General features: G+C 46.0%; 1 protein-coding gene across 1 annotated transcript; it reads left to right on the top strand.

Moving 5' to 3' along the window:
• The first annotated feature begins 40,099 nt into the window (after window positions 1-40,099).
• On the top strand, window positions 40,100-95,752 carry sass6 (SAS-6 centriolar assembly protein). The gene is made up of 14 exons (XM_080470159.1): window positions 40,100-40,339; window positions 40,469-40,535; window positions 43,946-44,025; window positions 44,137-44,404; window positions 44,527-44,604; window positions 51,877-51,996; window positions 52,078-52,224; window positions 58,110-58,304; window positions 58,375-58,464; window positions 66,430-66,609; window positions 67,380-67,461; window positions 69,112-69,325; window positions 95,406-95,497; window positions 95,582-95,752. Exons 1-14 carry the CDS (start codon window positions 40,278-40,280, stop codon window positions 95,623-95,625), a joined length of 1,719 nt encoding a protein of 572 aa, XP_080326285.1. The 5' UTR covers window positions 40,100-40,277; the 3' UTR covers window positions 95,626-95,752.
• Window positions 95,753-144,179: the final 48,427 nt, after the last annotated feature.

Raw genomic sequence — 144,179 nt, 5'->3', positions numbered from 1 at the left:
CCATTGTTGTGGTTATGAGGTGACATCGCAAATCTCCGTGGGGGGTGAGGGGGTGATGGCATCATCGTTTTACCACAGATGATGGTCTTTGCCGTCCACAGCTCACAGATGAGCCGGGCTTTTAGAATTTCCCCGCTCTGGGACCAGAGCTTCAAACAAAACGTTTTCGGGCTCCTGAAGCTCCGCCTCCTGTGGATGATCGGACAAAACTGGTGCGTCCGAACCGGCGTTCTGGTGTGGACGGCCCTGAGTGCTGATTGAATTTGTTATTCTGTGTCTAAAAAGGGAAAGGTTTGGTGGGACTGGCCTCAGTTTTTCTGTCTCCATGAGTGTCCAGCCAAAACACAATGGCAATAGAGCTCAATGGACGTGGTCCTTCAACTCCAAAGATGTCGGGAACAACTTTACCTTCTTGTGCTTTGCAGAATAAAACTTCTCCAAAGTCACACGCTTCACTCTTCCATTCTTCTCAAACACTGAGCTCAGTAGAGACTGGGAGAAGATCAGACGTCATCCTCACAGGAAAAGACAAATTCCTCTCTCTGTCCGAGTCAAATGTCCTATTTTATAAACATTTAAACATTTCAATTTGCATGAAAAAATTTCAGTTTGTGCTGGGAGGACAGTCCTTGCTTAGCTTTTGTCTTTGGATTTGGACCAACCTTTTCATAGCTCTCTGCTTCGACATGCTTTCGCTGGCGGAGCTGCTTGGCCACTGTCTTTGGAAGCATCTGGTGCAGCAGATCTTCTGCCAGTTTCCTCTGGAGCTGCAGAGCTTCAGTTTTCTCCATCAGACTCTGAGCATAGTCCTGGATCCACTCAGTCATCTGCTTGAAGGAGAACATGAGCAGTGGGTAGATGAGACAGGCTACAGCCAGCAGGCAGATCTTCATGCTGAGGCCTGAAGACATGGACCGCCATGCCAGTTTAAGAGCCAGTGCTGACTGCTCCATCAGGCACTGCTGTGTGCTTGCCAGAGCTTGAATTCCAGAGCGAGAGCCAGACAGAAGCCCAGGTCCTGCTCCAGAGATCTGCCACTGACTTGTGTCAAACACGTTCCCATGTTCACTGTCCAGGCTGGAGTCGTTCTGGAGCTCTACGTTCTCTAACCAGCAGTCGTTCAGGTGCTCCGTCATTCCCCGAGCAAAGCCGAGCCAACCCAGGATGTACGTCCATCGGTGGCGGAAGCTGGCTGGAGGGGCCATGTGGTGGAGGTCCTTCAGCTGGTGATTGAGCTCGATGAAGGTGACCAGAAGTCTGGCAGACAGCACATCTCTCCAGTTGACATTCTCTTTGACTTTGGCCACCGTGTCTTCCACTCTGCCCCAGGTGTCAAGAAGTCTTCCAATCACCAGGGACAAAGCACAATTACTGTTTTCAACCAAGTGCTTTGATTCCAGTGAAGAGTTTATAAATCCTTGAATGCTCCAACTCATCTCGGGACAGAATCCAGACAACTCTGCACTGCATGGGAGTCCTTGGCCATCACTGTGGCCCCCCAGCTCCCCACAGAGACCGTCCAACACAGGGACCAGCACATCGGAAATGCTGGCCTCCAAAGTGCCATTACCCATTCCTTGATGAAACACACGTCTCATCCGCTGAAGCTTGCTAATGAGGTGCAGGAGAGCGATGGTCTTGCATGAAGTCAGTTCACTGAAAGCTGCCTCGGTGGTGTGCAGCAAGTCAAAGTTGGAGCGGAGGTCAAAGGTCACGGAGCCAAGCAAGGCCAGGAAAGACAGGAAGCACGCCATCACAATGCGACGGACACTTCTGCTCCTGCCAGAAAGGATGAATATGGAGAACCTGAAACATAGGAACACATTCCATCAGGTTCAGGGTTCAAGCAAAGTTCCAAAGAAAAAGGAGCATGTTTGCACATTTACATTCTGGAGATCCAGGAAAGACGTGAGACTGTCTGAGCAGTAGGATGTCAGCAGCTGCTTTAAATCAGCAATCCATTCTCAACTGGTGGGTCAGACGCCCAAAGGGTTCTGGAGGGTCGTGGACCGTTTCAGTTTTAATGTTTCACTTTGCTTCACTTTGTTTCACTTTGAAAGATGTATTTTTATTTTACTCTTTTCTACAAGCTATTTAGTGTTTGTTTCTTAAAACCTTTTAAAATAACTGTGTAAAATCATGTTTATCAAAATTGCCTTAGTTTATACCAGTTGATATTTAAATGCTTCCCATTTGAAATACGTTTGAAGTATTATTTGATATTTTGTTTTGTCATTTTTATTTTACTTTTGATGTTTCACTGTTTATGTGAAAACTACCTCAAAAGCCGTTCAGTTTTTATATTTCCAAAGTCACTTTATCAGAATATTGTTTACCTTTAACTTCATTAGTGTTGTTGTTTACCTTTTAATATGTTGACATTATTTGCACATGTTGGCAGAATTGCACAAATGATATCAATGAAAACCTGCTCAGAAAGGCTGTCGATCGTCTTCTACTCTGTCTGTTGGTTGTTTTTCAGGGGGAAATGGCTGCAAACTGTGGACTGGATTTCCTGAAGGGAGGCGGGTCTCAATGAGACCAGGAGGAATGAGGCAGGAAATCCATTCCACAGTTTGCAGCCAGCGAGCAGGCTAGGGAAGTAGCACTGTGCTATCCAACTTTTCATGGCAACATGTTGCTGTTTGGACGGATTTTACACTCAAAACACCACGAAGCAACACAGCAACGTGGATGTTAGCAAAGCAACACAGCGAAGTGGATGTTAGCAAAGCAACACAGCGAAGTGGATGTTAGCAAAGCAACACAGCATTGTGGATGTTAGCAAAGCAACACGGCAACGTGGATGTTAGCAAAGCAACACAGCAACGTGGATGTTAGCAAAGCAACACAGCAAAGTGGATGTTAGCAAAGCAACACAGCATTGTGGATGTTAGCAAAGCAACACAGCAACGTGGATGTTAGCAAAGCAACACAGCATTGTGGATGTTAGCAAAGCAACACAGCAAAGTGGATGTTAGCAAAGCAACACAGCATTGTGGATGTTAGCAAAGCAACACAGCAAAGTGGATGTTAGCAAAGCAACACAGCAATGTGGATGTTAGCAAAGCAACACGGCAACGTGGATGTTAGCAAAGCAACACAGCAACGTGGATGTTAGCAAAGCAACACAGCAAAGTGGATGTTAGCAAAGCAACGTGGCAACGTGGATGTTAGCAAAGCAACACGGCAACATGGATGTTAGCAAAGCAACACGGCAACGTGGATGTTAGCAAAGCAACGCAGCAAAGTGGATGTTAGCAAAGCAACGCAGCAACGTGGATGTTAGCAAAGCAACACAGCAACGTGGTTGTTAGCAAAAGCAACGTGGATGTTAGCAAAGCAACACAGCAAAGTGGATGTTAGCAAAGCAACGCGGCAACATGGATGTTAGCAAAGCAACGCAGCAACGTAGATGTTAGCAAAGCAACACGGCAACGTGGATGTTAGCAAAGCAATGCAGCAATGTGGATGTTAGCAAAGCAACACAGCAATGTGGATGTTAGCAAAAGCAACGTGGATGTTAGCAAAGCAACACAGCAAAGTGGATGTTAGCAAAGCAACGCAGCAACGTGGATGTTAGCAAAGCAACGTGGCAACGTGGATGTTAGCAAAGCAACGTGGCAACGTGGATGTTAGCAAAGCAACGTGGCAACGTGGATCTTAGCAAAGCAACACAGCAACGTGGATGTTAGCAAAGCAACACAGCAATGTGGATGTTAGCAAAGCAACGCAGCAACGTGGATGTTAGCAAAGCAACACGGCAAATTGGATGTTAGCAAAGCAACGCGGCAACGTGGATGTTAGCAAAGCAACGTGGCAACGTGGATGTTAGCAAAGCAACACAGCAATGTGGATGTTAGCAAAGCAATGCAACAACGTGGATGTTAGCAAAGCAATGCAGCAACGTGGATATTAGCAAAGCAACGCAGCAAAGTGGATGTTAGCAAAGCAACGCAGCAACGTGGATGTTAGCAAAGCAACGTGGCAATGTGGATGTTAGCAAAGCAACACGGCAACGTGGATGTTAGCAAAGCAACGTGGCAATGTGGATGTTAGCAAAGCAACACGGCAACGTGGATGTTAGCAAAGCAACACAGCAACATGGATGTTAGCAAAGCAACACAGCAACGTGGTTGTTAGCAAAGCAACACAGCAACGTGGATGTTAGCAAAGCAACACAGCAACGTGGATGTCAGCAAAGCCGTAGATTTAAGAAGCTTTATTCTCATTGTTCAAGTACAAAGAAATTCCGTTTGTTGCATCACTAATAGCAGCAGCAGGTCACATTCACATTTAAATAAAATAAATTGTCATTGGTAAGGTGCGGTATTGAAGTGCAAGTTCTTTTGGGGGGGGGGGGGGGGGGGGGGGGGGTGTTGTATCGTTTGTAGTCTGTGATGTTCTGGATGCCTTTCCACATGGAGCGGAGGTTGTTTTCCCTGAAGCTGGCCTCTATCTGCTCTCTGTATTTGGTTTTAGCAGCCTTAATGCCTCTGTTCAGGTCCACTCGAGCCTTCCTGTAGGCCTCCCTGTCTCCTGATCTGAGTGCTGAATCCCTGGCCTGGAGTAGTGCTCTGGTCTTGGTGTTGAACCAGGTTTTGATTGGGGAAAATTTTCACCCATTTCCTCGTTGTTACATTGTTCATGCAGAAACTGATGTATGACAGCACAGAGGAGGTCAGCGTTTTCAAACTCCAGCTCTGGGAGGAGAACAGCTCTGACATCAGAACAATGAGCAGCAGCTCCTCCAGGCTGTCAGCAGGCGATTCACACCTCCGTGAAGCTGCGTCCTACTCCACGCTAAACTCCCTGAAAATAGTCCCAATGGTTGGAGCTGCGTTAGAGCTGGAAACATTGTGTTGCTGCTGCCTTGCTCAAGAGTTTCCCCAGGGATTAATAAAGTCATTCTGAGCTTTTAAAGATAGAACTAGTTTATTATGAGATGATGACGTCATGCAGACCCCCACATTGTCCACATGGAACTAAAATACTTTGTACTCCTTCCTTTTCTGTCCTGATACTAACCTCAAGTTGTCTTTAAAGAGAATACATGTATACATTAGTACATTTCATACTTTACTGTAGAGAGGAGTTTATTACAGCCTCATATAAAATCAATATTCCCTTCTTGAATCTAATAAATAAAAAATACATTGAATTTCAATTTAGATTTTTGAATTTTAAAATGAAAATCAAATAACGACTCATTTTCTGTTTTTTAACATCTTTTCTAAACTGTCCTAAAAATCCAATGACCAAAACATACACTGACAAATCCGTTTTATTTTTTATGGTCACTGCGCTAGTGTCTGGTCAAATGGGTCATGGATCCATAGCGCCCCCTATATTATTTGTATGTCCACTATGTTCACTGAGGTAGTTTTTTTTAATTATTATATAAAGTGAATCTGTCCACTGAGCTGACAGGGGACAGGAGACATGGGCAGGGGCCAGGAGGCATGGGCAGGGGACAGGAGACAGGGGCAGGGGACAGTTCCAGGGGACAGGTGCGTGCGGCTCACCTGTTCAGCTGACAGTGGCTGTGCGCGTCCTGCGGCGACACTCTGCTCCTCTTGATCCGGTGGACTGAAGCCGAGGACGCGGCCCCAGAGGACAGACACTTTGTCATCACGTCTTGCAGCAGCGGCGCTCCGTCCGTACCTCCCGGAGTCCTCACGGTCACTGCGGCCGGAGCGCGTCACCGAGTCGCCGCGCGTCCGTCAGCGCGCATTCACGATGTCCACCCACTGAGATTAAAATAAAGAGAAGCGAAAACTCTCGATGAAAATATAATATATCTGATATCTGCTTCAACTTCTGGATCCTGTAGTGTGTGTGTGTGTGTGTGTGTGTGTGTGTGTGTGTGTGTGTGTGTGTGTGTGTGTGTGTGTGTGTGTGTGTGTGTGTGTGTGTGTGTGTGTGTGTGTGCGCGCGCGTGTTCTTGGCAAGGGAATATATCTGGAGGCTTTGTAGTTTCACTTTGAACAGTTTGTAATAAAAATGACCAAAGTTTTAAGTGTAAAGAAATCAGTGGTTCTTCCCTCAGTGACCTGCAGTCACTCTCTCATACTAACATGAGCCTGAAACATGATTTAGTCTGATGTCTTTGGTCCGTGTACCTTCCGTTCTATTTCCAATGCTGAAATGCAAATCGGAAAACAAAAAAACAGGCATTTTTCTTTTTTCAATATAAGTAGCAGATTTTAAAACAAACAAACAAACAAGAGCCGTTTTCCATTAAAATAGAGCCATAAAATTGGATTTTGTGTTGTTTTCCTATTATGGATTTTTATATTCCCAGATAAACACGAAGAATCCATCTATATTGATCCAAAATGCAGAAATGCGGGGATATCTGTATTATTCCTGGGATTATAAGGAGAACCAGAAGCAGTATTTGAGCTTTTCCCCGGATTAGCAGGTCTTTAGCTCAACAGCAGCAGACTGGGTTGGCAGGAGTCTGAAGACTGGACGGGACGGTGTCACTCCAGCCCGATGGAATTTAATTAGAGAAGTGATTGCTCGAAATCTCTTGCACGCGGACATTTCCACGGAATTCTTACAATTAGGTGTGCAGACAGGATGTTCTGAACTGAGTGTCAGGAGAGTTTGTTTCCAGGAGGGGACACGTGTCCCACACACAGGTTGCTATCAGCAGAGCAACAAATCAGGGAGGCCAAAGTTAGTCTGGATTACTTTGATTGACAGAGGTGGGTAATAACAAGTTACATTTTCTAGGTTACATTGACCTGATTACGTTTTGGGATGAATTGTACATCTAAGATAGTTTTACATCATCTCCATACTTTTTACTTTTACTTGAGTAGATTTGTGAAGAAGAATGTACTCTCACTACACTCCATTAGGCCACACTGAGCTAGTTACTTTTTCTTTACCCAGTCAGTATTCTACACATTATTATTATTCTCCCCCTACGAAGCCATTTAATGTTTTATTTTGTCAGCCAGAGGGGCTTCCGCCATAGGCTCCACCACCTCACTGTGTTTCACCAATCACATTTAGAAATGTGTGTTTCTTCTGCTGTAATTTGTTATTTTGTAAATATTCAATTTATTTTTCATTTTTATTTATTCTATTATTTTATTGATTGGAAGTACTCAAATTTACCTGGAGATTAGTATTTTGTATTTTTGTCTGATTAAATGCATGTCTTCACAAATTAATCAGATGTTACTCAACAGTTGCTCAGTACTTCAGTAGCCCCCCCCCCCCCCCCAGTACTTTTTACTCTACCTCAAATATTATTTGGATGACTACTTTTTACTTCTACTTGAGTTATATTATGCTGAAGTAACAATACTCTTACTTGAGTACAATTTTTGGCTCCTCTACCCACCTCTGTTGATTTATTTCCAGACTCGGTATATTGTATGAAATATAAATCCATGAAGACTCGGCCTCCATGTTACAGCTGAGTTATGATGATTCATCAGACAGGGTCACCGTATGGTGACCGGGTACCTGTGTGCAATGGCAGTGGTTGCTGGTGAAATGCCGGGTGGGGAAGATTTTGAGAACAACTCATTGTCCCTATCACGGAATGCGGGTCAGGTAACCTTAACCCCGTCCCCCACAGTGCTGCATACATGGGACACAAAATCCACCTCGACCAGAATGAAAAACTGGTCCTGTCCGGAGGGACACATGTTCGGAGGGACACATGTCCGGAGGGACACATGTTCGGCGGGACACATGTTCGGAGGGACACATGTCCGGAGGGACACATGTTCGGCGGGACACATGTCCGGAGGGACACATGTTCGACGGGACACATGTCCGGAGTGACACATGTTCGTGGATCACATGTCCGGAGGGACACATGTCCGGAGTGACACATGTTCGGAGGGACACATGTTCTGGCAATAGATGGGTACAGCAGTAAGGTCGTTGCCCAGGCAACCATGCCAGTCAAGAATAACCTCACGATATATGAAGAAGTTTACAGGTTAGTCCAGTACTTCTTAACTTGTATTTGGCTTCAGTACCTCCTTCCTCTGATTTCAGAATCCAGGGCACAAATTCAGGCAGGCGTAATTTTTTGTGAAAAAGTCCATGGAAAAGTTCGTCTTTATACATACATACTTTTTTTTTTACTTTGTATGTAATTTAAAGACTAACTTTTCTCACAACTTCACTTTTCTGCAAGTTTTTTTGTGACTCTTTTTAAAACGGCGTGTGACTTAGAAAAACGGTGGAATCCATATAACAAACTATTATACGTTTTATGGATTCTAACGTTTTTTTTGTCTTTTTTATTTGTGATAGGCATACTGACCCATTATTTCTCAAATGGGGGTCCGTGTACCCCAAGGGGTACTCTGAGGTACAACAGGGGGTACATTTTGGATTGACCAAAAGCACTGTAGTTGTTAAATAATAAAATGAATCCTGAAACATACCGTGCTTTCTGTCAATCCAAAATCTTAATAAACCTCAAACCTGAAAGTAAAAGTAAGGTTTTGTCTTTCTTAGAATCTGTGTGCACAATTATTAGTTATTAATTATTATTAGTCAATAAAAGGGTGCACTAGTAGATTGCAATATTGTTGGTGTATCCTACATTGCAGACTCAACATTTGATGAGTCAACATTTGATGAGTCATGTTTCACTATTTTACAGATCAGCAGTTCTTGAATATGGGATGTGGGACCAGGTCAGGGTGGACCAGGTCAGGGTGGACCAGGTCAGGGTGGACCAGGGCCGGGAATTGTACTTGTCCCTCTACATGCAGGAGATGCTGTCTAACCACAGACACAACTTGCAAAGGAACACCCAATTGTTGGGCAGCAGGAGGATGTCCAGATAAACTGGGAGAGGACTTGTTGTCCCAGGCGTCCCCAGCAGGAGACATGGACCAGCAGGATGTCTCCTGCTTTGGGACGGACCCCTTCTCAACTGAGGAGGACAAAATATCAGCAGAACAACGTTTTGCTGTAGAGTACTGAAGGAAATGCAAGTAGGGATATCTATCTTCACCGTCTCCCTGGGATGACGGTGGTAACAAAGCAATGCATTCCGCCATCTGCTATGGCGGTGGGGCTTTGGACTCAATGGAGGCTACTATAAGTCTATTACACAAGGAACGGATACAGGGGATGCAGCAGCAACCACATGTGACTATGATTCCTAAAAAGACAGCTATTGAAGTAAGGATAGAGAGAGCAAGGGAACGCCATTTCCCGAACCACTTGTCCATAAGGTCATTGAACCACGGATCTACTCCAGAATGTTCCTTCATCTCCGCAGAAAGGGAACGCAGACCTTCTAAGGCACGAGTGAGACTGCCATCAGGTGCAGTATTATTGGGGATAAAAGTACAACATAGTTCCCCAAACATAACACACACGCCACCTTTTTCAGCCAACAACATGTCCACTGCCACACGAGTTTGGAATGCCATGAGGGAGGTAGCAGACAGTTGTTCATGGACTGCTATTCCCAGATCCCTGGTGTAATTGGCCAATTACACCAGGTGAGCTCAGAGCAGGTGAGCTGCTTAACCCAACTACTGGACGAAAAGAACCGCACGGAAAGAACCGGATTCCTAAACCGAAAAGGTGATTGCCTTCCAGTTTCTCTCTGTTTTTGCTTTGTTTTAGCTGTTTTAGCTCCTATTAGCACCTGTTTAGCCATGGCTTCCCCCTCCTCTCCTCCTATTTTTTCCTGCTCCAAATGTCAGATGTTTAGCTACACCTCGACCTCAGTTACTGACACAGGGACCTGTGAAAAGTGTAGCTTTATTGTAGCACTTGAGGCGAGGCTGAGTCAGCTTGAGGAACGTCTCCTCTCTGTCGAGCTTAGGGCTAGCCCTGTAGCTAGTAAACAGCCGCCAGGTTTAGCTGGAGCGGAGCGTTCTAGCTTAGCAGCGCAGGTAGCTGCTAACTTTAACCCCCCCTCAGTGGCCCCCGAGCAGCCGGGGGAACAGGGCGGTTGGGTGACTGCCAGGGGTAAACGTAGCAGCAAGAAGTCTACCGGACACCCCCGCTACACCCCACAGGCCTCCGTCAGTGTCTCCAATATGTTTGCCCCACTCAGCAGCACGCTGGCTGAGAAGGACACCCTGGTTATTGGCTCCTCAATAGTGAGACACGTTAACCTAGGACAACCAGCGGCCACAGTTAGCTGCCTGCCTGGGGCCAGAGCAGGCGACATTGAGTCCCAGCTAAAGCTAATGACCAAGAATAAACGGAGATTTAAACGGATTGTAATCCACTGCGGTGGAAACGACGTTCGCCTGAAGAAGTCTGAGGTCCTCAAAGCTAACGTAGAGTCAGTGTGCACATACGCGCGGACCATTTCAGACGAAGTAGTTTTCTCTGGCCCCCTCCCAAACCTCATCAGTGACGAGATGTTTAGCCGCACGTCATCTTTTAACCGCTGGCTGTCAGGGTGGTGTCCCAGTAACTCGGTAGGCTTCATTAATAATTGGAAGTCCTTCTGGGGCAAGCCTGGTCTCATCAGGAGGGACGGCATCCATCCCACGTTGGATGGAGCGTACCTCTTATCTAGAAACATAGCTAAAAGCTTAGCTCCTCCATCCTGACGCACCAGAGTGGGGACCAGGCAACAGAGTCGCAGTCCTACACGCCTCTCTGAGTTTCCCTCTCGGCAGTCACCAACCATAGCTAACTTAGTTAAACATCCCATAGAGACTGTGTCTATCCCTTGGACCACCACAAGTATAAAACTATCTAAACCTAGGAAAATAACTTCTAATGACTACAAAAACTTAATCCGTATCAAGTGTGAAACTAGACAAAATCAAGACAAAAAAATTAAATGTGGTTTCCTAAACATTAGATCTTTATCATCCAAAGCTCTTCTAGTCAATGATCGGATAACCGAACACAACATTGATCTCTTTGGATTAACAGAAACCTGGCTACGTAAAGATGAGTATGTTAGTCTAAATGAAGCCTCCCCTCCAAGTCATATTAACACTCAAATAGCTCGTGAAAGTGGTCGAGGAGGGGGCGTGGCAGCCATCTTTAACTCTCAGTTACTAATTAACATGAACCCAAAACCCAACTTTAGTTCTTTTGAGAGTCTGAGCATGACCATGCGACACCCGTCAAATAAAATAGTAAATTCTGTAGAATTTGTAATCATTTATCGTCCTCCTGGACCTTATTCAACTTTTCTAACTGAATTCTCTGAATTGTTGTCAGATGTAGCCCTGACTAAAGATAAGGTTATCATGGTAGGAGACTTCAATGTTCATGTTGACGTAGAAAATGATAGTTTCAGTGCAGCTTTAGATCTACACTTGACTCTCTAGGTTTCTCTCAGGTAGTAGACGGGCCTACCCATAAACATCTACACACCTTAGACCTTATTCTAACTTATGGTTTGAATATAGAGCATCTGACCATCTCTCCTCACAATGATTTCCTGTCAGATCACTTCTTAATAACCTTTGACTTTGTTCTAAATAGTTATAAACCTCCGGCTAAAGCCGTGTTAACCAGGTCTCTCTCTGATAACATAGTAACTAAATTCAAGGAAAGAATTCCCTCTGCTATAGAATCAGTAGTGAATCTTCCTGACCCGTATACTGTTGCTAGCTCAGACATTGAATACCTAACAAACAGTCTGACAGATATGCTAAAAACAACGCTAGACGACATAGCTCCTCAAAAAATGAAAATGAAAAAACAGGAAAAGTCCTCCCCATGGTTTAACTCATCAACCCGCGAGCTTAAACAACGCTCCCGTAGATTAGAAAGAACTTGGCGTTCAACAAAAACAGACCTAGATTATATAGCCTGGAAGGATAGCTTCAAAACTTATAAGAAAGCTCTGAGTAGAAGTAGAACTAATTACTACTCATCCTTAATAGAGGAAAACAAAAACAACCCTCGGTTTCTTTTCAGTACTGTAGCCAAACTGACCAAGAACCAAAATAGCGTCGAGCCCACCATTCCTAACAATATATGTAGTGAGGACTTCATGAAGTTCTTTCAAAATAAAATTACAACGCTTAGGGATAACATCCATCAAACCCTACCGTCCGTTAGCCCCATAACAGAGGAACTGGTTAAACCTAACAGTCATCTGGAATGCTTTCAGCAAATACAACTAGTCAAACTAAATTCCCTTATTTCTTCTGCTAAACCAACTACTAGCCTGTTGGACCCAATTCCTACTAGAATTCTGAAAGAGGCACTGCCACTAATTAATAATTCTATACTCGCAATTATTAACCAGTCTCTATCAATAGGCTATGTGCCCCAATCCTTTAAACTAGCAGTTATTAAACCTCTCATTAAGAAGCCAAACTTAGACACAAGCCTTCTCTCAAACTACAGGCCCATCTCCAACCTTCCTTTCCTGTCAAAGGTTCTGGAGAAAGTAGTGGCTAAACAACTCCAGGATTATCTGCAGGAGAATAATCTGTTAGAGGACCTTCAGTCCAGCTTCAGAATGAACCACAGTACAGAGACTGCTCTGCTAAAAGTTACTAATGACCTTCTAATGGCCTCAGATAGAGGTCTTCTATCGGTTTTAGTTCTTCTGGACCTTAGTGCCGCATTTGATACTGTCGATCATAATATACTTTTAAGGAGATTAGAAGATGCCGTCGGCATTAAAAACTTAGCCTTAAACTGGTTTAAATCATATTTATCTGACCGGTTTCAATTTGTTCATGTAAATAACAAATCTTCAATGCATGAACGGGTCCGGTGTGGAGTACCACAAGGCTCCGTCCTCGGACCCATATTGTTTAATCTCTATATGTTGCCACTCGGAAATATAATTAGGAAACACAGCATTAACTTTCATTGTTATGCAGATGATACTCAGCTATATTTATCAGTTAAAGCCAATCAGGCCGACCAACTTGTTAAACTAGAGTCCTGCCTCAGGGACGTTAAGTCCTGGATGTCTATCAACTTCTTAATGCTCAACACATCCAAGACTGAGGTTCTAATCCTAGGTCCTAAAAAGCTCAGGGATAACTTTTCAGACAGTCTGATTAGGTTAGATAATATTACCTTAACCTCTAACAGTGATATTAGGAACCTGGGTGTTATTTTTGATCAGGATCTGTCCTTTATTTCCCATGTTAAACATGTCTCCAGGACAGCCTTCTTCCATCTAAGGAATATTGCAAAAATTAGAAACTTCTTGTCCTTCAAAGATGCAGAAAAAATTATTCATGCCTTTGTGACTTCAAGATTAGATTATTGTAACTCCCTAATGTCAGGATGTCCAAACTCCTCTGTTAGGACCTTACAGCTAGTGCAGAACGCTGCTGCAGGTTTACTAACCAGAACTGGAAGAAGAGAGCACATCTCCCCAGTCTTAGCATCCTTACACTGGCTTCCAATTAAATCTAGAATAGAATTCAAGATCCTTCTGATCACATATAAAACTCTTCATCAGAAGGCTCCGTCCTATATCGAGAAACTTCTAGAAGTTTATCACCCTCCACGAGCCCTTCGCTCTGAGGATGCAGGACTGTTGGTAATCCCTAAAGTCCATAAAAGTAAAACAGGAGGCAGGAGTTTCAGCCATATGGCTCCTTTACTCTGGAATCAACTACCAGCCTCGGTCCGAAAGGCCGACACCATTAGTTTATTTAAGAGTAGACTAAAAACATTCCTATTTGATAAAGCTTATCCTTAGGAATAAAATAGGACCACTAAGTTGAGCTGCTATAGGCCTAGACTGCTGAGGGGATTTTTTCTCTCCCGTTAAAGGGAGGAACTCTACATTTGGAGGTTCTGTTTCTTGTCTCTTTCTTTCTCTCTGTGTAACAACATTACTGGAGCCACCAGACACTGCCGCCGTCTTTTTTATCCCTGACAGGAGGAGAGCAGGATCCAGGGGATCAGACCCAAGACTTACAGAGTGGAGTTACGACGGTCCTACTACCCGACCCCACCACAGCACCGGGACCCCACCGCAACGGCACGGCCCTTAAACTCCAGACTGAGATTGGCTCATCATCAGACCAACGCTCATCATAGACTTTTCTTAGTATTTGTACTTATCTGGCCTGTCTGCCACTCTCTCTCTCCCTCTTCTTTTCCTCTCTCTCCCTGTCCTATCCCATGTACTTCTCCCCCCAACCGGTCAAGGCGGATGGCCGTCCTTCCAGAGTCTAGGGTCCGCCCCACGGTTTCTTCCTGAAGAGGGAGTTCTTGAACTTCTCTCCATGCGAGGGAGTTTTTCCTGGCCACTGTTGCTTGTTCACCTGCTTGCTTTGGAAGGGTTTAGTTGGGTCCTGTTGTACTCTATCATTGTAAGAGCGCTTTGAGATGTTTGTTGATGTGATTTAGCGCTTTACAAATAAAATTGAATTGAATTGAATTGAAAATTGTTGGACATTGTAATGGACGTAATTAATTTGTTCAGTGTTCTTAAATGGTATCACAAAAGCGCCGGAGAAACCGTCTGCAACTTCATCGGCGGGTTTATATTGAGGAGGGATATTACGGGGTTGTCCTATTGCATCGAAATAAACCGGAGAGGGGGTTTGCACGACGGAGGACACGTCCCGCCGGAATCTGTTACTAAGAGGGGTTATCAGTGGTTTCAAATGGGCGATGGTGTCACTCCTGAGGGGTATGACCTGAACAGGCGCTAGAAGGGACACGAAAGCGCACCGACCAGTCCATGTGGTGGGGAGCCACCCGTAGAGGCGGTTGTTCCCGCAGAACCACCATACGTCAGCGCGTGACACAGTTAAGCGCGGTTCGGGTGTGGCGGATGAGACATTGAAATTGGAAATGCAGCTTTAAAATGGAATTTTACCCATTTTGGTTCTTTTTCGGCTCGAAGAGTACCGGGAGTAGCAAGTAACATTGAAGGGCAGACGAGAGTCGAACAGTGGGGGTGTGGCTGTGGACGGAGTGACAGGGAAAACAGCATCTAATGTGAAAGTGAAAACAGGTCGGATTTTACGAGCAATAAAACGAGGCATATGTCTGTGGTTGTGTCGGTGGTGACTTGGCACGTCACTTGGTGGAGACGAGCACTCCTTCTCTGTCTCGGGGTTGGAGGGGAGGTCTTGCACCTTTTCCCTCTTTTCGTCGGAGTAGGATGGATCAGGGTAGACCACCTGACGGTCAGGGGGACTCAGGGATTATTCTGCCCTGTGGTTGAGAGTCCCCCTTTTAGGTGTCGCGCACAGGAGCACAGGATGACCAGTGGAACCACGTGTTCCCTTTTCCGGCCAGACGCACGGCGTGAGACATTCTTTCCACGACTCGGAACGGTCCCGTCCACCTTGGTTCCGTCCACTTTCTTTTGATGGCCTTCAACCAGATCTGGGTTGTGTGTTGGATGTCTGGCTGGTCTCCTGGCTGGTTCTGCTGGTCTCCGATCTGTCTGGTGAACCTGGAGTGCATACACTGTACAAGTTTATAGTATTGTCGATGGGCGATCTTACCTGTAGGTTGTAGATGCGGTGGGGTGCTCACAGGTCCAGGAAACGGTCTTCCTGTTTGTAACTCAAAAGGAGTGAACCCAGTTTGTGAGTTGATTGCCATTTGAACAGTCATTAGTGCGACAGGGAGTGCATCTGTCCACACCACACTCGAGTCTTTGCACATTTTGGCAATCTTTTCTTTTACTGTGCGGTTCATTCTTTCCACCTTCCCTTGGGATTGTGGATGATGTATCAAATCTTGGCCCTAGTAGCTTTTCAAACTCCTGCAAGTCTTTGTTTTTGAAATGTGTACAATTGTCAGACCTGATGGCCTTTGGAAAACCATGTTGTGGGATATCATGGTTTACCAATGCCTTGATTACTGACCGGGAGTCTGCCTTTCTGCGGGGATAAGCCTCCGGCCATCCCGGTGTATGCATCCACCAGGACGAACAGGTACCTATATCCCCCAGATCTGACTCCCATGTCAGTAAAATCCATTACCACCTCCTGTCCTGGGAGCAGAGGAAATCTCTGCTTTCCCTGTCCCACCTTGATGGTGGGTCTGGTATTAAATTGTTGACATGTTTCACACTGACTCACTTGTTCCTCCACCTTTCTGTTTAGGTAGGGGTGCCACCAATTCTGTAACAACCTCTGGACTTCACTCTGGCCAACATGGCACGGCCCATGTGCTTCACTTATCAGATCCTTCAATAACCTAGCAGTTAGGACTGGACGTCCGTCCGGCCCTTGCCACATTCCCTGGTCCTTCTCTGCACCTGCTTCTATCCACATTGTCTTCTCTTCTGGGGATGCTAGTTCCTGTTCTGTCTCTATCATGCTTCTTTCCAACACTTCCTTTCCTTTTCCACTTTCCTGGTTCACCATCATCATTTCACATCTATATCCACCTGCTTCGTTTGCTGCTCTGTCTGCTGCCTCATTACCTTGAGCCACTGAGGTGTGGGTTTTGTCAGGGTGTCTGTAACAGCATCCATCAGTAAACAATGTTAGGTCTGGGTCAGTCAGTGGTGTGTCCGAGAGTTCCTGTCTGAACTTGGTTTCGATCTCTGCTCGGTCCTCACATCGATGGGGTTCCGCTGTTCTCATGTCTTCTGCCATGTTTATCCCATCATGTGTGTTTGTTATGTGTGGTTGGAGTAGAACTTTTTCTACTCCTGTTTGTCTTTGCACGGTCATGGTGAAGGCTGTGCTTGATATGTAGGTTACCAGATCGTGATGTGTTAAAATGGTGAGTGGGTGTTTCAGTACTATGTGTGCAGTTTTTTGAATCAGTTTGGCTAGTCCTGATGCATGTTTTGCACATGGTGCTGCTCGTTTTTCTGTTTGATCCAATAGTACTGAGCAATACATTAGTACTCTTCTACCATCCCCCTTTTTCTGGAAAAGCGCAGCTGAAATGGACTGGGCTTTTTCAGAAACATCCATAAAAAATCGAGCTTTATAATCTGGAACCGCCATGTCTGCTTTAAAAGAATAAATGCTTGAGAGGCAGCTGGAGTCCAATCTAGCGGCACCATCATGCCATTGAAACTGATCAGGGGTTAAATCAATACCAAAAGCGACCCCTTGGGGGCCGGCATATAGAGTGAAATCATGCCACGTGGTGCCACAGATGTCATGAAAGGCCATGAAATGTCATGAAATCGCCATCCCTATCATAATATAGGGTGCCATCAAAAGGATCAACGGGGGAAGGTAGGGATGTAGACCCTTGAGCCATGGCAGCCAGTCATAATAGAAGCGCATGGTTTCCGGCCAGCCGTCTGGGTGTATTTCCGCCCAGTAAATGTCCGCCATTTGGCTGTGGTCATCCAACTGTTCTGGAGAAGGGAAAAGAGCCAGCATGGAACCTTGATCTGCCTTACAATGAAATTGTCTCCCCTCAGGGAAGACCAGTGACAGTCCATCAGCGGTACATTCGATGAGTGGCTTTGTGAGCAACAACAAGTCTCTTCCCAGTAATGACACTGGGCAATGTGGAGCGAAAACAAGCGGATGCAGGTGAACTTGTCCAGCAATGGTGACAGAGAGAGGTTCGGTGAACAGCATGGTGGTTGGTTGTCCCGAGAAACCAGTGAGAGCCATGGATTTGGGACAGCTTCGTGAAAAATAGCCAACTTGTCCGCAAATGTAGCAGGCATTGTTTGGTTGCGGCATGGGGCGGGGTCCGAAACGACCTCTTCCTCCCTTTTGACCTGTATTAAAACGGCCTCTTCCCCTATTGGGAGGGCGCTGATTGGGCATTGGCATCTGTGGAACCACGTATACAGCCGGTGGGGTGGCAGAGATGGAGCTGCAGTAACCGGGGCCTGAACTGAGTCTGCTTTTTACCAGTGTTTAATCTATTTTGGGCTTCTTGCAGCTGTAATTTGAGGAGGCGGACCTCCAGGCTCTTATCAGCCTCTCGTTCCTTCTTTTGTTGTGTTTGGTAAACCTGCATGTGACTGGACAGGTGAGAGTCCCATCGAGACTGAATAGCATCTGCTAAATCAGGATTCATTTTAATGTGAACTTGTGCAAGTCAGAGGATCCTGGATCTACTCCTGTTATTGCTAAAAACTCACTCCTGCATCTCGAGAGAAACTGTTGTAGTCTCACCCTCGAGTGCAAAATGCATGTTGTGTAACATGCCAGCCTGTACTGGATACAAGGGTACAATGAGGGGATCTGGCCACCAGATGGCATACTCAAAAAGGGGTTGGTCGAGGTGTTGCAGTCTGAGTCTAAACTTCCCTGTTTGACAGAGCTCCCTCCCTCTCGTTCGATCGTACCGCCCCCCTGAGTCTGGTCTCCTGCTGTTTCCTGCTTTCTCATTCTGTTTACATGAGCCAGAGAAGCAGCTTGTCCGACCAAGCGAATACACTATCTTCAATATTTATATTGTTCATTATATTTGTCGCGGTCCCGTCTGCCTCGAGTCAATGCTGAGGTTTTTTCTCATCTAATCTGCGTATTATTTTTACCAGGCAAGATTCAGCCGTGCACATTATTTCAAACAGATCGTGTTTTTCTTTGTCTCGTGGAAGGAGATTGTTCTTTAACATCTCTCCCCAATGTTTTTTCAGTTTATTTTTATGACTGTCTTGTTTTTCTTTAGTTGGTTGTCCAGCTATGATTACATTTACTGCTTTTAGAATTTGTTGACCGACCATCTGATCCTGCAGACTTTTTACTTGTAAATCGAACCATTCTGCTTCTCTATCGAATTCTCCGTTCATTTTAAGGTTTATGTTTATGTTTGTAATTGTGTCTTTTTCTGTATAATAATGACAATCTGACTCCGGTACTGTCCACCCTTCTGGACAGATTTTCCACACGTACTGTTCAGTGAAGGAATGTCTCGCACGGACGAATAAGTGGTTTTAGTGAGACAAGCTTCTACGTGTGTCAAAGTGACACACGCGGTCCCCCACGAGGCGTCTTTTCGCAAAACCACAGATTCTTTTAGACCTTTCACTTCCCAGTATAACCAACCATGAACGATTTTTGCCGTATGATTCTGTAGTGCTTACAATACTTTTCTTCCTTTCTTGACACACTCGTATTAACGAATGCCGGACAGGAATACTTCGTATCTGACTACCATCTACACGGTGGACCTCGGCGGATCTCTTTTTCGTTCTTGAATCGCGTGGTCCAGCCACCACGTAACCAAAACAAACAAAATTCACACAACAGTTTTACTATTATTCCACGTAATCAAAACAAAACACAGAATTCACACAACAGTTTTATAGTTATTCTACAATATTTCAATACTGAATCCCGTGGTCCGGCCACCACGTAACCAAAACAAGCACAAAATTCATACAGCAGTTTTATTTTTATTCTACAATATTTCAATACTGCCCGTCGATCGGCCCCACAGGGAGGAAATTCTCGATCACTTTCTTCAGAGTCAATCGGCCCCTCCTGGGGGAATAATCTCGATCACTCTGGCATCAGAACCTTATTCTGGCATATTCCTATAATATAAAATATGTATCTCATGTACTCTGCCTGGGTCATTAATTATTTTACAATTATAAAATACTTTATCAATTAAATTCTTTCCGTGGGATGACGGACCAGACTGTATCACAATTTTAAATTATTATTCTCACCAGTTATTTGAGGCGCGCCGTGATACCAGTCCGGTACGAGAGTCCTCACGTTGTTTCCAACACCAATCACGTCGGGGTCACCAAATTGAAGGAAATGCAGTTCTGTTTTTAGGACTAGGTGAAACAATCCCGATTAAACAACATTCCTGAGATATCAGTGGTGTCAATGAGTTGAGATGGTTTTGAAGCTGTTCCGGTAGATGGTCTAATTGAGTGGAGGGGGGGGGGGGGGGGGGGTTGTCAGCATCATTGGGGTCATCAGGTGGGCACCCTCTTTCACTGGTGTTGATAGGCCCACGACACCTCCAGAGGGCTCATCGGCAACACTCGGCGTCCCAAGTGTGCCCCCCTCTGCTTTCAACGTGCTGCGGGTGTTGGTGGCGGTCCAGGTAGTGTCTCGCCTCTTCATCCACAGCCATCGACTTGCTTCTTCTGCTGCACCTGAGAGGGCTTTGATGGTTTGGCGTAGGGTTTGGCCTTGGATTCCCAAATCCTTAAGCAGTCCGATGGTTGACTTGCCAATGAAGCCTCTGCAGCCGACTTCCACTGGACAAACCTTGGCCTTCCATCTGCTTTGTTCAGCATCGTCTGCCGGCTCCATGTACTTAAGGCTCTTGCGTTGACTCCTCCATAGCAGCTTCCCAGGGAACAGTAAGCTCTATGATGTACACGGTGTTGAGTGAGGAGGACCAGAGCACAAGGTCTGGTCTGAGATTTGTTGTGGCTATCTCAGAAGGAAAGCAGAGCCTTTGGTTCAGATCTGCAGCCAACTTCCAGTCGCGAGCCCCACTGAGCTTGCCAATGTCTGATGTTGTATAGCCTTTGACTGGCTTTGCACCTTCTCCGATGAACTTCCTTGCGGAAGTAGGATGGAATGATGGAGAAGGCAAGGCATTGATCTTTACCCGCCTGGTATCCAAGGCAGCTGCTAGGCACTTCAGCACGTGGTTGTGCCTCCAGGTGTACCGGCCTTGTTACAGGCTTGTCTTGCAGCCAACCAGAATTTGTTTAAGGTTTGCGGGAGATGGACAGAGGGGGCACGTGGGGTCTTGTCCGTACCATTGGTTGAGGTTAGAGGGGGAAGGTAGGACGTCATACGTGGCACGTAACATGAAGCTGATGTGAAATGCTTCCATGCCCATCAGCTCCCTCCAAGACAATTGTCTCCTCTCGACTCCCTCCCATCTCACCCACTGTCCTTGCTTGGCTTGTGAGACAGCTTTGTTGCCTGCTCGTGCTGACGCACCTCCTCGACGACCAGTTGTCGGCGCTGAGCTGGAGCTGCCCTATGCCATAATGGTCTGCTCTCTCCAAGGCCGAGACCTCCTCTCCCCTGCTGCACAAGGCCGACCATGTCTCTGTATCTGAGGTCTGACTTTGCCTGCTGTGTAGCCTCAGCTGGGGTCCATTTCCTTCCGGTCTTCAGGGTAGGAGCTGCTTGGGCAACGCATGGATCACGGGACTCTGTTAGTGTCATTTCCAGCCTAACTTTAGAGCACTTGAACTCCTCTGTAAGGCTGGAAACAGGAAGCTCCAGAATGTCTCTTCCGTACAGTCCAATGTTGCTAAAACATTTGGGGAGTCCTAGCCACTTCCTGGCAAATGAGCTGACCAACCTCTCTAGTTTCTCTACCTTTGAGATTGGGACCTCATAAATGTGTTCTTTAAATTGATGAAGGAACAGAAAGATATTGATCACAATGGGTTTATTGATAATTACCTTCAGGCAGAATACATGGAATAAAAGCGAGATCTCGGGCTCAAACACCAGACCGTCCGTGAGGATCAGACTCCGATGATGAAGAGCCCCGAGTGCCCAAAAACATTGGTTTATAAGCATTTCTTTCACCCCTCCCTGCACATATGGTGTGGATGCCACAAGTTGTTTTTACCGAAACTGAACACATCTCTATTGTTCTGTCCCGGGAAGATTTGTGATCTCACAATCTTACATTCTTCAGATGGTCAGGATGTCGGCCTTGACACTTGTCTCAACCTGGAGTACAAGGCTTTACATCTTCCCGGCTTTAAACTAGTGACTCTTGATTTACTTCCTTCTCCAGCTGGCTTTCCACTAGATAAGATTCCCCCACTCCCTTCTCCAGCATGGCGTTATCTGCCTGGGAACCAAGGTCAATGGTCTGCTAAGACTCAATAGTTCAATTGTTCTGCCTCACACACCGGATCATTCTTACATATATGGTCATGTTATTAACAGTTCTGAGCAGAAGAGATACAAACGGATTATACTGCTATGCAAACTAATGTGTTGATCACTCATAACACTGGTTTCTTCCTTTAGTACCCTGATATTTCAGTTTTATTAGATAATGTGGTAAACTATAACTTTGTACCTTTTCAAGATGCCTTGCTGTATCTGATAAACATTACGCAGTACTATACATGAATATGTCAAATAAAGACCAGTTGCTTCTGGATATTCTGTCACTTTCCTTTAACAAATAAAATCAAACACTTGCTAAAATTGCAACAATAACCATGTTAAACACAATATTTGTCTTAATTGCAACATGAAATATAAATAATGTATAAAAATAAAACTTGTGTACTCTCCAGCTGCTGAACAAGAGCAACATTACAACTGAGGTTAGAACGAGGCAATTAGCTCCATGTAACAGAGGTAATCCAGTTTATAGCACAGAATGTGATACAATCACACTGAAAGGGTTAATCCAGATTAATGACACCAGCCAATGTGGAGAGGACATTGTCAAGACAGGTCAGCCTGTGTACACAGACAGAGGACTCTGCCCTGCATTAGAGGCAGTGGTCGGATGTCAGCTTCCACTGCTCAACAGCCAACAAAGCTTCTGCAGCATTCGGCCATCACAGGCTCTTCCATTAGCCCTGTTTGATGAAAAAAATAAAAAGGACAATACATATGCAATATTAGAGTTCAATATATTATCCTGTCTTTACTTAAAGGAACAGTTCACCCAAAAATGAACATTCTGTCATCATCTCCTCCCCCTCATGCCCGTTAGAACCGGTGGAGTTTGTCCAGAGAACACACCAGGAGGTTCCAGCACTACTGGAGAGCCAGTGGCTCTCCATTGACTTCAACACAGTGCAGAGAAAGTCAATGGAGAGCCACTGGCTACTTGTGTTTTAACTGGCATGAGGGTGAGTAGATGATGACAGAATTTTCATTTTTGGGCGAACTGTTCCTTTAATCTCCATATTACATATGTGTAAAAGCTTGACCAGGGACAGTTTCACTAGAACATGGAAAAGCAAAAATTAATGATTGATTCACTTGAACATTCAACTAGATCCTGCTTAAAATGTAGATTTTAATATAGATCAAACAACAAATGATGTTACAGACCTTTGCATACAATACAAGCAAAGGCCTCCTTCAGGTGTGTTATCATGGTGTTGGTCAGAACCAGCATGGTGCCCCTGGTGCTGCTGGCATGTGTGGACAGGTCTTTTATGACTGTGGTGACTTCACTCAGTCCTTGAGCAGCCAAGATCACTTCTTCTATTTGATCATGGACCCCCTGAAGACCTGTGGAGTCCAGATCTTTATTACTACAAGGAGGATTAAAATCAAAACCAAAAAACAAATGTATTATACAATATTCAGAGAACTCTTTCTTGTTTTTTTAAGAGAGATGTTATTTAAAACAATATGGAGAGAAATATTGATAGGCAGTAACTCAAATGTTTACCTTAGTTTCTTTCCCTTTGTTCCTTGCTGGAACTCCTGGAAGATCTGCTCTGGAACAGCAGGACACTTTTCTGCATTTTGCTTCCAGTACTTGGATCCTAGCAAGAGAGGAAGACAAATCATGTACCAGATAGAATGTAAACACATTTACAGCTGAACACAATACTTTGTGGGTCCAAAAGAATTAAGAGATAAAGAGAGCATAGTATTGAAGTAGATGGGCATGTAGTTTATCAAACAAAGCATTTTCATTTATTTTTATGCAATTATTAATCTTTTCAATTCGTACCTCTTGTCCCTTCGGAGTCCACAATCTCATTTCCCTGGACGTCAGTCAGGATGAGAGGGTATCACTCTGCAGGGCGTCATACCTGTGGTTGTGGCTTCAAACTCAAACAGTCTGAGTAGAACCATACGGGCCGGCTGAGCTCAGCAAGGAAACCAGAGCTAGAAAGATTGTTGTGGGAGGTTGAGGGGTTTACATCATTAATTCCATCTCAAACACACAGCCTACATTACAATTGATCCAATTACAACTGATTCAAGTTTTAAAATCATCTTGGTTACAAAGGATCACAAAAACAATTACAATTATGTTGTCATGATCGGCTCTCCTGCAGCCCCTTAGGGGGAGGGGTTATTGGCTGCAGGTGTGTGCTTTTTTCCCTGCAGTGTGTTTCAGGTGGGCGTGCCTGGAGGTGGTGTTTGGGATGGAAGAGCTGGCTGGGTTAATTACCAGGATTCGGTACAGCTGCGGGTAGCAGGTGGAGGCGTTTTGGAGGAGTGGCTCTGCTTTTTAAACGGGCTCCTCACTCCACTCGACGCGGGACCGTAAAAGCAACAAGAGTTAGTAGTTGTGGTGTTTGTCCGTTAACTCTACCTCTTGCTACCTGCTCATCCACTCTCTCACTCCTCCTCATCATCAGAGTGACATCGTCAACACTCCACGCTCGGGCCCAGCCAGCACCAGCTCTTCCCACACCGCCTCGGCCACCGCCCACTGGACCACAGGTTCAACCTGCTCTGCCCCAATCTGCTCTGTACTCGGCTCTGGTGCTGACATCCGGGAGTCCCCGTCCGGACAAGGACACGTCCCCTCGCTCCGTCAGCCTGACTCCGTCCACGCTAGCCTGACCCGTGTGCCACTCTCCCCAAGACTTTATCTCTTCTGGAGGAGAACTCTAAAATTATTATTTCTTATGTTAAATAAAATCCTTGGTTCACTTCATCTTTGTTCTGGTGACTTTCTGCGCTTGAGCCTCTGTCTCCCCGCCGTAACAGTACGGTCCCGCCAAGATGAGCTCAGCAGATCACCAGCCAGGATCAGATATGGACCAGTCTCTCCAGCAGTGCCTCTCCAGCCAAGACGCCAGACTGGGTCAGCATGACGCCTTTCTGCAGAGCCTAGTAGCCAACAATCGGGCAATTCTAGACCAGGTGGCCAGCCTGACCTCCCAGGTGGCCAGCCTGACCTCCCAGATGACCAGCCTGACTGTCCAGCAGAACCCGGCCCTCCGGTTACCTGAGCCTTCGGTCTCAGTGCCAGACCTGGGTCCACCTCCTGCAGCCCACTTCAGAGAACCCTTTGCTCCCGTTCCAGAGAGGTACGCAGGTGATCTGGGATCATGCCAGGCCTTCCTGACCCAGGTGGGCCTGGTGTTTGAACTACGGCCCCAGTCCTATTCCTCCGACCGATCCCGGATTGCCTACCTTATTGGACTCCTGTCCGGAACCGCCAGAACTTGGGGAACAGCGTTGTGGGAGGGCCAGGCTCCTGAGTGTCGCTCGTACCAGACGTTCACTGAGGAAATGAAGCGGATATTTGACCACCCAGTTCGTGGAAGGGAGGCCAGTGACCGACTCACCCTCATCCGCCAGGGCAACCGCAGTGTGGCTGAATTTGCAATCGAGTTCCAGACCCTAGCAGCGGGTAGTGGTTGGAATGACCGTTCGCTCCAGTCTGCATTCTACCGGGGATTGCAGGATCACCTCCAGGATGAGATCGCCACCCGAGACCAAACTGAAGACCTCGACAAGCTGATTAAACTTAGCATCCAGATCGACAACCGTCGCAGGGAGCGTCGCAGGGAGCGTCGCCGCGAGCGATCTCTGCACTGGACTCCTGCACTCCCCAGACAGCCGCGGGCAGATTCCCCAGGTCCTAGCTCCGAGCCAGAAGCCATGCAGATTGGACATGCCCAGCTCACCCCGCAGGAGAGACAACTACGCCGGTCCAATGACGCTTGCCTCTACTGTGGTGAACTGGGACACTACATCACCCGTTGTCCTACACGCCCGGGAAAAGGATGGGCCCACCAGTAGTAAGGGGGTTACTGGTGAGCCAAAACCTCTCTGATGCCCCCCAGCGACTCCAATTATCCGGGACGCTCTGTTTCCAGACCCAGACTCTGATGGTCTCTGCGTTAGTGGATTCCGGAGCAGAGGAGAACTTCATGGACTACCAGTTGGCAGAACAACTAAGCATCCCGTCTGTCCCCTTGGAATCCCAATTAGAAGCCCGGTCTCTCAACGGTCTCCATCTGGCTCGGGTCACCCATAAGACTGTCCCCGTCACTCTGGTGCTTGCAGGTAACCACCAGGAGATCCTCTCCTTTCACCTCATCGACCACTCTCGCCCCCCGCTGGTTCTGGGGTACCCTTGGTTGCGTACTCACAACCCGCGGATCGACTGGGTGAGGGAGGAGGTCAGTTCCTGGAGTGCCTACTGCCTTAACCACTGTCTGCGGTCGGCCCTGACTCCGTCTACGCCCACCAGGCCTGCACCCCCGGATGCCACGGACCTCTCCCTGGTCCCTGAGGCATATCGTGACCTGGCTCCAGTGTTCGATAGGGACAAGGCTTTCTCGTTGCCCCCACATCGCCCATATGACTGCCCTATTGACCTCTTACCAGGAGCCACGCTGCCTCACAGCCGCCTGTATAATCTGTCCCGACCTGAACGCACCGCCATGGAGACCTACATTCGGGAGTCCCTGGCTGCAGGCCTCATTCGACCATCTTCTTCTCCAGTAGGAGCTGGGTTCTTCTTTGTGGGCAAGAAGGACGGCTCACTACGACCGTGCATAGACTTCCGGGGACTCAACGACATCACCATCAAGAACCGGTACCCTTTACCTCTGCTCAGCTCTGCGTTCACTCCCCTCCACGGCGCCACTATATTCACCAAGCTGGACCTTCGAAACGCCTATCACCTCGTACGCATCTGTGAGGGGGATGAATGGAAGACTGCGTTCAACACACCTCTGGGACACTTTGAGTACCTTGTGATGCCCTTTGGACTCACTAACGCCCCTGCAGTTTTCCAAGGACTCATGAACGACATCCTCAGAGACATGGTTGATCGCTTTGTCTTCATCTACCTGGATGACATTCTTATCTACTCCCGCAATGTTAAGGAACACACTCAACATGTCCACCAAGTCCTGGAGCGTCTCCTCAAGAACCGGCTCTATGTAAAGGCGGAGAAATGCGAGTTCCACAAGACCACGGTGTCATTCCTGGGCTACATCATCTCGCCAGGGGAGGTGAGGATGGATCCCAGCAAGGTCTCGGCGGTTCAGGATTGGCCGCAACCTGAGAATCGGAAGCAGCTCCAGCGATTCCTCGGGTTTGCCAACTTCTACAGACGATTCATCCGGGACTACAGCAAGACCGCTGCTCCCCTGACCGCCTTGACTTCAACCCTTCGACCATTTGTTTGGACTCGTGAAGCAGCCCAGGCCTTTCAGACCCTCAAGCTCCGGTTCACCTCAGCGCCTATTCTCGTCCAGCCAGATCCCGGTCGTCAGTTTGTGGTGGAGGTGGACGCCTCAGACTCGGGGGTGGGAGCGGTGCTCTCACAGCGTTCCGCGTCAGACAATAAGCTCCATCCCTGCGCATTCTTCTCTCGACGTCTCTCTCCGGCAGAACGCAATTACGACATTGGAAACCGGGAACTATTGGCTGTCAAGATGGCCCTGGAGGAATGGAGGCACTGGTTAGAGGGAGCTGAGCAGTCATTCATTGTATGGACGGATCATAAGAACCTGGAATATATTCGCTCTGCCAAGAGACTAAATTCTCGCGAGGCCCGTTGGACCCTGTTTTTTGGGCGTTTCCGGTTCACACTCACCTATCGCCCAGGATCCCGCAATGTCAAACCAGATGCCTTGTCCCGTCAGTTCTCCATTGAGGAACCCCCATCTGAACCTGTCCCGATCCTGCCTAAGACCTGCACAGTGGCCTCTCTCACCTGGGAGATCGAGGCCTTGGTCCAAGAGGCCCTCCGGCTACAACTGGACCCAGGTGGTGGACCTGCTAACACAATGTTTGTTCCTGTCCCTGTACGCTCCCAGGTCCTGCAGTGGGGTCACTCGTCCCGGTTCTCCTGTCACCCTGGCGTCACCCGCACCTTGGGAGTGGTGCGTCAAAGATTCTGGTGGCCTACCATGGATCGGGACACCCGGGAATTTGTAGTGGCCTGCACCATCTGTGCCCGCAATAAGACCTCGAACCAACCCAGTTCCGGTCTCCTCCAGCCACTGCCCATCCCGACCCGCCCCTGGTCCCATATTGCAGTGGATTTTGTCACTGGCCTGCCAACTTCTAAGGGTAAGACCACCATCTTGTCTATTATTGACCGCTTTTCAAAGGCTTGTGGCCCTACCCAAGCTACCCACTGCGAGGGAGACGGCAGACCTGCTGGTTTCTGAGGTTTTTCGTTTGCATGGCATTCCCTTGGACATTGTGTCGGACCGAGGCCCTCAGTTCACGTCAGAGGTTTGGAGGGCGTTCTGCACCGCACTGGGAGCTAAGGTGAGCCTGTCTTCGGGTTTCCATCCGCAGTCTAACGGGCAGACAGAGCGACTCAACCAAGAGATGGAGACCCTTCTCAGATGTGTAACTGCAGAGAACCCCTCAGCCTGGAGTGACCATCTGGCCTGGGTTGAGTATGCACATAACTCGTTGGTCAACTCATCTTCTGGCCTGTCTCCCTTCCAATGTTCCCTGGGTTACCAGCCCCCCCTCTTTCCGTCCCAGGAACAAGAACTGGCGGTTCCTTCGGTACAGGCCCATGTCAGGCGATGCCGTAGGATCTGGAGGCAGGCCCGGGCAGCGCTACTCCAGTCATCCCGCAAGATGGAACGACAGGCTAATAAGAAGCGCTCTCCGGCCCCTTGCTATATCCCTGGGCAGAAGGTGTGGTTGAGGGCCAAGGACCTTCCACTGCGGGTGGAATCAAGGAAGCTCGCCCCACGCTTCGTGGGTCCATTCGAGATCCAAAGGATCATCAACCGGAGTGCGGTACGGTTGAAATTACCTGCCTCAATGCGTATTCACCCCACTTTCCACGTGTCTCAGGTCAAACCGGTGAAGGAGAGTGACCTGTCCCCTCCGGCCCGCCCCCCTCCACCACCCAGGATGCTGGATGGTGGCCTTGTCTACACCGTGCGGCGATTGTTGAACGTTCGTCGCCGGGGGCGTGGTCTCCAGTACCTGGTGGACTGGGAGGGTTATGGTCCGGAGGAACGTTCCTGGGTGCCCCGAAGTCGCATTATGGATCGGGAACTCATCCGGGAGTTCCACCGCCTGAACCCGGGGCAACTCAATTGTACGCCAGGAGGCGCACGTAAGGGGGGGGGTACTGTCATGATCGGCTCTCCTGCAGCCCCTTAGGGGGAGGGGTTATTGGCTGCAGGTGTGTGCTTTTTTCCCTGCAGTGTGTTTCAGGTGGGCGTGCCTGGAGGTGGTGTTTGGGATGGAAGAGCTGGCTGGGTTAATTACCAGGATTCGGTAGAGCTGCGGGTAGCAGGTGGAGGCGTTTTGGAGGAGTGGCTCTGCTTTTTAAACGGGCTCCTCACTCCACTCGACGCGGGACCGTAAAAGCAACAAAGGTTAGTAGTTGTGGTGTTTGTCTGTTAACTCTACCTCTTGCTACCTGCTCATCCACTCTCTCACTCCTCCTCATCATCAGAGTGACATCGTCAACACTCCACGCTCGGGCCCAGCCAGCACCAGCTCTTCCCACACCGCCTCGGCCACCGCCCACTGGACCACAGGTTCAACCTGCTCTGCCCCAATCTGCTCTGTACTCGGCTCTGGTGCTGACATCCGGGAGTCCCCGTCCGGACAAGGACACGTCCCCTCGCTCCGTCAGCCTGACTCCGTCCACGCTAGCCTGACCCGTGTGCCACTCTCCCCAAAGACTTTATCTCTTCTGGAGGAGAACTCTAAAATTATTATTTCTTATGATAAATAAAATCCTTGATTCCCTTCATCTCTGTTCTGGTGACTTTCTGCGCTTGAGCCTCTGTCTCCCCGCCGTAACATATGTTGAGGTATTCTGATGTAGCTGGCCTGGGCCCAAACCAACCCCCTTTTTAATATGGAGCTTCAAGTTAAGGGTAGGGGCTCTGAAGGGATGGCACTGGGGGTACCTGGGGAAGGTGTTACTCATGCTTGTTCGCGGGGTAGTGGGAGCAGCGGCCTGAGCAGGTGATCCTAGAGCAGCAGTGGGCTGTGCTATACGATGGAACTGGAAATGGTTCTGGCCTGACAATGGAGGAGTCTGCTCGGTGACTGGTAGAGCAACACCCTCCCCATGAACCTCCTAGAGACCATGAGGTCTAAGGTCCAAGCAGCTGAATGTCCAGCCGGTCCCGGGAACATGGCCACAGTGTCATCATCAGTTCTGTACAGCCAGGAGCATATCGCTTTGAAAGAAAACCTTGAGAAGCCTTAATCAGTCGGCTGCTCCTGTGCTAGGCATAGCATCCTTTGATTTTAGCAGGTTCTCCAAGCAAACGAAAAAAGTGTCTCCGACCTGGAATGTTCTGGCGATTTTGTCTCCAATCATGTCGTCCTCCTTAAGCGTTAGTCTTTTGTTTCCTTTAAAAAGGACAGAACTGGTTGAGTCCATTGTGCACGAGGAATTGTTACCGGACCGACACCAAGTTGAAATTAAACTAGACGAGCACCACGACCTCCCTGACCCTTCCTGACCCTTCCTGACCAGTGGACCAATCCGCGCCAATCTCTCTCCCTCTTCTATTCCTCTCTCTCCCTGTCCTATCCCATGTACTTCTCCCCCCAACCGGTCAAGGCGGATGGCCGTCCTTCCAGAGTCTAGGCTCCGCCCTTCCAGAGTCTAGGCTCCGCCCCCTTTCTTCCTGAAGAGGGAGTTCTTATGAACTGTTCTTCCTGCGAGGGAGTTTTTCCTGGTTTCCACTGTTGCTTGTTCCATCTGCTGCTCTGGAAGGTTTAGTTGGGTTCTGTTGTTCTCTATCATTGTAAGAGGCTCTGAGATGTTTGTTGATGTGATTTAGCGCTTTACAAATAAAACTGAATTGAATTGAATTGAATTATTTATTTATTTCCGGGTCACAGACTGAAAAGCTAAACATTGAACATTGAAAATGGAAAAACAGAAATTTAAGGCCTTTCCCCGAAAACTACAATTTGAGTCAGAAAATGCAATAGTTTTTTTTAAAAAAGGGTCATTAAATAAGTGTCCGATTTTTGTTTCAGAAATGGAAATAGAAAAAATGGCCCTAAATTTGTTCTTTGATTTGCGTTTCAGCATTGGAAATAGAATGAACGGAAGGTACACGGACCGTCTTTAATGTCTCTCTTTATAGCTTCCACAGTTGTCATATTGTTTAGAATTCTAAATTCAATCTCCATAGAGCTTTTTTGTTTATGTTGTCCAGGTTTATGGTTAAATAGATTATATTATCGTCCGATATGTCTGCAGTCCCACTGGTACATTCTTTAACCCTGTGTCTGTCCATAATGTCCATCTGAAAGTAATGTATTCTGGACTGTACCTTGTGAGTTACTGAGTAATGTGGAAAGTCCCTCTGTAGTGGGTGGAGGTCCCTCCACCCACCAAACAGGCTGGATTTGTTCATTAATGTGTGTCTTCTAATTCTTGTTGTGTCCATATTATAGTTTAAAATAATGTCCCAGTCCCCTGCACAGATTAGGATTCCCTCACTCAGTGATTGAAGTTGATCCAAACAGATAGTAGAAATGTTTGCTCACCCTCTGGTGCAGCGTATACATTCATTAGAGAGACTAAAACACTCTTTATCCTTCCTTTGACACTCACACATCTGTCCTCTGTCAATTCCCTCTTTGAATGTTATTACAATAACATGTTATTACACCTCTGTTTCTACTCTTCTTACATGAGCTGTAAAAAGAGTCCTAGAGCCCAGCTTTTAAAACTTTCCATGTTCTTTTGTTGATAAATGTGTTTCTTGCAGGAAGACGACACTCGGTTTAGTCTTTCTCAGGTTTGCTCTAACTTTGCTTGGCTTTATGGGGACACCAAGGCCATTCACATTTAGAGACATTCTATTATGTGTCACACTCATTTAACAAAGAACAGATCAATCGCCCCGTAAGCAAAGAAAAAACTGTGACAGTATCAGTGGAACATCTGACTTGAACAAAACAAAAACAGATTTCTCTTCTCCTCCATCACTGGTGGGTGGAGGGCAAAACCTCTCGTAAAGACAGGCCATATGAGTGGGCATAGTAGTGAAACTCCTACCAACCGATGTGTCCAACGGTCTCAGTCCTGTTAAACTACTACCAACCTATGTGTCCAACGACCTCAGTCCTGTTAAACTACTACCAACCTATGTGTCCAACGGTCTACTGGTCCTCTAACACTAGTCCCTGTTCCACCAGGGAATGGACCATCTTCTCCTGGTACATACTGATCCTCTAACACTAGTCCCTGTTTCACCAGGGAATGGACCATCTTCTCACAGAGAAAAGCCACCACGGCCTCGTTCATTCTAGAACCATATAAAATGTTAATATGGTGGGTAAAGGAAGAAATAGATGTTATGAGTTATCAACGCTCTAGCCTGCTTACCAGTATAATGAGCTTGTCTCACTTCTGCTCAGAACTGTTAATAACGCGACCATATATGGGAGGATGCAACTACATACACAGCAGTTTGTAACATATGTCAAGGTGACATCCTGTTTGTGAGAAGATAGTACGATTATGATGTCTAAAACTTCTCGGGAGAGAACACGAGATGTAGCCAGTTTCGATAAAGACAACATGTGATCTCCACACCATATGTGCAGGGAGGGGTGAAAGAAATGCTTATAAACCAACGTTTTCATTTACTCTGGGCTCTGGAACAAAGAAGCCTGGTCCTCCAAGACAGACTGGTGCTTGAGCCCCAGATCTGGTTTTATTCCATGTATTCTGCTTAAGGTAAATATCTGTGAAACTGTGTGATTAATTCCACTCTTGTTTCCTCATCGATAAAAGAACACATTAATGACTGTTTTTCCTTCAATTGGTGACCCCGACGTGATTGGTGTCGGAGACAACGTGCGGACCCTCAGGCCAGACTGTTTTCACGGCGCGCCTCAAAATAACTGGTAAGATTCAAAATTTTAAATTGTGATCCAGTCTGGTCTGTCATCCCATGATTTAAAGAATAATGGTAATGATAAAATTCCTGTGACAGAATACAAGTGTAACCCTCTCACCATAGGCTCGTACTGAGAGGAAATCCTTACAATTAAACTGATAAAGTGATTGCCCCTTTCAATAAACACTTCTAACTCAATGGTGAAAGGGACATCTCAATGTAATGTAAGGTGTCCAGGGTAATGTAGCAGGAAATACAAATAATATCACAACCACAAGAAAGAAAATCAAACTCTGTATTGAACACAAAAAACAACAATGATTTGAATGAGAATAAACACTTTGAATGAACCAATAATAAATGAGTTAAAATAAAATAGACCCGGGATTTATCAGATACTAGTCTGTCAACCAAAGTGCACTCTCGAGAGGTTTAATGTTTGTTGGCGCGCTTTTTGTTGGAGCTCATGGAGAGAAAAGATGACCTGAGCACAGTTTCAGAACTGGGCAAGTCCTACCGCAAATGTAGACTCCCTGTCAGCAGGCTGGCCTCCCTCATGGCAGGACGACCCCAGCTGACAGACAACTCTGACACACCTGCAGGCAGACGTTCCTGGACACAGGCAGCCTCCCTGTTGCCTTGCAGTTGTTCCTAGCTCTGGTGCCGACTGGAGATCCCCACGTGCGTCCTGTCCCTGTGGCTCCGGTGAGCTAAGCTAACGTGGCTAGCTTGCAACTCAGAAACAAAGACGTCCACAATTGGCTCCGTGAACAATGTATGGTCAGTGTGATAGTGCGGGTGGATAGAAAACCTCTTTCACAGGAAAAAAGAATTAAGAAGGCCACAAACTCTGAAAAGACCTTAAACTATCTTTCTCTCCTTGTCCTGTGTCTTCTCCGGCTCGTATCCCTTTTCTTTTTTTCGGCCGCGCTCACCGTATCCCTCCGCACTCCCCTTAAAACAACAAAGTAGTCCCTTCCTGTTTTGTCATCAGGAACAGATAAACAATAAATAATCTTTACCTGGTAAAAATAACATATACAAACTAATAGTAACAAATAAACTGATTTTAACAGGTTATTACACTCTCCCCTCACTAATTGAAAAGGCATGTCCTCATGACTTTGTACCTTGTTCAACAAACACTTCAAAACAATCAAGCAACAAGAGGCGTGCCAATCCACTGAAAGAAACAAGAAACATGTTATAACTACAGGAGTAGCAGTAATACTGGGATTGCCAAGCGTGTCATAGGTTAACCTGAGAGGGGTTCGTCTGAGTCTATGCGCACGTCTGGTGTCAGTACAAAGGTCAGCATCAAACTCAGTGTCTGTCCCAAGTTCTGTCTCATTGTCATGAGTCTGTGGAGGCTCAAGCTCTTCAATAGTCCCGGCAGTCTCCGAGTCTCTCTCATCCTCACGTGTCCCTGCCAAAGTGATAGCATCCATTGTCTGTGGCTGTTCACTCTCATCCCTCCACAGGACATCAAGGTCAAGACTAAAAGGTTCAGGAGTTTCTTTGTCCCCTCTATCCTCTAGATCTGCATCCTCAAACCCTACACCATGTTCCTCATTCTCTGAGTCAGAACTTTGTTTATCATCGACAACAGGTCTTCCTTTTCCACTTTCCTGCATGTTGTTGAGCGATGTTAATGGTGTCTGTTCGTTGTCTGATGGGTCAGCATTCTGGCAATGTCTCTTTCTCCTCCTGCGCTGAGTTTTGATAGGAGGCACAGTTTCAGGGTTAGCAACTGGGTGAGTCACAGTTTGTCCCAGGGGCAGCAGGTGATTTAGATGGAGGATTTTGGTGGGTCCCTCTCCATTTGCTGGTCTTAACCAAAACACGGGCAAGTTTGACATTTGACTCTCCACAATGTACCGGTTAGAAGCCCAACAATCAGCCAACTTGTGCTTCCCTGGCAACCCCAAATTCGGGATCAGAACTCTATCCCCAGGCAGCAACTGTGTGAAACGGATCTTTTGATCATATCTCCGCTTGTTGTCTTTGTTCTGCTTGGCAGCGGCTGCTTCAGCAATGTTATACGCATCTTGTAAGTCCTCCTTCATATCAGCAATGTACTTGAGGTAGTTTTTCTGTCGGGTTCCATCACTTGATGTTCCAAAACAAAGGTCCACAGGCATTCTGGCCTCACGTCCAAACATGAGATAATAGGGCGAGAACCCGGTGGCTTCATTCGGAGTACAGTTATAAGCGTGAACCAAGTGCGCAACATGCTGACTCCACCTTTTCTTTCCGTTTGGCTCTAGGGTCCCCAGCATATCTAACAAAGTCCTACTGAATCTCTCGGGCTGAGGATCTCCTTGGGGATGGGAGGGAGTAGTTCTGGATTTGTCAATGCCAAGAATACTTAACATCTCCCAAATAAGACAACTCTCGAAATCACGTCCTTGATCACTATGCATTCTTTTCGGCAACCCATAGTGAACAATGTACTTCTCCACCAAAACTTTAGCCACCATGGCTGCTTTCTGGTCTTTTGTGGGGAAGGCTTGAGCGTACCTTGTATAGTGATCGGTTACAACCAGGACGTTTTCGGTATTACTGGAGTCTGGTTCGATGGATAAAAAATCCATGCATACGAGATCTAATGGGCCATCACTTTGCATATGAAACAATGGAGCAACTCTCTGGGGTAGAGTTTTTCTCCGAATACAATGCGCACATGTCTTGCAATAGTCCTCTACTGCCGTTTTCATCCTCGGCCAGTAGAAGCGGTCTTTGATTAGGCCGTAGGTCTTATCAATGCCTAAATGACCAGAATCATCATGTAATGACTTCATCACCACCTCCCTGTACTTTTCAGGCAAAACTAACTGGGATCTATGGGATTTGCCAGGGGGACTTGTGACTCTGTACAGGACACCCTGCTGTATCTTGAATCTATCCCATTCTCTCAAGAGCAATGGACAGGTCCCATGTTTAGTCCTATCAACTCGTGATATATCTCCATGTTGAAAAGCTGTCCACACTTCTCCAATGGCAGGATCATCTTGTTGAGCTTCAGACAGCTCTTTTTGACTCAAAACCGGCATTCCTTTAGTGCTCAGGGTGGACTAATTACAGAAAGCCTGTGGGAGGGCCTGCACTGAGGGCACTAAGTGATCAACTGCTCTCATTAGACAATGACCCATCGACTCAGTTAATGCACAACTCTGACACATGGCTCTCACGCTCTCAGCGGAGATGTTTTGCACCTCTGTTCTAAAACATCTGTAGAGTGTGACCGACAAGACAGCGCATCTGCATCAATGTTCAGGGACCCAGACCTGTACTTTAAACTGAAGTCATAGGTAGACAAGGCTGCTAGCCAGCGGTGACCCGTGGCATCCAATTTAGCAGATGTCAAAACATAAGTCAATGGGTTATTGTCTGTTCGGACTTCAAACTTAACCCCGTAAAGGTAGTCGTGCAACTTGTCCATCACGGCCCACTTTAATGCCAGGAACTCAAGTTTATGAGCGGGGTAATGTTGTTCAGAGGGAGTTAAGCTCCGGCTTACAAAAGCAACTGGTCTTAGCCCCACACCCTGATCTTGGTACAGCACCCCACCCAAACCTTCTCGGCTAGCATCTACGTGCAGAACATAGGGTAAATGTGGGTCTGCAAAAGCCAATACAGGAGCTTGAGTAAGTCTCTGCTTAAACATTTCAAAGGCTGCCTCACATTTATCATCCCATCTACTCCCAAAAGGTTCAACTGGGTTAAGGCAATGCCTGTTCTTGTTCACCTTCGACTTCTTGACAGTGGGCGGATACCCGGATAACAACTGGTTCAAAGGATGAGCGACTTTTGAGTAATCCTTCACAAACCGTCGGTAGTATCCACAGAACCCGATAAATGACCGCAGCGCAGTCACTGTCGTTGGTCTGGGCCATGTAGTTACCGCTTCTGTCTTTTTTGGATCTGTTGACACACCATTTTGGGATATGACATGTCCCACATATGTCACTGAAGGTTGGCAGAACTGACATTTGTCCAGTGACAACTTAAGGCCCTCGTCTTGGAGTCGGTCAAGCACCTTTAACAACCTCTCCTCGTGCTCTTCGAGTGTGGCACCAAACAAAATAAGGTCATCGAGGTAGACCAAAACGTCAAGCAAGTTCATGTCTCCGACAGTTTTCTCCATAATGTGCTGAAAAGCCGCAGGAGCCCCTGACACTCCTTGCGGCATCCTTTCAAATTGGTAGAAGCCAACCGGACAAATGAAAGCTGTTTTCTCCTTGTCAGCTTCACTCATTGTAGTGAGGACTTCATGAAGTTCTTTCAAAATAAAATGACAAGGCTTAGGGATAACATCCATCAAACCCTACCGTCCGTTAGCCCCATAACAGAGGAACTGGTTAAACCTAACAGTCATCTGGAATGCTTTCAGCAAATACAACTAGTCAAACTAAACTCCCTTATTTCTTCTGCTAAACCAACTACTAGCCTGTTGGACCCAATTCCTACTAGAATTCTGAAAGAGGCACTGCCACTAATTAATAATTCTATACTCGCAATTATTAACCAGTCCCTAACAATAGGCTATGTGCCACAATCCTTTAAACTAGCAGTTATTAAACCTCTCATTAAGAAGTCAAACTTAGACACAAGCCTTCTCTCAAACTACAGGCTGATCTCCAACCTTCCTTTCCTGTCAAAGGTTCTGGAGCAAGTAGTGGCTAAACAACTCCAGGATTATCTGCAGGAGAATAATCTGTTAGAGGACCTTCAGTCCGGCTTCAGAATGAACCACAGTACAGAGACTGCACTGCTAAAAGTTACTAATGACCTTCTAATGGCCTCAGATAGAGCTCTTCTATCTGTTTTAGTTCTTCTGGACCTTAGTACTGCATTTGATACTGTCCATCATAATATACTCTTAAGGAGATTAGAAGATGCCGTCGGCATTAAAAACTTAGCCTTAAACTGGTTTAAATCATATTTATCTGACCGGTTTCAATTTGTTCATGTAAATAACAAATCTTCAATGCATGAACGGGTCCTGTGTGGAGTACCACAAGGCTCCGTCCTCGGACCCATATTGTTTAATCTCTATATGTTACCACTCGGAAATATTATTAGGAAACACAACATTAACTTTCATTGTTATGCAGATGATACTCAGCTCTATTTATCAGTTAAAGCCAATCAGGCCGACCAACTTGTTAAACTAGAGTCCTGCCTCAGGGACGTTAAGTCCTGGATGTCTATCAACTTCTTAATGCTCAACACATCCAAGACTGAGGTTCTAATCCTAGGTCCTAAAAAGCTCAGGGATTACTTTTCAGATAGTCTGATTACCTTAGATAATATTACCTTAACCTCTAACAGTGATATTAGGAACCTGGGTGTTATTGTTGATCAGGATCTGTCCTTTATTTCCCATGTTAAACATGTCTCCAGGACAGCCTTCTTCCATCTAAGGAATATTGCAAAAATTAGAAACTTCTTGTCCTTCAAAGATGCAGAAAAAATTATTCCTGCCTTTGTGACTTCAAGATTAGATTATTGTAACTCCCTAATGTCAGGATGTCCAAACTCCTCTGTTAGGACCTTACAGCTAGTGCAGAACGCTGCTGCACGTTTACTAACCAGAACTGGAAGAAGAGAGCACATCTCCCCAGTCTTAGCATCCTTACACTGGCTTCACATCAAATCTAGAATAGAATTCAACATCCTTCTGATCACATCTAAAACTCTTCATCACCAGGCTCCGTCCTATATGGAGAAACTTCTAGAAGTGTCTCACCCTCCACGAGCCCTTGGCTCTGAGGATGCAGGACTGTTGGTAATCCCTAAAGTCCATAAAAGTAAAACAGGAGGCAGGAGTTTCAGCCATATGGCTCCTTTACTCTGGAATCAACTCCCAGCCTCGGTCCGAAGGGCCCACACCATTAGTTTATTTAAGAGGAGACTAAAAAGCTTCCTCTTTGATAGAGCTTCTCATTAGGAATAAAATAGGAGCACTATGTTGAGCTGCTCTAGGCCTAGACTGCTGAGGGGATTTTTTCTCTCCCGTTAAAGGGAGGAACTCTACATTTGGAGGTTCTGTTTCTTGTCTTTCTTTCTTTCTCTCTGTGTAACAACATTACTGTAGCCACCAGATACTGCCGCCGTCTTTTTTCTCCCTGACAGGAGGAGAGCAGGATCCAGGGGATCAGACCCAAGACTCACAGAGTGGAGTTACGATGGTCCTACTACCCGACCCCACCACAGCACCAGGACCCCACCGCAACGGCACGGCCCTTAAACTCCAGACTGAGATTGGCTCATCATCAGACCAACGCTCATCATAGACTTTTCTTAGTATTTGTACTGATCTGGCCTGTCTGCCACTCTCTCTCTCCCTCTTCTTTTCCTCTCTCTCCCTGTCCTATCCCATGTACTTCTCCCCCCAACCGGTCAAGGCGGATGGCCGTCCTTCCAGAGTCTAGGGTCCGCCCCACGGTTTCTTCCTGAAGAGGGAGTTCTTATGAACTACTCTCCATGCGAGGGAGTTTTTCCTGGCCACTGTTGCTTGTTACACCTGCTTGCTTTGGAAGGGTTTAGTTGGGTCCTGTTGTACTCTATCATTGTAAGAGCGCTTTGAGATGTTTGTTGATGTGATTTAGCGCTTTACAAATAAAATTGAATTGAATTGAATTGAATTACATTGGTGTAGCTCGCCCCTCTCTCACCACGCAGTGTGTATTACATTAGTGTAGCTCGCCCCTCTCTCACCGTGCAGTGTGTATTGCATGCAGTAAAGTGTTCATGCTCAGGCTGTGGCTCATTCATTCAGTTCTGGTGATTTTGATGCCGAGTGGGGCTTGAAGCCCCGCCCACTAACAACAGAGCTGATTGGCTGATTGAGGCGGAGCTTCACAGGACAGGAGAGAGTCATCACAAATACCAGCTTGTTAGCAGCTAAAGCTAACAAACAGTTTAGAATTAAAATTGATTCGGTCTATTATTTACGAGTACGAGTTTGAGACTCTTACTTTAGCAGAGAAAATTAAAGTAAGTAGTTGTAAACTGTGTGACACGGTGAGGAACACTTTTTAAGAATCTCATTAATTTGGAGTTTTACCGGTGGTTGAGCGGCTGAGCGACTGTCTTTGAAATATTATGACCTGATTTGAATCCCATCATTGATCATTTTTTTTTAATAAAAATTTTTTTTTGATCTGCTATCTCCAAGGCTCAACATTTTTACAGGTTCTGCAACTATATGGTGATTATACTGTTGTGGCTAAATGGTTGTACACACACTTTACTTTGGAATTCAGTGGTGTCACTAGACCTGAAATAGAATCTTGCCTCACCAAGTATTTACATCAAGAACTGGTTATCTTTAAATGCAACAGCCTATTGACGAGCGGTGGCGCCGCCATCTTGGTCCGGTCGCCCGCTCCGCTCAAGAGACGCATGTGAGACTCACTTCCTGTCTGTAGATGGCAGCAGTACAGCTGCGGAAGGTGACACGAAGAAGAGTTCTTTTTCCGGTTCTGTTGGCGGCTGAAACGCGGCAAATACGAGGAGCGTTATCGTTATCAGGGAAATTGACTGTGTCGGAGTTCTACCGGACCTTTTGGATTTGAACGGTGTTTACTGGTATTTATTCGTGTTAGCGGTGTTTACCGGGACCGTGTGGCTGTGAGCAGCCATGGAGGAGCTGTTCAGCAGGGTTCTGGATGTGATTGTGCGGTGCAGAGACTGTGACGACAGGTACCAATTAAATACTTCAAAGTTCCACTTTCTTCATATAACCACAAATCAGGCGACATCCAAACATTTCAATGGAAGTATGTCTCTCTTTCCCAGTTTTTAACCAAGTCCAGTTGCTGTTTTCCACAGGAAAGCGAGTGTCCGTGTGTCTATCCAGCTGCAGCCGACAAGTTCGAACCCAAACCCGCAGCGACGAGTGAGTGGTCCAAATAACGTGTTTTACTTTAATTACAGGTCCAAATAACGTGTTTTACTGTAATTACAGGTCCAAATAACGTGTTTTACTCGAATTACTAGTCCAAATAAAGTGTTTTACTGTAATTACAGGTCCAAATAACGTGTTTTACTCGAATTACTAGTCCAAATAAAGTGTTTTACTGTAATTACAGGTCCAAATAAAGTGTTTAACTCGAATTACTAGTCCAAATAACGTGTTTTACTGTAATTACAGGTCCAAATAACGTGTTTAACTCTAATTACTAGTCCAAATAACGTGTTTAACTCTAATTACTAGTCCAAATAATGTGCTTAACTCCAATTACTAGTCCAAATAACGTGTGTAACTCTAATTGCAGGTCCAAATAACGTGTTTAACTCGAATTACTAGTCCAAATAACGTGTTTTACTGTAATTAAAGGTCCAAATAACGTGTTTTACTCGAATTACAGGTCCAAATAACGTGTTTAACTCTAAGTACTAGTCCAAATAACGTGTTTTACTGTAATTACAGGTCCAAATAACTTGTTTTATGATAATTACTAGTCCAAATAACGTGTTTAACTAATTACTAGTCCAAATAATGTGTTTAACTCCAATTACAGGTCCAAATAACGTGTTTAACTCAAATTACTAGTCCAAATAACGTGTTTTACTCTAATTACTAGTCCAAATAACCTGTTTAACTCTAATTACTGGTCTAAATAACGTGTTTAACTCTAATTACTAGTCCAAATAACGTGTTTTACTGTAACAGGTCCAAATAACGTGTTTTACTCTAATTACAATTACTAGTCCAAATAAAGTGTTTAACTCTAATTACTAGTCCAAATAACGTGTTTAACTCTAATCACAGGTCCAAATAACGTGTTTAACTCTAATTACGAGTCCAAATAACTTGTTTCACTACAATTACAGGTCCAAATAACTTGTTTAACTCTAATTACTAGTCCAAATAACGTGTTTTACTCTAATTACAGGTCCAAATAACGTGTTTTACTCGAATTACTAGTCCAAATAACGTGTTTAACTAGAATTACTAGTCCAAATAACGTGTTTAACTGTAATTACTAGTCCAAATAACATGTTTAACTCTAATTTCAGGTCCAAATAACGTGTTTTACTGTAATTACAGGTCCAAATAACGTGTTTAACTCTAATTACTAGTCCAAATAAAGTGTTTAACTCGAATTACAGGTCCAATTAACATGTTTAACTCTAATTTAAGGTCCAAATAACGTGTTTTACTCTAATTTCAGGTCCAAATAACGTGTTTAACTCGAATTACTATTCCAAATAACGTGTTTTACTCTAATTACTAGTCCAAATAATGTGTTTAACTCTAATTACTGGTCTAAATAACGTGTTTTACTCGAATTACTAGTCCAAATAAAGTGTTTTACTGTAATTACAGGTCCAAATAACGTGTTTAACTCGAATTACTAGTCCAAATAACGTGTTTTACTGTAATTACAGGTCCAAATAACGTGTTTTACTCTAATTACAGGTCCAAATAACGTGTTTAACTCTAATTACTAGTCCAAATAACGTGTTTAACTCTAATTACTAGTCCAAAAAATGTGCTTAACTCCAATTACTAGTCCAAATAACGTGTGTAACTCTAATTGCAGGTCCAAATAACGTGTTTAACTCGAATTACTAGTCCAAATAACGTGTTTTACTGTAATTACTAGTCCAAATAACGTGTTTAACTCGAATTACTAGTCCAAATAACGTGTTTTACTGTAATTAAAGGTCCAAATAACGTGTTTTACTCGAATTACAGGTCCAAATAACGTGTTTAACTCTAAGTACTAGTCCAAATAACGTGTTTTACTGTAATTACAGGTCCAAATAACTTGTTTTATGATAATTACTAGTCCAAATAACGTGTTTAACTAATTACTAGTCCAAATAACGTGTTTTACTGTAATTACAGGTCCAAATAACGTGTTTTACTCTAATTACAATTACTAGTCCAAATAACGTGTTTAACTCAAATTACAGGTCCAAATAATGTGTTTAACTCTAATTACTAGTCCAAATAACGTGTTTTACTCTAATTACAGGTCCAAATAACGTGTTTTACGTCTAAAGGGCCAAATAACGTGTTTTACTCTAATTTCAGGTCCAAATAACGTGTTTAACTCGAATTACTATTCCAAATAACGTGTTTTACTCTAATTACTAGTCCAAATAATGTGTTTAACTCTAATTACTGGTCTAAATAACGTGTTTAACTCTAATTACTAGTCCAAATAACGTGTTTTACTGTAATTACAGGTCCAAATAACGTGTTTTACTCTAATTACAATTACTAGTCCAAATAACGTGTTTAACTCGAATTACAGGTCCAAATAACGTGTTTAACTCTAATTACTAGTCCAAATAACGTGTTTTACTCTAATTACAGGTCCAAATAATGTGTTTTACTATAATTACTAGTCCAAGTAACGTGTTTAACTGTAATTAGTAGTCCAAGTAACGTGTTTTACTATAATTACAGGTCCAAATAACGTGTTTAACTCTAATTACTAGTCCAACTAACATGTTTTACTATAATTACTGGTCCAAATAACGTGTTTAACTGTAATTAGTAGTCCAAATAACGTGTTTAACTCGAATTACTAGTCCAAATAACGTGTTTAACTCTAATTGCAGGTCCAAATAACGTGTTTTACTCTAATTACAGGTCCAAATAACGTGTTTTACTCGAATTACTAGTCCAAATAACGTGTTTTACTATAATTACTAGTCCAAATAACGTGTTTAACTAGAATTACTAGTCCAAGTAACGTGTTTAACTGTAATTAGTAGTCCAAGTAACGTGTTTTACTATAATTACAGGTCCAAATAACGTGTTTAACTAGAATTACTAGACCAAGTAACGTGTTTAACTCGTTTTTTACCTGCAGCATGACAGCTGATGAGCCAATCAGAGGAAAAATTTGGATCGTACTTCCCTACCATGAAGTACTGTATGCTTTGAAATTGACTTTAGATTCTGTTCTGAGTCTTCAAAAGGTCTTAAATCTAACTTGTCGAACATGTAGGAACCTTATACATAGTTTTTATCAAGACAAACTGGAGCTTATTTTGCTTCATTAAGTGTCATCACTGAAGATATTTTGACACTTTAAGCTCTATATAAAGCTTAGTAGGTAGAGCATGAGACTCTCAGTCTCAAGGTAGAGGGTTCATGTCCCACGCCGGGCGCCACCTTCCTGTGGGCTCTCCACCTGCAGGAAGGTTCTTAATGGGTGCAATGTGATCTGGGTGACGGTGCTCAGACTGACACCCCCACCACCCGGAAACGGATAAAAGGGAGAGGATGGATGGATGGATGGATGGAAAGTTTATTAGTTCACATGCGTGTTCTATGTGTGACAGGATCTGGTGTTGAAGCTGACAGATGATAAAGACCCGTACTTCCTGTTCAGCCTGTCTGTGTCAGAGGAAGACTTCCAGAGGTGAGTGCTGCTGAAGGTTTGAGGTGTTTGCAGCGCGTCTCCATTCACCTCTCTCGCGTGTGTGCGTGTGCGTGTGTGCGTGTGTGCGTGTGTGTGTGTGTGTGTGTGTAGTCTGAAGGTGCAGCAGGGGTTGCTGGTGGACTTCTCTGCGTTTCCTCAGAAGTTCATCGACCTGCTGGAGCTCTGCTCATCTGAACAGTGTTCGGACCCCCCACGGTTCCTCCTGCACCTGACCTGTCAGTCGCTGGAGGGCCCCGCCCACTTTAGCGTTGTGGAGACCAATGCCTTCAAGCACCTGAACCACCTGTCGCTGCGACTGGCTCCGGGCTCGGACCGAGACGTCCGGGACCACCTGGCAGCCTGCTTGTCCTCTGTCAAGGTGTTATCACTCAGTTTATACTGTTCTGTCAGGATTTCTTGATGTTTTTCTTGAGTCTTTGACTTTGCACCTGCACCATTCCCTGAGTGTGAACTATGTTTGACCAGCTGTCCACGTTTCAGGCGGAAAAGCAGGCGCTTGATGTGAAGCTGAAGAAGACCGAGGAGGATCTGAGTCGACAGCTCAGCTATGCTCAGCAGGTTCCCTCAGACACACAAACATTCTACAAATGTCCGCTTCAGTTCAAAAGTACAAGAAATGATGGATCAGACAACATTGCAAATATTAAAAACATGTACTGTAAAATCTGAACGATTGAACGCACCTGAATATAAGCCGCACCCACCATGTTTAAAAAGAAACGAAAAGAGAGGTCGGAGTTACGTGATGCACCTGAACTCGTTTGTAAAATGGGCTTTATGCCCATGTATCAGCGGCATAAAGTTTGTTAACCTGCGTCATAGTTTAAGCTGCAGGGTTTAGCCTGTGGGAAAAGTAGCGGCTTATAGCCTGGAAATTATTATCAGGAATATTGAAGATTCAACATATTTGTCGTATATACAGATGTTGGGATTTATGGTTGGTCATTAGCATTAAATTACTGTAAGTAATAGATTACTGAAAGTAATAAATCACTGGAAGTAATTTATGAAAGATTTAAATTATTAATGGAAGTAAACGGTCATTTACTTAACAACTCTTAAAGTAATTGAGTAATTACTTAAAAAAAATTTTTTAAATAAATTATCAAAAATAAATTAATAAAGTTTTTGATGAATTTGCATAAATTTGTTATTTATGTATTAATAATGAATTGGGGCACCACCAGATAAACTGGAAATAGCTAATACCAAAATATCAGTCTCGTTTGTAAAAGTTTATTTAGGTTAGTTAATATTTCTGCATAAAATATAACAATCTTAAATAAAAGGGAAGGTGTGAGATCCCGGCACAGACTGTTACAAACCAGTGAATTGTCAACAATAAATACACAATAATCACCAAGAAGCGTTCAATTCAGCTAACAGGCGTTTAGTAACAAAATGTATTAATTCATAAATAATTCGGAAATCATCTCATAAATCAACACATTCAAATAGCAAACGACATCTAACACGGACATCTAATCTATTAAACAGCAACACTTATGTACAAAGAGTGTGTGGTCTGGAGTGATAGAGTGTGAGTGGGTGTGGTGACCGTGACGAGCCTCGGTCCCTCACATTCAGGCTGGATCATTTTTCCTTTACCAAAGACGTCACTGTGAGCGGCGCTCACTCTGCTGTTAGTGAGCGGCTCTCACAGTTTAATGTTGTTTCAGAGAGTTGGCAGATTTGTGATCCTTCCAGTGAAAACCCAGTAAGTCTCACTGTAAACGGGCCTTAACGTGTCGGGGGGAAAACAGCCAATCTGGCAACATCAGCCACCAGAGTGGCTCCACCGCCTACGTCATCAACGTGTGAAGCATCACGACAAAATCAAGTAGAAGACAGCAGCTCTACCTCAGACTCTGTCTCCACCATTAATACTTCATCTTGGTATGGTTACAGTACTTTCTGGACGATAAGCCGCTACTTTTTTTTTTTACATGCTTTGAGGACGACTCGGCTTTTTAAGGGTTAACGAGCTTCATGCTGCTGATACTGGGTGATGCGTTCAGGTGCATCACGTAACTCCAAACCTCGCGGCAACACATTGAAAAACTAGTTTATTTTTGGAACTATGAATGTAGAAGTATGAACTGAACTAGTTCATATTAAAATTTGTGAACTGAACTTTGAATTGCTTCATGTAGAAACGGAACTTTTCCAACACTGCCTGTCAATCACTCTAGTGTGGGGAGAGGGGGGGGGGGGCACCTGGCACACCTGAGAGCAGCATGAGACCCCATGAGGAGGAGAGGGAGACATGAGGTGGTTGTGATTCTTTATTTAGGAGATTTAAAATCTTTTTTCCTGATACAATTCCAATTTTAAATATTAAGAAATAGAAGTTCATTTATCTTTAAAAGGGTATACTTGCATTATTATACCATTATTAATACATTAGTGGGAAAATGGTAGCAAAACGGCAATATTATCGTTTATCGCAAAAATTTATGGGACAATTTATCGTCCAGCAAAATTTGTTATTGTGACAGGCGTAATTACAAGAAACTACATTCATAATGGAGGTTACCGGAGAGCAGGAAGGCTTTCCTCGGTCTCCACCATGTGTTGGAGAACAATAGAACATAGAAGCTAGTCTGTAGCGTCTACTTCCTGAGTGTCTCTGTTAAAGGAACTTTTCTATAAAGAGTTTGTGTGTAAACACAAGATTAGCATGCAGACCCTGTGTGTGTGTGGCAGAGTTAACGCTGGTTTAGAAGTTAACTACTCCTGATATCATGATCAGTAGAACTCAATCACTGTAATAGAATCTAATATCAATAGAACTCAATAGAATCTAATATCAATAGAACTCGGTCACTGTAATAGAAGCAGCACATCTTCATAAAGGTAAACCTCTATGCAGAGCATCAGGATGAACTGATCTCAGGTTCTCACCCAGGTGGTTGGTACCACTTCCTTCACGTCTCTGAAGAAGGAGTTTGGTTGTTGTCCAGGCTGGAGAGAAGCTGCTGGAGCTGGTAGCTCCTGCTACCTGTGGTTGGCTGAGTTCAGCAGGAGGAGGAGGAGGAGAACATGCTGATGGTTCAGGAGGAGAAGACCAAGGTGATGGTTCAGGAGGAGAAGACCAAGTTGATGGTTCAGGAGGAGAAGAAGACCAAGGTGATGGTTCAGGAAGAGAAGACCAAGGTGATGGTTCAGGAGGAGAAGACCAAGTTGATGGTTCAGGAGGAGAAGAAGACCAAGGTGATGGTTCAGGAGGAGAAGAAGACTAAGTTGATGGTTCAGGAGGAGAAGACCATGGTGATGGTTCAGGAGGAGAAGACCACCAAGGTGATGGTTCAGGAGGAGGAGAAGACCAAGGTGATGGTTCAGGAGGAGAAGACCAAGGTGATGGTTCAGGAGGAGAAGACCAAGGTGATGGTTCAGGAGGAGAAGAAGACTAAGGTGATGGTTCAGGAGGAGAAGAAGACTAAGGTGATGGTTCAGGAGGAGAAGAAGACCAAGGTGATGGTTCAGGAGGAGAAGAAGACTAAGTTGATGGTTCAGGAGGAGAAGAAGACCAAGGTGATGGTTCAGGAGGAGAAGAAGACTAAGTTGATGGTTCAGGAGAGTCTTTATTTGCAGCGTCCTGGTCCAGACCGGAGGATGTCGTCACTCCGGTCTGTGGTGCTTTCCCTGGTTGATGGGAGATCAGACGCTGGGTGCTGGTCTCTGGATCCGGGAAGGTTCTGACCCTGATGTTCAGGTCAGAAGAGGAGTTGAGGAGTCGAGGCCTTTGGTTGCAGGCCTCTTCTGTTAGCTGTTAGCAGGCTGGGATACAGCTGAGCTGTTGGGATGCAACTCACCTCCTCCGTCGAAGAGCAGGAGCAAAGCTTTTTGGTGAAGTGGGGGATTTGAAGGTGTCGAACCCAGTGGCCTCACCCAATCGATTTTAAAGTATTTCTAATATAGAGCAACACACCCCCTCCTCTGCTTTTCTCCCTATCTTTTCTAAATACGTTATAGCCTGGCATCATCTCCAAAGTTTCAGCTGATGTTTGCTTTAACCAAGTTTCAGATATTTCAAAACAGTTGTTTAATTACAATACTTCTGGCATTTAAATGTCCAAATCGCAGTCCCTTTGGTTTACACTTGGCATCCCACACAGTTCTAGGTGATTAAGAGTTTGAAACAGTCTTACTCTGATATGTTTTTTGATGACTCGGTTTCTGTGATTTACCTTGCTGTTGTTTGAGACATGGGCTGTGTCCGCAGATGTAGTTAACTCCAGGTTTGCCGCGTGGTATTAACCCCCCCAAGTGCTGGTGCTCCATTGCTCAGCACTGTGGTTAGCCATGGAAGTCCGCTGATGGCTGCTTTAACCGGGGAGGTGAGCTCAGGTGTCACTGGCCTGGGGTTCAGCTCCACGTCCCCAGCTAAGAGGACTATCACAGAAAAACACAATAGCCCTGTGCGAGGGTCTACTGTTGCGAGTTCATCACCCTTAGTTGCCTGACTTGTTTTCAAACAGCCACCGTCCCAAAAGCCAGACAGAGGTATCGACTTTTTGCAGCCGGGATGACGGTTCCAATTCCTACGCCGGGTATCCAGTGGTATCAATACAATCCGATGACAACACAGGAGATCAGAATGATATAGTATATCTGTCCTTACTGCACCGTGCAATCAGTTTGTTCCCTAACATTTCTTTTTTGTTTAGTATAGTTTGGACTTCTGGAAATCTTAGTTGCAGTTTGTATATGATCTGCTGCTGGGCGTGACTGTGCCACAGCCGCCATGTTGCTTACACACACACACACACACACACACACACACACACACACACACACACACACACACACACACACACACACACACACACACACACACACACACACACACACACACACACACACACACACACACACACACACACACACACACACACACACACACACACACACACACACACACACACACACACACACACACACACACACACACACACACACACACACACACACACACACACACACACACACACACACACACACACACACACACACACACACACACACACACACACACACACACACACACACACACACACACACACACACACACACACACACACACACACACACACACACACACACACACACACACACACACACACACACACACACACACACACACACACACACACACACACACACACACACACACACACACACACACACACACACACACACACACACACACACACACACACACACACACACACACACACACACACACACACACACACACACACACACACACACACACACACACACACACACACACACACACACACACACACACACACACACACACACACACACACACACACACACACACACACACACACACACACACACACACACACACACACACACACACACACACACACACACACACACACACACACACACACACACACGAGAACAGAACAGAACCCAATGGGTTGTACAAGTCCCGAACTACTAAATCAGTAGTTCGGGACTTGTACTTGTGTTGAGAACCATTGAAAGGTTTTTCCACTGTGAGCGTCAGAGGAAGCTCAATGACTCACAGTGAGCTTCTCATGTTTTAACGATGTTCTGTCTCCCGTGGACAGTTGATAAAAATGTCTCAACTTTTGGGTTTGAGCGAGAAAATGTCTCCCAAAAAGACATTGGAGTGAACGGGAGGAATTCTGGCACTCGCTGTAATCTAATGCTTTTGTAGAGAGGATGTTTGTTACTGATAAAAATGGCCCCTTCTCAGAAGCATAAGTCCTGTAGCTACATTTTGATGTATAATGTGATGAGATTGAGGGAGAAATGTGGCCACTGCGACGAGAAAGACTTTTTTTTTTTGTAACTCGACACCTTCTCCCACTCTAAATCTCTCCACTCTCAAGGCCCCTTCATACTCCCGTTTTGAAGCCATATAAACAGGAAGAAAATTTGGCAGTGGCGTCAGGACTGTTCATGCTGTTGAACTTGCAGGGCACGCCCCCTCACAGCAGGCCACACCCCCTCACAGCAGCCACACATATGTGAAGCAACGTTTCAACTTTTGAACTGCAGCTTATTTCTCACTTCCAGTGTTTTCAGAAACACATTTCTCTGAACTGTTTCAGTGATAAAAGAAAGTTTGTCTGAGCTGCCATGGTGGTCTGGTTTGAACTGCAGGAGCTGAGGGATGCATTCAGGTGCATCATGTAACTCCGCCCTCTGACATGTTAACAAGCTACTGCTACTCATTAATACTGATATAACTACTCCTCCTCTCATTAATACTGATAACTACTGCTACTCATTAATACTGACATAACTACTCCTCCTCTCATTAATACTGATATAACTACTGTTATTCTCATTAATACTGACATAACTACTCCTCCTCTCATTAATACTGATATAACTACTGCTACTCTCAATACTGATATAACTACTACTCCTCTCATTAATACTGATATAAATACTGCTACTCTCATTAATATTGATATAAATACTGCTACTCTCATTAATACTGACATAACTACTCCTCCTCTCATTAATACTGATATAACTACTGCTGCTACTCATTAATACTGATATAACCACTGCTACTCTCATTAATACTGATAATAAATACTGCTACTCTCATTGATACTGATATAACTACTGCTGCTCTCATTAATACTGATATAATAAATACTGATGGAACTACTACTGCTACTCTCATTGATACTGATAGAACTACTCCTACTCTCAATACTGATAGAACTACTACGGCTACTCATTAATACTGATATAATAACTACTCCTACTCTCATTAATACTGATAGAACTACTGCTTCTTATTACTGCAGGCTGATCGTTTCTTTATAGACAAGAAGGCAAATCTTTACCTTATCAGAAGACGATCCTCGACTCAGACATGAAAGATGCGGAAAAAGAAACGATAAATGTGCGTTGAACTGCGTTGAGGCATAAACGTCCCGTTTTGCGTCTTTTCCGGCGAGTCACTTCCTGTAGAGGCGCTTCCTCGGATCACTTCCGGCGCGTCACCTTCCATGTACGTCACTTCTGGCGCCCCCTTGCGGCCATTCTCTGTGATCCTTCGGGTGTCTGGGCATCACTTCCTGTGGCCCGTGGCTTGGGGCGGTCTGGGGAGCTCCGCCACACCTGGACTGGACTTCAGGACTCTTTTGGTAGCGCCCCCTGCAGGGGGAAAATCACTCCGACTCCTGAAAAGACCCACGGAGTGCAGAATTCCCCCAGGAGGCACTGGGCAGAGATGGAAAACACTGGTTAGTTTTACCTGTCTTCTTAGTGGAGACCTATACCACTAGTAAAATTGTAGACCTAACACTTATTAACCCTCCCAACACACACACACACACACACACACACACACACACACACACACACACACACACACAGTGTGACCATTCACTTTCAGGGAGGGCTTGCAATGGTGACTAAAGTGTAAAAACAAAAAAGTCATAGCACACTATTCCCGAATTTTCCACACTGTGTGGTGTGCTTTGTACGTGCTCCAACGGTGTGGGACGAAATACATGTCGAAAAAGCGGTGGAAGAAAAAGATTAAAATTAAATGGTGTCCTAGGATAGTAATCTTTGAACCTTGCCACAGGCATGCACAAGAAATACAATATAGATTGTAAAAGTCGTGAACATACTGTAAATATATGGAATAATTACAGAATGATCATGAAACTGAAATGATGATAAATTAGACTAAAAACGCTGAAACGCCTTCAGTTTGTGTGTAATATATACAAGCAGTGTTTGTCCACATGGGGGAGCTGTTTTTGCTTGTACCTGATGGTGTCTCTGGTTGGACAGACTCTGTGTGAGAGGAGCAAGGAGCTGGAGAAGCTGCGCTCCGATTGGAGCCATCAGACCAGCTCGCTGTCCAGTTGCCACGCCGACGAGCTTCAGTCTGAGAGAGAGAAGAGTGCCGAGGTGAGAAGAGGGCGAGCACCTGAGGCGCTGAGCAACTTGTGTTTCAGAGACTTCAGTGTGTTGTTGTTGATGTTGTTGCAGCTGCAGCTGCAGGCCGAGCTGCAGCGCGAGGAGCTGCAGAGCTGCCTGACCCGGCTGGAGGAGTCCTGCAGGGATCTGACCAGGGACAAGTACCAGCAGGAGTCGGCCCTCAGAGACCTGCAAACCAAACTGCAGCTCGCCGACCAGGTCAGACACCTTGTCCTCCCTGTGCTCACTCTCATCCCTGTGCTCACTCTCATCCCTGTGCTCACTCTCATCCCTGTGCTCACTCTCATCCCTGTGCTCACCCTCCTCCCTGTGCTCACCGTCCTCCCTGTGCTCACTGTCCTCCCTTTTCTCACTGTCCTCCCTTTTCTCACTGTCCTCACTTTTCTAACTCCTCCCTGTGCTCACTTTTTTCCCTCTGCTTACTCTCCTCCCTTTTCTCACTCTCTTCCCTGTGCTCACTGTCCTCCCTGTGCTCACTGTCCTCCCTTTTCTCACTCTCCTCCCTGTGCTCACTTTATCTCTCCTCCCTTTTCTCCCTCTGTTATCTCTCCTCTCTTTTCTCACTGTGCTCACTGTCCTCCCTCTGCTCACTCTCCTCCCTTTTCTCCCTCTGTTCTCTCTCCTCTCTTTTCTCACTCTCCTCCCTTTTCTCCCTCTGTTCTCTCCTCCCTTTTCTCACTCTCCTCCCTGTGCTCACTCTCCTCCCTGTGCTCACTCTCCTTCCTGTGCTCACTCTCCTCCCTGTGCTCACTGTCCTCCCTGTGCTCACTGTCCTCCCTTTTCTCACTCTCCTCCCTTTTCTCCCTCTGTTATCTCTCCTCCCTTTTCTCCCTCTGTTATCTCCCCTCCCTTTTCTCACTCTCCTCCCTGTGCTCACTTTTTTCCCTCTGCTTACTCTCCTCTCTTTTCTCACTGTGCTCACTGTCCTCCCTCTGCTCACTCTCCTCCCTTTTCTCACTCTCCTCCCTTTTCTCACTCTCCTCCCTCTGTTCTCTCTCCTCCCTGTGCTCACTGTCCTCCCTTTTCTCACCGTCGTCCCTTTTCTCACTCTCCTCCCTATATTCACTCTCCTCCCTGTGCTCATTTTTCTCCCTTTTCTCCCCTTTGCTCTCCTTTAGACCACTGTACCATCCTTCTATCTCTTCTTTAGACTACTGTAACATCCTTCTTTCTCTTCTCCTTTAGACTACTGTAACATCCTTCTATCTCTCCTTCAGACTACTGTAACATCCTCCTTTCTCTTCTCCTTTAGACCACTGTAGCATCCTCCTTTCTCTCCTTTAGACTACTGTAACATCCTTCTATCTCTTCTCCTTTAGACTACTGTAACATCCTTCTTTCTCTTCTCCTTTAGACCACTGTAACATCCTCCTTTCTCTTCTCCTTTAGACCACTGTAACATCCTCCTTTCTCTCCTTTAGACTACTGTAACATCCTTCTATCTCTTCTCCTTTAGACCACTGTAACATCCTCCTTTCTCTCCTTTAGACCACTGTAACATCCTCCTTTCTCTTCTCCTTTAGACCACTGTAACATCCTTATATCTCTTCTTTAGACTACTGTAACATCCTTCTATCTCTCCTTTAAACTACTGTAACATCTTTCTCTTCTCCTTTAGACTACTGTAACATCCTTCTATCTCTTCTTTAGACTACTGTAACATCCTTCTTTTACTTCTCCTTTAGACCACTGTAACATCCTTCTTTCTCTCCTTTAGACTACTGTAACATCCTTCTATCTCTCCTTTAGACTACTGTAACATCCTTCTTTCTCTTCTCCTTTAGACCACTGTAACATCCTTCTATCTCTCCTTTAGGCCACTGTAACATCCTTCTATCTCTTCTTTAGACTACTGTAACATCCTTCTATCTCTTCTTTAGACTACTGTAACATCCTTCTTTCTCTTCTTTAGACTACTGTAACATCCTTCTATCTCTCCTTTAGACTACTGTAACATCCTTCTTTCTCTTCTCCTTTAGACCACTGTAACATCCTTCTATCTCTTCTTTAGACTACTGTAACATCCTTCTTTCTCTTCTCCTTTAGACCACTGTAACATCCTCCTTTCTCTCCTTTAGACTACTGTAACATCCTTCTATCTCTCCTTTAGACTACTGTAACGTCCTTCTAACATTGTATTCTATTTTATTTGTTTAATACGGAGTTGAAGGATAAATCCTGGTCCAAAAGAACTCCTAGGTTCCTCACAGTGGTACTGGAGAACAAAGTAATACCATTTAGTGTTACTAGATCTTTAGAATATTTCTCTCTCACGTTTTGGACCGAATATAATTTCAGTTTTATCAGAGTTCAGGAGCAGGAAATTACAGCTCATCCAACCTTTATGTCTTCAAGACAGCTTCTAGTTCAGAACGTTGGTTATGATCCTCTGGTTCCATAGATGAATAGATTTGTGTGTCATCTGCATAACAATGGAAGTTAATGGAGTGTTTTTTAATAATATTCCCTACAGGAAGCGTGTATAAAGTAAAAAGTATAGGACCTAAGACAGAACCCTGTGGAACTCCATGTTTAACTTCAGTCTGGACTGAAGAGTTATCGTGAACACGAACAAAGTGGAACCTGACTGATAAATATGATCGAAACCAATTTAGTGCTGTACCTTTAAGCCCCATGATGTGTTCTAGTCTCCGTAATAGGATGTTCTGATCAATAGTACCAATGTTCTGATCATCAGTACCATTGCACTGATCAGCAGTACCAATGCACTGATCAACAGTATCAATGCACTGATCAACAGTATCAATGATCTGATCAACAGTATCACTGTTCTGATCAATAGTATCAATGTTCCGATCAATAGTATTGATGATCTGATCAATAGTATCACTGTTCCGATCAATAGTATCACTGTTCCGATCAATAGTATCAATGTTCCGATCAATAGTATCAATGTAGCACTGAGATCTAATAGGACCAGAACAGAGACCAGTTCTTTGTCTGAGGCCAAGAGAAGATGATCAATAACTCTGATCAGAGAGTCTCTGTGCTCTGATGAATCTAAAACCGACTGGAAAGACTGAAATAAGTTATTTTTACTTCAATGATCACATGACTGACTTGTAATCACTTTTTCTAGGATTTTAGAAATAAAAGAAGGTTGGATATTGATACTCGGTGATTGAAACTACTTCCTGTAGGATTTTAGAAATAAAGGAAGGTTGGATATTGATACTCAGTGACTGAAACTACTTCCTGTTGGATTTTAGAAATAAAGGGAATGTTGGATATCCATACTCAGTGACTGAAACTACTTCCTGTAGGATTTTAGAAATAAAGGAAGGTTGGATATTGACCTGTAACTTGCTAAGACACCTGGGTCGAGGTTAGGTTTTTTAAGAAGAGGTTTAACAACAGGAACCTTTAAGGCTTGTGGTACATAAGCTGTCATTAGAGATATGTTGATCTGATCTAGTATTGATGTACTAATCACGGGGAAAGTATTTTTAAACAGTTTAGTGGGGATTGGATCTAGTCGGCAAGTTGTTAGTTTAGATGAAGCCACGATTGAGGAGAACTTAAGGACTTCTATAGGGTGGAAGTTGGATAACTGGAAATCACGCTCCACTAACTAGTCTGAAGATGTGGTTGATCGATCTGCGACTGCTTTGGGCAGTGAGTCTTTAATTTGATCCCTAATAGTTAGAATCTTGTCATTAAAGAAGTTTACGAAGTCATTGCTGCGACTTTTTGTCAGCCTGGCTATAGTACTGAAGAGAAATCTAGGATTGTTCTTGTTTTCTTCTATTAAGGAGGAATAGGAGGTATTTTGGGTTTTATAAAGGGATATATTTATAGATTAACAAACTATCTCTCCAGGCTGTTCGAAATACTTCTAACTGAGTTAAGTACCATTTCTTCTCTAATTTTCCTGGTGATTTCTTTAAAGTTCTCATTACCATTATACCATGGAACTATCCTCCTCTGAGTTGTTGCATGTATCTTTAAGGGAGCAATGGAATCAAGTGTGGAGTGAAGTAAGGCTGCTGTTCCATCTACAACCAAGTCAGTTTGAGTAGGGCTAATGCCAATGGTGTGACAGCTGTTTACTGCTGGATCCACGGATGGAACTGAAGTCCGTATTGATGGGAGTACTTCCCTGACTTTGGCTCCAGCATTGAATGATCTCTTATATTTCAGTTTATTTTCCGGGGCTATGAAGCCAGTTAATGTAAATTCAAATGATGTCAGGAAGTGATGAGACAACAGAGGGTTGTGGGGAAGAACCATTAATTGATCAGTGTCACTACCATAAGTGAGGACAAGATCAAGCGTGTGATTAAGATAATGAGTGAGTTCATTCACCTTCTGTGAAAATCACATTGTGTCCAGTAAAGAGCTAAATGCTATGCTAAGGCTCATTGTCAACATCTACATGAATGTTAAAGTCTCCCACTATAAGGACTTTATCTGAGCTCAGCATTAAAGTAGAGAGACATTCAGAGTATGGTCCAGGAGGACGGGACACTAGGACAAGTAGAACTGCTGCTGGGTTTTCTGGTCAGAGTCATGACATTCAGAGTGAGACTTTCAAAGGGTTCTGGTTAGTTTTAGTTCTGGGATCAATAAGAAGACCAGAGTTCTAGATAGATGCTCCTCCTCCTCATCCAGTTCCTCCAGGGACATGATGGTTAACATGAGTGGTGGGAGTTGCTTCATTTAGGCTGGGTGGGGTGCTGGTGCTGCCAACAGCAGCCTGAGAAGTCCACGAGGAAGGACACTCTGGGGGCGTGTCCATGGACTGTAAACGGTCAGTCTCGAAGGGACTTGGAGTTGAAGAATAAATTAACTGTTACACTGCCGAGTAATGCAACAGTTTTGTTAGTTGTTGAAAACAACCTGAAGCTTGACGAGAGAAGGAAAAATAGATTTTACCCCGTTACCCTGTAAATGCCGCTCGGATGCTTTGATTTCAAGTGGTCAATAAATAGAGACGCTGTTTAAATATAGACCTTTAAATCTCAAAACACTTACTTTGCTTTTTCTTTTTGATTGATTTTTGTCTGCCTGCATCATCGAGCCAGTGTTAATACTCAGCCCTTAATGATAACTTTACACACATGACCAGGACAGCTATGAATGATTGTGTGGAGAAGTTTTCTTTCTCCTCTCACCAGAAGGGCTCGCGAGGAGCCCCAACCACTGCCTGGGGATTCAACAGGTCTAATAGAGAGCCTAGTTTTGGGACCAGTTGTGTGTAGATGTTCTTTTTCTGTTCTTGTTTTCTGGAGTTCTTGTTCTCACATGCAGGTTGCCAACATCAGTGTCATGGTTAATGAAGGTTATTTCTAAATAGCATCACTTAATATTAACAGGCTCACCAACCCTATCAAATGGGGAAAAGTGATGAGTAAAATGAAGAGGGAAAAAAATGAAATTATATTTTTCCAAGAGACACACTTCAGAAACAGAAGACACAAAACAGAAAAACAATTCTTTCTACAGCAGCTTTAAAGGCAGACATAAAGGAGGTGTTTTGATACACAAATCCCTAAAGTTTGAATTGATGAAGGAGATCAAGGTTTATTCTGGTTCAGTGTCGGATTGAGCGCAGGTGGGGTGGGGAAAGACTCCTGGCTGCAGCGGAGGCGGGGTGGGGAAAAGGCTCCTGGCTGCAGCGGAGGCGGGGTGGGGAAAAGGCTCCTGGCTGCAGCGGAGGCGGGGTGGGGAAAAGGCTTCTGGCTGCATATCGTCATATCACTCACCCTTACGTTGCAGCAACCTGTCGGTTTTTTATTAATTCAGAATTTATGTAAATGTCATTTCTTTTCGACACAGAATAAAAAAAAAATTTTTTGGGGGGGGGGGCGGTGTTTCCACTGAATTTCAAGTTTTCCTTTGACTTGTTAGTTCCTAAACTTAATGTTTTTTTTCATTTTAGTTCAGTTGTTCTTTTCTTCCAGTTTAGAACTTTGTTCCGTTCTGCAGCCTGTCAGACGGTGGTTGTCTCTGCTGCAGGAGAGCCAGCGCTGGAAGCAGCAGTGTCAGACGGTGGTTGTCTCTCCTGCAGTAGAGCCAGCGCTGGAAGCAGCAGTGTCAGACGGTGGTTGTCCCTCCTGCAGGAGAGCCAGCGTTGGAAGCAGCAGTGTCAGACGGTGCGGAGGGAGAACAGCCGGCTGGACTCGGAGCTGCAGCAGCAGCAGAGCTCTGTGGTCCGGCTGCAGACCCGGGTGGCGGTTCTGGAGCAGGAGAGCCGAGACCAGCAGCAGTTGATGAGACGCACTAATGACGTGCTGGAGGCCACGCAGCAGCAAAAGGTTCGGTCCAAAGCCTCCAGGAACCAACTGAGCTGTTCAGCCTGAAAGCATCGCTGCCTTTCTCCTGCAGGACTCCATGAAGGACAATGTCCACAGCAAAGAAGCTCAGACGAGGAAACTGGAAGCAACTGTGAAGTCGCTGTCTGAAGAACTGCTCAAGGTGCGAGATTCAACTTATTCTGATCATCGTCTGGGAGGAGCCGGCATTTGTCAGCCGTAAAAAAAACAAGGGACCCAGAGTCCGTCCCCAAGAAACTCTAAACATCTGCTGAAATACTTGCCAAATAGTGAATAATACATCAATTAAATACAATTGTACTGTGATGTATGGACACCCTAAAATCCTTGGGCAAGTGTCCCCTGAAGACAGGTGTCCTCTCTTCAGAGGTACCTGTCACGAGCACAAATTGTAGCACCAGTTGATATTGAAGGAACCAAACACCAAATGTGTTCTGGTTATTTATAACCATATAACTGAACCAATGCAAAGATGTATAGAATATAAATACATATATACACACGTATTTAAGATGTATACAAAATAAGTTATTAAATCAGATTTAATGTACTTCAGGGACCACGTACAGTCTAGTTTCATCCTGAGTGGACCAGACTGGTAAAATATTACTATAATAACCTTTAAATTTACACTTCAAAGTTTTCCCTTGTTGTGGTCACAGTGGATGTAATGGAATCGTCTGTATCTTTGTAGGATCAAACAGTTCGTACTGAAAGTGATTACAATCTCAACATAAAGTCAATCTTAATGAAACATTCTGCTGCAAAATACAATGAAATGTAAAATAAACCTTGTATAAATCCTCTATAAGCTCCTTGCTTGGTGGGACCAGACTGGACCTCTTGGTGGGTTTATGTTCTCTGCTGGAAAGTCAAAGTCAAACTAACGTACGCATGACGTGAAACTCCTCATCCACCCTGTGTGCTTCGCTCCGCCCCTCTGAGGTCCATCGCTCCGCCCCCTCTTAGGTCCATCGCTCCGCCCCCTCTGAGGTCCATCGCTCCGCCCCCTCTGAGGTCCGCCGCTCCACCCCCTCTGAGGTCCACCGCTCTGACCCTCTGAGGTAGACAGCGTAATCTGTACGCTCCGACCAGAGCTACTGGACGCTTGTGTGAGGAGATCCTCCGTCTCCTCGTTTGAACAATCACAATTTAAATAAAATTAAGATCCAGATGGAGATAAAGTACTGATAAATATCAGATAAATATGATTTAAACCAGTTTAAGGCTAAGTTTTTAATGCCGACGGCATCTTCTAATCTCCTTAAGAGTATATTATGATGGACAGTATCAAATGCAGTACTAAGGTCCAGAAGAAGTAAAGCAGATAGAAGAGCTCTATCTGAGGCCATTACAAGGTCATTAGTAACTTTTAGCAGAGCAGTCTCTGTACTGTGGTTCATTCTGAAGCTGGACTGAAGGTCCTCTAACAGATTATTCTCCTGCACATAATCCTGGAGTTGTTTAGCGACTACTTGCTCCAGAACCTTTGACAGGAAAGGAAGGTTGGAGATCAGCCTGTAGTTTGAGAGAAGGCTTGTGTTTAAGTTTGGCTTCTTAATGAGAGGTTTAATAACTGCTAGTTTAAAGGATTGGGGCACATAGCCTATTGTTAGAGACTGGTTAATAATTGCGAGTATAGAATTATTGATTAGTGGCAGTGCCTCTTTCAGAATTCTAGTAGGAATTGGGTCCAACAGGCTAGTAGTTGGTTTAGCAGAAGAAATAAGGGAGTTTAGTTCGACTAGTTGTATTTGCTGAAAGCATTCCAGATGACTGTTAGGTTTAACCAGTTCCTCTGTTATGGGGCTAACGGACGGTAGGGTTTGATGGATGTTATCCCTAAGCCTTGTCATTTTATTTTGAAAGAACTTCATGAAGTCCTCACTACATATATTGATAGGAATGGTGGGCTCCACGCTATTTTGGTTCTTGGTCAGTTTGGCTACAGTACTGAAAAGAAACCGAGGCTTGTTTTTGTTTTCCTCTATTAAGGATGAGTAGTAATTAGTTCTACTTCTACTCAGAGCTTTCTTATAAGTTTTGAAGCTATCCTTCCAGGCTATATAATCTAGGTCTGTTTTTGTTGAACGCCAAGTTCTTTCTAATCTACGGGAGCGTTGTTTAAGCTCGCGGGTTGATGAGTTAAACCATGGGGAGGACTTTTCCTGTTTTTTCAGTTTCATTTTTTGAGGAGCTATGTCGTCTAGCGTTGTTTTTAGCATATCTGTCAGACTGTTTGTTAGGTATTCAATGTCTGAGCTAGCAACAGTATACGGGTCAGGAAGATTCACTACTGATTCTATAGCAGAGGGAATTCTTTCCTTGAATTTAGTTACTATGTTATCAGAGAGAGACCTGGTTAACACGGCTTTAACCGGAGGGTTAGAACTATTTAGAACAAAGTCAAAGGTTATTAAGAAGTGATCTGACAGGAAATCATTGTGAGGAGAGATGGTCAGATGCTCTATATTCAAACCATAAGTTAGAATAAGGTCTAGGGTGTGTAGATGTTTATGGGTAGGCCCGTCTACTACCTGAGAGAAACCTAGAGAGTCAAGTGTAGATCTAAAGCTGCACTGAAACTATCATTTTCTAGGTCAACATGAACATTGAAGTCTCCTACCATGATAACCTTATCTTTAGTCAGGGCTACATCTGACAACAATTCAGAGAATTCAGTTAGAAAAGTTGAAGAAGGTCCAGGAGGACGATAAATGATTACAGATTCTACAGAATTTACTATTTTATTTGACGGGTGTGGCATGGTCATGCTCAGACTCTCAAAAGAACTAAAGTTGGGTTTAGGGTTAATATTAATTAGAACTGAGAGTTCTAGATGGCTGCCTCCACCCTCCTCCACCACTTTCACCAGCTATTTGAGTGTTAGTATGACTTGGAGGGGAGGCTTCATTTAGACTAACATACTCATCTTTACGTAGCCAGGTTTCTGTTCATCCAAAGAGATCAATGTTGTGTTCACTTATCAGATCATTGACTAGAAGAGCTTTGGATGATAAAGATCTAATGTTTAGGAAACCACATTTAATTTGTTTGTCTTGATTTTGTCTAGTTTCACACTTGATACGGATGAAGTTTTTGTAGTCATTAGAAGTAGTTTTCCTAGGTTTAGATAGTTTTATACTTGTGGTGGTCCGAGGGATAGACACAGTCTCTATGGGATGTTTAACTAAGTTAGCTATGGTTGGTGACTGCCCAGAGGGAAACTCAGAGAGGCGTGTAGGACTGCGACTCTGTTGCCTGGTCCCCACTCTGCTACGTCAGGATGGAGGAGCTAAGCTTTTAACTTTGTTTCTAGATAAGAGGTACGCTCCATCCAACGTGGGATGGATGCCGTCCCTCCTGATGAGACCAGGCTTGTCCCAGAAGGACTTCCAATTATTAATGAAGCCTACCGAGTTACTGGGACACCACCCTGACAGCCAGCGGTTAAAAGATGACGTGCGGCTAAACATCTCGTCACTGATGAGGTTTGGGAGGGGGCCAGAGAAAACTACTTCGTCTGAAATGGTCCGCGCGTATGTGCACACTGACTCTACGTTAGCTTTGAGGACCTCAGACTTCTTCAGGCGAACGTCGTTTCTACCGCAGTGGATTATAATCCCTTTAAATCTCCGTTTACTCTTGGTCATTAGCTTTAGCTGGGACTCAATGTCGCCTGCTCTGGCCCCAGGCAGGCAGCTAACTGTGGCCGCTGGTTGTCCTAGGTTAACGTGTCTCACTATAGAGGAGCCAATAACCAGCGTGTCCTTCTCAACCAGCGTGCTGCTGAGTGGGGCAAACATATTGGAGACACTGACGGAGGCCTGCGGGGTGTAGCGGGGGTGTCCGGTAGACTTCTTGCTGCTACGTTTACCCCTGGCAGTCACCCAACCGCCCTGTTCCCCCGGCTGCTCGGGGGCCGCTGAGGGGGGACTAGAGTTAGCAGCTACCTGCGCTGCTAAGCTAGAATGCTCCGCTCCAGCTAAACTTGGCGGGGGGCTACTAGCTACAGGGCTAGCCCTAAACTGGACAGAGAGGAGAAGTTCCTCAAGCTGACTCAGCCTCGTCTCAAGTGCTACAGTAAAGCTCCAGGTCACAGGTCCCTGAGTCAGCAACTGAGGTCGAGGTGGAGATAAACATCTGACATTTGGAGCAGGAAAAAATAGGAGGAGAGGAGGGGGAAGCCATGACGAGACAGGTGCTAATAGGAGCTAAAACAGAGAGAAACTGGAAGGCAGTCACCTTTTGGGTTTAGGGATCCGGTTCTTTCCGTCCAGTAGTTGGTTGTAGCCGCTCTGATCACCTGAGTACCCGCTCTGGATCCATTACATTCTAGAAAGACTCTAGAGCAGGGGTCTCAAACTCAACTCACCTGGGGACAGAGTCTGGGTGAGGCTGGGCCGCATCAGGGGTTCCACAAAACAAGATGTACAAAAAATGAAAGATCATGAACCGTTCTCCTTAACATGTTAGTCCTGAACATGAATAGAACATTGAATGAAGATCGCAGAGCGGATCGCTGCAGTGCATCAAGGGAGTTTCTGTTGGTGGTGTTTTAGATGTAATTATTGGGGTTATATTACGTTTGTGGTGTTGGTAATGATTCTGTTGTGTTGTGTTTTTGTTGCTTAGTTCATGTAGTTAGTTAGTTCATCTAGTTTAGTTTAGTTTATTAGTTGTGGCAGGGCAAGCAGGAGGGAAGAGGGTTTTATGTGGGGTGTCCTCCTGTCATGGTGTTCCTGTCGGGTAGTGTCAAAATAAAAGCTTAACTTGTTTGCACTTATACACAATAGAGAAGATGTGCTCATTGAGCTGATCTGGAGCAGTGCTTCCAGTGCTTCCAGTGCTTCCAGTGCTTCCAGTGCTTCCAGTGCTTCCAGTGCTTCCAGTGCTTCCAGTGCTTCCAGTGCTTCCAGTGCTTCCAGTGCTTCCAGTGCTTCCAGTGCTTGTGACTCGCTTGTCAATTTGTCTGCTTCTATTTATAAAAGATAAAGTATGAAACCTCCTGCTCACAGCCCACACATCTTAAGTTCATGCTCTGAGCAACATCACTCCACCCAGGAGACTCTCTCTCCTCCTCACCTCCACCCAGGAGACTCTCCCTCCTCCTCACCACCATCACTCCACCCAGGAGACTCTCCCTCCTCCTCACTACCATCACTCCACCCAGGAGACTCTCCCTCCTCCTCCTCACCTCCACCCAGAAGACTCTCCCTCCTCCTCACTACGATCACTCCACCCAGGACTCTCTCCCTCCTCCTCACCACCATCACTCCACCCAGGAGACTCTCCCTCCTCCTCACCACCATCACTCCACCCAGGATTCTCTCCCTCCTCCTCAATACCATCACTCCACCCAGGACTGTCTCTGCCCTCCTCACCACCATCACTCCACCCAGGACTCTCTCCCTCCTCCTCACCACCATTACTCCACCCAGGAGCCTCTCCCTCTAACCCTAACCCACCCGTCTCTCCACCAGGAGGAGCTTTCAGCTGTCTTTCTCCTCCACCCGTCTCTCCACCTTGAGCAGCTTTCAGCTGTCTCTCTCCTCCACCCGTCCCTCCACCATGAGGAGCAGAGCTTTCAGCTGTCTGTCTCCTCCATCCAACTCTCTACCATGAGGAGCATGAGCTTTAAGCTGTCTCTGCCTCCTCCACCCAAGTCTCCACCATGAGGAGAAGAGCTTTCAGCTGCCTGTCTCCTCCACCCATCTCCCCACCATAAGGAGCAGAGCTTTTAGCTGTCTCTCCTCCACCCGTCTCACCACCATGAGGAGCTTTCAGCTGTCTGTCTCCTTCACCCGTCTCACCTCTATGAGGAGCTTCCAGCTGTCTCTCCTTCACCCGTCTCACCTTCATGAGCTTTCAGCTGTCTCTCATCCACTCATCTCTCCACCATGAGGAGTAGAGCTTTAAGCTGTCTGTCTCCTCCACCCATCTCTCCACCATGAGGAGCTTTCAGCTGTCTCTCTCCACCCGTCTCTCCACCATGAGGAGCAAAGCTTTCAGCTGTCTCCTCCACCTGTCTCTCCACAATGAGGAGCTTTCAGCTATCTCTCCACCATGAGGAGCAGAGCTTACAGCTGTCTGTCTCCTCCACCCATCTCTCCACCATGAGGAGCGTTCAGCTGTCTCTCCACCCATCTTTCCACCATGAGGAGCGTTCAGCTGTCTCTCCACCCATCTCTCCACCATGAGGAGCAACGCTTTCAGCTGTCTGTCTCCTCCACCTGTCTCTCCACCATGAGGAGCGTTCAGCTGTCTCTCTCCACCATGAGGAGCAGAGCTTTCAGCTGTCTGTCTCCTCCACCCATCTCTCCACCATGAGGAGCGTTCAGCTGTCTCTCCACCCATCTCTCCACCATGAGGAGCAGAGCTTTCAGCTGTCTCCTCCACCCATCTCCACCATGATGAGATTTCAGCTGTCTCTCCACCCGTCTCTCCACCATGCGGAGTTTTCAGCTGTCTCACTCCACCCATCTCTCCACCATGAGGAGCAACGCTTTCAGCTGTCTGTCTCCTCCACCTGTCTCTCCACCATGAGGAGCGTTCAGCTGTCTCTCTCCACCATGAGGAGCAGAGCTTTCAGCTGTCTGTCTCCTCCACCCATCTCTCTACCATGAGGAGCGTTCAGCTGTCTCTCCACCATGAGGAGCAGAGCTTTCAGCTGTCTGTCTCTCCACCATGAGGAGCGTTCAGCTGTCTCTCCACCCATCTCTCCACCATGAGGAGCGTTCAGCTGTCTCTCCACCCATCTCTCCACCATGAGGAGCAGAGCTTTCAGCTGTCTGTCTCCTCCATCCATCTCTCCACCATGAGGAGCGTTCAGCTGTCTCTCCACCCATCTCTCCACCATGAGGAGCAGAGCTTTCAGCTGTCTGTCTCCTCCACCCATCTCTCCACCATGAGGAGCGTTCAGCTGTCTCTCCACCCATCTCTCCACCTTGATGAGCTGAGCTTTCAGCTGTCTGTCTCCTCCATCCATCTCTCCACCTTGATGAGCTTTCAGCTGTCACTCCACCCATCTCTCCACCATGATGAGCTTTCAGCAGTCTCTCCACCCATCTACCCACCATGAGTGTTCAGCTGTCTGTCTCCTCCACCCATCTCTCCACCATGAGGAGCGTTCAGCTGTCTCTCCACCCATCTCTCCACCATGAGGAGCGTTCAGCTGTCTCTCTCCACCATGAGGAACAAAGCTTTCAGCTGTCTGTCTCCTCCACCCGTCTCTCCACCATGAGAAGCAGAGGTTTCAGCTGTCTGTCTCCTCCATCCATCTCTCCACCATGATGAGCTTTCAGCTGTCTCTCCACCCAGCTATCCACCATGAGCGTTCAGCTGTCTCCTCCACCCATCTCTCCACCATGAGGAGCGTTCAGCTGTCTCGCCACCCATCTCTCCACCATGAGGAGCTTTCAGCTGTCTCGCCACCCATCTCTCCACCATGAGGAGCGTTCAGCTGTCTCCTCCACCCATCTCTCCACCATGAGGTTTCAGCTGTCTCACTCCACCATGATGAGCAAAGCTTTAAACTGTCTGTCTCCTCCACCCATCTCTGGAACTCTTGACCTCCCCAACTGAGAGACTGGAGTGGAAGAAAAAAGAATGATTAGAAAAACAACAAAAACATTAGAGTCCTTGCCTCTGGGCTCGGTTCCTAATAAATGATAGAATGTAAAAACTACCATATATTTCCCAATAGAAGAGCCCACCCCACCCCCACCCCCCACCATGTCAAAGATGTGTAATGTGAAGGACGGACAAACCTCAGGGCGGGGGGTTTCTCGTGGGGCAGGTGTCCGTTGTCGGGTCGAACGGGGCGGCGACGGGCCCTTCCTACGGTCGCTTTATTCTTAATACCTCCTTTTACGACGCCACAGCGAATCCAGATAATTACCGTATTATACCGAATGTTTGAACCTGTGCTGACATGTTCCCAATAGAAGTACCCTAAGGCTGGCACTCACACTGCTAATGTTGGCATCTGAATGCTCTGTTAATGCTGCTAATACTAAAGAAGTAAAGCAGGAATGAGATTCTTAAATGGCACATCTCAATGTGATTGTAGGATACTTTAAAATGAAGATTGAGTTGTTGGTTCCAGGCTAACGGGATCATCCAGAAGCTGCAGGCGGAGGTTCGAGCTCTGCTGGGAAAGGTGAAGGTGAAAAACACTGTGACGGTGTCCCAAGAGAGACGTCTTCAGGAAACTTCGCAGACGCTGCAAAGTGCAGAGAAGCTTCTGCTCGACACTCAACAGCAGCTCTCCGCCAAAGACCTGCAGGTACAGAGACCTGCGGGGACAGAGACCTGCAGGTACGAAGACCTGCAGGTACAGAGACCTGCAAGTACAGAAACCTGCTAGTACAGAGACCTGCAGGGACAGAGACCTGCAGGGACAGAGACCTGCTGGTACCGAAACCTGCTGGTACAGACACTTGCAGGGACAGACACTTGCAGGGACAGAGACCTGTTGGTAGAAAGACATGATGGTACAAAGACCTGCTGGTAATGAAATTTGCAGGTAGAAAGACCTGCTGGTACGGAGACCTGCTGGTACGGAGACCTGCAGGTAGAAAGATCTGCAGGGACAGAGACCTGCTGGTACAGAGACCTGCAGATAGATAGACCTGCAGATAGATAGACCTGCTGGTAGAAAGACGTGCAGATACAAAAGACCTGCTGGTACAGATACCTGCAGGGACAGAGACCTGCTGGTACAGAGACCTGCAGGTAGAAAGACCTGCAGATAGATAGACCTGCAGATAGATAGACCTGCAGATAGATAGACCTGCTGGTAGAAAGACGTGCAGATAGAAAGACCTGCTGGTACAGATACCTGCAGGGACAGAGACCTGCTGGTACAGAGACCTGCAGGTAGAAAGATCTGCAGGGACAGAGACCTGCTCGGACAGAGACCTGCAGATAGATAGACCTACAGGGACCGAGACCTGCTGGTACAGAGACCTGCAGGGACAGAGACCTACAGGGAGAAAGACCTGCAGGGACCTACTGATGTTAACCATCTAACCCACCTCATGTGGTCTGTTCCAGGTGGAGAAGCTGAAAGAGCAGCTGGACGTCACTGTGCATAAGCTCAATGAGAGCCGAGACGTGCTGAAGACAAATGAGAACGGTGAGTCTCGGCTCACGCTGATGGTAACGCCACTCTAAAGCCAGGCTGATCCCATGTCAACGTGAGGCCAACGCCGTTAAAGTGACGCCACGTCAGCTTGGTGTTGACGTGGCGTCGCTTTAACGGCGGGCTGATGCCACCCTGACGCCATGTTGACGCCAGGCTGATGCCACCCTGAAGCCATGTTGACGCCAGGCTGATGCCACCCTGACGCCATGTTGACGCCAGGCCAACGTCACGTTGCTGTGAGCTTAGGCCCCAACGGTGCCAGAAATATTCAATGTCGAATGCCAAATAAAGATGAGAATATATTCTGAAATCAGAACTAAATTAGATAAAGGGATCAAAAATATTGGCTTGAACTGATGTGGAAAAAATGTAAATGGTTTTAATGACTAAAATAGCTTTAACAGCTTCAAGCAATAAAGTATAAAACAACTGAAATGGTGTAAAACCATGAAAACTTCTGAGTGGCAGAAGCTGCTGACAATGACAGTAGGGACGTCCCCATCGCACTTTTTTGCCCCCAAAACCGATCCGATTTTTCAGAATTGAGTATCGGCCGATACCGATACTTTCCTGATCCGATACTTACATTGGTATTGCAAAGATACTCAATAGTGTATTTTTGGAGCAACTAAGATGTCTGAAGCTAAAAGCACTATTGGCAGAAGCTTTGTTTAGCTAGAACTGATTGTAAAACTCACTTATTGAATCAAAATTCTTCTCAGAATGACTTAAACATAAATACTCTCAGGCTCCAATGTAACTTCTTTGTGTAATAAATTCCAGTTTACCTTAAAGCAGTATGAGAGGTTTGACCTGAATGTCACAAAACATTTACATTTCAATGTGAAGTATAAACACTTCATTCCACTTCAAAGTGGTAAAACCTGTTTGACAAAAGTACTCTGAACATAGTACTCTCAAAAACGTATTCAGAATATCCCAGTCTCCCTTCAAACTAGAGTAACCTTCTGGGTTCTTGTTTCACCATATCGCTGCCCTGTGGGGACTGATCCTTTATTTTATAATCCTTTATTTTATAATCCTTTATTTTAAAGCCGCACCGAGTTTGCTGCTTCGGTGTGGCTTTTTCTTTAGTTGTTGTTGTAAACTGAGGGAACATCCACACGACGAATAAACGATCTTTGTCCTCCCTGGTCTTCTCCCTAAGAACCTCTGTCACACCTCACTATGAACACGGCTCAACACCAGGCTTCAGGGCATGTAGTACACATGCCAGGCCTTTAGGGGTGCTGTGACTCACCAAACACAACAAAAACGCAGAAGAAGACAGACCACATAGAAATGTAGAAGTAGACTTCTGCACATAAACACATACACTATATATAACTCTAGTTTTATAGGTCTATGGCCCCGCTCCGCCTGCTTCTAGCTTCTGCAGCTCCACCCGAGCTTCTAGTCCCTGATTGTTCTGGTTATTAGGGGACGTTGTGGACCGCATTCTTTTTTTTTTTTTTTTAGATCGGCGGGGTGATCGGCTGGATTTGCCGATTCCCGATCACTCACAAATCACCAATATCGGCCCCGATCCGATATCTACTGATCTGATCGGGACATCCCTCAATGACAATCCAGACGATTGTTGGCTGTACTGGTTTGACACGTCTGCGTCTGTGTGTGCAGTGATCAGTTGGCTGAACAAGCAGCTGAATGAGAAGCAGCTGAATGAGAAGCAGCTGCAGAGGTCACCGAGGTCACATGGCTCTGCAGAGTGTTTGCAGCTCGGCGGCGCCCTGAGGCTCCAACACCCTGCTGCTCCTCTGCAGGATAACTTCCTGTCTCGGACAAGAACCCCTGGACTACCTGCTGCAGCTCCGCCTCCAGCGACCACACACAGGTGCCTGTACACTTCCCCACTGCCTGTAGCTAAGAACGCTTTGTTATGAGAGCCAACCACACTGTTAGCATTCATTAGCAACAACCACCGTAACCATAGCAACAAAGTTTAGGTCACTGTTGGCTTTCGTTAGAGTTGACAGCTGACCTTATTGACCTTACTCTGCGCCAAAACTAGGGCACTGTCATATTGCACCATTTTGACTGACATCTTCTGGTGGCAGGATGTCTGTAGAGTTGTCGTTGCTCGCAGTAGCGGCTTGTTCTGGATGGTGAGCGGGATCGACAATGGATCTCCGATTTAAGAGTTTTAAACGTTGCTATGTGGTTTGCCGCTCCCTGGCTAGCTGTGTGTAGAATTAATGCTCTGTGGCTAACCGCAGCGAGTTGTGTGTAGGAGCTCCTGCTGAAGCTCCGCCTCCTGTTACTGAGAGGAGGAGCTCCTGGTGAAGCTACGCCTCCTGTTACTGGGAGGAGGAGCGCCGCCTCTTTTTACTGAGAGGAGGAGCTCCTGCTGAAGCTCCGCCTCCTGTTAATGTGAGGAGGAGCTCCTGGTGAAGCTCCGCCTCCTGTTACTGGGAGGAGGAGCTCCTGCTGAAGCTCCGCCTCCTGTTACTGAGAGGAGCTCCTGGTGAAGCTACGCCTCCTGTTAATGTGAGGAGGAGCACCTGGTGAAGCTCCGCCTCCTGTTACTGGGAGGAGGAGCTCCTGCTGAAGCTCCGCCTCCTGTTACTGGGAGGAGGAGCTCCTCCTGTTACTGAGAGGAGGAGCTCCTGCACCTCATTGAAAGATGCCATGTTGTGTGGCGCGACAACGTTTCTATAAGCCAGTTAACAAAATAAGCAGTGAGCACAAAGTCTAACCCTATGGGGAGGAGAGGGAGGAGAGGGAATACAGGCTTTGAGCAGGGAGGTGGGGTGGAGTCAAGATGGCAGCTGGAGAATGTCATGGTGGAGAGTTTGCTGGGGTCAGACAGGGACAGGAGAAAACGAGGGGAAGCTACAGGACGACAGAGTGATTCAGGATCTGCAGGTGAATTATGGCTGGCAGCACTTGAATTTCAGTGGGAGGTGGGGATTCCCTTTTACCTGCTTCACATGGGGGGATTTGTACACTGGGGGGGTACTATGCATGTATGGAATCACAGGAGTGTCAAAATTAATTGAATCAATAATACAAAAAATATACAACGGTAGTCATATTCTTTTTCTATCTTGTCTTTGCTTATTCCATTTTGTCAATGCTTGACCTGTTCTGTCTTTTTCATTTGTTTTTGTCATTTACTGGACGAGTCAAGCCGTCTGGAAAAGACAAAAGCAATACAAAGCAAATCAAGGGCTGTGGGGGGTCTTTCAGTTCAGGGGGACTCGTCCATACCTGATCACACCATTCCTGCTTGCAGTGGCTATGTAGTTGCTATGTTTATATGTTAGCGCGGGTGACTAGAAGTAGCGTCACCGTCACGCCAACTTGCACATATTTCGCGCCAACTTCTCAAATGGAGTCGTCTATATTGAAGCTGCTGACAGGCTGGGTGAACTGGACACATCATCGCCAAGACATTCAGCTGTACCAGCTGCGTCTCCAAGAGATCCCGTTGATGGTAAGTTCCTTTGTAAACTATCCAGATAGTGCACTGCCACGGGGGCGCTTCCCAACATATCCCCAGCTTAAATAAATCCTTGCTTGCAAACACGTGCATGAAGAAAACGTTTGTGTGGAGTAATCTACAAGAGACGCCTGAGTACAGACAGTTTTTTTCGTGGTAAACATTGTTGGAGCGAACTGTTTTGCACTACAGTATTAATGTATATATTTACATAGTTGAAATGTGGAATAGAGTGAAATGAACCGTCTTTAGCCCCACACAAGGACGTTTGCACAGCAGCAAAGGGGAATAGCAGATATAGAGCACTCAATGAAAATTCCTTTGATAAGTCAATGTCGGCTCTAAAATGTATGTACAATATAAGAAAACAAACAAAATGAAGAGAATTATTCACACGGTAATTGTACATAGATATTCCACATTGGGAAATTGTATTGTTCACAAGTGAGTTTAAGTGTTGTTGTTTTAACGGAGTACAAGCTGAGAACTAGTGTCGTTCCAATACCAATTTTGTGTCCCGATACCCAGTTGCATAGTATGGGCCGACACCGATACTTGCTGATACCGATACTTGCCTATACCGCAGTGTTTAAAAAAGATGTGGCCTGTTTTTCTTCCAGTTCTTAAGAACTGCATCCTCACTTGGTTGTATGAATCATTGGTATCATGGCTTCATCTGGCTGCTTAAACCTTTGTGAAACAGGAACAAAACACCAACACAGTAAATGTAGGACAACTTCTTTATTCCCTACCTGGTATGGGTGAAACTGAAAAAAGAATCTAAACCTGAGTTTTAGCTCACAAATGGCCAAAAATAGTGCAATATCCATGTACCGGTAAATACATGTAAAACAGTAGTGCAACCCCAGTTAAATTTAAATTAAAATAACAAATAATATAGATATGAGGCTTTCCTTGGCATGTACTGAATACGTCACCATACCTGGATCAGGAGTCAGGGCAGCAGTGAGGGAGAGTCAGGAGAGAGAAAAACACGGCGCTGCGTATCGATGAGTTAATAGTACGTACCTGCCGATACCGAGACCAGCTTTTAGTGGTCTATCGGCCCCCCCTCCCGATACTGGTATCGGTATCGGCACAACACTACTGAGAACATAACTGAGCACAGTTGAAGAACTGCACAAAATGATGAAAACAGTTTTTCTGCTCTGCCTCAAACGTTCTAGTATTTCAAAAATAATTAAAAATGATATACGAGAATCTCCTAGTACAGGGGTGGGCAATTATTTTTTCCATGGGGCCACATGAACAGAAAATATTGTGGAGGGCCGGGTCAAAAGGCTTAACTCAATTCTGAATAATATTAATTGTATTTCTTTATAAAAAGCAGTAAATAGCATTGTTTTGACAAGCTGGTAAGTGTATATATTATGATTAAGCAATGAAAAAGTGAGGTTGCCTTACAAAAAATATAATTTATTCAATCAGATTTTCCCACAACAATGGTAAACAAAATGTGAACGTTCTTACCGTTTGTGACTCATTATATTAGTGATCATTTTCAGTCAAATTCACCCCAAAACACATTTTGAGTTTCATATACAGTACTGTTGGAAAGAGGTTCTTAGCTTTCTAAAGACATCACATTGTCTTTGTTCTCTAAATATTAAGCAAGAAACATCATATTATAATGATTGTCACTGAACTGTGATTTTGAGAAAAGAGCCTCCAAAGAAAGTGTCCCATTCACTGCTAGTTGGTGCCTTTACATGCCTAAATTTGTAGTCTAACCACCTCATTTGGAGGTCTTATTTTTGGTTCAGTGTGAGAAATCTAGTCTCTGTTGGGTTTTAACGAGTGCATCAAAGTCAGGTTGAATATCTGAGGTGGAGATGCGAAGCAAAGCTGACAGATGATCATCTGTGAGAGAGGATCTATACCTGGATTTAGTAAACTTCATCACTGAGAATGTTTGTTCACATATGTCAAAGAGCCAAAGAGAACCAACATCTTCTGAGCATGTCTCCTCATGTTTGGAAAGTTCTCCTTCTTGAGAGAAGAGTAAAGATCCAGCAGTGATCCTGACTTAAACCTCTCTTCCAGTGCTGCATCACACTGCAGGTCAATAAGTTCCAGCTGAACATCACTGGGTGCATCATCCACACTGCAGGTAAAGGGAGAGGAAATCATCTGCATTTCATCCTTCATTGTTCTGAGATCTTCAAAGCGCCTTGAGACCTCAGCATGCAGTGCTCCTAACATGGATGAGTACCTGCAGAGGTGATCAGCTGATGGTGTGACTTCTTTCAGGGTTTGCATATGAGTGAGAGTGTTGCTCTCCAGTTGGCTTGAAAGAAACTGCATCTTTTTCAGGAAAGCCTTCACCAGGCTGTGCATTTCATGAACAAAAAGGCCCTTGCCTTGCAGTTTGGTGTTCAGTTCATTCATCAGTGCAGTCACATCAACAGCAAATGCAAAATCTGCCATCCAGTCCTCATCTGAGAGCTCTGGGATGTCTTTCCCTTTCTTCTCACAAAACTCTTGAATCTCAGCTTTCAGGTCCCAAACTCTTTTTAGCACTTTTACCAAGCTGAGCCATCTGACAGCTGTGGTAGCCGATGTCACTATGCTCAGTCTCATGGTCCTCCAAAAGTGCAACAAACTGTCTGTGATTCAATGTGCGTGCCCTGATGAAGTTTACTATTTTAGTTACAACATCAATAACATGGTTAATTTTCAGCACTGACTTGCACAACACATGCTGGTGTATAATACAATGCAAAAATACCAATTTCTGATCTGCGTCGATTTCAGTCACTTTATCTTGCATACGTTTCAAAAGTCCGACATTTTTCCCCGTAAGATTCAGACAACCGTCCGTTGTGACACCAGCCAGTCTGTCCCATTTCAGTCCCAGTGTGTCCATGCACGTATTTACCTCCGTGAACAGATCACTCCCTGTCGTTGTCCCTTTCATTGACCGCACTGCAGCCAGCTCCTCCGTCATCTTAAAGTCCGTTATCCCACCGACAAATACGAGTAACTGGGCTGTGTCACGGACATCACAGCTCTCGTCCAAAGCCAAGGAGAAAAAGTCAAAACTTGCCACTTCACGTTGCAGCTGAAGCTCCAGATTTCCCGCAATGTCCTCAACCCTCCGCGTCACGGTTCGCCTGGACAGCGGGACTAGCTCAAATGCTTCTTTCTTTTCAGGACAATTCAGTGCTGCAGAGTCCACCAAGCACTCTTTGACAAACTCCCCCTCTGAGAATGGCTTACTGTTTTTAGCGATTTTGTGGGATATCACAAAGCTGGTCTTGGTTGCTGCGTCCCTGGATGCGTGAAGCTTGGTAAAACAGCCTTGCTGCTTTTGTAGCTTAGCTAGCAACGCTTCCGATGTCCGTGCCCTCTCAGCATCACTCAAGGTTTTGTATTTCTCAGTGTGTTTCGTCTCATAATGCCGACTCAAATTATAATCCTTAAACACGGCGATCTGCTCCCTGCAAACTAAACACACGGCTTTACCTCTGACTTCAGTAACTAAATACTTAGCAGTCCATTTTTTGTTGAAAACCCTGCATTCGGCATCTTACCTTTCTTTTTTTAGCATTAGTGGACATTTTTGAGGGCTAAAGTCGTCTTGTCAATCATGCGCACGTCTTGATTTACGTATTGCGTCACTGTACGTGAATAAAATGCAACTTCAAAATAAAAGCAATGCAGCTTTAGTCCATGCATGAGGTAAAATTAGAAAATATGTTTATTTTGTAATTCCCAATTAACCTTACACGGGCCGGTGAGAGTCAAGCAAAGGGCCGTATGTGGCCCGGGGGCCGTACAATGCCCAGGTCTGTTCTAGTAGAACGTTCTTTCCTGTTTCTCAGAGCTGAGGTGACCAGACTCTTCCTGCCATATCAGAGCACATCAAGGTCTCTGACTCCATGTCACAGGCCAATACCTGCTAACTTTGAGGCCAGAGGAACTGTTGCTTCGTCATACTCGCACACCTTCTGCTGTTTCAGCAGAAAATCTACAAGCATGATCCCAAATCGCTGCCAGAAGCAAGGTAAGCCTACGCTAAGGTCAACGATAAGGCCTACATACCACACTGACACTTGGCTGGTCCCGGGAGCGGGAGTGTGTGATGAGGCAGGGAGCAGAATTCTGGAATTATTATTATGTCTTATTGAGGACTTTGAATGACGAGCCATAGAGGGCGCTACAGCAGGAGTCCAGTCTGGATGTGATGAATGCATGGAGGGTTGCAGCGGCAGAAAAGGAAAATGATGGGTGGAGGCAGGCAATGTTCTCCAGGTGGAAGAAGCCAGTTCTGATGAGATATTTCAGACAAGAGGTCATGTTATACCTGTTTTGAGCTTTTGTGACGTTTTCAGGGATGGAGGAGCTCCGTCAAACATGTCGCATTGTCTTTTGATAAAAGATTAACATAATCAACTCTTTAGGACCATACTAAATTTAACTTAGATTTTTCACATATCCGATAACTTATATAAGTGTGTGTACATATATACACTACCGTTCAAAAGTTTGGTGTCACCCAGACAATTTTGTGTTTTCCATGAGAAGTCACATTTTTATTTACCACACGAGTTGTAAAAGGAATAGAAAATATAGTCAAGACATTAACAAGGTAAGAAATAACTAGACAATTCCCACGGAAATTGTATTGTGCCTGCCACCTGCCGCTGACCCATGCCCCCGACCGATGCCCCCTGCTGTGTACTATCAGGGCCTGAGACAGAGCATGTGAGGCTCATACCTGCTATCTACCTGAAGATCACTTTGAAAAGCTGTGTGTGTGGGTGGGTGGGGCTGTCTTTCATGCACTGAGAAATGGTGAAGCGCACCTCCCGAACAATGGGTCATAACTCCAGAACCGTGTCTCTTGGCTGCAAAATTCTTTCACCGTGGGCATCAGAAGAAATTGAAGGACAGATAGGGAGCTTTTCATGTCTCTACCATGTTCCGTCTCCCCTGGAGGAGTTGAGACAAATGAGGGAAGTTTTGGCTTTGAGTGAGAAAATGTCTCCCCAAAATGCATTCGAGCAGAAGGAGGAAATCCTGCACTTCAATTCAATTTTATTTGTAAAGCGCTAAATCACATCAACAAACATCTCAAAGCGCTCTTACAATGATAGAGTACAACAGGACCCAACTAAACCCTTCCAAAGCAAGCAGGTGTAACAAGCAAGAGTGGCCAGGAAAAACTCCCTCGCATGGAGAGAAGTTCATAAGAACTCCCTCTTCAGGAAGAAACCGTGGGGCGGACCCTAGACTCTGGAAGGACGGCCATCCGCCTTGACCGGTTGGGGGGAGAAGTACATGGGATAGGACAGGGAGAGAGAGGAAAAGAAGAGGGAGAGAGAGAGAGGCAGACAGGCCAGATAAGTACAAATACTAAGAAAAGTCTATGATGAGCGTTGGTCTGATGATGAACCAATCTCAGTCTGGAGATGACTTGCTGTCAATTAAGGCTCACGCAGAGAGAAGCGTTTGTTTTTGAGACAAAAGAGCCGGCTTGTTAGAAGTTGTGCTTCTAGCTTCTAGGCTTGTAGCTCGGTTTTGATGTCTTGTGACGGAAAATCTGCAGCCTCTACCACTCTGCTGAAACTCTCTCCACTCTTGCTCACCACATACACACTCATGTTAAAATGTAAAAACGACTGTAAAGTTTACCACACTTGAGGGCTCACAGCTTCAAATGTGGATTAGCAGTGAAAAATACCTTGACATATTTGAATAGAGGACAAGAGCGGCAACGTTTTAAAATTTAAATCGCCTCTCTAGCTGAAAGTATGGCGACGTAATCTGTCGTGGGAAAAGTGTGTGAAGTTAGCGCGTCAGAATGATAATAATGATAAGAAAATATAAACGCCTCGCCTAGGATAATAATATTTGCGTGTTGCCTCTTAAAGAGGCAGGCACAAATAATATTTATTTGAAATAATATTTTTTCCTTCAAACTTTGCTTTGGTCAAAGAATCCTCCATCTGCAGTAATCCCAGCATTGCAGACCTTTGACCTTCTAGCTGTTAATTTGTTGAGGTAATCTGGAGGAATGTCACCCGACACTTCTAGAAGCTCCTCCCACAAGTTGGACTTGCTGGATGGACACTTCCTGCGTCCCATACGGTCAAGCTGCTCCCACAGCAGCTCAATGGGGTTTAGATGTGGTGACGGTGCTGGCCACTCCATTACAGATAGAATACCAGCTGCCTGCTTCTCCTCTAAATACTTCTCCACCCTCTGGAGGTGCTTTGGGTCATTGTCCTGTTGGAGGATGAAACTGGCTCCAACCAAGCGCTGTCCTCAGGGGACGGCATGGCGCTGTAACATAGAGTGATAGCCTTCCTTATTCAAAATCCCTTTTCCCCTGAACAAACCTCCCACCCTACCAGCACCACAGCAACCCCACACCATCACCTTACCCCACCTTGCTTGACAGGTGGTGTCAGACACTCTTTCAGCATCTTTTCAGTTGTTCTGCGTCGAACGGGACGGACGAATGGGAGTTTGAGGTGTTTGGATCACACAGAAGAACACCCCAAACTCCCATTCGTCCGTCCATAACACTTCTGTCCAATCCTCCTCTGTCCAATGTCTCTGTTCTTTGTCCATATTAATCTTTTATTTTATTATCCAGTCTCAGATTTGGCTCTTTCTTTGCCACTCTGCCCTGAAGGCCGGCATCCCGGAGTGGCCTCTTCACTGGAGAGGTTGACTCTGGCGTTTAGCGGGTACTATTTAATGAAGCTGCCTGTTGAGGACCTGTGAGGCGTCTATTTCTCAATCTAGAGACTCTAATGTACTTCTCTTCTTGCTTCCACTTCTCTTCCTACTCTGGTTAGAGCCTGTTTGTGCTGTTCTCTGAAGGGAGTAGGACACAGCGCTGGAGGAAATCTTCACTTTCTTGGCGATGGAATAGCCTTCATTTCTAAGAACAAGAACAGACTGTCGGGTTCCACATGAAAGTTCTTTTTCTGGTCATTTGGACCCTGAATCCACCCACACATGTGATCCTCCAGATACTCAAGCTGCTCAAAGGAAGCTCAGTTTTATAGCTTCTCTAAGCAGCTAAACTGTTTTCAGCTGTGCTAACATGATTGCTCAAGGGTTTTCTAATCGTCCATCAGCCTTCTGACACAACGAGCAACACATTGGACCATTAGAACACTGGAGGGACAGGCTTCTATACACCTCTGTAGATATTGAACCAACAACCAGACATTTGCAGCTAGAATCATCATTTACCACATTAACAATGTATAGAGTGTATTTCTGATTAGTTTAAAGTAACTTCATTGAAAAAACTGATTTTCTTTCAGAAATAAGGACATATCTAAGTGACCCCAAACTTTTGAATCGTAGTGTATATACAGGTACTTCTCAAAAAATTAGCATATTGTGATAAAGTTCATTATTTTCCATAATGTAATGATAAAAATTAGACTTTCATATATTTTAGATTCATTACACACAACTGAAGTAGTTCAAGCCTTTTATTGATTTAATATAGATGATTTTGGCAAAAGAAGTAAAGAAAAACCAAAAATCCCCATCTCAAAAAATTAGCATATTTCATCTGACCAATAAAAGAAAAGTGTTTTTAATACAAAAAAAAGTCAACCTTCAATTAATTATGTTCAGTTATGCATTCAATACTTGGTCGGGAATCCTTTTGCAGAAATGACTGCTTCAATGCGGCGTGGCATGGAGTCAATCAGCCGGTGGCACTGCTCAGGTGTTCTGGAGGCCCAGGATGCTTTGATAGCGGCCTTAAGCTCATCCACAGTGTTGGGTCTGGTGCCTCTCAACTTCCTCTTCACAATATCCCACATATTCTCAATGGGGTTCAGGTCAGGAGAGTTGGCGGGCCAATCAAGCACAGTAATACCATGGTCAGTAAACCATTTGCCAGTGGTTTTGGCACTGTGAGCAGGTGCCAGGTCATGCTGAAAAAGGAAATCTTCATCTCCATAAAGCTTTTCAGCAGATGGAAGCATGAAGTGCTCCAAAATCTCCTGATAGCTCGCTGCATTGACCCTGCCCTTGATAAAACAAAGTGGACCAACACCAGCAGCTGACATGGCACCCCAAACCATCACTGACTGTGGGTACTTGACACTGGACTTCAGGCATTTTGGCATGTCCTTCTCCCCAGTCTTCCTCCAGACTCTGGAACCTTTATTTCCGAATGACATGCAAAATTTGCTTTCATCCGAAAAAAGTACTTTGGACCACTGAGCAACAGTCCAGTGCTGCTTCTCTGTAGCCCAGGTCAGGCGCTTCTGCCGCTGTTTCTTGTTCAAAAGTGGCTTGACCTGGGGAATGCGGCACCTGTAGCCCATTTCCTGCACACGCCTGTGCACGGTGGCTCTGGATGTTTCCACTCCAGACTCAGTCCACTGCTTCCGCAGGTCCCCCAAGGTCTGGAATCGGTCCTTCTCCACAATCTTCCTCAGGGTCCGGTCACCTCTACTGGTTGTGCAGCGTTTTCTGCCACACTTTTCTCTTCCAACAGACTTCCCACTGAGGTGCCTTGATACAGCACTCTGGGAACAGCTTATTCGCTCAGAAATTTCTTTTTGTGTCTTACCCTCTTGCTTGAGGGTGTCAATGATGGCCTTCTGGACAGCAGTCAGGTCGGCAGTCTTACCCATGATTGCGGTTTTGAGTAATGAAACAGCTGGGAGGTTTTAAAAGCCTCAGGAATCTTTTGCAGGTGTTTACAGTTAATTCGTTGATTCAAGGGTGGGTGTGGTGCTCCAGATGATTAGGTTAATATCTCATTTAGAGTACCTTTTCATGATATGCTAATTTTTTGAGATGGGGATTTTTGGTTTTTCTTTACTTTTTTGCCAAAATCATCTATATTAAATCAATAAAAGGCTTGAACTACTTCAGTTGTGTGTAATGAATCTAAAATATATGAAAGTCTAATTTTTATCGTTACATTATGGAAAATAATGAACTTTATCACAATATGCTAATTTTTTGAGAAGTACCTGTATATACACTGCTCAAAAAAATTAAAGGAACACTTTGAAAACACATCAGATTTCAATGGTGAAAAAAAATTGTTGGATATCTATACTGATATAGACAGTTTAATGTCTCAGGAACAAAAGGATGCCACATCTTTTGATGGAAATAAAAGTTTTCAGCCTACAGAGAGGGCTCAGTATATAGACACCCCAAAAATCAAAGTGAAAAAATGATGTGGCAGGCTCGTCCATTTTCCCTAAATTCAATTTCTGCAACTCAAAATTCTTTTCAATATCTTGTGTGGCCCCCACGTGCTTGTATGCATGCTTGACAACGTCGCGGCATGCTCCTAATGAGACGACGGATGGTGTCTTGTGGAATGTCCTCCCAGATCTGTCTAAGGGCATCAGTGAGCTCCTGTAAAGTCTGAGGAGCAACCTGGCGCCGTCTGATGGACCGAAACATTATGTCCCAGAGGTGTTCTATCGGGTTTAGATCAGGTGATCGTGAGGGCCATTCAATTGTGTCAATTCCTTCATCCTCCAGATACTGTCTGCATGCTCTTGCCACATGAGGCATTGTCGTGGACCAGGAGGAACCCAGGACCTACTGCACCAGGGTCTGACCATGGGTGCAAGGATTTCATCCCTGTTGGGGCTGAGGATTCCATGAACTCCTCCAGAGGTTGCTCCCCCGAAGGAAAACACCACAACAATGGATAGGCCATAAAACAGCAGGGGAGCGAGCCAGACCCCGGAAGTGGCCAATGAGGACGCTTGAATCCGACCCGAACACAGCAGGGGCCCAAACCCAAGTTGGTGAGACTCTCTTCCTATCAAATCTCCCTGCTTCTCAACCGACCACCGAGGGAAAGACATGGCTTTCCCTCCTCAGGATGGTAAAGAGAGCAAAAGAACAGAAGAACCACCAACGCCAGCCAGCTGGACGAGCAGAACCCAGTTTGGACTACATCTTCTGTTTTCCTCTATTTTTCCTGTTTTTGGGAGATTCTGGAGACCAGAGCCATCATCTCCTCCCAAGATCATCCTCTCAGTTACACTCCTGCAGCTGGAGCCAGGCCTCTGAATTTCAGGACGCTGAAATTAAGACCCGGTAACAACCAGTTACCACCGCCTCCCAGAACCAACAGCACCACGGACGGTGCTGTCCAGAACCAAGGAGGGTGAGAGCTTTTGTCTGGGCAGAGAATAGTTAGAATGATGTTCTGTTGAAAATGCAATGTGTTTCCAGGTGCCGCTCAGAAGGCAGCAGCATCTCATGTTGTTTGTGTATGCGCATTCACGCGCACTAAGTCCAGAACTCTGGTTTTCCACCTCAGAACCAGAGGTCCGAGTGAGCTCCAGGCCCACTGGGAACTCTGTGTGGAGGAACCAGGGTTCAGAACCGAGCCGCGCAGAATTCTCTGTCTTTCTCTTGTCTTCATCCTCTCCCTCTCCACTAACCCGGATCTCCTCGCAGCCCTGCTCCCCCCTTATCTGATCAACATAAGCTCACACACACTGCTGCATGTAACACCTATCTGTTAGCTGTTGCAAGAGCAGATCTGCCGTGATCACAAGAGCCCTGACTGCCGGTCCCGACCTCCACTTAGGTGCTCAGAACCGGGCCAACGGAACCGCCCGTTCGTTACGCCCTCGGTAGACAAACTCGCTCCGAGACCGCCCTCGCGCACGCGCGCTCGACGGACGTCTTGTTTATCTGGCCGCTAAGCAACCGCCGCGTCCCCAGAAAGAGCGAGTCATCACACCCCCTCGTCACGCACGCACGCACACACACACACACACACACACACACACACTCTTTGTACATAGTGTTTGCTGTTTAATAGATTAGATCTCCGTGTTAGATGTCGTTTGCTATTCAAATGTGTTGATTTATGAGATGATTTCCGAATTATTTATGAATTAATACATTTTTATTAATAAACGCCTGTTTTGTACGCTGAATTGTACGCTTCTTGGTGATTGTGTATTTATTGTTGACAATTCACTGGTTTGTAACAGTCTGTGCTCGGATCTCACACCTTCCATTCTTTTTAAGATTGTTATATTTCATGCAGAAATATTAACTAACGTAAATGAACTTTTTACAAACGAGACTGATATTTTGGTATTAGCTATTTCCAGTTTATCTGGTGGTGCCCCGATTTATTATTAATACATAAATAAGAAAGTTATGCAAATTAATAAAAAAAAATTATTAAAAATTATTTTTGATAATTTTTCATTTTTTTGTTTTTAAAATAATTATTCAATTACTTTAGGAGTTGTTAATGAGTAAATGACCGTTTACTTCCATTAACAATTTCAATTTTTCATAAATTACTTCCAGTGATTTATTACTTTTAGTAATCTATTACAGTAATTATATGCTAATAACCAACCATAAACCCCAACAATCCCGATACCTAATGGCAGTCAGACTGCCGTTCTCTAGCCTGTAGAGGTCTGTTCGTCCCTCCATGGAAATGCCTCCCCAGACCATCACTGACCCACCACCGAACGGGTCATGCTGAATGATGTTGCAGGCAGCATAGCGCTCTCCTTGGCTTCTCCAGACCCTTTCACGTCTATCACAGGTGCTCAGGGTAAACCTGCTCTCATCTGTGAAAAGCACAGGGCGCCAGTGGCGGACTTGCCAATTCTGGTGTTCTATGGCAAATGCCAATCGAGCTCCACGGTGCTGAGCAGTGAGCACAGGGCACACTACAGGACGTCGTGCCCTGAGGCCACCCTCGTGAAGTCTGTTTCTGACTGTTTGGGCAGAGACATTCACACCAGTAGCCTGCTGGAGGTCATTCTGTAGGGCTCGGGCAGTGCTCGACCTGTTCCTCCTTGCACAAAGCAGCAGATATCGGTCCTGCTGATGGGATGAGGACCGTCTACGGCCCTGTCCAGCTCTCCTAGAGTAACTGCCTGTCTCCTGGAATCTCCTCCATGCTCTGGAGATTGTACTGGGAGACACATCAAATCTTCTTGCAACAGCACGCATGGATGTGCCATCCTGGAGGAGTTGGACAATCTGCGCAACTTCAGGAGGGTTAAGAAATCGCCTCATGCTCCCAGTCGTGATAATGACTCTAGCTAAAGCCAACACTTGTGGAAAAACAGTTGAAAAAGAACAAGAGGGAGGAACTTGAAATGGCCTCCACCTGCAAAACCAGTCCTGTTTTGGGGGCCATCTCGTTGTTGCCCCTCTAGTGCACCTGTTGTTAATTCCATCAACACCAATGCAGCTGAAACTGATTAACAACCCCCTCTGCCACGTACCTGACCAAAACCTTATCAGAAAAGTGCAATTGAATTCATGCCATACCCTGATAAAAAACTGTTCCTTTAATTTTTTTGAGCAGTGTATATATATATATATCAAAACACATATTAGGAATTATTTTGAAGAACTCTTTGAGAGCCAACATGACTCTGGTTCCAGGGAACAGGGATTAACAATAAACAATCTTATTTATGTTTCTAATATTCTTCATCTGAAATGTATAATGTGCCAATTTTATTCACAAACTGTATTTACTGTTATGTGGGCTGTATCTTCTTTTGTAGGCAAAGAATCCTGCCCCCAGTATTTTAAGCAATGTCTGTCTGAGGCATTCCGAAGCAGAGGGATTTGAGCTCCTTAGGAGTTAGGGCTACTCGATTATGGAAAAAATCATAATCACAACTGTTTGGGGCAATATTGAAATCACGATTATTTAAACGATTATGTCTGCTGCTGAGTCTGGTGTTTTGTTTAGTTTTTGTCAATGAAATAGGCCATCACTTCTCCAAATAACCTCAAGTGACTCAGACTAAGTCAAATGCAGTGATTGATTGGACTGTTTTAGTGTGATCATTTATATTGACTTGCCGCTCAGTAAAGTAGCGCTTGCTCTGTCCCTTCTCAGTGTGGACGCAGTGTGGACGCAGTGTGGACGCAGTGTGGTGAGGGTGTCCTCTGGTCTGACTGCAGGAGGGAGGGGGGGACAGTCACACTGACCTCAGGACGGGGGAGGGGCTCACAGCAGGACCTGCTGCTCGTTGACCACAGTGACTGCAGAACCATATCTGCCATAATCGTAATCGCGATTAACATTTGATTAATTGAGCAGCCCTACCGGGAGCTGTCTTTAATTTCCTGCCCAAATACAGGGTACAGTGTGAAATATTTGAAATCACCACTGGCCATTGCCAGTGGTGATTTCAAATTACTGCAAATTACTGCATGCCCTATCATTATAGGGCATGCAGTAATTTACGTTCGGCCACTTCAGAGAAGCCTGAACATGGATAAAGTGAGCAGAAGGCAAATAAACAGCCAATATTACGAGTACACATTACAACATGTTTACACAAATGTTTATTTATCTTGTAAATATCTATGACCGCCTTTCTTTTCTGTTTTTTAACCACAGGAAGATAGCGAGTCTTCAGACACAACTGGATCTCTGATTGCATGTCTGTCTTGTGGGGTAGCGCTCCATCCATCCATCCATCCATCCATCCATCCATCCTCTCTGTTTCTGGGTGGCGGGGGTGGCAGTCTGAGCACCGTCACCCAGATCATAATTAAGAACCTTGCTGCGGGTAGTGAGCCCACAGGAAGGGTGGAGCTCCAGTTTAATGCAATTAAGGCACACAGTGAGACGTGTAATCGGTAGGTTGTTTATAAGAAGCCCCTTAATCATCCTGACCTGTTAATTGGCCATCAAAAACAATTTATTCAAATATTTCATTGTAGACACTAGATACATTTTATTTACAGTCTTCATAGCTGCTGTACTCTATTTGTGCATCATATTTTACATCACTTATTTTATGTAGTGTTTATAGTGGCAGATACATAGCTTTTACTAATTTCAACCTGCATTAGATAGCATTCGAATCATTTAAAATGTTATAGTAGGAATTAATCTGACTTGAGTAACTTGTGGTTGAACAGGACTTCTTGTTTCATAGTAAAATGAGCTCAGCGAAGACGTTTTTCCTTTAGTTCTTCACAGTGTCGACGTTATGCAAATTTAGCAAATTGAGGCTCAAGTTCTGAAATCCTGAAGTTATTCTGAAGGAAATTATGGGAGTAATGACATTGAATAAAGCCCTAACTTCAATTAACACAGTGACATGAAAGGTTTGGGCACCCCTGGTCAAAATTTCAGTTTGTGTGAACAATTAAACAAGTAGAAGATGAAATGATTTCCGAAAGGCGTAAAGTTACAGACAGATATTGAAAAGAGTGTATCATGTTTAACTTTATGCTTTGAAAGAACATTTCATCTCTCAACTTCATGCCTTTTGGAAATCTTTTCATCTTCTACTTGTTCAATTGTTCACAAAAACATACATTTTGACCAGGGGTGCCCAAACCTGTTTATGCCACTGTATGTTGATAAAACTAAACTAGTTTTACACGCTGAAGCACGGCAGGAACTGGAGCAGCTGTGGTGCAGGCAGGGTCATCTTCAGTGTGTGAGGCCAGAACAGTCCACTGACACCCAGCCCAGGGTCACCAGTGCCTTTGGTCCAGAGTGCAGATTTGACGGATTCAGGGGAAGGCTGTTCATACGCAGAGTCAGGCAGCGGTTTGTGTCCATGTTTTGATCATTTATCAATGTGTGACCTAAATAGAATAATTTAACAGTAACAGTAAAAGAAAGGGTTTATTATTTCAGATTGGAGGACGCTTAATGATCCACTTGAGGCTATAAAGCTCTTCAAAGTGTCATGAAGAATTCTGGTGAGGAGCTTCACTTCAGAATGGACCTCAGGGAACAGTCCATTATCAGCTTCTACCAAAGACAGAGAGTGGACTGGACGGCTCCCCTCACCTGTACTCTTGAAGGTACAGCAAGTCATATATAATGAGGCTTTCATTGGTTTAATAGCTGGAAGAATTTTATAGTCTACATTTTGTTGTGTTCCAAAAACAGGTGGTGCAGCTAAAGGGGAAGGTGTTAACCAACATTGCCTTTCAACCCTGATGTCCAATTTACAATTTGGGTTTGAATGGAAAATTGGTGTGTCTGATGTGTACTTTGCATTTGTACAGAGATAGAGAGATGGCTATCAACCCCTAAAGGGCACGTAGTTCTTGGGTAATTCTGTCAGGTGCTGGAAAGACGTTGTTTGAGAGTGAAAAGGCTCACCTTGTTCCTGCAGCATCTCAAGTCTTTGTCGATAATGACCTTTTCTTGTAGCTGGCCGAATGATTGGCCATTCTATTCTTCACAATGGCCCTGGTTTGACTGGTCGAAGCCAAGCAGTTATTCATGTGTTGGCTGGTGGAATGCCTGAAGCGGCTTCCATTGACGTGAAAGACTGCTGTGATACAGATGTCAGGGAGACAGTTGAACAGGTAAAGACATTATTTTAACTAAAATATCGCATATTGATTTGTTTTCTTTCTGTTTGCTGAGATTTTACTTTAATGTCAACAGTTGAACGGCTCCACTGAGCTGACAGCAGATCAGGAGAGGGCCATCCAGAGCTTGGCCGTTGGATGGGATCTTCCAGGCGTCTCTGGAGAAAAACAGAAGATGGCTGACTGAAAAGATTCTTCTTCATGCTGTAAATAATAGATTTTTTTCTACTTCCTCTCATTTATTGTTTTGGCAATTGTATTTTTGAGTCATTTTAAAACTCTTTAGTATTTACCATAATGTATTAGCAATTTCTGAGGCCCCGTTTCCACGACAACGAATTCCAGTGTATCTGCAAAATTTCCTTCACTTTTGGGCAGTCGTTTTCCACGACACCAGTGTTCTGATCCACTGTATCCACAAAGTCTTTAATCCGGCTCCCAAAGTGGAAAGATTCTTTCAAGATCTCTGTTCCCTCCTGCAGAGACTGATGGAGGCTCAAGAGCCTGTTACTGCTCATCTCCCTCTCCCTCCTGCTCATCCAGTTGTAAACAAACATGGCGGCCCAGTAGTGGTACGACCCGTAGTGGTACGACCCGTAGTGGTACGACCCGTAGTGGTACGACCCGTAGTGGTACGACCCGTAGTGGTACGACCCGTAGTGGTACGACCCGTAGTGGTACGACCAGTAGTGGTACGACCCGTAGTGGTACGACCCGTAGTGGTACGACCCGCGGTCCATATTCTAGTTTTATCCTCCAGATCAGTAGTTTAATAGTTGAGACTCTCCCTGATAGCAACATTTTATGCAACATTATGTAATTCCACATTCATTAACACTTTTTAAACTTTTTTTACTTTAAAATTAATTTTCTGAGGCTTGTATAACTTTTTGAAATGTCAAAACTACATGTACAGCTCACATATGTATGCCTTTTTGCAATTGTATTTCCTGGACATACAATTGCACAGATAGTAGAAAATGTGCCTGCCATATGTACTTTGACTTCCCATGCTTTCTTCGCCTCCTCATGATGTCTCCAGGAACCTCAGGTTCTGCCATGGCTGGGAAATTCCTCCAAAAGAGCTCTATGTGGACATTGTGCATGGAAAAATGCCACAATCCAGCACTTGCATGGAGACTCTTTGGCTGCCGGCACACTCTAGCTCTTATGAGGCTTTTTGTGAGGCTCTGAACGCAGCAATCACTTCTGACTAACAGGTCTTGGACTTGTTTAAAGTCTTATGATTTAGGCTTAGTGAAGAGTTTAACATAAAGTTGAGAAAATTAGAGGATTTTCAATCCTAATGTGACAGTTTTCCCCAAAATGTTCTCAATGCTTTTAAGAATCCTAAAATGAAGACGGTTAAAGAATCTAAGAATTGTTGAAGTACAATAAAAACAGTTGTGTATCCCTTTGCCATGTCTTTATTTCCAAGTCAAGTTGAACAGAATTCATTTATTTTGCTAAGCATTTATTATAAATCCACAAGTTGTCATAACATTAATCACCAAACGTTTCAAAGTGGAATTTTCAATATTTATAAGTATTTTTTAAAGGTGTTGTTTATAATGTTATCATTATGGTACAGTCAATTGTGATAAGCTTATATTTGTTGAAAAATGTCGATGATATTCACTGTATCCATGTTTGGCTGTCGAGCCACACAAACAGGAAATGATGCCACTCCAGCCTGTGTGAGCTGGCGGGGTCGCTGTCCATCAGGGACAGGGACGTCTGGGTATGGCTTGTGAGGTCCTGTCCAGTCTGCAGGAATCACTTTGAGGAATGTGGATTTCTTAAATCAAAAAGTGAAATAAATAAGCAATTCTTTGTCACATGAAGTACCCAAAAAACACAGAAAGTAAGGAATCTTTGACTTCAGGTTGATATTTATTTGTGATTAAAAAAAGCTAATAACAGTGGTGGGTATACCACAACTACAAATGTCAATGTCTCAATAGCTTGTCATGTGTCCTTGAGCATCAGTTACAGCTTGACCACAACATCTCATGCTGGGATGAGAAGGACTGTTGAAATACAAATTGTGACTGAACGAGAACGTTCAGTGGTCACTTCCCGGATCGTGTGATTTTTCTACTTTCTCACCTTGATAGAAAACAGCCCGTTATTCAGAAAGCTCTGAAACCTTGAACAGTTGGACATGTTTCAAGGTCAAAATAACTTCAACTTCATTCTGACATGCTATCCAAAAGCTGAATATCCCTCATTTTGTGAGTCGTGTACTTTTTACAGGACACGTAGCTGCCCTAACAAAGCATGTCTTTTATATCTGGCTTCCCCTGGTAGTGTGTGAGAATATAGTTCTCGATGGTTTTAGTTTAATATGCTTTGACACATTCAGTGAACTCAGAAATAGAAATATACATTTTCTCAATGACAAAATTTAATTGGCAAGTTCACTCACACACACACACTGGGAAGTTTTCCTGGTATGTGAAACATCTGTTATCTGCACACAAGTACTCCAGGGGACTTGTACCTGATGTGGATCAGCATTATTTCCCTCACACGGCTGACAGTTGCATGGGGCACTGTCCTCTCTGTCCTCAAGCTGTGGTGATTCCAGGCTGCCTTGAATGCCTGAAGATGGCGCTGAAGCTGTGGAACCTGGATCCACTGGAGAGCAAACAACTGCAGTTCATTGTCAGGATTTTAAAACCCTTCCAATTCCAAATTGTGAAAGAGTATAGGGAACAAGTCGAGGACATTTCCATACACGTCTCTCCATAATCTCTCCATTCTGTTGATTGACCAAAACATTTTGCAAACTAATGTATACAAGAGGGATTTCCTTCTCACCATTTCAGACTGATGTGATTAGCATGACAGCAGTTAGTTCCACAGTCCAACATTACCTTTGGTTCTGCACACCTGCCTGTTCCTCCATGGCTCACCATGTGATGAACAGCCTTCAGGGAATCACTATAGAAATAGGTCAAACAAACAAATGCAACATTCTGTATAACTCAATGCAGAAGATGGATTATTTTATTATTGCTGTATGTTTGACCTTATCAGATCTTACCCGGGATGGTAGGCCATACTGAGCAACAGCCGACATGAAACTGTCCACAACTGTGGCGGATCTGTTATTTGGAGCTGCACCAGTGTAAACAATAAGCCTGCTGAATCCATCTGTCCTGCATGTATCACGATCCGCTGTCTATGAAGAAATATTGAACATAGAAATATAGATTTAGATTAACCCAGTGATGTAGAACAAGGACACAATCTTTTCCTAAATGCAGCAACGAAGAAAAGAAATGGAAAGACAACCTCCCTTATTAGTTTGTGCTTTCCATCAAAGTGCCATAACGTGTTGGAGCACGGATGCCGTCCTGCCGGTGCCTCAACACATGCATGCTCCAGTCGCCTCAGGATCCATTTGTCACTGTGAGCTTTGCACCCGATAGGCTGCAAAACACACAAACAAATTCAAGTTCAACTGAAATCAACATACAGTATTTGTCCAGTAAGAACTGGTTTATCATTGCTAATGACATAACCACAATAGTTGCTCTTCATTCCAAATTTTCCATTCCTGTATATGCAGAAACACACAATACAGCGTTTTTAAGGACCTCTAACTGTATTACCGTGCCTCCATCTCAAGCCTCTTGCTCTCTGGCAGGTCTTCAGGCCCTGAAGTTCTCCTTAGAGCTCTAAGCACCAGGGCCAAGGAAGTCTTTATATACAGTGGGGCAAAAAATTCCTACAATGTGAATTCCTGGATTTTTTTTTCACATTCTGTCTCTCACAGTTGAAGTGTACCTATGATGAAAATTACAGACCTCTGTCATCATTTTAAGTGGGAGAACTTGCACAATCGGTGGCTGACGAAATACTTTTTTGCCCCACTGTACAACACTTCAAAGCATTTCAATGATGGTATCACCTCTGTCACTTGGTACATCTTATATTGCGACTTTGATCTGGAAAAATCCAGTATCCATGCTTACTTTGCAAATGTACAGCCTGTTATTTAGGAAGACCATGGATCATCCTAATCCCTGCTCTGGGATTATGCCTGTGGATGTCTGCTACAATGCCATCAAGTTCATCATCAGTCAGTGGAGTGTACAAATCTGACAACCTGTCAAAAGATTATACAACAGCCAAATGTAAAAACTGAACATCTTTTGACTTCCTGTCATTTATTTATTCTTTTTAAATGACTGTCACTAGTAAATAAATTTCTTTTTGTGTAAACAATATTGATTAAGCTCTATGAAATACTCACCATGGGATGCCATTCTCCTTCTGATGGTTCGAGTTGACACTCCAAACAGTTCTCCTATTTTGCCAGCGGGTAATCCCTGAAGAATCTATGACTCCATTATGTCCACCGGTGTCTCTAGTCTTGGTGGTCCAGGTCCTCACTGCCTCGCTTCAAGACGTAGTTGCATGTGTACCTAGGAAACCACAAACGTGAGATCTTGAAAAGAATCCCCACAATATCTTTTCTGAATCTATCATTGTATGTCTGATCCAGGCTACTGTTGGAAAGTTTCATTCCTATCGTGAATATAACCACAGTTAGACTGACAGCCTGGAGACAGATGCCGTGCACACACAAACTTGTCTTTTTACTGAATGGAATTGCACCGACACCTCTTCACCTCGGCTCTCGGTGACTCTGCTGTAATCTGTCCGTTTGTGTAAGCTGAGCCCAGCGCTGCCCATAGCTACTGCTTCCTTCGGCCATGGCTGATAATTAGTGCATTGTGAATGCCTAATGTGTGAGTCAAAGTCATGGTGTGACTTTTGTCCCCCTGACGACTTGTCTACCAAAATGAGCGATGACATGACAGGATCTATTTTACGCTGGGGATAAGGCACTGACTTCCACACAGCTTCGTCCATTTCTGCGTTGGTCAGAACATATTTCTCCAAGACCTTCCATGACATCGTCCACCAACCTTAAAATATAGTCCCTTGGAAAACTGTCCTCCACGTACCAAGCAATTGCTAATAATTCTCGTTGAACGCCTCTTCTCAACTCGTCCACGTCCGTCATATTTAACTTTCCCTCTTTTACTTCAAATAAATCTGCATATGCGTCTACTTCCTGCTACTACAGAGTCACTGCAAGCAGGAATGGTGTGATCAGGTATGGACGAGTCCCCCTGAACAGAAAGACCCCTCACAGCCCTTGATGATTTGCTTTGTATTGCTTTTGTCATTTCCAGACGGCTTGACTCGTCCAGTAAATGACAAAAACAAATGAAAAAGAGACAAAACAGGAGAAGCATTGACAAAATGGAATAAACAAAGACAAGACAGAAAAAGAAAATGACTACCTTTGTATATTTTTTGTATTATTGATTCTCTTTATATTTCCACATTTATTTCCTTTTAATTTTGGCACTCCTGTGATTCCATATGCATGAGCTGAACTTCAGGTCTGATGCTGACCCCTTCAGACCGAGATCAACAGATGACTGGAACCCCCTTTCTCTCTCTGCTGCATCAGTGGCTCCTCTTCTCTCCATGCTCTAGTCTTCCTAGTCTCCTCTTCTCTCCATGGTCTCCTCATCCCTCCATGCTCTAGTCTGTCTAGTCTCCTCTTCTCTCCATGGTCTCCTCATCCCTCCATGCTCTAGTCTGTCTAGTCTTCTCTTCTCTCCATGCTCTAGTCTTTATAGTCTCATCTCTATGCTCTAGTCTTTCTTGTCTCCTCTTCTCTCCATGCACTACTCTTTCTAGTCTCGTCTTCCCTCCATGGTCTCCTCATCCCTCCATGCTCTAAACTTTCTAGTTTCTTCTCTCCATGCTCTAGTTTGTCTAGTCTCATCTTCCCTCTATAGTCTCCTCTCCATGCTCTAGTCTTTCTAATCTCCCCTTGTCTCCATGGTCCCCTCTTCTCTCCATGCTCTAGTCTTTTTAGTCTCCTCTCCTCTCCATGCTCTTGTCTTTCTAGTCTCATCTTCCCTCCATTGTCTCCTCTACTCTCCATGCTCTGGTCTGATCGATACCAAAATGTTGGTATCATGACAACACTGTGTGAGTGTGTGTGTGCTTCAGCCTTTATATATATATATCCATTGCAGATAGAGTCGGCCTGTATATAATTTAAAAGGTCTGTTAATGACAGGTTATAGATGAGAGACGGTGAGGTCTGTTAAAGACAGGTTATAGAGGTTATAGATGAGAGACGGTGAGGTCTATTAAAGACAGGTTATAGAGGTTATAGATGGTGAGAGACGGTGAGGTCTGTTAAAGACAGGTTATAGATGGTGAGAGACGGTGAGGTCTGTTAAAGATAGGTTATAGATGGTGAGAGACGGTGAGGTCTGTTAAAGACAGGTTATAGATGGTGAGAGACGGTGAGGTCTGTTAAAGATAGGTTATAGATGGTGAGAGACGGTGAGGTCTGTTAAAGACAAGTTATAGATGGTGAGAGACAGTGAGGTCTGTTAAAGACAGGTTATAGAGGTTATAGATGGTGAGAGACGGTGAGGTCTGTTAAAGATAGGTTATAGATGGTGAGAGACGGTGAGGTCTGTTAAAGACAGGTTATAGATGGTGAGAGACAGTGAGGTCTGTTAAAGACAGGTTATAGATGAGAGACTGTGAGGTCTGTTAAAGACAGGTTATAGATGAGACGGTGAGGTCTGTTAAAGACAGGTTATAGATGGTGAGAGACAGTGAGGTCTGTTAAAGACAGGTTATAGATGAGAGACTGTGAGGTCTGTTAAAGACAGGTTATAGATGAGACGGTGAGGTCTGTTAAAGACTGAAAATGTTCATTGGCAGTAGTCGGGACTATATGGATGTTGAAATCACCCAGAAGTGGAGCGGCTGGGGACATGGAGGACAGTTGGGTAAAAAATCAGTGAAATCAGACAGAAATAATGGGCCGTTTCTAGGAGGGCCGTAGAAACAGGCAGCAAAGAGTGATTGGGAACCAAGAAGTCTGTTTAAATGAGGAGACAGTCGGAATGGAGACGGGGCAGAGGGGAATGTGGCTTTAATGGGCGGAGCCAGTTAGGAGCCATGGGCGGAGCCAGGGAGGAGAACGCCACAAACAGTGACCACATCACTGCCTGTTCCGGGATGCAGGTCGGCCAGTAACCAGGCTGAAGTCAGGCCCGGGAGTGAGCGCTCCCTGGTGGTCACTGCAGGAGCAACACCGTGACAGGAAACTGTCGGGCCACCGGGCAAGGTCCAGCCCAGGAGCAGGATCAGACGACAGCGGTGGCAGTGGAAACCCGGTGTACTGCTTTCAAACTGGCTTTTCTTTTCTTCACGGAGTGAGGAGCGGCAGCCAAAACGTGCCGGCGTCCTCAAGTCACGTGATCTTATATCACCAACCAAGAATGGCATCCAGGGCGGTAGCCTTGCAGTTCTCCTGGCTCGCTGGGCTGCTTTTCTGCTTTTGAGAGTCTTAGTTTCATATCAAAAAATGAATAGCTTATTTATTTACCGTCCCTCTTTGCTCATTTGCGGTTTGATCCGGGGATTGTCTGAGTGTTTATCAATCGTACCGGTGCACTATGCCAGAGTTCTTATTCTCTGTGGTTTTGATCCCTTTAGACACTTTTAACTTCAGCCTGTTTGTGAGGCAGCCCAGCCAGGACGAGGGACACAGGTCCTTCCTTCAGCCACGTTTCCACCGTGCAGAACGTGCAGGAAAGGAACGGAGCAGTTCGGAGCGGTACGGCAAAGCAGACACCGACCAAAATTTGGGTGGTGTTTCCCCCGCAGAGGGGAGGGTTAAAATGTAGGTGGGGTTTAGAGCTCCTCAGATATGTGACTTTGCAACAGTAATCTCGGCCGAGGCGACAGACCTGGACCTCCTGAATCCTCTGTTGCTTTGCACTACTTCTTTAGTTCTTTTAGTTTATGTGCTGCAGCTGAACGTCCGTGTTGGTTCCTACAGCGCCAACGTCGCCCGGCTATCCACTCCGGGGTCACATAGCCAGGCGGTGCCGGTGTCGCTCCGCTGGTTGTGACGGCTGCTACTTCCACATAGAGGCCGAGATGGTGTACGCGATGCCAGGACAGACACCGGGGCTCGGGGCTCGGACCAGCTCCAGTGTCCGGGAGCACCGGCAGGTTCCAGTGTTGGGGAACCGGGGCGGCACGCGGCAGTTCACATAATGGAGAACCGACCAGCGACATGATGTGGTAGAGCATCGGTTATGGCCGTAGCATCTGCTCCACAGTCCCGGTCTCCGTCCTGCCTCACGTCTCCTATTTAGGGACCAACAAGAAAGTTGAGCAACAAAAAACTAAACAAATAAACCAACGAGTGTGAAGCTGGATCTGGTAACAACAGAGGGTTCATACAGCCACATAGTAAATATTGAGGGCGGGTAGTAAATCACTGACCAATCAGCAAACGGCTCCTCTATTCAATTCAATTCAGTTTTATTTGTAAAGCTCTAAATCACATCAACAAACATCTCAAAGCCTCTTACAATGATAGAGAACAACAGAACCCAACTAAACCTTCCAGAGCCTCTTACAATGATAGAGAACAACAGAACCCAACTAAACCTTCCAGAACCTCTTACAATGATAGAGAACAACAGAACCCTACTAAACCTTCCAGAGCAGCAGATGGTCCAAGCAACAGTGGAAACCAGGAAGAACTCCCTCTCAGGAAGAACAGTTCATAAGAAGTCCCTCTTCAGGAAGAAAGCGTGGGGCGGACCCTAGACTCTGGAAGGGGGGGGGCATCCGCCTTGACCGGTTGGGGGGAGAAGTACATGGGATAGGACAGGGAGAGAGAGGAATAGAAGAGGGAGAGAGAGAGGAATAGAAGAGGGAGAGAGAGAGGAATAGAAGAGGGAGAGAGAGAGGAAAAGAAGAGGGAGAGAGAGAGTGGCAGACAGGCCAGAGAAGTACAAATACTAAGAAAAGTCTATGATGAGCGTTGGACTCTAAACCAGACCTGTTCCATGGTCCTGAGTACCCCAATGGCGGGGTAATGGAGAAGCCTCCACCTTTGGAGCGGGATTTTCCAGAAAACCATACCAGTCCATTCCTGAAGTTTTGGTGCGGTGGAAACACGCCTTGAGTCTGTGATGTTGACTGATGTTACTGTCTCCGACCACAGAGCAGTGCTCTTCCAGGTTCCTCTCTAAACCTATTGTGTCCACAGTGGAGACTCTGGAGGTCTGGATTCAAAGTACTTTGAAAGGAGAGACGCTGGCGTTCCCGTCCACGGCGTCTCAGCGACTCTGCTTCACCAAGGTGCTTCCATCAAACATGACTGGCTTCCTGCATGAACACCAACTTTCTGGTGGAATAAGAACATTTCTCTTTCTTGTCCTGCAGATTTGCCACAGCGTGCCAAGTCGTCGGCTTACTTCTCAGCATGAACCGTGCGCCTCCTGCTGTCAGCGCCCGTCAAGGGGTCACTGGTGGGAATCCTGCTTTGGTTCTAGTTTGTTAGCTGGTTTCAACTCATGCAGGGAATATTCCAATAAAAATCTTTCATATGCTGGATTCTGACTGGAAGCTTGTATGAATGTATACATTGCCTTCAATTTTACTTTCTGTAATGTTAGTACTAATGCTCAGGGTACCGTGCTGTAATGTTAGTACTAATGCTCAGGGTACCGTGCTGTAATGTCAGCACTAATGCTCAGGGTACCGTGCTGTATTGTTAGTCCTAATGCTCAGGGTACCGTGCTGTAATGTTAGTACTAATGCTCAGGGTACCGTGCTGTAATGTCAGCACTAATGCTCAGGGTACCGTGCTGTAATGTTAGCACTAATGCTCAGGGTACCGTGCTGTATGTTAGTACTAATGCTCAGGGTACCTTAGGGGTGATTGACAAGACGATATTAGATGGTGAAGGATTAGAACGTGTTGACAAGCTGACCAAGCAGAGAGTTCGCAGAACCATCTGTAGAACACGTTCTAATATTGCAGTTCTATGCTGATGCAGCACAAGTTTCACGTGCACCTCACCAACCAATCAGTGAATCAGGAGCGTGTCTCTGTGTGGCGAGGAAGCCACGCGGCTGAAGGTGAAACGGGGAGTTGGTCCTGAAAAGAAACTCCGGCTCCAGCGGGTGGAAACTCTTTGGTTTTTCCCACGACGACAAAACAAGTGTGATTTGCTCACGGCTGCGTTGCACAAACAGTGTTCAGATGTAATCGATCATGATGCGCCTCCTTTTCAGAAGGAGAGAAAAACTGTAAATGTGTGATAGAGTTCAGGAAGGAACCAAATCTTTTGACCGACTCATTAACATGAACGATGGGAACCGAATGGCGTTTGGTTGGGAGCCGTTCTTTCTCTCTCTCCCTGAGTTCACACCTCTCTCTCCCCTCACGCAAGCGCCTCCTTCTCCTGCAGAGTGAGACGGAGAGAGCATCGGGAGGAGTGCAACAACTCATAATGTTGCACGAGTTGTGCACGCTCCCTTCACGTGAGTCCCTCAGTGAAAAACCCAGACAAACAAAGGAGTGCCTCAGAGACGGCAGTCAGTCAACAGCAGCCTGGAGGACGGGGAGGACCGTCTGTCCTCGTTCTGCAAAATGAGGCCGAGGAAAAGGAGCAGTATTTGGATGTACTCTTCGCTTGAGGCAGACAGTGAGGCAGAGCGCAGTATTTGGATGTACTCTTCGCTTGAGGCAGACAGTGAGGCGCAGAGCGCTGTATTTGACCGAAGATCATTTCATTTAAAGGAGACATATCATGCTTTTAAATCCTTCCTTTTTACATATAAAGCGGAACTGCAATGCTTGGGTCTGAATTCCTCATTATTAGAGCTCCACAGGCCCCTTTTCTACCCCTTTTCTGATGTGCTTCTGAGAGCAACTCGTTTTGGTGCGGTCTCTTCAAATGCAAATGAGACACTTCATACCCCTCCTCCTCTCCAGGTTGCAGAGGTGACACTCGGTTCAACTCCACCCTGTTCGGCCATCTTTGTAGTTTGATAGAACAGATACAATTATCTAGCGGCGCAGAAACTTTATATTCACACATTATTTACAAAATGTCAACAACGGAAGATTTGTCCATCCAGCCATACATGTTGGAGCCAGAGTCGGACCCGGCGGAGCGAGATGACAATGACGATGATGCACCTGAAGAACAACGTCTTCATATGGATGTAACGCAATGGTGTGTTACTATATTTACACTAACTTCTCCATCCATGACCACTACTACAATACTGCCTGTATTACAACGACTATTTAACACAGAAATTACATTATAATCTAAAACGAGCACACAGCGCTAACATATGAAGACGGTGCAACTGCTAATGCTAACAAAAGACAGGGACGTCTTATCATCACACGTTTTAGCGTTATATACAGCTTACCGAAGTGCTCTGTTCGTCGTCTCCATAGATAGAAGGAACTGACCGCTCAATCAGACCAAGTCTTTCGGCAAATCCTTCTTTATACTGGCGGAGGTTGATGAAGCAGTCGTCCTTAAAGTGCTTCGCGCACACAAAAATGACCTTACCCACAGATGTGGGTACATTTCTGTGAAAAATAAAACTCAACCAGGCACTTCGAAAAGGTTCTGATGCTGGGAGACGGTGTAACGAAGCTTGTGGGTTACTACATCCAACAACCGAACATTTCCACTTATCCTCTCGTAACTTCGGTTGGACTACAAAATCGCAGCGAGAAACAAAAATGGCGGATTGCTCGAAGTGTCGATGTCCTAGTTTGGCAGTTCCGCTGCGAATACTGTGACGTCATTGTTCAAAAAACGTAATAGAGAATAGAAAAATCGAAACAGATTGCAAAATATGACCAAAACAGAATATAAAGATATCAACGGAGCACCTGAAGAGACTACTTTGAACTTTTCTGTACTTCTAAACACTCTAAATATACAACAAAATGCATTTAAGATCTAAAAAAGTGGATTTAGCATGATATGTCCCCTTTAAGTCTGGAGCCACAAACAATTTGCACAGGCATTTTAAAACTCAACGCCCCACTGTTAAAGCGTCCGAGGTGAGGAGAGCATGAATCTGACCATGAAGTGGAGAGTGCCAGTACTTCTGCCTCCACATCAGGCAGACGTTATACCAGCTCCAGCAGCTCAAGCAGCTCCTTCACTGTTCTGATAGAAAAACCCTTGGCAGGAGCAGTGTGTCCACTAGAGGGCGCCAGGCAGCGTGGCATCTAGCCACACACTGCCGTGTGCCGCCACACGCTCCAGTACGCTAACAAGTGTATCACTCATTCTTTAATCATGTGCAGCATGTAGCCTCGCTACTGTGTGAGCCACGAAACTCCTTAGCATTTAGCATGTAGCCTTGCTACTGTGTGAGCCACAAAACTCCTTAGCATGTAGCTTCGCTACTGTGTGAGCCACGAAACTCCTTAGCATGTAGCATGTAGCCTCGCTACTGTGTGAGCCACGAAACTCCTTAGCATGTAGCATGTAGCCTCGCTACTGTGTGAGCCACGAAACTCCTTAGCATGTAGCATGTAGCTTCGCTACTGTGTGAGCCACGAAACTCCGTAGCATGTAGCCTCGCTACTGTGTGAGCCATGAAACTCCTTAGCATGTAGTCCCGCTACTGTGCGAGCCATGAAACTCCTTAGCATGCAGCATGTAGTCTCACTACTGTGTGAGCCATGAAACTCCTTAGCATGTAGCCTCGCCACTGTGAGCCATGAAACGTCTTAGCATGTAGCATATAGCCTCACCACTGTGAGCCATGAAACATCTTAGCATGTAGCATATAGCCTCGCTACGAAACTCCTTAGCATGTAGCCTCGCTACTGTGTGAGCCACGAAACTCCTTAGCATGTAGCATGTAGCTTCGCTACTGTGTGAGCCATGAAACGTCTTTGTATGTAGCATGTAGCCTCACTCCTGTGTGAGCCATGAAACACCTTAGCATGTAGCCTCACTACTGTGTCAGCTATGAAACTCCTTAGCATGTAGCCTTGCTACGGTGTGAGCCATGAAACTCCTTAGCATGTAGCATGTAGCCTCACTACTGTGTGAGCCATGAAACTCCTTAGCATGTAGCCTTGCTTACGGTGTGAGCCACGGTGTCCCTGATGGTCAGCCAGAAGATATCCAGGCCAAAGTTCCCAACATGCTGTGCTGTGGTGCCGGAATCTCAGCAGAAGATTATGGATGACATGGATATTGTTCATGGCCTGGGCAGATACCAGGGAACGGCAAACAAGCCCAGGACGACTCTCATCCGCTTCACAAACAGATCTACCAGAGACCTTTTGAGGAGGACGGCAAGAACAAGTGAGTACCTGAAAAATAACAAGCTGAGGTTCTCTGAAGACCTGGCTGCTGATGATGAAGCCATATGGAACCGGCTGTGGCCCAGGATTCCTGTTAAGCCTCCAAGATGACAAAGTGAGGATTCACTGAAAACAACTCTGAGCACAGAAATGTTTCAACTACTACCTCAACATATTGTGAGGCCAAAGCAACAAGAAGGTGTGTTCTGTGAATAATGGAGGAGGAGAGAAAAAACATATATATACGTATATACATATAAAGAGAGAAATGAAAGGAGGTTCATTATTCTTTTTTTTCAAACTGTAATGCTTAACACACACACACACATATATATACTGAGATTGGTTCATCATCAGACCAACGCTCATCATAGACTTTTCTTAGTATTTGTACTTATCTGGCCTGTCTGCCACTCTCTCTCTCCCTCTTCTTTTCCTCTCTTTCCCTGTCCTATCCCATGTACTTCTCCCCCCAACCGGTCAAGGCGGATGGCCGTCCTTCCAGAGTCTAGGGTCCGCCCCACGGTTTCTTCCTGAAGAGGGAGTTCTTATGAACTTCTCTCCATGCGAGGGAGTTTTTCCTGGCCACTCTTGCTTGTTACACCTGCTTGCTTTGGAAGGGTTTAGTTGGGTCCTGTTGGACTCTATCTTTGTAAGAGCGCTTTGAGATGTTTGTTGATGTGATTTAGCGCTTTACAAATAAAATTGAATTGAAATTGAATTGAATAAATACAGCTCTGGAAAAAATTAAGAGACCACTGCAAAATAATCAGTTTCTCTGATTTTACTACTTATAGGTATGTGTTTGAGTAAAATGTAAATTTTTTGTTTCATCCTATAAACATCTCGTGGCCAGCCCAACCTCCAGACCTGGACCCCATTGTAAACCTCTGGAATGTGATGAAGAGGAAGATGGAGGGTCACAAGCCATCAAAAAAAGCTGAGCTACTGGAGTAGAATAAAGGCACCCAAGAACAATGTGAAAGACGCATGACAGCTGGGATTAAAAATCAGGCTGATTCCAGTGAGTGAGTGAAAACATTCGTATTGTGTTGTTTTAAAATGAATAGGATCTTGTTTTCTTGACATCATTTGAGGTCTGAAAATATTGCATCTTTTTTGTTATTTTGACCATTTCTCGTTTTCTGCTAATAAATGCTCTAAATGACAATATTCGTATATGAAATGTTGTCAGTAGTTTATAGAATGAAACAAAAATGTTCATTTTACTCAAACATATACCTAGAAGTAGTCAAATCAGAGAAACCGATCATTTTACAGTGGTCTCATAATTTTTTCCCAGAACTCTATATATATATATATAAGTGTTAAGCATTACTGTATATCTTTTTTTTCTTGTGCCTCCAAGTTTCTTGCCTTGTTTTGTATAGACATTTTATTGTACTCCTCATTAAAATCTGTTCATATTTCCCCCCAAAAGTTGCCAAGGACTGCTTCAGATTTATTTTGAAAATAAGACTTACTTATTTTTAATCTCACTGTACCTGTACATGTGACAATAAAAGGCATTCTGTTCTATTCTATTCTATTATTATTAGTCGTTGACTTTACATAGACTTTGGTTTCTTATTATTATAGTGATGGGGGGGGTTGTAATTTGCTACCTATATTTGAAAGATAATCTGAAACCCTTTATTTTCTTCAACCCTTCTTAATTCCCAATTATTACCTCTGTTTTTGGGCGAGTGCAAATGTGTGCCAATGTGGCAAGATAAGGAATACTCCGGAGCTGAAGGCGAATCTTGTCTTTACTATTTACCAACAATAAACCAATATAAACCAGCAAAGAACTCTCAAGCCCGGGAACCTAAAACCACGCCCCCTTCCCACAGTCCTGCTGGGTGAGATGCCTGGGTCAGCTGAACGCAACCCAAGCATAACCCACGGCAACCGGTCCACCCAGTTACTGTCAGACAGTGCAGCACACAGTGCTGCTTTGAGGGACCGATAAAAACGCTCACACAAACCATTAGCCTGAGGGTGGTATGCAGTAGTACGGTGCACCTGCACACCCAAAGACCCCACCAAAGCCCTGACACAAACAGCGGGGCCCCTGTCAGATGTGATATCCGACGGGGCACCAAAACGCGCGTCACGTCTGCAGATGTCGTGGAGGACAGAGGGACCGCCTCTGGCCACCTGGTGGTTCGATCCACCATTGTGAGCAGGTGGGTATAACCCTGCGAAGGAGGCAGAGGGCCCACCAAATCCACATGCACATGGTCAAATCGTCTGGCTGGAAGGGGGAACGCTTCAAGGGGCGACGTAGTGTGCTGGTGGACCTTAGCACGCTGAATCGCCACACACACAGCTGCCCATTCTTTGACATCCCGGCGAAAGCTCCACCCCCAGATGCACAGGACACACAAGCACACGAGACGGACAATCAGCAACACGGTTTGCTTTACCAGCCACGTGTCGGATGTCAGTTGTGAACTCAGAGATGGATGCCAAGTGGTGCTGCTGGCGAGCAGACCACGGCTCTGTCACCTTGGACATTGCAAAGGTCAGCAGTTTATGATCCACATAAGCTGTGAATGAGCGGCCCTTCAGAAGGAAACGGAAATGACGGGTCGCGAGGTACAGCGCCAACAACTCGCGGTCAAAAACGCTATGCTTGCATTCACTGTCTCGCAGCTTGCAGCTGAAAAATGCAAGGGGCTGCCAAACTCCAGCCACCTGCTGTTCTACCACGGCCCCACCGCTATGTCAGACGTGTCAGTCGTTAAAGAGATGGGTGCCGGATGGGCCAGAAGGGCCGCATCAGTAAGGCCGGACTTAGCACCTTCAAAGGTCTGGACACGATCGGGTGTCCAGTCAACCGGGTCAGAGCCCTTCTCCAGTCGCAGAGCCCCGTAAAGTGGTTTCAGAAGGTGGGCGGCACGAGGGAGGAAACGGTTGTAGAAGTTAATCATGCTCAAAAACTCCTGCAGGGCCTTAACCGAGGCCGAACGGGGAAAATCCGCCACCGCCTGCACCTTAGAAGGCAGCGGAACAGCACCCTGAGGTGAAATATGGTGACCCAAAAAGTCAATAACCGGAAGACCAAATTGACACTTACCCGGTTTGACAATGACGCCATGTTCCTCCAGGCGTGACAGGTGCTCGTCTGCCGATGAACTGGCCACCAAGATGTCGTCCAAATAAATGAACACGAAAGTGAGGTCGCGCAGCACCGGGTCCATTAACCTCTGAAAAGTCAGTGCTGCCCCTTTAATGCCTTCCTGGCATGCGCAGGAATTCAAAAAGCCCAAACGTGGAAGTCACTGCAGTCTTGGGCACGTCATCCACATGCATTGGAACCTGGTGATAACCGCACACCAGGTCCACCTTCGAAAAAACGGACGTGCCCGCCAAACGCACGGAAAAATCCTGGATGTGCAGGACTGGATAGCGGTTGTGCACAGTGACATTGTTCAGGCAGCGAAAATCCCCACATGGCCGCCATGACCCGTCTGCCTTAGGTACCCTGTGAAGTGGCGAGGCCCACGGGCTGTTGGAATGTCTCACGATGCCCAAACGCTCCATAGTGACAAACTCCGCTTTAGCTAGAGCCAGCTTCTCTGCATCTAAACGTCGTGCGTGCGCAAAAACTGGCGGCCCTGCGGTAGCGATGAAATGCTCAACGCCATGCCTCGTCACCGCGGTGGAAAAGCCAGGCTTGATCAGAGACGGATATTCCGCCAGCAAACACTGAAACACGTCCTCTGAAGCTAAAAAGTCAGCGCGGGTTAACGGCCCAGATCCCCCGATTTCACACGGTAAAGTAGCGAACGTCACTGCATCGATCAACCGGCGGTTAGCAACGTCAACCATCAATACCAATAATACTGTAATCTTGCTGGTAAACCTGTATGGGTTTAACTCTAAATTAGAAAATGATATTTTGTTTGCTTCCCTGGACTCTGGTTTGGTACATTGGCTTTCTAAATACCCAAATACAATGATAGTGATGGGGGGGGGGGGGGGGCTTTAATATTGCTCTGGATGGCCTTCAAGATAGATGGCCTCCCTGAGCTAATCACTATATGGTCTCGCATTTCATCCAATTTATGCGAAAATTCAATATGATTGATATTTGGAGAGAAAAAAATCCTAATGCGAGTTCATATACATGGAGCAATAAAACACACTCACTTATTACACATGGACTTCTGGTTGGTTTCCAGCAGTTCTGATAGTAATGAGCTCAATGTTAATATCCAATATCCTGACCACTCCTTTAATAGACCACAAAGTAATCTGAATACTGTGAATCCTAACAGTCACCTTAGAAGTCCATACTGGAAACTGAACAGCTCCATTCTAAAACATGACAACGTGTGTAATATTATTATTTCATGAATTGATCACTACTGATCCACTAAGTCTAAGAAAATCATTTCTGCAGTAGCTGGGAACTGCTCTAATTCAAACTATCCACATTATTATCAACATACAGAAGTTTGATCACTGAAGCTAAAAAAGCTGAAGAAGAAAATCAAATTTCAGAAATAACATCAGTTCCACAAATAATCCGTGGGGATTGAAGTGAGAAGGATTTACAAAGCAAGATGGAGGACGTCTCTGGATGTAAGGCTGAGGGCCTTTGTGAGCAGGAGGAGGATTAGATGGTTGGAGGATTGGGGAACCAAACACTGCTTATTTCTTTCAACTTGAAAAGCGTAATGCTAAAATGTAAACAATAATGAGCGTTATCATCCTTCCCAACGCAGGACGTTGCTTGACTGCAGAGTCGCTTTATTTATGGACGGAACACGGTTGCTGAAGGCCGCAACCACGCCCACACAACAACCCAGGCACAAACCGACAAGCTGCTCTCTCATTCATTCACGTCCAACCCCTCTCCACCCACGGGCCGTCTCGTCACCCCTGCACACCTGACCCGCCCCCATTCTCCACCCACAGCCACTCACATTCCAACGGTGCATTCGCTTAACAACAAAATAATCGGAACAATCTGAACACCTTTACTGAACAATAAAACCACAACTATAACACAACTGCAGAGATGTTACCCCCCCCCCCTTACTGAATCCCTTGCCCCGATGGATTACACAAAAAGTCCCTGAGGTAGCTGGGGGGTCTTGTCTGTCTCTGGGGCCTCCTTGAATGGAGCACAACGGCCGTGTCTGCGGTCCTGCAGCACCCTGTGGCTGAGCAGGGGCTGGGCTTAGGGTTGAGGGGGATTGGCTCTGGGGGTGTGGCTGCTCTGTTTCTCCGGTGGGGTTGTCAGGGGCCCAGGTCGCTGGAGTGGGCGTGCGTCGCTTCTGTACGGGGCCACCCGTCTTCCCCGAGGTGGCAGCTGAACCCTATACACCACCTCCCCAAGCTTCTCCGATACTTCACACGGCCCCACCCAGTGGCAGTCCAACTTAGGGCACCGACCCTTCTTTCGCTTTGGGCTGTACACCCAGACCAGGTCACCAGCCCCAAAGTTGGCCCTCATGTCATAGTTCTGTTTTTGCTTCATCCCCACTTTCTCCAGCTGGTCAAGGGCAAACATGTGTGCTGACTCCATCCTGTCTTGGAGCCGCCTGGCATATTCTGGTCCCGGTGGCACCATTAGTGCATCCACAGGTTTTTCAAACGCCTGTCGGGGTCCGCAATTCCCATCCCAACATGAGTATGGCGGGTGTGCATGCCGTGGACTCTTGTACGGCAGACCTGTAGGCCAGCAAAACAAGAGGGAGGTGCATGTCCCTGTCTCGCTGGTGATCTGCAGTGAGGATGGCAAGTTGTTTCGCCAGCGTCCTGTTGAACCGCTAGACGAGTCCGTCACTCTGGGGTTGTAAAGGAGTAGTCCGGGTCTTTCGTATTCCATGGCGCTCACACATGACAGAGAAAACGGCAGACTCAAAGTTCCTCCTCTGGTTGCTATGGATAGTCTCAGCAGCCCCGAATCTGGAGAACATCCCCTCAACCAGCATGTCAGCCACAGTCTCTGCTTCCTGGTCTGGTATGGCGTACGCCTTAGGCCATTTTGTGAAGTAGTCCATGGCGACCAGGACATGGCGGTTCCCCTTGTCTGTGCGTGGAAATGGACCCATAATGTCCACAGCTACCCTCTCCATCGAGGCCCCTACTGCCAGTTGCTGGAGCGGGGTGCGGGACTGGTCTGGGGGGCTCTTGTGCGCTGTGCAGAGGTCGCAAAGGTCCTCAACATCTCTCCTGAGCTGACCCCAGTAGAAACTTTGCCGGAGCCTCGGAGGTTTTTGGAAACTCCAATGTGTCCTGCTCCAGCCGTTCCATGGCAGGATTTTAACACGGCCTCTCTAAGGGCCCTGTGACCACCACCTGCCACTTACTCTCTACTGTAGCTTGCTCTTTCCAGGCTCTCTGAAGCACTCCATCCTTCACTTAGAGTGCGGCAAAAATTTCACATAGTCTCTTAGTGGCAGGTGAGCAACCAGTAACCTCGTCCCATTGGGGTTTTCGCCCAGACTCTACACACTGTAGCACAGGGTGAAGGTCAGCGTCCTGTTCCTGTTGGGCTCTCCATTGTGCTGCATCCACAACCTGCACTGCATTGCAGGCTGGCACATCTCCGCCATGCATGGGGTCCCACTCCTGTTCAGCGCAGAGTTCCCCCTCCCGGGCCTCTCTCTTCTCACAGTACTAGCACCCATCGGGAGCACAGTGCCGTAGGGACATTGCATCAGCGTTGCCATGGCGAGCTCCTGCTCGGTACTCGACTTTGAAGGCATATGGTGCCAGTTCCTGCAGCCATCGTGCGATCTGCCCCTCTGGCTCCTTAAAAGACATGAACCACTGGAGGGCAGCGTGGTCAGTTCGGACAGTGAAGGGCAGGCCACACAGATAATATTTGAAGTGTCTTACTGCACTGACCATAGCAAGGAGCTCTCTGCGTGTCACGCAGTAGCATCTTTCAGCCTTGTTGAAGGCCCTGCTGTAGTACGCAACAACCCTCTCCCCATCTGGCTCAATACCGCTCCCGTCCCGACGTTGCTGGCATCAGTATCCAAGATAAACGGCAGGTTGGGGTCCGGAGGGGTGACTCTGTCAGGGCTTTCTTAAGACAGTTGAAAGGCTGCCCACAGTCTGGGGTCCAGGCAAAGTCACTGTCTTTCTGCTGCAGATGAAACAGGGGTGCAGTGATGCAGAAGCCACGCACACACCGTCTGCAGTAGGACGCCAGTCCAATGAAGCTCTTGAGCTCTCTCAGGTTGGAGGGGTTTGGCCAGTCCTTTACCGCTTGCACTTTCTCCTCCAGTATGCTGATGCCTTCGCCTCTGATCTTGTACCCCAGAATCTCCAGCTCCCTTCTCATAAAGCAGCACTTGTCTGGATGGAGCTTCAACCCTGCCACTGCGATCTTCTGCAGAGTCCGGCACAGGGACGCCAAGGCCACCTCAAAGGAGCTCCCATGCACCAGGATGTCGTCCAAATAGACCAGACACTCTTGTCAGGGGATGTCAGCCAACACCCTTTCCATCAACCGTTCAAACATTGCAGGGGCGTTGCACAGGCCGAGGGGGAGGACTCCAAACTGCCACTGTTCCCTGCCCGTGCAGAATGCAGTCTTTGGTCTGGCTTCCGGCCTGAGGGGCACCTGCCAGTACCCGCTATGCAGGTCCAAGGAGGAGAACCAGGATGAGCCAGAAACCAAGTCCAGGGACTTGTAGCCTCGCTTGTAGCCTCGCTACTGTGTGAGCCACGAAACTCCTTAGCATGTAGCATGTAGCCTTGCTACTGTGTGAGCCACGAAACTCCTTAGCATGTAGCATGTAGTCTTGCTACTGTGTGAGCCACGAAACTCCTTAGCATGTAGCATGTAGTCTTGCTACTGTGTGAGCCACGAAACTCCTTAGCATGTAGCCTTGCTACTGTGTGAGCCACGAAACTCCTTAGCATGTAGCTTCACTACTGTGTGAGCCACGATACTCCTTAGCATGTAGCATATAGCCTTGCTACTGTGTGAGCCACAAAACTCCTTAGCATGTAGCATGTAGTCTTGCTACTGTGTGAGCCACGAAACTCCTTAGCATGTAGCATGTAGCCTTGCTACTGTGTGAGCCATGAAACTCCTTAGCATGTAGCTTGTAGCCTTGCTACTGTGTTTGCCACGAAACTCCTTAGCATGTAGCATGTAGCCTTGCTACTGTGTGAGCCACGAAACTCCTTTGCATGTAGCCTCACTACTGTGTGAGCCACGATACTCCTTAGCATGTAGCATATAGCCTTGCTACTGTGTGAGCCACAAAACTCCTTAGCATGTAGCTTGTAGCCTTGCTACTGTGTGAGCCACGAAACTCCTTAGCATGTAGCATGTAGCCTTACGACATAAACTGTGATAGTAAAATATTGAATAAGGTTTGTAGTGCGAGTCCACAGTCATTGATTCAGTTCATCCAAAATTCACTTCTGTATTCTCAAGTAACAAGTTCACTCCCGAAGCTAAAGGTTAATGAATGAGACTTGTTAGTTTCTAATTGTACAACTAAGATTATCAATGAGGGTTGGAGAAACGTAATTAACCACTACAAAAGAACTTCTTTCAAGAAAGGCTGTGGTTCAGACAATCATTCAATGAGAATGAAAGCTCATTCCTTATTTGTTAAAATAACAATTTCTCCAAAAGTGAAGGAGACTGATTTCAAAATAATTAATGATATATATCCTCTGGGGCAAGTCCTTGAAAGAAGGTTTAAATTTGAGGTTGACCCTTGTGTTTTTTGTAACCATGAAGCTGAGACTATTTATTTGTTTTTTGACGGTCGCTACTCGAAGGTGTTTTGGACTGATGTCCTTAATTGGATTAACTTAAAGCTCAATATCCCCCCTTTTCACATTTCACACTTTGTATATTGTATAGATAATTTGTTCTCTTTTTCATCTTCTGTCATGACTATGATAATACTTTGTCCAAATACCATATTCACTGCTGCAAATAGAGGAAGAATACACCTTCTTTCCCTTGTTCTATGAGTGAATTTAAAATCTATTACAGCTCCCTAATAACTTTGAAAGACTGGAAACCTCTACACTGTTCTTATTTTAATGTCTTTACTCGTTTGCTATTTTTTTCATTTTATGTATGTATATGCTATTGCTGTTTTGTGTACCTCTGACGACCCCTAGCGTTTGGTTTAGCGTAGTCCACTCCAAGGTGCACAGAGTTCACGTGTGCCCGGGAGAGGCAGTCGGCCACTGCATTGTCTTTTCCAGCTACATGCCGGATGTCTGTGGTGAACTCTGAAATGGCAGAGAGGTGGCGCTGCTGCCGCCCAGACCAGGGCTCCGAGGTCTTGGACATGGCGAAGGTGAGGGGCTTATGGTCCACAAAAGCAGTAAACTGCCGGCATTCCAAACGGCATCTGCAAAAACTCAAAAAGTCCAAATGGCGTGATCACTGCAGTCTTGGCCACGTCCTGAGGATGGACCGGTACCTGGTGGTAGCCTCTCACCAAATCCACCTTAGAAAAAAATCACTTTTCCTGTCAGGTGGACGGAAAAGTCTTGGATGTGTGGAACGGGGTACCGATCATGTGCGGTAATATTGTTGAGGTGCCAGAAATCCCCACAAGGCCTCCATCTTCCATCCGATTTCGGAACCATGTGCAAAGGTGAGGCCCACGGGCTGTCAGAGCGCCGCACAATCCCAAGCCGTTCCAGAATGGCAAACTCCTCCTTAGCGATTGCCAGCTTAGCCGCATCCAGCCGGCGAGGGCGAACAAACACCAGTGGCCCAGTAGTGGGGATATAATGTTCCATTCCATGCTTGACAATGGAGGCTGAGAAGGTAGTGACTGCCAGTTCAGGAAACTCAGCCAGAAGCCGCTGCTACACATCCCCTGTAGCTAAGATATTGGCGAGGGGCACCGCCCCCCCTTCCCCAATGTGCAGGAGTAAGAGGAGAATGAGATGTCGTCCACCAGGCGGTGATTCGTCATATCCACTAATAGTCCGTGAGCTCACAGGAAATCTGCTCCCAGGATGGGCACGGAAACAGCAGCCATGACAAAATCCCATCTGAACTGACGGCCATTGAATGCCACAGTCAGGAACCTGGTGCCAAAGGTGCAGATGGGAGTCCCGTTAGCGCCATCCAGAGGCCGCCCTTTCCCTCCACTCGCGACGTTGGTGACGGAAGCGGGGATGATGCTCCGCTGCGCCCCGGTGTCCACGAGGAAACGCCTCCCGGATCCAGTGTCTTTAATAAACAGCAGCTTCCCGGTGTTCCCGGCGCTCACAGCTGCTATGGAGCTCTGGTGTTTCCCTGCAGAGAAGGAGCGGGGCGGCGTGCAGCGCTGGGCTCTGCTCCCCAAACGCCGCTGGAAGAAACACAGCTGGACGTCTTTCTTGCATCGATCCGTTACTGCCCCGACCGTAGCCTGTGCTTCGTCCTCCAGCTGGTGTCCAAGCTGCGCCGGCAGAACTGCTTGTCCTCCGTACGGCGTGATGCCAGCAGGATCCTGTCTGCCTCCTCCACCAACCCACCATAGTCTTTAGTGCGCACTGGCGGGGAGCTGGCGGGGAGCTGGCCAGAGCGGCGCGCACCTGAGCAGGTGTTTTGTGGAATATTTATACAGGATCGCTTTCAGTAGGCGCACAATCAAAACACAAACACTTCTTGGCTAGAATAAATGCGTCTTTTATTCCCCACCAATCAGTGACGAGCAATACAATACACAGCAGTGATAAATCAATCGCTTCCCTCACCCGTGACGCTGATCTGGAGAGCCCACAGATCGGGCATGGGAAATGCTGTGCTGGTCCACGCGAGTGTACGGCTCCGATGGAAGACTCTAGCTATCCTTTCCCTTACTCCATCTTTATAGGGACGAGCGGCCGCCCCGCCTGCGCATCACTGGAAACTGGCCAGGTCTCCAAATGCTCAGGAGCGGGACGGCTAATCACCCGTACAAAGAGGATTCCTTTGCCGAAGGTCTCTTGTGCGAACGTGCAAATCTGCACGCACGCAGGATTCCCCCGCCGAAGGTCTCCCGTGCGAACGTGCAAATCCGCACGTACGCAGGATTCCTCTGCCGAAGGTCTCTTGTGCGAACGTGCAAATCTGCACGTACGCATTATTTCCCTTTCATTCCACCACGCACAACCGGCGCCTCCTTGTTCTTTTCCGAAGGTCTCTTGTGTGATAAGCATGAATCGGCAGCCCTCGGTGTTCTTTTCCGAAGGTCTCTTGTGTGAACCAATTATATTAGGATCAAAACAACTGATATAAGCATGATAAGCATGAATCGGCAGCCTTCGGTGCTTTTCCTCTGTGCAGGGTCTCATAAGGTCTCTTGTGCGAACGTGCAAATCTGCACGCACGCATTATTTCCCTTACATTCCACCCCTAGACCTTATGAAATCCTGCGAACAGGCCAGATTATGGAATTCAAGCGAGTTGTGCTTGTCCAGATTAAATGCTGTCCATTAAACACATGTAGATATGGAATACCGTGAGGTGAGTACATATACACAAAAAGCAATGTCCCGTATGTCCACTCCACCATACAATCTGCCCAGTCATCCGATAAAAACTCGGCACTGAAATGTTTCCCCTCAATCATGATTTATGCTAGCAGAGTGCGCGTTATGCGACGAGTCAGAGAGCGCCTAATCCGACGGACATACAAGCAGGTGAGAACATTAAACAGGGATATTGCAATAACAAGCATAAGCAAAACAAACAAGGAAGGCATCACTACTGTCCGTGAAAACGGAGAGGCTCCGGTGAATATGTCATACCAGTGTGAGGCGGAATTTTGCTCCACCAATTGTGCCACTGCCTGCATACGCTGGGATGCCACCAAAGTACTGACATGTAACTGAGTAACGTTGTGTCGGTGCTGTTGGACCAACTCGGCCAGGTGCCTAGACCTGTTCATAGCGCTCTGAAACATGGTAAGGTTAATTCCTAGCCTGAGTCCACGTAAACGTTCCCAATACAAGTCAGACTTCCTATGTGACCTGGTGTAGTTAGTCAGTCTATAGGTGTGGTTATGCCAATGCCAAAGATAGACATTACGCAAACATCCCGAAAACGGCACATAAGGTAACTGAGGATATGAGTGCATAGTTGCTAAACAGAGAGTGTGTGGTCCTATCTGATGCAAAATGTCTCGTGATGATTCATGTCTCCAGTTACATGTCCCGCGGGACATTTTACTCCCACCCCTAGGTCCAGGACCACTGATTGATTGGGCGGTAATGTTACCGTTTCCATGTTTTTAAGAGGATAGCCTGGTTCCCCATGTGTGTTTTTCAGGGGCAACACAGCTCGATCATCCTCCTTCCAAAATCTCACAGGGACAGAAGACACTACAGGCGCCTGAGTGATTGACAACATGCGAGCCAAGGGAGTTGTTCCATTTGCTACCACCCTGTTGTTAATCTTTCCCACTGCTTCCTGTATGATCTTTCCCCATCCCCTGAGTGAACCGTCAGGTGTTAATTTCTTCATGGTGGTTTTGAGTATACCATTCATACGCTCTATTAATCCTGCAGCCTGCGGATAATAAGGTACGTGATACACCCATTTCACATGGTGTTCCTGAGCCCAGGTTTTTACCATGTGTCCCGTGAAGTGTGAACCATTATCAGTCTGAACTTCTAATGGTATGCCATAATATGTTTGTATTTTCCCCAAACATTGCAGTGTAGAGTACTGATTAGCATGTCTACTAGAGTGAGTTACTAGAACCCCAGAGTATGTATCCACAGCCGTGCATACATACCTATTTCCTGATGAAAATGGAAGAGGCCCTATGAAGTCCATCTGCCATACCTGCCCTGGCTGTCTCCCCCTGTGAAGATGCCCATGTACCTGTTGGGGCGTGCCCCGTCTTTGGTGCTGACACCTTTCACACTGGTTGATAGCAGTTTTGATATGGTCGAGTTTCAGGTCTATTCCTCGGGATAGTGCCCATTGCTGGGTTCCTTGAATACCCCAATGTCCGGGCTTGTCATGTACCCATGCAGCTAGCCCCTCAGTGCTTTCTCTCTCTATTCGTCTGATCTGTGCCAATCCATCTACAGTGGCATTGTGCAATGCCTCTACAGTAGGATGCTTGGTGTGTGCGTCAACATGCATTACTGTGGTTTGTACGGTCTTGACCTTTTCCCAAATATCTTCCCACAGTTTTCTTCCCCAAACTTCCTTGTTGTGGATCTTCCAGTCATGCCTCCGCCATGTTGGCATCCAGGTTATCATCCCAGTAGCTACTGACCAGGAGTCAGTGTAAATGAATGCTTTCCCTATACCCTCATGGTTGAGTACCAAATGTACTGCCTGTAACTCTGCTAGTTGACTACTACCCCCTTCACCTGTGACGGATAGCACTTCCCCTGTAGCAGGATTATAAGCAGCAGCTTTCCAGCTCCTTTTTCCATTCAACCACTTTGCTGAACCATCAGTAAACCATGCATGCTTTTGCTCTTCCTCTGTGAGTTCATTCCACAGCTTTCCCTGAGTCACCGGAGACTCTTCCAGAGGCTCAATGACAGCCACGAGCTCTCCTTGCTCAGGTACATCTGCAACCTTTTCATGCAATAGTGACACACCCTTGATTCCAGGTTTGGCACGTTCTGACACATACCACTTCCATTTTATGATGCTGGACTCCTGTGCAGTCCCAATACGGTGAGTAGTGGGATTACTAGTAACCCAAGACATAATAGGAATTAGCGGTCGCATCAAAACCTCATGTCCAACAGTTTGTGTCTCTGTTTCCACCAGAGCCCAATAACACGCCAACAACTGTTTTTCAAACGGAGTATAACGTGTACCAGCATCTGGCAGTTTTCGAGACCAAAATCCAAGAGGTCGTCTTTCTCGACCTTGTTTCTGCCATAGACTCCAGTTGGCATAATCTCCTGCAGCAGATACCTGGAGCTCAACGGGCCCGGACTGTATCTTGCCTAGGGAAACCGCCTGCTGGATAGCTTCCTTAGCTAACTCAAACGATGTTTGATGTTTGGATGTCCATTCAAAATCATGTTTCTTCCGTGTCACATGATACAGAGGCTGTAAGATCTGTCCCAGATGAGGAATGTGGTTCCTCCAATACCCAAACAGACCTATGAACCGCTGCACATCTTGCTTACTCTGTGGAGTAGCACATGCCAAGACCTTCTCTTTGGCCTGTGGGAGGATCTCTCTTTCTCCCTTGTTCCACCAAATACCCAAAAACGTCACTGTCTGAGTAGGACCTTTCACCTTTGCAGGATTGATTTCCCATCCATATTCCCTCATATGTGCAACCAGCATAGGTAATAGTTCCTCAATCTGCTCTTGAGAGTCCGCCTGAATCATCACATCATCAATGTAATGAGACAATAAGACCCCTTTGGGCAGCGGGAATGAATCCAAATGCTCAGCCACAATACGATGGCATATGGTAGGGCTGTGCAAATAACCTTGAGGCAGACGTGTGAATGTGTACTGTCTACCTTCCCAGGTAAATGCAAACTGTTCTTGTCGGTCATTAGGTATAGGAATGGTAAAGAACGCATTAGCCAGATCTATTACCCCATACCATGTTCCAGAATGATGTTGAACCCGTTCAATGATTCCCACCGTATCTGGGACTGCAGATGTCAACAGGGGAGTTACCTGATTCAACTTCCGGTAGTCAACTGTCATTCGCCATGATCCATCTGGTTTATGGACAGGCCAAATGGGATTGTTCCATGCAGTAGTACAGGTTTTGAGTACTCCTGCTTCCACATAGTCTTTGATCGTTGTGGTGACCTCCTCATGACCCCCTGGGATCCGGTACTGTTTTAAACTTACCATTTGTGTGGCCTGTGGGATAGGAAAGGGTGCCATTTTCACCTTTCCTGCCAGGACTGGCCGTGCCATTACAACTGGTTCCGTTCCAAATTGGAATCGGCCATGTTGTAAGTGCAGTGTCATTCCTGCCAAAATGTCAATGCCAATAATCCATTCTTTAATGGGTGTGATCAAAACATCATATTGTCTTTTCGTCAAATGTCCAATCTTTAAATCAAGTTTAATTTGTTTGGCTGAGACTGCTTTTCCTCCCAGCCCACTGACTTCCATTTGTCGTCCTTTGAATTTATGAGGATTCCCATGTATTATGGTGGCCTCTGCCCCAGTGTCCACGAGAGCGCGCACTTTTTGAATATTGCCCCTGTTCCAAAATATTTCCAATTCCACATGGGGGCGCATATCATTTATGGTCCAATTGTGGATCCTCATTACCGGGGCTCGACCTTCATCCTATAAATCGAATTCGGATAGGTCGGGGTACAGTTTAGAGGAGTGGCGTTGTTTGTTTTTGCCCTTCCCCTTTCCTTTGCCCTTGATTTTCCGGGCTGCAACCTCCACCATGGCAAATGAGTCATCCTCATCCTCCGACTCCTCCTTAGGCGGAGCCCTTGGTTCCCGCCTATCCCCACAGCGGCAGTTGTGAGAGAACTGTCCGAGACATCGGACCTGTTTAGTCAACAACCCTTTGGTTTTACACATTTCATGCAGTTTAGAAGTTGGCACACCATCAATAGAACTCGCATCTACCCCGGCTTGCATGAGTTTAGCCCACAAATCCCTGCGTGACGGTCCCTGGAACCCCTCCCGGCGCGGCACATTATCTTTACGCGGCTCCGGTCGGAATGCACTGGGACGCCACTGGTTTTTGTCGTCAAACGCACGCTGTGCCTCCCAATTTCCCAAACCCACCAATTCCTTCATTTTCAGCAACAGAGACTTCACTGGATCCGCCATGCTCCCCAGCGACAAAGTTAAAATTAACCCTTTGTACGCAGCAGGCGCAGAGCGCAGCAAACCATCTCTCATCGCTTTAGTCATTGTGGTCTCCAGGTAATGCACAGAACCTTTCCCTTGAGTGAGCACATCTCTCATCGCCAGCTCCCGCAGGTGATCCATGCCCTCCCGCAACGTATGCCACATCTCCTTAGCAGGAGGCGTGTCTGCCGTGTTGGGATAAGCATTTTTCACCGCCGCAGCATACAAATCGAGAAGCGTCCCTCCTCGCTGTTCAAACTTAACATCTCGCACCATGCTGTTTACCAGCGGATCAGTTGACAAACGCAAAAACTTGGTGAAATCATTAACATCGATGGTTACCCCTCCGGCACCATTTTCAACCATGCGAACCAACCATTGCATCAACGATTCTCGAGATGTCTGTCTGAACCTGTCTGACAGATGTTGAACCTCGTCAGCTGTGTAATCCTCTGTGATTACTTCAACAGTAGCATCAGGGAGCGGTCTCATCTGCGGATGACCGTGTCTGTCCATTACTGGATCACCATTTCCATCTATTATTACCCGCCGATCCTCAGGGATCCACGGTTGAACCTCTTTCCTACGGGCTATGGGTCTCGCTACAGCCCCTTGCACAGACGGACCTTCACCGTCATCATCATCGTCATCCTCTGTCCAAGGATAACCAAAATCATCATCATTCCAGATATCTCCATCCCAGCTGGCGGGATCAAAACCCCCACCATTAGCTGTACCAGTTACCAAGGCACGAATCTTCCGTCTATCAGGTCGCTTTTTCCGATTTTCCAATTTCTTCAGAACTGCGACCCGATACACGGAGTCCTCTGCTACCTCCTGCAGCCGCTGATGCTGCCCATGCAACAGCTGCAGTTGAGTTTTTACCAAAACCTCATTCTGTTTAATTTCAGCACAGTCTACTTGTAACTGTCTGATCTTCTGTTCCTGTAAGCGATTTTCCTCCGTTTTTCTCCGCCACGCAGCGGCTAATAACCACACACGCCGCTGCAGGGCATCGACCGGTTTCTTTTCATTCACAGGACACTTTTGTAGCGCGGCGGCTACTTCTGCACCACTTGCAGTTTTAACAATCGGGGTCCATGCTTCCATGCGTCCCCCTCCTTTCCGAAGTTCAGTCGCTACCGAGCGGAATTCAGGATCTTCCTCCCACCCCGGCACTGTCCATATTTCAGGAACTGATACCGCGGCGGTTGGTTTCTCCTTTCCTTCCTCCTCTGCAGCGCTCTTTTTCCTCCAGAACATTGTGCGTATCTGAAATCACAATCCTGTTCGTGACGCCAATTTGTTTTGTGGAATATTTAAACAGGATCGCTTTCAGTAGGCGCACAATCAAAACACAAACACTTCTTGGCTAGAATAAATGCGTCTTTTATTCCCCACCAATCAGTGACAAGCAATACAATACACAGCAGTGATAAATCAATCGCTTCCCTCACCCGTGACGCTGATCTGGAGAGCCCACAGATCGGGCATGGGAAATGCTGTGCTGGTCCACGCGAGTGTACGGCTCCGATAGAAGACTCTAGCTATCCTTTCCCTTACTCCATCTTCATAGGGACGAGCGGCCGCCCCGCCTGCGCATCACTGGAAACTGGCCAGGTCTCCAAATGCTCAGGAGCGGGACGGCTAATCACCCGTACAAAGAGGATTCCTTTGCCGAAGGTCTCTTGTGCGAACGTGCAAATCTGCACGCACGCAGGATTCCCCCGCCGAAGGTCTCCCGTGCGAACGTGCAAATCCGCACGTACGCAGGATTCCTCTGCCGAAGGTCTCTTGTGCGAACGTGCAAATCTGCACGTACGCATTATTTCCCTTTCATTCCACCACGCACAACCGGCGCCTCCTTGTTCTTTTCCGAAGGTCTCTTGTGTGATAAGCATGAATCGGCAGCCCTCGGTGTTCTTTTCCGAAGGTCTCTTGTGTGAACCAATTATATTAGGATCAAAACAACTGATATAAGCATGATAAGCATGAATCGGCAGCCTTCGGTGCTTTTCCTCTGTGCAGGGTCTCATAAGGTCTCTTGTGCGAACGTGCAAATCTGCACGCACGCATTATTTCCCTTACAGCAGGTAGTTGACGGAGGAACAGCTGGATGAAGAGGAACTCAGCGTCACCCGATCCCCGCAGCGCCAACATGTTCTCCATCAGCTCCTGGGTTTAGTGTCTCCCTACATGTTCTCCATCAGCTCCTGGGTTTACTGTCTCTCAACATGTTCTCCATCAGCTCCTGGGTTTACTGTCTCCCTACATGTTCTCCATCAGTTCCTGGGTTTGCTGTCTCCCAACATGTTCTCCATCAGCTCCTGGGTTTGCTGTCTCCCAACATGTTCTCCATCAGCTCCTGGGTTTACTGTCTCCCAACATGTTCTCCATCAGCTCCTGGGTTTACTGTCTCCCAACATGTTCTCCATCAGCTCCTGGGTTTACTGTCTCCCAACATGTTCTCCATCAGCTCCTGGGTTTACTGTCTCCCTACATGTTCTCCATCAGCTCCTGGGTTTACTGTCTCCCAACATGTTCTCCATCAGCTCTTCCAAGCCGTTGAGAGACAGAAGGCGCTCCGCCCGCTCAGCATCAGACAGCTGGAACAGCCGGAGGAGTTGAGTTTTGAGCGCGGTGTATTTTCCATGCACCGCCGGGTCCCGAAGCAGAACCATTACCCGGCGGGTGGTGGAACAATCCAGCGCTGCGACGACGTGAAAGTATCTAGTGTCGTCTACCGTTACCCCTCGGAGATGGAACTGAGCCTCGATGTGTTGGAACCACGTCTCTGGATCGTGCTGCCAAAACTCTGGCAGTTTGACAGCAGCGGCGTACACAGCGGGGGCTCCGGCTACCAGCGATTGCACCGCTGCTGGCTTCAACAGACATGTTCAGATGTCAGGGTCACCAATGTGGAGGCTGGGAAAGGTGAGACGGACAAAGGAGTTGAGTCTGTTTTTCTTTATTGCCTCCAGCAGCATGACAGTTCACCTTTCAAAACATTTCTCTCGTGCGTCACCGCACTTCCTCTTTTCACACCTCCCCGTCACCAACACACCCCCACACGTCACCGACTCGCCCACTCCATTCTGGGTGCGAGAACTCCCTCCAGGTGCACACCACACTATATACAGAGACCATGTCCAATGTCCAATGCTGCAGACAGTGTCAGCTCCTCTGCTTTGCTCTGAGGTTTTTTTTGCACTTTGCAATTTGGTACGCCACCTTCCATGATGCTAAAGCTGACTGATCTACTGAAGTAGCATTCACTTTTCTGAAGTAGCATTCGCTTTACTGAAGTAGCATTCGCTTTAAGATAAGATAAGATATCCCTTTATTTATCTCACATGTGGACAAATGTGCAGTGGTACAACAGGATAGTAAAGAGAAAGAAGCACACATAGCAGGAACTAAAAAAGCAGATAAAAATACAATATAATGAAAATATACACACGGTGCCTATCAGTGGGGACATGTACAGAATATGGGGGTGGATGTATTTTACATAGTAAATACGCTTTTATAGATTATTATAGTTATAGCACCACTTCTTGCCCAGTTGGAGTGGAGTGATAATGTCCGGTGGTGGTGTGCAGTGGTCTACTTGGAGCAGGCTTGGTTGAAGAGTCTGACTGCAGCAGGGAGGAAGAACCGGTGGAGTCTCTCCTTCAGACACTGTGGGTGGAGAAGCCTGTCACTGACGGAGCTGCCCAGTGATGTGACGGTACCATGTAGGGGGTGGGAGACGGTCTCCATCCGGGATGAAAGCTTCTTCAACATCCTCCTGTCTCCCACCACCTCCACAAGGTCCAGGGGGCAGCCCAGGGCAGAGCTGGCCTTCCTCACCAGTTGGTTCCTGTCTGCAGCCGGAGTGCTGCTGCTCCAGCAGACCACTCCATAGAAGATGGCTTTCCATCACTACTTTTAGTTGCTTTTAAACTAGGCTTACACTCAATTAACACTGTTTCTTATTAATCATAAACATTCACAAACTACATACAGCATTAGCAACAAGGAGAAACTCCACATAAAAGATACCTCAATCTCAATATGCTAATTTAGGCACAAGCGTTAGGCTTCACCACCGCACGAGACACAAACACAACGGCCGTGATTATACTGTATATCACCTGATACGTCATACTGGCTGATGAGTTATGTGTAAGGACCTTACAATTGTTATTTTGGTTTCATTCAACCGTGTACTGACCTGGAAAAAGACAGACAATGGACACTGAAATTAACACCGAGAGCTGCCGTTGATGGTCGGATTGCATTTGAGGAGACACAGAAAGGTGAACAGCAAACCCAACCTGGCGGCAACGCGTCACACACAAGGTTCCACTTCTTGACTCAAGTTCCCTCTTACCGCTCCTAAATTCAGGAAAGCACCACATTATAGATATACAAATCTGAATAAATGTAACCAAAAATAAAAATGTTATTTTACCTCCAAATGAAACTAAAAACAATGTGGTCACATATTTTTAGGTGCACCATTAAAGCATCCACGGTCACTCCCCTCGCCCCTCAAGGAGCTGCTCCCCCCACTCACCACAACACCTCCCTCCACTCCAATAACTCATCACACCTTCATATCCCCAGGACCAACCTCAGCCCCATGGGGGACCGGACTTTCTTCCCCCCACCTGTGGACTTTACTTCCAGACCATTTGAAGTCACCACAGACCGTCTTTGTTCTGCACTTCTTCATTGATTTTGACGGCAGTTTGAAGGATTTGATTTTATTGTTTTTAGCACTTTGAGATCCACAAATGTAAAGTAAAATACAAATAAAATGTATTATTATGATCATGGAAGCAAAAAACATTTTTTTTGATGTAACGTTAAAAACCATTTAAAAGTTAAACGACGACTCATTCAGGTTCAATATGAAACAAACACTGAACAAAAAAACAATTGGATTCAAATCAACATTTAATTTCAGCACAAAGCAACACCACATTTATTTTAACCTTCTAACTTCAGATTTTGGGCTCAAGCTGAACTTCCTGAACAAGATTTCCCAGAAATTGCCGTGTTGGGATAAGCATTTTTCACCGCCGCAGCATACAAATCGAGAAGCGTCCCTCCTCGCTGTTCAAACTTAACATCTCGCACCATGCTGTTTACCAGCGGATCAGTTGACAAACGCAAAAACTTGGTGAAATCATTAACATCGATGGTTACCCCTCCGGCACCATTTTCAACCATGCGAACCAACCATTGCATCAACGATTCTCGAGATGTCTGTCTGAACCTGTCTGACAGATGTTGAACCTCGTCAGCTGTGTAATCCTCTGTGATTACTTCAACAGTAGCATCAGGGAGCGGTCTCATCTGCGGATGACCGTGTCTGTCCATTACTGGATCACCATTTCCATCTATTATTACCCGCCGATCCTCAGGGATCCACGGTTGAACCTCTTTCCTACGGGCTATGGGTCTCGCTACAGCCCCTTGCACAGACGGACCTTCACCGTCATCATCATCGTCATCCTCTGTCCAAGGATAACCAAAATCATCATCATTCCAGATATCTCCATCCCAGCTGGCGGGATCAAAACCCCCACCATTAGCTGTACCAGTTACCAAGGCACGAATCTTCCGTCTATCAGGTCGCTTTTTCCGATTTTCCAATTTCTTCAGAACTGCGACCCGATACACGGAGTCCTCTGCTACCTCCTGCAGCCGCTGATGCTGCCCATGCAACAGCTGCAGTTGAGTTTTTACCAAAACCTCATTCTGTTTAATTTCAGCACAGTCTACTTGTAACTGTCTGATCTTCTGTTCCTGTAAGCGATTTTCCTCCGTTTTTCTCCGCCACGCAGCGGCTAATAACCACACACGCCGCTGCAGGGCATCGACCGGTTTCTTTTCATTCACAGGACACTTTTGTAGCGCGGCGGCTACTTCTGCACCACTTGCGGTTTTAACAATCGGGGTCCATGCTTCCATGCGTCCCCCTCCTTTCCGAAGTTCAGTCGCTACCGAGCGGAATTCAGGATCTTCCTCCCACCCCGGCACTGTCCATATTTTGATGTAACGTTAAAAACCATTTAAAAGTTAAACGACGACTCATTCAGGTTCAATATGAAACAAACACTGAACAAAAAAACAATTGGATTCAAATCAACATTTAATTTCAGCACAAAGCAACACCACATTTATTTTAACCTTCTAACTTCAGATTTTGGGCTCAAGCTGAACTTCCTGAACAAGATTTCCCAGAATCCTTCATGACATCATCTCTTTGTGAGTTTTCACGTGGAACAACGAATTACAATGTTGACTGAAACTTTTCCCACATGTTCCACAGGAATACGGCTTCTCACCTACTGAAACCTTTGCCATGTTTCACAAATAATTTTCTTTTTATCAGTGACGGTTTTTAAGTTTTGGCCTAATTTAGGTTTTTGATGGACATTTTCACCAGATGTTCCGTCACCAAGAAGCTCTTCACCTTCAGCCTGCTGCTCTGACTCAGAAACCTCGTCCACATGGTCGCCAAGAACTACGCTGCATTTTTTCAGCTCGACATTTCTAGTTGATTCTGAGTCGATAGGTTTTGTCACATGGTGGACTTCAGAGTCATGAGAGAGGAGCTGCTCAGAGTCCAGTTCTTCTTCTGGTTCACTCAGGGAACTGTGCTCCGCAAAAGAAGGAACCTGAAAGGAACCACTTTCTACCTTCAGTGTGAGACTCCCTCCCTCCTGGCTGGTACCGGAGTCCTGCTGCTCCTCAAGCTGGGAAACCTCTGGTTCTTCTGGTTCCTCTTTGACCTGTGGAAGTTCTGGTTCTTCTGGTTCCTCTTTGATCTGTGGAGGTTCTGGTTCTTCCTGCTCTCCAGAGTAGTCTGTTTCCTGGTTCAAGAGCTGCGCCTCCCTGCTGGTGGTGCTCTGGAGAGACAAATAAGTACCAGATGAAAGGTTGGTTTCATTACTTCTACAGTTCCAACTTTAAAACTAATCTGGGCCTCAAGCGGTGAAATTGAAAACTTTCCACATTCATCTGATCTTCTGTCATTTTCACACAACATTATGTTAACTTCACCATGCTACCTGAGATGGAGTCATCATGAGACGTCCTGCGTTTGAATGAAATGCCTCTTCAGAAACCATCAATGTCCACAGCTTGATTGGGCCGTCCATGTGGGACTGAATGTGTTCATTCACACTTTTCCATACCTGTTCTGTGGAGCTTAATTTGAGGTTTCCAGATATTATCCAGCAGTCTGCGCTGATGATCCATCTCCTCCTGGTACGGGACCACAGTTTGCTGAAACACGGTGAAGACTTCTCCGGCAGCAGCAGTTAGTCGCTGGGTGGTCCAGTCTCTCACAGAGTCGTTGGAATCGTCACGTTCTGGAAAAGTGTCTGGATGTGTTAGTGTGTACTGGTTTGATGCAGAAAAGAATCTCAGAAGATCTTCTTGGTCTCAGCTCATGTTTTATTGTCTCGTCAGGAGGCTTGTATGTTCAAACTGGGCCGAGGACTCAAACTGTCAACAGCACGCAGGATCAGAGCAGAAGAACCCTGGAGAACGTCTTCAATGACATTGAACTTGTTGTGGTTCTCCTCTAACATCAGAGTTATCTGTGTGGTCCTCTGCAGCTGTCAACCGGTCCAAACCAGCCGGTCTTGTTGTTGTTTGCTGTTGTTTTCATCTCACCTTGTTTGTGTGTGTGTCTGTATTCCTGAGCAGAAGGTGTGTGTATGTTACTTCATTAAGGCCTGGTTGTTCTGACTCCATGCAGCAGAAAGTTCTTACTACTACTACTACAACTACAACAACAACAACAACAACAACAACTCTTCTGAACTCAGAAACATCAGTGGGAAGTTTCCACTTCGACCTGTTTCATGTCTTTTTATTTTCCAGACACATTTGAAAACCTAATTTTTCTTGAGCTCGAGTCCATTTTTTTCCCTCCAGTCTATAAATCACTTCTAACAGCACAGAAGCTGTTTCCTCTGTTTGTGATCAGATTAATCTGGTTTAATCCTGAAGGTTTCTGACTTCAAATCTCTCTGCTTGTTTCACTTTGAAGCAGAACTGAAGCTGCAGCCTCGTTTCTGTCTGGAGCTTCAAAAGAAAAGCAACAATCCTCCACCAGTCACATTCATGTCTTCATTGGGACTTTTCCAGACCTGTTCTGTGGAGCTGCATTTCAAGTTTCCCGCTGAATTCCAAGAACATGCTTTAGCTTGTTGGACTCTGTTATGTTCTGGAGACTCACAGAGGAAAGATTTCATCTCCTGCAGCAACAATGTCTTCACTTCAGGCTTGGAGAGCGTTTATCAAGCAGCGACTGCCTGCTGCTGCTGGAGGAATCTCTTCCGTGTTTCAACAAACTGTTGTCCAGGACCAAATACAGGAGGACATGTTGAGGACAGATCACACACACATGATGCAGCTCATGGACACTCTCGCGCTCGCTCGCGCTCGCTCGCTCGCGCGCGCGCGCACGCGCACGCACACGCACACGCACACGCACACACACACACACACTTCATCATGAATGAAACAAAGTCTGAACCACCGATTTTTAGACATGGAACAGATGAGTGCACGTTTTGATACCTGCATCATGGCTCTTTAGATTTGTTCTGAATTACAAATAGAAAATGGTAAATGGTTTCACTTATATGCTGCTTTTCCATCACTTGAGCCGTCCCCAAAGTGCTTTACACTGTTAATCATATTCACCCGTTCACACACCTTCAGACTGAGAGACGACCACTTTACCAACCGAGCCACAGCTTCTCATATCAGGATGGAGACACTCAGCAAATTATGCTTTTCCAAATGTCCCTTGTTTCAAATAGGTGTAATTCTAGTACACTGGCTGTTTGCATATTGAGACGTTTCAGTCGACATAGAAATCAAAAGCTACATCACATCTTTTTTTTACATGCAAATATAGGTGTAATACTAGAAATACTTTAATAGTTGGTCAGACATCACCTTATTCCTGGCATAATGTACAAATATCAGTGATAAATAAACAAAAGTCCAGACTGTTTGATTTAACATTTGATAAACACTTTCAAGTCAGTTGTGTTTATCACTCATTTACATGCATTTGTTTCTTATATTATATAAAACACTTGTAGTTATTTGATGTGTTAATGCATCAATTTAGTGGGATCAGTACAACAGCTTTCTGTTGCATTGAACTTAATTACGACTTGATTTAATTGAACGATACATTCATTTTACATTAATTCTGCTTGTCCCATTCATAAATGGGAATATTAGAAACACTTATAGAACAGTGCACAGAGTGACTCTGAAATAGGACATTTCTTCTTCAAACTTTTCATTGGAATTACCTCCATCTTCATTTCTCCTTTTCTCCAGATTAGGAGCCAATCCCAGCTGAGTGGGAAGCAGCCAGAAGCAGCGTCCATCCTGCCCCGTCCATCACAGAGCAACACAAAGCAACAACAGTCACACACAGTTTGGAGTCATCTCGTATTTCTTTAACTATGTGATAAAAACTGTAGAAACCCACAATCACCCAGGAATAACATTGCTGTGAGGCCAGAGTGTAAACCACTACATCCTCATATATATAAATACACGCTGGAATACGTGATACTTCATTGGGGGGTCTTGAGTCATTCACACCTCCATCCATCCATCCATCCAGCCATCCATCCATGTATCTATTTATTTCATCAGTTGTATAGTTTAAGAGCACAAAGTAATTCACATGCAAATATTACACAATTATCAATGAACAAATGAAGTAATACAAAGAAAACAGTTGGTTTGTGTCACAATCTGTTATTCAGAACTGGATTCTCAAGATTCTAAATCTATAAATCAAGAGTGTGGAGTGGCAGGTTCTCCTACAGTTACTCAGAAAATCAGAACCTGGACTTTGCGGCGGATGAAAAAGACTGTGGGTAATATATGTCTGAGAGGAGAGCAAAAGTCAATTTGTCCTTGCAAAGATCAAAGAGAAGTCTTTTGGCATTGAAGATGGGTGGAACACCGGCTGGTTCAACGAGTCAGCAGGCAGAGCTCTCATGGCGTGTGGAGTCCTGTACGTTACCAGGTCAGTGGATCTCACAATGGAAGGAATCTTCTATGTGTTTGACACCAAGACCAGCGAGGAGAAGCATCTCAGCATGCGCTTCCAGAAGGTTGAGGAAGAATATAGCAGTCTGGATTATAATCCCACTGATCAGATGCTCTACATGTACAACATGTCCTGTAAGGTGAGATTGAAGAAAGAGTGATTCCCTCTGGCTGGGATCTGACTTCACCTTCCATCCCTGACGCTGTATGAAGCACTGCATGGCGATATGAAGCCGTTCTAATGGCTTTTTCTGAAATATAATCTAAGTCAAGCATTCAAGTCATTTGACATGGAAATAACAGAATATGAAGAAATCTATTGCTATACCGAAGTATTATTTATGACCTTACATCTGAAATAAAACTTTCTATTTTGACCAATTAAAATTTCATGTCCACTGTCGCGGGGTCCACCCAACAACCTTCCCAAAAATGGGAAAAACGATGGCGTAGTCGTCAGCTGTGTTGTTCAGGAACGTGGCGGGTGCTCCATGCAGACCAAATGGCATGACTGTAAACTGGAACAGACCCGCTGGTGTCCGGAAGGCTGTATATGGCCTGCACGTCTTCTCCAGCGGCACCTGCCAGTATCCTTTACACAGATCCAAGGTGGTGATGTATCTGGCTGCTCCAATCCTCTCCAGCAGGTCATCAATCCTTGGCATCGGGTAAGCGTCAAACGCTGAGATGGAGTTGAGTTTTCGGAAGTCAATGCAGATCCGGAGCGAACCATCCTTCTTAAATACTATAACCACCGGACTGCACCACTCTGAGTTTGAAGGCTCAATCACTCCTAGCTTCAGCATCTCTTTCACCTCCTGCTGCAGCCTTCCAACCAGATGTTGTGGAACCCGGTAACAGCGTTGGCGAATGGGCTGTCCCTCCTTCAGGTGAACGGCATGCTCAACCAAGGTGGTCTGTCCTGGGCTGGATGCAAAGAGGGAGGAAACCCCCTGAAAAATCTGTCGAAGCTGGGCTGCCTGTTCTGGCTCAAGATGTGCTAGCACTGGACTGGTAGTCCTGGTTAGGTCCTCCACGCCCTCCAGGTCCTCCTCCATTTCCTCCTCTGGCTCCACCTTCCTCACCAACAGCGATTGGACCGGAGGCTGATACAGACGCTCCTTCCACTCCTTCAGCAGGTTGATATGGTACGTCTGTTTGGTTTTTTTCTTCTCTGGGCAATGAAGCTCATAGGTGACTGGGCCCATTCTACGGCTGACCACGTATGGCCCTTGCCATTTCGCCAGGAGCTTGTTGCTGGAAGATGGGAGGAGCAACAGGACCTTTTGGCCCGGTTGGAACTCCCGGTGTCGTGCCTGCTGGTCATACCAGGTCTTCTGGGTCTTCTGGGCCTCCCGCAGGTTCATCTCTGCCTCTTCCTGGTATTGAGACAGCCGTTCTCTCATCTCCAGAACAAACTGTACCACGCCTCGGTCACTTGGCTCGGTGGGTGGTCCCTCCCAGCTCTTCCGGATCAGATCCAACGGCCCCTGGACATCCCAGCCATACAACAACTCAAAAGGTGAGAAACCTGTCGACGCCTGGGGAACTTCTCTGTAGGCGAAGAGCAGGAACGGCAGCCAGCGGTCCCAGTCCTTGCCGGTGTCATCCACAAATTTCTGGAGCATCCTTTTGAGCGTCTGGTTGAACCGCTCCACTAGCCCATCCGTCTGTGGGTGGTATGGGGTAGTCTTGATTGCAGAGATGCCCAGTTGTTTGTTGAATTGTTGCATTAGCCTTGAGGTAAAGTTCGTTCCCTGGTCAGTCAGGATCTCCTCTGGTATCCCCACCCTGGAAAAGAGTTGTACCAATGCACGCAGAACATTGGCAGTAGTGATGGTACGCAGTGGGAAAGCTTCCGGAAACCGGGTGGCATAGTCACATACCACCAGGATGTACTGGTGACCACTGCTGCTCTTCACCAACGGGCCTACAATGTCCATGGCAATTCTGCGAAAGGGAGTGGATATGATAGGTAGTGGTTGCAGGAATGCTCGGGCTGATTTTCGGGTAGCATATGTCATCTGGCATGTTGGGCATGTTGTGCAATATTTCTGTACATCAGTATACATGGATGGCCAATAAAACCGTGAACTAATGCGGAGAAAGGTTTTGTGACGGCCAAGGTGTCCAGACCAAGGGAGTGTGTGTGCAAGGTGCATTATCAGTGGTCTGCAACTGGCTGGAACTACCAGGCGTTTCTGATCCCCCTCTATTGCATACAACACCTCCTGCTCAACAACGAACTTCTGGCGGCCCACCAAAGTTTCACTAGTCCCCTCCTCTACTTTAGCAAACAATGGTTTCAAAGTGTCATCCCCTCTTTGAAGCACAGAAACATTCTCAGGTACAGCCCACAAAACATTGGTTTTTTCTGGCTCGGTCGTCTTCTGCTGCTTTTCAAAGCGGCGTTGGCGACGTGATTTTTTTGGCCCCTTGGTGCCACCCTCACACAGACTATAGTCAAAGTCTGGGAGTGGTTGGACACCAGCTTTGGCTTGAGCTCGGGTGATCACAGGACAAGACATAGTCACATTACATTCACTCTCATCCCCACAGTCTTTTTCTTCAAGCAGTTCATGTTCATTCAGTAGCTCTAGGAGTACTGGAAAGTCCCACCCCAAAATAGCATCCACAGGCAAGTGCTCCACCACCCCAACAGTCACCATATACGGTTGATCATTGATAATAACAGTGACATCTGCCTTAGGGTAGGGATGCTTATCCCCATGAACACACAGTATTTCCTCCTGTCTGCCATAGTCCACACTGCTCAGGGGTACCATACTCTTTTTTATCAAAGACAGGTAGCTACCCGTGTCCAACAGAGCAGTGACTTGCTGTCCATTAATAATAACAGTCTTATAGCGCTGTACAACAGTTTTGTCCTCCTCCGGGGCCAACTCAGGCCGTGGTGCATAGCACGCGCCAGAGACCTTAGCTTTCCGGATGGGGCACACGGAAGCTTTGTGTCCAGTCTGCTGACAGTAATAACAAACGAAGTCCTTACCGGCTGGTTGTTGGTTGGTGGTGGTGCTGGTGGTACCTGATGCATACGGGCGACTCTCTCTCCTTGCCGGTTGGAACAGGTCTGGTCGTAGGGCTGGTCGGTGGGGTGCGCTGGTCGAGCGTGCAGTCGGTCCTCCACTCCGAGCGTTGAGGTACTGCAGAGCCAGTTTAGCCGCCGTCTGCCCCTCCTGTGGTTCATGTTCTTTCACCCAGGTTCTCATCTCTCCAGGCAGGACGCGAAGCAGCTGCTCCAGGATGATGGCCTCACCGATCTCCTCTTTGCTGTGCTGCTCAGGTCGAATCCAGCGTCGGTAGAGTCCCCTCAGGCGGTGGTAGGTTTCCGTCGGAGTCTCCCCAGGTGGTATGATGGTCGACCTGAACCTCTGCCGGTATGTCTCAGGGGAGATGTCAAACTTTGACAACAGTGCCTCCCTCAGGTCGGGGTAATGGTGGGCTCTTTCCTCATCCATCGCGGTGTAGGCCTCCAACGCCTTACCAGACAGCAGTGGAACGAGTCTGCAAGCCCACTCATCCTCCGGCCACTTCCAGGTCTTTGCAATGCGCTCAAAGCGTAATAAATAGTTCTCGATGTCCTCCCCTGTTTGATATGGAGGGATTTTTGGTTGTGAATAGTGTCTTGGTGGGTCTGGTCTGAGGTTGGGGTCCATCACCTGGGACATCGGTGACACTGACCCCTGCCTATCTCGTGTGCGTGGTGCGGGGGTTGGTAAAACCAGTCTAGGGCTGCTGGCAGTCATGGTGCTGGGTGTTATGGCTGCAGCTCCCGGACCCAGAGCTGGTAGATGAGGATGTGCTTCAGGCTGCAGAGAAAGCCTCAAACCTCGAAGCTCCTCCAGCAGGACCACCTCTCTCCGCTCCTGTGCCATCAGGAAGTCCCTCATCATGGCGCTAAGCTCTCCTCCTGATGATGTCCCTGACGAGCCGGCAGCAAAACAGGGTTGCACCTTTTCCTCCTCTGCGGAAGATGTCGGTTCTGTTTCCCATGCCTGCTCTTCCTCATCGGCTGCCGCCTCAGCCTGTGTTCGCTGGGAGCGCAGTCCTGTACGCTGTTTTGGAAGGCGAGTGAGCTTCTTACGACTAGCCATCCCACTTCTGACACCATATGTCGCGGGGTCCACCCAACAACCTTCCCAAAAATGGGACGAAACGATGGCGTAGTCGTCAGCTTAGTTGTTTTTCTAATTTATTGTTCAGGCCTCGCCAAAACAGTGATCATATTATTTACAAAGTGCAAAACAAATGGAAAAATACCCAAATAGGAAAATAAACAAAGCAAAGAAAACTCTATATACAAATCTGTACAGGTCTATATACATAAGAGTTAATCCTCAACTCCAGGATATAAGAATAATGCTCCTCAGGTCAGTACTTGTCACCACCTCTCTAACAAGAGTCCAACTCCCCATCAGGCCCAGCGCGGCCCGTTTTATCCGATTAGCCCCTCCCACTGGGCGTAACCTTTTGCGGACAAAAGTTCTTATTTTTTCTGAAACCCAAATCCTACTACATAAGTAAATATATTTTCTATAATTTATCTTAGCAATAATTAACTATAAATTACCCCTTACTGACAGGATTTATGCATGCTTACAATAACCCCTCAGTAACCCCGGCAATAACGTTTTAAAGGAAATAAATAATAATAGTGTTCACGTGACTGCGAAACCTTCCGGGCCCACACCTTTTAAGCTGGCTGGTGGTATGACCCGGGTTCGCCAGTCACCCTGCAGGCGCGTCACTGCCAGCTGCCCTCCGCTACACTGGGAGGTGAGTGAAGGTGTATGTGTGTGTGAGAATGTATGCGAGAGAAATCGTACCGCTACAAGTGTGCACCCTTGGTCACGATACTGACAAAAGAGGGAAACTGGCTTGTATGTGAGTGCAGGTTATTGCAGAGTAGGTAAGTGAGTGGGTGTCCGTGTCCGTGTGTGTGTGTCCGGGTGTGGGTGTGTGTGCGCGCATTACGCGGCGGGTGCGCCGCGATGAAATGCGCCACGTCAGCGCGCGTGATGGAGCCGCTCCATCACATCCACAAACTAGTATTTTGTGGACATGTGAATACAAGTTAAGTAATGTAACAATAGATATACTCAAATTTATACTCAAATTTCTCAAAAACATTTCTCCTCTCTGGCTTTACATAAATCTGAACAAGACATTTATAATGAACAAGAGTATTCTGGTTGGTATTCTGGCTCTGACCAAAACAAATCCAAAGTCTTCGTGTCTTTTAGAACCAGCGTATCTGTTGTTGTGGAACATGTCAGGAAGTATTGCGCTCCGCAGCCACAACAGTTCTGCATCTTCTGCAGCAGTTTAATAGAGACTGAGGCCACAGGGAGCAGCAGCTCATTGGTCAGACTGTAGATGTGAATGTCAGGATTTCTTGGTTTGTCAGACTCATATTTGGTATTTCTTTACACTTCTACTTCCACCAAGTTTCCAGTGTGTTGGTCAGCTCTGGTCATCGGCATGGTGGGCTCCAAGCAGCTCTTTCCTCTTTGTATTGCATGAATCCCACCCAGTGTGGCTGCTGTTCCTCTGATGTGGGATGTTCCCTCCTGTGTGCGTACCTTGATCTGTCGGTAGCATTAATGCAGATCAGGTTGAACTCGAAACCACATTTCTAACTGCAAATCCAAAGCCAAATAATAAATGACAAATAAAGAAAAATAAATGTATTTAAAAACATTTCGCAGCATCGAGAGCTAAAATGAACAGTTGAAGGAAAACGTAATATCAAGGCATTACAGTTACCATATGATGTTTGTCTCTTTCTCAGAATCTCTGAGCAGATCAGTTCATAGAGACTCTTCTGTAGAGTGGACACGTGCCATGGCGCTAGAACTCAAACAAGGGTTCCATCCATCCATCCATCCATCCATCCATCCATCCATCCATCCATCCATCCATCTTCTCCCTTTTATCCGTTTCTGAGTGGTGGGGGTGTCAGTCTGAGCACCGTCACCCAGATCACATTGCACCATTAAGAACCTTCCTGCAGGTGGAGAGCCCACAGGAAGGTGGAGAGCCCACAGGAAGGTGGCGCCTGGCGTGGGACATGAACCCTCTACCTTGAGACTGAGAGTCTCATGCTCTACCTACTGAGCTGGACGGGGGACATGAACCCTCTACCTTGAGACTGAGAGCCTCATGCTCTACCTACTGAGCTGGACGGGGGACATGAACCCTCTACCTTGAGACTGAGAGTCTCATGCTCTACCTACTGAGCTGGACGGGGGAAATGAACCCTCTACCTTGAGACTGAGAGTCTCATGCTCTACCTACTGAGCTGGCCGGGGGACTAAAAGGGTTCCAGGTTTTCTAAAATGACAAAGGCTTCTCCTTACACCAGTGGGTCACTGTGTCCAGAGAAGTTCCATTATTCTCTGTAACCACAGTGAGAGCTCAGGAGGTTTGTCAGAGATCCAGTGAAGCAGCATGCATCATCTGCACCAAACACAAGAACATCAAGCAGACTCAGCATACAAGGTTTTGGATTCAGTGCAGGATGGAATCCAGGGATGCAGGACAGAGAGATCCAGGTCTTTACCAAAGATGTTGGAAATGTCTTTGCAAAGCAGAAGTTTTTAATAAAGGCCCACATCACTCTACTCATCATCTGAGATTGCTGCCCCCAGGTCAGCCTCCCAGAGCAATTTAAGATGAATGGCGCCCTCTGCTGGTGGCCACAGAGCATTACAGAACCTGCTCATCAGTTTTCTGAGCTCAAGGTCTTGAACGGGAGAACTCACCCAGGTCCAACCTCGCTTTTGAAGAGGCAAAGCTCCAGAGAGTCGTCAGCTACTAAGGCCACATCCACACTAGCCAAAACCATCTTTTGTTTACCTTTGCTAATCCTAACCCTAACCACTAACCCTGAATGAGAAATTTTCCAACTGGAATTATTAAATTAACTATAACTCCTATGTCTTTATTTTTGTAATTAAATTATGCAATTACACTTTTACAATCAATTTGATTTTACTTTTACATAGTGTATAATTCTCAATTTTAATCCATAAGGTACAGGAACAGTAAAACAATTAATGACTTAATGATTAATTTTCACCGTTACAAAGGGTAATTTTATTTTCAAAAAATTGGGATAGTTATACATTTGTTATATATATGTTGTGCAAAACAATATGTACTTGATTAATTTTATTGACAATACAAAATTTGTATGGCAATAACCAAGCTCTCTGCCAAAAAGATTTTCCTCTGGGATTTATTCTCCTTTTCTCATAAAAAACAGTTTCTTATATGTTTATTATTTCAGTTATGATTCAAAATGTCTAAACCATTAATAAATCCTCAGAACCTCTTGATATTGTAGGTCACTCTTCATCAGGTGAAGTAACCCAGTGCTGATGGCTTTTATGACACAAATAGATAATGGTGACTCAGGACCCGCCAGCGAGCCTCTTACTATTACCCTATTACTGTATCCCGGTCAGGGAGGGGGCGGAGCCCCACGGGCCACACCAGACCAGAAGAGTGCTGGTCACCATCCTTCCTTTTTAGTATGTCCCCCGATCCTTGACGAGCAACATTCCCCAATCCTGTGACTTGGTGTTAACCAAGGTGCTGTGTGGGGCATTAAAATTGGGTGTGTGGATGGGCAAGGTGGGGTCCCAGCAGAGGGCAGCAGGGCACCACGGCTCTGCAGCATTCCCCACTGGAAGCCCCGCCCTGTTCCCCCTGAATCCTTCACTCCAGTTGTGGGTGTATGTAGTGCGTTTAAAACATGCTCCACGGGTGTGGGGCTTGGGGTTGTGTGTGAGGTGTGTGTGGGGTGATTGTGGTGTGGTTTAGGAGGCGGTGCAAATGTGGGTCCAGCCCACCTGACCAGGGAACAACAGGGCAAGGAGATGTGGCCAACAGCCCCCCAGCAAGGCCCCCGGGAAGACCGACCACCCCAAACCCTCACCCCGACACAGACCGCGATGCCAAGCCTGCCCCACCAATCCCAGCAGCCACCACGGCACCGCCACAGGCCGGCCACCCCCGAGGTGACCCTGTGCCAAATCCCATATCTGAGCCTCAGACACAACTTCCTCCAGCACCTTTGAAAGCGTAGGGTCGACCTTCTACGCATTAACCCAGTCCTCTTTACACACAGTGACCGGTAACATGGGCAACAGCACCAGGTCTGCTGGAGCTGTCACGCTGACCTCCTGATCCACGTCACCTCCCTGTTTAGCCTGAGCCCACGTCACAGCACAAACAGGGAACATATCCCTCTCACCAGTCCACCCAGAAGCCAACGGTTCAGCCACCACCAATGGTGGGGGACAAGAGGCACACACCGTACTTCCACAAATCTCATTTCCCAAATCCATGTGTACACTCTCCAACGGCAGCGCAGAAGACACACCAGATGTCAGATCACACTCCAGTGCCACATGATGTCGAGGGACAGAGACATAACCCAGTTCTAGGGAGCTCAGAGCAGCAGGTGAGCTCAGAGCAGCAGGTGAGCTGCTAAACCCAACTACTGGACGGAAAGAACCGCACGGAAAGAACCGGATTCCTAAACCGAAAAGGTGATTGCCTTCCAGTTTCTCTCTGTTTGTGCTCTGTTTTAGCTCCTATTAGCACCTGTTTAGCCATGGCTTCCCCCTCCTCTCCTCCTATTTTTTCCTGCTCCAAATGTCAGATGTTTAGCTACACCTCGACCTCAGTTACTGACACAGGGACCTGTGAAAAGTGTAGCTTTATTGTAGCACTTGAGGCGAGGCTGAGTCAGCTTGAGGAACGTCTCCTCTCTGTCGAGCTTAGGGCTAGCCCTGTAGCTAGTAGGCAGCCGCCAGGTTTAGCTGGAGCGGAGCGTTCTAGCTTAGCAGCGCAGGTAGCTGCAAACTTTAACCTCCCCCTCAGTGGCCCCCCAGCAGCCGGAACAGGGCGGTTGGGTGACTGCCAGGGGTAAACGTAGCAGCAAGAAGTCTACCGGACACCCCCGCTACACCCCGCAGGCCTCCGTCAGTGTCTCCAATGTGTTTGCCCCACTCAGCAGCACGCTGGTTGAGAAGGACACGCTGGTTATTGGCTCCTCAATAGTGAGACACGTTAACCTAGGACAACCAGCGGCCACAGTTAGCTGCCTGCCTGGGGCCAGAGCAGGCGACATTGAGTCCCAACTAAAGCTAATGACCAAGAGTAAACGGAGATTTAAACGGATTGTAATCCACTGCGGTGGAAACGACGTTCGCCTGAAGAAGTCTGAGGTCCTCAAAGCTAACGTAGAGTCAGTGTGCACATACACGCGGACCATTTCAGACGAAGTAGTTTTCTCTGGCCCCCTCCCAAACCTCATCAGTGACGAGATGTTTAGCCGCACGTCATCTTTTAACCGCTGGCTGTCAGGGTGGTGTCCCAGTAACTCGGTAGGCTTCATTAATAATTGGAAGTCCTTCTGGGGCAAGCCTGGTCTCATCAGGAGGGACGGCATCCATCCCACATTGGAGGGAGCGTACCTCTTATCTAGAAACATAGTTAAAAACTTAGCTCCTCCATCCTGACGCACCAGAGTGGGGACCAGGCAACAGAGTCGCAGTCCTACACGCCTCTCTGAGTTTCCCTCTCGGCAGTCACCAACCATAGCTAACTTAGTTATACATCCCATAGAGACTGTGTCTATCCCTCGGTCTATCCCCCTTGTGGTGACAAGTATAAAACTATCTAAACCTAGGAAAATAACTTCTAATGACTACAAAAACTTAATCCGTATCAAGTGTGAAACTAGACAAAATCAAGACAAAAAAATTAAATGTGGTTTCCTAAACATTAGATCTTTATCATCCAAAGCTCTTCTAGTCAATTATCTGATAACCGAACACAACATTGATCTCTTTGGATTAACAGAAACCTGGCTACGTAAAGATGAGTATGTTAGTCTAAATGAAGCCTCCCCTCCAAGTCATATTAACACTCAAATAGCTCATGAAAGTGGTCGAGGAGGGGGCTGGCAGCCATCTATAACTCTCAGTTACTAATTAATATTAACCCAAAACCCAACTTTAGAAAGTTTTTAAAAAACAGGAAAAGTCCTCCCCATGGTTTAACTCATCAACCCGCGAGCTTAAACAACGCTCCCGCAGATTAGAAAGAACTTGGCGTTCAACAAAAACAGACATAGATTATATAGCCTGGAAGGATAGCTTCAAAACTTATAAGAAAGCTCTGAGTAGAAGTAGAACTAATTACTACTCATCCTTAATAGAGGAAAACAAAAACAACCCCCGGTTTCTTTTCAGTACTGTAGCCAAACTGACCAAGAACCAAAATAGCGTTGAGCCCACCATTCCTATCAATATATGTAGTGAGGACTTCATGAAGTTCTTTCAAAATAAAATTACAACGCTTAGGGATAACATCCATCAAACCCTACCGTCCGTTAGCCCCATAACAGAGGAACTGGTTAAACCTAACAGTCATCTGGAATGCTTTCAGCAAATACAACTAGTCGAACTAAATTCCCTTATTTCTTCTGCTAAACCAACTACTAGCCTGTTGGACCCAATTCCTACTAGAATTCTGAAAGAGTCACTGCCACTAATTAATAATTCTATACTCGCAATTATTAACCAGTCTCTAACAATAGGCTATGTGCCACAATCCTTTAAACTAGCAGTTATTAAACCTCTCATTAAGAAGCCAAACTTAGACACAAGCCTTCTCTCAAACTACAGGCCGATCTCCAACCTTCCTTTCCTGTCAAAGGTTTTGGAGAAAGTAGTCGCTAAACAACTCAATAATTATCTGCAGGAGAATAATCTGTGAGAGGACTTTCAGTCCGGCTTCAGAATGAACCACAGTACAGAGACTGCACTGCTAAAAGTTACTAATGACCTTCTAATGGCCTCAGATAGAGGTCTTCTATCTGTTTTAGTTCTTCTGGACCTTAGTGCCGCATTTGATACTGTCGATCATAATATACTTTTAAGGAGATTAGAAGATGCCATCGGCATTAAAAACTTAGCCTTAAACTGGTTTAAATCATATTTATCTGACAGTCTGATTAGGTTAGATAATATTACCTTAACCTCTAACAGTGATATTAGGAACCTGGGTGTTATTTTTGAGCAGGATCTGTCCTTTATTTCCCATGTTAAACATGTCTCGAGGACAGCCTTCTTCCATCTAAGGAATATTGCAAAAATTAGAAACTTCTTGTCCTTCAAAGATGCAGAAAAAATTATTCATGCCTTTGTGACTTCAAGATTAGATTACTGTAACTCCCTAATGTCAGGATGCCCAAACTCCTCTGTTAGGACCTTACAGCTAGTGCAGAACGCTGCTGCACGTTTACTAACCAGAACTGGAAGAAGAGAGCACATCCCTCCAGTCTTAGCATCCTTACACTGGCTTTCCAATTAAATCTAGAATAGAATTCAAGATCCTTCTGATCACATATAAAACTCTTCATCAGAAGGCTCCGTCCTATATCGAGAAACTTCTAGAAGTTTATCACCCTCCACGAGCCCTTCGCTCTGAGGATGCAGGACTGTTGGTAATCCCTAAAGTCCATAAAAGTAAAACAGGAGGCAGGAGTTTCAGCCATATGGCTCCTTTACTCTGGAATCAACTACCAGCCTCGGTCCGAAAGGCCGACACCATTAGTTTATTTAAGAGTAGACTAAAAACCTTTCTCTTTGATAAAGCTTATCCTTAGGAATATCGAACATGCGCAGTGAGTAATTCGAGTGTGACGTCATCGAGTGCAATCCAACATGGCGGCACCCTGCTTGTAGTACAAACTTTTCCGTCAGACGGAAGGAAAAAAAAACAAAATAACAAAAGGAAAATTAAGATCACCCACAACGCTGGAAGAAGAAACCATCGAAGATCTTCAAGCTTACTTGGACGAGTGCTACGACCGTCTCGTAATGCCAAAGACACCTCAAGGTGCTTCATCTAAAAGAAGCCGTCCTGAGAGTTCTCCACCCATGAGTTCCTCGCCGTCCAAGCAGTTCGAGGACATCCTGGACAGCATTAACACCAAGCTGTCCAGCTTCGATGCCCGGCTCGCCCTGGTCGAGGTGCTCCACCGCGAGTTTCAGGCTCTCCGGGACTCGCTGGAATTCAGCCAGCGGCAGGTGGTGGAACTGACCACTGAGAACCAGGGACTTCGGGACGAGGTGAAGTCCATTAATAAAGGACTGACCGGGCTGACGCAGGACAACAAGAAGATGAAGGAGTCCATCCTCGATCTCCAGAGTCGGAGCATGCGGGACAACCTCGTCTTCGCGGGACTGCCTGAGCGTGCGGAAGAGGACGCCGAGACGTCGCTGCGGGACTTCATGCAGGTGAGCCTGAAGCTGCCAGCCGACACCGTGAGCAAGATCACCTTCGCCCGCGTCCACCGCCTGGGAGCAAGACGACAGGACAACCAGCGCCCGCGGCCCATCGTCGCCAAGTTTGACCATTTCAAACAGAAAGAGCTGGTGAAGAGTCGCGGCAGGGAACTACGAGGGACGGACTACAGCGTCAACGACCAGTTCCCGAAGGAGATCCTGGACCGCCGCCGCCTGCTTTTTCCCGTAACAAAGAAGTTAATCGCTGAGGGATCCCGAGCCGTCATCACCGTGGACAGGCTCTATGTCAACGGCCAGCTGTTCCGAGACCCCGCCGTCACTCCCTGGCTGTACTGATGGTCCTCACAAGCTGAGTATAACCACTCTAACACACACACTTCACAGGTTTACTCAGGTCCAGGTAAGTGTTTAACAGTAACATCAGTGAACATCATGAACAACGTATATTAAAGCGAAGCGAATTAATATTACATCATTAATGTACACGATGTTTGCTATATTGCTGTAGTAATAATTATTATGGACTTGCACTGTCAGCACTGGGATATTAAAAAAAAAAAAAAAAAAAAAAAAAAGCACTGGGATATTATTTAAAAAAAAAAAAAAAAAAAAAGCACTCGTTACGTCACCGCTAAATGTCACCTATGGGTTTGAATTGGTTCTTTTTCTGTTTTTGGTTTCTCACTTTTCTTTTCTATTTCCACACCCCCTCCCTTGTTTTGATAACAATACATTTCCACTACATTAAAACCTCCACATCACAATCCAACTGTCACGATATCACACACTCATATATTGGCAGACACACACTCCTACGTTTGAATAGCCAGTCAGACCTAGGGATCCTAAGTACACACGCACAGATATATGCATCCACACACACACACACACACACATGCGGACAGACACATTCAAAGATGCACGCATGCCCACAAACGCATGCACATAGTCGCGCACACACACACACACATGCGGACACACACATACAAACACACCCGTACATGCACGCACGCACGCGGACACATACACACACACACACACATGCGGACACACACATACAAACACACCCGTACACGCACGCACGCGGACACATACACACACACACACCCACACATACAGCATTAGAGAACCCACCTAGAAGATGAGTGTAGCTAGGAACACGCTCAAGTTTGTCACCTGGAATGTACGAGGAATGGGCACGCAAATAAAAAGACAAAAAGTTTTTGAATACTTAAACAAACTACGGGCAGACATTGTCTTGTTACAAGAGACACACACACCTACAACAGGACATCACAAATTGATATCACCACAATTCCCTCACACATACTCAGCTTGTTTTAACTCCAAGCAGAGAGGCGTAGCTATATTAATCAACAATAAAATACAATTCTCTTGTAAAGACACAATCACAGATCCAGAGGGAAGATTTATAATTATTCACATCTCTCTGCAGAACATAGAGATGTGTATCATAAACATCTATGGCCCAAATGTTGATGACCCCTCCTTCTATCATAATTTCTTCACCACCCTCTCAACACACTCTGATAAAACACTGATAGTGGGAGGAGACCTCAACATCACCCTCAATCCACAAGTAGACAGAGTTAGTAAAGCAGCAAACACCCGACACTGGGAATCTACAGACTTAGTCCAGCAGTACATGAGTGACTATGGTCTTTGCGACGCCTGGCGCACCTCTCATCCCACCCTTAAAGAGTACACCTTCTACTCAGCAGTGCACCAATCCTATTCGCGCTTAGATTACTTTCTGGTGAGTAAATCAGTGATTAAAGACATCCTGGACACACAGATTCACCCCATTACTATCAGTGACCATGCACCTGTCACTATGACAGTTACTAATAGAACAATCACCCCTCCTATTAGACAGTGGAGATTTAACACGTCACTGCTTAAGGATCCAGACTTCCGCACATTCTTTAAAAAACAATGGTCCAATTTTTTAGAAACAAATGACCTGCCTGGTGTCTCTCCCTGTGTCCTCTGGGAGACGGCTAAAGTTGTCATGAGAGGTAAAATCATTTCTTATTCCTCATACAAGACCAAAAGGGAAAAAATAAAGGAGAAAGAACTGGAAGATAAAATCAAAACCATGGAGACAGCTCATGCTGCCTGCAAAGACGACAGCCTATTAATGGAACTAAGAAAATTGAAAATAGAGTTAAACAAAATAATTGAACATAAAACACAATTTCAACTGCAGAGACTACGCTGGGAGAACTTTGAACATGGTAATAAATCCAGCAAACTTTTAGCCAATAAGTTAAAACGAAATAAAGAAAAATGTACGATCCCCTCAGTCCAAACTCAAAATGGTAAAATCACCTTTAACCCTCAAGAAATAAACAATACCTTCAGAGAATTCTACAAAAAACTTTACTCTTCACAAATTGACCCTTCACAATCTGAAATAGAGAGCTTTCTGAGCACAGTTGACCTACCAAAATTAAAAGAAGAACAGATCCAAGGTCTAGAAGCTTCCATCTCAATTGAAGAACTGCAGGAAGCTCTCCAGCACATGCCTGATGGTAAAGCTCCAGGACCCCATGGATACCCCACTGAATTTTACAAAGAATTATGGTCTTTACTCTCACCTATTTTTTTCAGAATAATTGAGGAAATTAAAGAATCTTCAACTCACCCCCAACATATGAACTGTGCAAATATCAGTCTTCTTCTAAAACCAGATAAAGATCCCACACTACCATCTAGCTATCGGCCGATATCACTAATCAATGCAGATCTTAAAATAATTAGTAAAACATTAGCAAGCAGACTGGAAAAAATCACACCCCACATCATACACCCAGATCAAACTGGGTTTATTAAAGGACGACACTCCACTAACAATACACGTAGATTAATTAATCTTATAGACCACTGCCACCACAATAAACAAAAAGCCATTATCACCTCCTTAGATGCAGAAAAAGCCTTTGATAGGGTAAATTGGAAATTTCTACTTGCTACACTACGGAAATTTGGATTTAGAGAAAATTACCTCTCCTGGATAAAAATACTGTATACCTCACCCAGTGCCTGTGTTAAAACCAATGACCAAATGTCCTCAAGGTTCAATCTTGAGAGAGGCACCCGACAGGGGTGTCCACTCTCACCATCTCTCTTTGCAATCTTTATCGAACCACTAGCAGCAGCCATCAGACAGAACAATAACATAAAAGGAATACGAACAGCAAATGTAACACATAAAATATGTCTCTATGCAGATGATGTGCTAATTTTCCTGCAAAACGCACAGACCTCTCTTCCAGAAACAATAGGGTTAAAAGATAGATTCTCCTCAATCTCAGAATTCTATAAATTGGAACAAATCAGTCGTCTTGCCTATCAACTCTACATTTCAGCACACACCGAACACCCCACTAAAACCACGAAACATCAAATATCTCGGCATTAACGTCTCAGGCAAACTCTCAGACTTGGTACACTTAAACTACACCCCCCTTATTAAAGCAATAGAGGAGGACCTCATTCGATGGAGGACACTCCCAATTTCACTTATGGGGAGAGTAGCAACAATCAAAATGATGGTCTTGCCTAAAATTAACTACATCTTCTCAATGATCCCAGCAAAACCACCAAAAACCTGGTTTAACACTCTTGATTCTCATGTCTCAAAATTCTTATGGAAAAATAAACCGTCACGTATAAGTTTAAAAACACTCCAGAACACCAAGGACCAAGGTGGCTTAGAACTCCCAAATTTTTATAATTATTATCTGGCCAATAAACTACTTTATGTTGTAAAATGGATCAATCAGAAACCCTTAGATGAAGGCTGGCTAGACGTTTAAAAAACTTTCTGTGAAGATCTCCAAGTCAGAGATCTTCCCTTCTTCAGTCCTGTCATTAAAAAGCACAGCTGCTTTAAAAGCATCAATATAAACACATCGCTGACAGCTTGGTGGGAATTTCTTAAAATAAATGGATCTTCACTCATTCCCTGCAAACTCACACCCATCTGGAACAATCCCGACATCCTGCAAAGAAAGAAACCAATAAACTTCCCAAGATGGCAAAATAAAGGAATAAGACACTTAGAACAACTTATCTCCAATAACTCTTTTATTCCATTTAATGAGCTAATAGAAACATATGGCATCAGTCAAAGCAACTATCTGGAATATCTTCAGCTTAAGTCAATAATACAAACTAAGTTCAAACTAGAACAGATTAACCTGAACTTACCTCAGACAGTGACAAATCTCCTGAAGATCTCAGCTCCTAAACCTCTTTCTAAAATTATCTCAATCCTGTCAGGTTCAAATATCTCAATATCCCTTCCCACCTTCAAATGGGAAGAAGATCTCAACATCAACAGAGACCCAACATTTTGGTCAGAAATCTGTACAACTACATTCAAAATGAGCAAAAACCCCAATATACAGCTCATACAATACAAGGTCCTTCACAGAGTTCATTACACAGGACAAAGGATGTTCAAGATGGGGCTCACTCCCACTAACATATGTTCAAACTGCACAGGTGATCTCCCCGATACCTATTTACACGCACTTTGGCTGTGTACGCCAGTCCAAACGTTCTGGCAAAAGATTTGTGAAGACTTATCGTTATGCCTGGGCTACCCAATTCCGGTCTCACCTTCACTTTGCTTGTTAGGAGATCTCACAGAAATTAAAAGAGAAAAAAATGAGTCCTGCATGCTCCTGGTTTCCCTAAGCGTCGCAAAAAAGGCGATCCTCATGAACTGGAAATCCAAAAGTAATCTGAATATAAAGTTATTTAAAAACTTACTTCTAGACCACATCACATTGGAGAGAATGTCTGCTTGTAGGAAAAATCATTTGACACAATTTGAGTGTACATGGTCTCCAATAATTAAATACACCATGTAGCCCTGTGGTGGCTCCACCCCGGGGCTCTGGGGACCGTTGGTGGTTGGGGCGTCGTGGCTTTGGTGGTTGGTGGCTCTGTGGGCTCGGGGGGGGTCCTAGCGTCTATGCTGGGGGGCTGCGGCCTGGCCTGGGGAGTCCTGGGCGGGGGTGTGGGGGGGGGCTCTGCCCTGGGCCGGGGTTGGGCCCGCTGGGGTGGGGTGGGGGGGCTGGACGTCGGGCCCCGGCTTGGCTGTCGGCTGGGGGGGGGTTGGGGGCGGGTCGTCCGGGCCCTGGGGGTGCGGGGCCTCCCCCTTTCCGGCGGGGGTGCCCGCTGCGGCGCTGGGGGTGGGTCCTCCCTCTGGCCCCCTCCCCCGGTGGAGCGGGTTGGCCCCTGCTGCCGCGCTCCGGGTCTGCCTCGTTCCTGGATTGGGGGAAGCGGGGGACGGGGGGGCTCCGGGTTCTGGATGGACGGTTGACTGAGAGTGACCTCCAGGGCCTGATGGGTGTGTGTGTGTGTGTGTGTGTGTGTGGGCGAATGAGGGGGGGTGCCCTGACCGCTGGCCTCCGGCTGGGCTCGCACTGGGCCCTGCGGGTCTCAGACTCTGCTGTCTGGCCGTTGGGTGGGGTGGGGGCTCCCTGCCCGGGTCCCCTTACGGCGCCTTGTTGGGGGGGATGTGGCTCCCCGGGTCCTAGGCTGGCCGCTCGGGGGTGGGGTGGGGCAGCGCGGGGGGTCCAGCTGGGCCAAGGTCCGAGCGACGGGGGGACCCCCTCCCTCAGAACCCTCCCTGCCTTACCTCACCTTATATTACTCCACAATAGGGAACAGTGGGGCGGTGCCTAGGTGGGGGGTCCGGGCTACTTAACTGCGGTCTGGGTCCTCCCCCGACTTTGCACCACCCACAATTTTAACCACACTTAGTCACGCAGGGTCTTGAGGGGGTAAGCCGCTTTCGGGGTTCTGCTGCTTGTCAGCGGTAGAACGCCCGGGCCCCGCTACCCCCCAATTTTAAACCGCACCATAGACACACACATTGCATCCACCTCTTCAAAACACAAAGACACACCCTTACATACATCCAACACACATATAGGGCAGGGGAAGGGCGGGAGACGTGGCTCCCCCCAGCACCTCCCGCTGGGGTCCCGCCCCGGCCCGGGGTGAGTGCGGCTGGGATGCGGGGGGCGCGCTCCCTCGGGCATGGCGCTCGTGGGGGGGCTGGGGCGCGGTGCTCCTTCTCCATTTGCTGTTGGATTGGTGGAGGTTGGGACACCGCGGTGGCCGGGTGGGGGCCCGGCCGGCGGCCTGGGGGGGCGAGAGTCATCACTCCCCCCCCGTCCCGAGTGTGTGTGTGTGTGTGTGTGTGTGTGTGTGTGTGTGTGTGTGTGTGTGTGTGTGTGTGTGTGTGTGTGTGTGTGTGCCCGTCTGCGTCAGGGGTGGGTGTCTGTGGGGGTGGGTCAGGGGTTGGGTATTTCAATTAAAACCGGGGGGGAGGATCATGGGGCGGGTGGGATATGAGGCTCCTGGGGGTGTAGATTTGACTGTCCTCCGACCGGGGCCTGCGCCGGCCTTCGCTTTCCTGGGTCTGGGGCG

This window comes from Lipophrys pholis (genome assembly GCF_963383615.2).
Source record: "Lipophrys pholis genome assembly, chromosome: 8".
In the NCBI taxonomy this organism is placed as follows: domain Eukaryota; kingdom Metazoa; phylum Chordata; class Actinopteri; order Blenniiformes; family Blenniidae; genus Lipophrys; species Lipophrys pholis.
The sequence above is the reverse complement of the archived record's forward strand: the minus strand, read 5'-3'. Positions and strand labels throughout refer to the sequence as shown.

Coding starts and splice junctions, on each gene's coding strand:
- sass6 (XM_080470159.1), top strand. CDS start 40,278: ATGGAGGAGCTGTTCAGCAGGGTTCTGGATGTGATTGTGCGGTGCAGA. Junction 44,026..44,136: donor TCAGAGGAAGACTTCCAGAG/GTGAGTGCTGCT, acceptor GTGTGTGTGTAG/TCTGAAGGTGCAGCAGGGGT. Junction 52,225..58,109: donor AACTGCAGCTCGCCGACCAG/GTCAGACACCTT, acceptor TCCCTCCTGCAG/GAGAGCCAGCGTTGGAAGCA.